We start from the raw sequence: 144179 nt of genomic DNA on the forward strand, positions 1-144179 counted from the left end.
TGTACCCCTGAACATCTGGAAACCTGCTGGAGGCTGGCAGTTCTCAGTCTTCTATGAAAACTCAAATCATGTGAAACTGAGTTATGCTCATGTTCACGTGGGCAGATTTTCACGACAAGCTTGAAAACCAAGGCTTGTGGTAGTTCTGATGTAGAACAAAATCTATACTGAATAGGTTTGAGTAGGTTTTATTCTAGAGTGAATTTGAACAGTCATTGTTTCAGTCACAGGGCCTGAAAGAGAATGGAAATAATTGCCTCAAGCTCTAGCAAAACCAGGTAATTTTTCCCAACTCAAAATATTTCACCCTTACAGTCCCTTTTCCAACTCCTGGTACAAGAGTTCTTCTCTCTTTTCTTCCAGCAAAGTAACAAGAACAGAGGGCCGGCTTCACCAAAATACCATTACACTTTCCTCACACCAAAAGTTTGCAGGTATAAATCTATCGGGTGACCCTTACAGGGATGGAGTGGGGGAGTGGGAATGACCAAAAGAAAAAGAAAGGAAAAAAGAAAGATAGGTTAGTCACTTATTGAAGGCTGAAAGAGAGCAGTCAGGCAAACTGAAATCAGCAGAATAGTATTTAAGCCCTTTATAGTATTGACCTACTCAAAGTCCTCAAATGAATTATTTGTTTTGGTGTGTAGTGTTCCTACACTACACCTCCAAGTTTCATCTGCTCCAGAAACATGAATTTCATTGCTTAATGGGTGACACAAGCTTATAGAAAGGTCTCATGATCCTTCATGTATTTTTCCTCGAGGTCAGCTCTTGGGGCAAGAGAAGAGATTCTTCCTGTGTAGGCTGGGAGATGAAAAGGGCAGAAGCTAAGAGATGTGCTGTGGTTTACATGTGGAGAAAAGTTTCCTCTTGGTAGCAGTCTGCTGTTCCCTTTGGAGGATTGTCACTCTTCCTATTTTTACGTGCTGATAGAGATTCTCATGAGGAGTGGTGAACTGATGATTTACATGACAATGTACCACAGAACAAAAGTGTTTCAGAAACTTCCCAAGAATTTGGGGATTTTGTCATCATTTACATGGAAATTACTTGTATAAATGGAACTTCTATTTTGGAAATTTCTATAATAAAGTACTGAGGAGACACAATCTGATTGAAGAATTACAGAAAGTCAAACCATATGAAACCTATCTGATCTTTAAATGAGTTGTAGGAAGCATTGCCTGCTACAAAAGGAGAAGAGAGTTTGAAAAGCTGATGAAAACTTCAGAGAGCTTAATACCAGCAAGATGTCAGAGTAGGTAAATTGATGGATAGATTTTGAGAAGTTTCATGTGATATTATACACATAAACACATGCAAGATTAGTATTATGTATTCCCCAATGTTTTGGTGAACTTGACAGCATGAGTCCTACTTATCCAATCCTGCAGCAGCATGGAAAAGAGTAATCTGACTACTTTGTGTCTGGCAATTACATGGTGACTTGATCCTGATTTTCTTGCCTACTTCTTCAGGCTGAAGGGTGTGTCCCAGTGTCAAAGCATCCAGATCACAGAATTGTCAGGGTTGGAAGAGACCTCAAGGATCACCTAGTTCCAACACCCTGCCATAGGCTGGGACACCTCACTCTAGATCAGGCTGTCCAGAGCCACATCCAGCCTGGCCTTAAAAACCTCCAGGGATGAAGCTTCTACCACCTCCCTGGGCAACCTCTTTGTGTCTCACCACCCCCGTGGGGAAGAATTTTTTCCTAACATCCAATCTGAATCTACCCATTTCCATTTCTGCTCCATTCCCCCTAGTCCTATCATTACCTGACACCCTAAGAAGTCCCAGCTTTCTTGTAGGCCCCCTTCAGATACTGGAAGGCCACAATAAGGTCTCCTTGGAGCCTTCTTTTCTTCAAACTGAACAACTTCTATTCTCTCAGTCTGTCTCCATAGGAGAGGAGCTCCAATCCTCTGATCATCCTCGTGGCCCTTCTCTGGACATTTTCCAGTACATCCATATCTTCACTTCTACTTCCTTTGTCTCCACAATAAGTCATGAGTAATCTTCTTTTCAGGTGGTTTGTAACAGCAGTAAGACTTGCACTCAATACCTCTAGGATCAGTGGATCCATTTATTAAACCAATTTTAGTCTACACCTGAAGACTGGAAATCTAATTGTGTCCCTCCTTTTTCATCCTTGGGTAGGACTTCCCTGTTCCCAAACATTTGGATTGTGTATAAACAATTAAGCTTCTAAACAAATTTTATTTAAACAAAATATTTTTCAGTATCCTGGCTTACTCCCTTTACAAACAATGAGGAGAACATCCCACGGGTGAGATCATCTCTCATACAGCTTCTCAGTGATTAACCAGAGACTGCCTTTCCTTGATCTGCCTACACTCCCAGGGAGATGCTAGTCTGGCTCAGGGAAACAAATTGGATTTTGCTCACATGTGGGTAATGTGTCCTTGGCCCAGGCCATCTCCAAACAGCTGCTTTCTCTTCTTACAATGTGCAGGTTTGTGCCTGTTGTGTCACAGGAACACATACTTCTGCCTTGAGCCAAGGGATGGATGCTTCCTGTGCACATCAAGTCATTTGGAAGGATTGGATCCACTCACAGCAACCATACCTGGGGACAGGGCTTCCTAGTGGGTTTTACAGAGAAATGGATATCAGCAGACAGAATTAACAAGGTTGGAAAAGACCTCAAAGATTATCAAGTCCAACCTATCACCCAACACCATCTAATCAAATAAACCATGGCACCAAGTGCCCCATCCAGGCTCTTCTTAAAACACCTCCAGTGATGGTGATTCCACCACTTCCCTGGGCAAGATGTGAAGCTGTGGTACAGCACAGTAGATTTTTATTATCACCCTATTATCTTATCTGCCAGGTGTGTGGTGAGCTGACCAATTGCATTTGTTCATGTAAGTTCATAAACTGGGTGAAAGCACTTGGGTTGCTGTAAAGGGGACATAGCACTAAAGAAGCCTAAGATGGGAATTGAAGGAATCTTACAGATGAGATTTAACAGGTTGGTATCTCTGATAGTAATATCCCCCTCAAGAAAAGGTTGAATGAGGTCATTGCTATAGGGAAGGAACTCCTTTTTGTGGGAATTCATGCTGTATCTGCATTCAAACTGCATGCAAAAAAAATGTGATTTTTTTTTTTTTCTTTCAGGTGACATTGAAAGAGTTATGAGTAAGCCTTGCATAAGAGGCTTATCTGGGGGTTGGATTTTCATGAACATAAAGAAGTGCACCTTGGGAAAATGTTTTGTACCCATGCATGCAACACTAAGAAAATTTGTTCTCTGAGGTTTTCTGTAATGCCCAGAGCCCATTGCAGTGAATCCTATTGTGGCATGAAAAGAGTGAAAATATATCACCCCTACTGTGCACACACCAGTCCTACACAGCTGGCTGAACTCCAGTATCTTTGTGTGCTCAGCCTTTTTGGTGTACTGCTAGCAAAGTTGAGCTATATAGTAAAGAGAGGCCCTCTACTCATTTTCCACAGATTAGTGTTCACTATTGTAATTTAATTAAACTTTAAGTGTATCTGTTTACTAGAGAAGGAGAGGTTTTTATATTCATCTGGTTTGTATTAATCTGTTTAGAACAAATCATACACCAATGTATGGAAGCCAGAATAACAGGAACTAAATGTATGTATGGAAATCAGAGACTTTGAAGGAAAGGATGACCATATATCAGGATGTGCTTCTAATTTGTGAGTTGGAAGAAGGGAAGACATAAATCTTGGACTTTGCATTTAGAAGACTGAGGCTTGCTTACCATGCAGGAAGAAAGCTGTTGTACTGCAATGTAATATATCCTCATTGCTCTCTACAGCTACCTTAAAGGACGTCGCAGAGAGGCTGGTTCTGGTCTCTTCTCACAGGTGATTAGTGGTAGAAGAAGAGGCAACAGCCTCAAGATACAACTGGGTAGGTTTAGACCGGACATTAGGAAAGAAAAATTCACAGCAAGAGTGGTCAGGCATTGGAATGTGCTGCCCAGGGAGGTGGTTGAGTCACCAACCCTGGATGTGTTTAAAGGTGGCTTGGATGTACTTGGGGATATGGTTTAGGGGTTAATCTTGTAGAGTAGGGTTAATGGTTGGACTTGGTGATCCTGAAAGTCTTTTCCAACCTGAATGTTTCTATAATTGTGTTTAAATGAAGGTGAATCTGTGGAATGCTTATCTAAGATGATGTATAGATAAAGGGAAACAGGCTGAGGACAGACCAGTTTGTTCCTGCAGATATGAGCAGAAGAACAGAAAGAAAAAACAACCAAAAGAGCACACATGGAGATGAAAAATGCAACTAAGAGGAAGACCCTTGCAAGCCCACTGCCAAAAGACACTGCCATACATGGATGGGAGGAGCTGAACATAAACTAGCATGAATGTGTAGTAGCTAACTGTATAGTAATTCTGTAAAACTTGTGTTCAGAGGCACATGTTTGGAGGGGAAACACCCTGTGTGTCCAGTGCTGTGTCTGGCACTGTACATACTAAAGAATACATGCTTAACAGTCTTTGCTGTTGAGTTTTTCCTATTTCTCTGTATCACTAGTTTACCAAATCTACTGTTTAACAGAGTCACAAAGATCAAAGTTAATCATCTTTTGGTCCTAAAATTCAGTAGTCTAAAGATTTATCCTTTTCGCAGGGAAGTACATTCCAACCTTCACACCTTTTCTCCTTGCTATGCAGCAAAGAAAGTGCCCAAGCTCTAATTTAATTCCAGGAAAACTTAAATATCTGTTGTTGCTGTTTAATGGAACGGTGTTCCCTGCTTGAACATCACTTACTTCCTTATGGCAGGAAACCTTACTGAGGATGTTATATGCAAATAGCTCTGCATCCTGTGGTCTCTCTGCAAATGTTTGAGTTCATACTGTGTTTGACCTATGGACTGGAATAACTGCCCTGCAGAGTTGCATGATCAAATGAGCTGCTACAATACTGGATTCAATTAAAAGTTCTCCCATCTGCTAGTCTGTATTGTTTTGAAATGAGCTTCCATTTCTAAGAGACTACTCAGTACTGCTATAGGTAGTTTATTTCTAAGTTTAAGAGGTAAAGGAGTGGAAGGAGGAAGGCTGTGAATCTAAATAAATTTGCTAAAAAGCAACTTAGAATTTCTATGACTCATGTTAGTGGGGAAAGAACTGCCCTTTCTAAGAGTGATCTAATTGTTATTTCAGTAAGATCTTGTAGTTTTCTTAGTGATGAATTGAAGACAATGTTGTCTTCAGATATTATTTTTAGCCAGTATTTAACACTGAATTACCCCTGCAGAGTGGATGAAGATTGGTAAAAGGGATCAAGCTAGCTTCTATTCTTGCTGGGGTTGGTCTGTAGTTCTTTGGGGTAAGTTTGAAGCAGCTGAGTGAATAAAAAAGTTCAATAATTTGTTACTAAGTATGATCCCCCCCTGACTGGAGGAGAATATTCTATTCTTTTGATATGCTTTTAATAGCCTGAGGTGTTTTCTTCATGAGGCTCTGCTTTCCATTTCAGCAGCAAAGACAAAGCTACGTTGTTATGCTGTCAGCTCCTGGTTATATTTTCTGCTCTCAGGAGGCAGTTTGAAATGGTTGTGTTATTAGCTGGACTTTATGGCTTCACCTTGTGCATTACAGAGCACTAATAACATTCACTGGAACTTAAATTTAAAAATCTAAGCATTTTTTACATTAAAAAAGAAATCTTGTATAAAAAACAACTTAAGAAAAACTGTATTCTTTAATGTCTTCCAAGATGTCATCTCACAGCTGGAAAGGCCTTTTAACTGATTTTCTTGGTGTCTCTTGTTATCATTTAGCTGGAAGTGATTACTTTTACAATAGCATTGCTGCTTTTAAACAAATGATGCAGAGAACAGTTTCAGATTCCCAGCTGATTTTAGGTGCTCTGTAGAATTTGAATCTAGAAGTGTGATCATGTTACTTTGAACTACTTTTCTAGTTTAGTAGTTTAACTGTGTCACTGTTAAGGGTTAGGGCTGGGCTTTCTACTAGAATAATGACAAATGCTTCCCAAAGGGAAGAGAAAAGGAATAAGGGAATCACAGAAACATTCAGGATGGAAAAGACCCTCAGGATCACCAAGTCCAACCAATAACCCTGCTCTACAAGGTTCACCCTTAAACTATATCCCCAAGCACCACATCCAAATGACCTTTAAACACATCCAGGGTTGGTGACTCAACCACTTCCCTGGGCAGCACATTCTAATGCCTGACCACTCTTGCTGTGAAATTTTTTTTCCTAATGTGCAGTCTAAACCTACCCAGTTGTAGCTTGATGCTGTTCCCTCTTCTTCTATCACTAATTACCTGTGAGAAGAGACCAGCACCAGCCTCTCTACAACCTTCTTTCAGGTAGTTGTGGAGATCAATGAGCTCTCCCTTCAGCTTCCTCTGGATTGTGAAAGAAAAAAGCAAGACAGCTTTAATGGAAAGAATAATAAAATGATATAAATATATACTGAGATACAAACCCAATAGTGAACCCAGCCTCTCTGCTGGCAATTTCATCACTGTCTCCATTGGAGCTTTGAGGAAGTCACAGATTGGACTGACCAGTAGATGTGAACTTGATTCAGGAGCTGAATTCTGGAACTGCATTCAGGAATGCACAGATTGCAATCAAAGGCAGAACAGCCATTGAAGAAGAGAGCTTGACCCTTGTCATCCCTCAGTTTTATACTGAATATGATATATATGGAATGGAAATGCCTCACTCATCATTTTAGGGTCACCTGTCCTGTCTGCTTCTTGCCACAGGTGTGGCCTCTTACTTATTGCACCCCAGCATGGCACACAAGATTTGGCAACGACCTTGGCCTGTGTAGGAGCAAGTGTGTAAGCAATTGCCTTTCTGCATTCCAGTCCTTGGTAGTAACTATGAACATCGAGCATTACCACTTCTAGAAGCAGACAGTGACTGCAAAAACTTCCTGCTAATTTCAGAAAGTGCAGTCACCTAGAGACTGAGCTGAACAGTAGATTCAGTGAACAGAGTTAGTTCTAACTCCAACCAGGACACTCGCTATTGCTTTACATTCAAAGAGCATAATTGATCTACAGTTCTGCCATAGTGAGCATGTATTTATACCCATAACTAACTAATGGATAAATGTGGGTATTTTTCCCATTAAAAAATATGTTTTGGGGCTTTGAAAGGCCACAAAGGGGCTGGTGTGGGTCCAGAGAGGGGCAGCAGGGCTGGAGAAGGATCTGGAGAGTAGGTCTGGTGGGGAGTGGCTGAGGGAACTGGGGTTGTTGGGCTTTGAGAGGAGGGGACTCATTGCCCTCTGCAGCTCCCTGATAGAAGGTTGGGGTGGAGTGGGAGTCAGTCTCTTCTGCCAAGTGACTGGTGATAGGGTGAGAAGAAATGCCCTGGAGTTGTGCTGGGGAGGTTTAGGTTGGATATTGGGAGGGATTTCTTTCATGAAGGAATGGCCAGGCGTTGGAGCAGGCTGCCCAGGGAGGTGGTGGAGTCACTGTTGCTGGAGGTGTTCAAGAAATGTGTGGACATAGCACTTTGGGACATGGTTTAGTGGACATTATGGTTCTGGGTTGACTGTTGGACTTGATGTTCTTAGAGGTCTTTTCCAACCTTGATTCTGTACCAAAGTATTTTCAAAAGAGGACAAAGATATGTGGAGGGTTTTTGCTCTCTACAACAAGGTAAAGTATTCGGTATTTCATGGTCTGACACTCAAAGGTCCTGGAAGACCATAAGTTTCTTTAAAATAATATGGTGTTTTAGGGGCTTAATATGCTTAATATGCAGTGTGGTAGGTTGAAGTTTCCCCTCAGCATTAACTTTGCCAGACCAACTCAGTTAGAAGCTGTATTTACAAGCAAAATCTACACTCTACGATGGAATGCAATGAATATGTACAAAATGTACAGTATTTACAATAATATACAGGTATTTACAATTAGCAAACAACATGAAAACCTGCCTGGTCAGAGACCAGGGAAGCCATTCCACTGCTCCCCCCTACCCCCTTGTCCCAAGAGAGAAAGGAGCGGAGCGAGAAGCAGCACATTAGACTTAGCCAAGGCCAGCCCAAAGCACACAGGTTAATCTCTCCTGAGCAAAGCAAAACAGCCAAGATCAGAAGAGAGGAGAGAGAATTGTTATGGTGCAACTTGTCTTATTCTAGATATTTATCCAATGAATTTCTTTAGAATAATCTTTAGTTTTCCTTTTTACACCCAGTAGTGTTTTATTTCTATTTTTCTACTTTTCTGCTCAAAATCTGTAACTAATTTTAAAGGCACATCCTAAAACCACCCCAAGCAAGCTGTCTGTAACTGGAGTGTCCAGCCATCAAGATACACTAAATTACCAAACTGCTTCCCTTCCTATCCTGTCATTAATTTAGAGGATTTTGCTTTTCTGTCTAAAATTTGAGATAATGCATCAAAAGTGCTCTACAGATCAGTGTTTATAAGGTGCTTGGGTACATGTGTACAGGTATGGTAGAAGAAGTTGAGTCATCTGTTAATTCTGCCTTCAGAAGTGAGAAAACACACGCCATAAATAAAGCATAAGCTGTATGGGGAATAAGGACACTAGGAAGATGTTTTGGGCAGCTGCTATGCCATTATCTTTACTGCCCCCTGAATGGACCAGGAGTCCTGTGGAAAACAACAGTTCTGATTCCGTGTTTTTAAAGTTTATTCATATTGCCAAGTGAGCAAAGTTTGCATGTTTTAAGATGTTGAACAGTTCAAAATCTGATGTAGCACTAAAGGCTGTGCCTAAAACTTCATGGCTTAGGTGGTTTTTTTTGTTTCCCAGAGATGTCCAGGACATAGATCAACATTTGCCTAGGTGGTTTGTGCTTGCACGCAATCTTAGTTGCTCAGGCTTGGAATACTACTGACACTCACAAGTGGTAAAGGCAGGGATTATTATAGAATTTGATGATTAGAAAGTGGTTTTGTCAAGACCCTGTATTTTTATTTGGTTTTGTTTGCATTTATTTACTATTGATTCTGGAAACAAACTGATTTCAGGCATAAACTTGAACTGCAGAAGTTTGATCTAAATGTGAGGAGGACCTTCTTCTTTTTGAGGGTGGTAGAGCACTGGAACAGGCTGTCCAGAGAGATGCTGGAGTCCCCCTCACTGGAGTCCCCCTCACTGGAGTAATTCAAAACCTGCATGGATGCTGTCCTGTGCAGCCTGCTCTGGCAGGGAGGTTGGACCAGACGAGTGCCAGAGGTCCCTTCCAACCTCTATCATTCTGTTATTCTCTCTGACATTAGGGTTTTTAAATAAAGATGAAAAGCTGTGTCTGAGTGTGCTAATTTGCAGCAGTGATAAAGGAAAGAATAAGGATGTAAATAAGTCAAGACCATGCACTTCTGAAAACTGAGAATGCTTATTCTCTTGTAAGGTAAAATACTTCCAATCCCATCGAGTTGTTCTTCTGCAGCCTCTGAGGAGACCCAAACAGTTATAATCAGTACCCAATAGTCTACATGTAGAACCATGGGGCAGTATTTGCTAGTGAGTGGTGTTTCAATGCCAATAGAATGAGCAGATGTCTACATTTAGCCCTTATCTGAGCCTAAACCCTGGCAATGGCTCTACCACTTGATGTCTTCCGAGACTTACAGTTGGAAATGAAAATGGATTTAATGAAACAGTCAAACTGATACCAATGTCAATATGAAGTCTATAAAGTTATACTTTGCCAAGCAATGGTGCAGCAGCCACAATAATCAGGAAGGCAATCTTCAAGGGCAGGGTCAGGAAAAGCCCAAGTAGGAGGCTCCCCTTGCTTTGGCAAACTTCCTCCTTTGTTAATGCTGAGTGCTATGTTCATGGTATGGGCTATACCTGTAAGCCAACTCAAGTCAGCTGTCCTGGCTGATTCAGAACTTCTAATGGCCTGCAGCCAGATGAACCCATCATAGTTTTATCATGAAGAACTTGGCTTTACAGGTCAGGTTGTGACTGGTTGATTGCTGTAGGTTAACAAGAATGAGTAGCAGTAGTGAGAGATAATACTATTAGCATTACCTGACTATGTCCCCATCATCTTTGAGAATATGTGGTCTCTAGGTGAGGACATGGAGCCACCATTCCTTACATGCTGTCAGACTTTGCCTACTCAGTGTACCCTGGACCATCACAGAGGTGATTTTTCCCTCTCTGAAAGATCTTTCATTGATTTCCTACTGGAAAGGAAAGCATCAGGAGGAAGAATTATTTCACTGCGAGGGTGACAGAACACTGAATCAGGCTGCCCAAGAGGGGTGTGGAGTCTCCCTCTCTGGAGATATTCAGGACCTTCCTAGATGAATTCCTGTGTGGCCTGGTATAGGTGATCCTGTTCTGGTAGGGGGGTTGGGCTAGATGATCTCTCAAGGTCCCTTCCAGCCCCTGACATTCTGTGATCATCTTTCTGTCTTGAACCCAGATCAGTGAGTAGTTTGACCTTGCAGGTATCAACACGTCGATGTTGTATCAAGCAGCACAAACTGTCTGTACTGCAATTGCCATCAAAAGGCCAAAACAATTACTATGCAGATTGCTGGAATAAACTTGGCCAAAAAAGAGACAGAAAGCTGCTACAGAAAGGTCGAGCTATGATTAATATCCTGTGAGCGCAGCTCTGTGTTATCTTTCTCATGAATAATTACTCTTCTGCCATTTCACCACAAAGCCAGCATACCAGTAATATGGTGCCTGTGCCCATGCCCACCACCTCTTCTCAAAGTTTGGAAGAGTAGCTGTAGCACAGATAGCAACTCTGATAACTAAAATAAAGTTAATTGTATAAAGTAACTTTTCATTTTCCGTGACTGTGCTCTAGCCGATACTGGCTGGATGCTCCTGCTGGCTTGCTGACCTTGGCTGTGTTTCTTTGTTGTGGCTAAGTACTAACAAGCTATGCTCTGCTCTTCCCCCTCTCTTTTCCCTTGTACAGGGGGGAATAAGGGAGCTGAGAGGGGGAAGATGTTGGTAATCCACTGGTTTTATCCAGGTTTTTTTTGGTATTGTTTATAAATTGTAAATATATGTAAACATTGTATATTTTGTACCTATTCATTGTATTTCTTATTTCTAGATTTTAGTCTGCTTGTAAATACAGCTTCCTTTGCTTTCCAGCTGAGCTGGTCTGGCAATTTTATTCTGGGGGTAATTTCACCTCACCACAAGTATGGTAGAAAAGGGAATCTGAAGTGAAGAGAAATGATTAAGGGTTTGTCTGAGTCAAAGAAGGAGCTACGTCTTGAGAGCTTCTGTGTCTTCCTGCTGCTTGTGCAGCACTTGCTAGTTTTAAGTTATGAAATTGCCTTGACAAATCATGGCCAGAATAATACAAGAGAAAGTTGCAATGCTTTTCTTATAGCTAGCACAAATGGTCATAGTATACATAGCCTTTACATTTGGAAAACTCAGATTGCTAACAAAGACTGGTTAAGGCTCCAGGTCTCATAAGGCATTTCTTCATTGTAAATCTGAATCCTCTGTCATGTCCTGTAAAGTTATCTGTAGCAGCTACATCTACTTCCTTCTAATTTGGAGCACTACCTACATGAATGATCCACTGTGCAGCTTTGAACTTCACTCCCCCAGCCCTGTGCCTGGTTGCTGCTCTCTAGCCACTGCTGCAAACTCTGCTGCCAAGTCTCTGTTGATTTTATTTATTATTTTTTCCCACAGCTAAACCGAAGCCAGATGGCCTGGTTCAGCACTGGCAACTGCAGCTATGTGCCCTTTTCTTAGGGAGAGATATGTCAGAGTCACTGCATAGGCTGTGCTGAGAGGGTAAAGGGTTTGAAAATGGCAAAGAAAAACATCTCAGATGTTCTTTTTGTTTGCTGAACAGTATTTTTGCAGGACTCTGTCCCTTTTCCTTGTTACACAGTGTATGAAAAGGATGCTGATCCTGGGTATGCTGCTGTCAGGCAGTGCCTATAGGCTTTTGCTGAAGATGTCCATTGGATTCATTTGGGTCCCAGATGATCAGACAGCAGTGTGTGCTTCTTTTGTCGTGACCTGTTTTGTTCCTCAGTCAGAGATGATTTGCATGGCTGCTCCCACAGGCCTTGTGCTATTACTTGGAGTTGTCTTGGATATGTGTTCATGTTACCTTGGGAAGCATCCACCTCCTCTGCCCCCCTGAAAACAATCCTCAGGACTCCAAGAGCTGGTATGCAACCTAGTCTTCAGACTGACAACAGTGTAACCTGTGACAGTGACATTATATTTTCTTTAACTAGATATTTGTGGGGTTTGGTTTTGGTTGTGGGCGTGTTGTGTGGGGTTGGTTGGTTTGTTTGTTGTTTCTTTCCCTGCCTGCCACAAGAATTTCAGGAAAGGATATGCTTACAAATGCAGAATTCCCAGCTATGCTCATTTTGAGATAGACACACTGGGACAATGTAATGATGCATTTCATGGCAAGATTTAAACAACCCATTAGCTTTATTTGCTGCTTGTAGAGAAAAGCATCATGGCACTGTACTTAATGAAAAACAAAACAAGGCAACACTCCAAGCTCAGCCCACTTTCTGATTAATCTGTTTATATCCTATGGCAGGTTTCTGAACAAGTGTCCTTGTGAACAGCTCCTTTTATACTGCAGATGAGAAGGATGCTCTTGTGTGCATGCCTGCATTTGAGGTAGTCATGCCACATCCCCTTCACAGTCAGTGGAGAGGAATGGATGCTTCTAGATAAGGATTCCTCTGACCTTTAAAAGATCTTCTTCTGAGTCATGCCCCAGAAATGCCTATTTCTCTCTGTTGCTTATAGGGTGAGGCTGAGATGACAAGGTCAGAAGAAATGATAGATAATAGAATGAGAGGATGGTTTGAGTTGGAAAGGACCTTTAAAGATCATCCAGTCCAATATCCAACCCCATCCCTCTGCCTTGGGCACATGAGTCTCCTAACAATTTTTTCTCACCTGTTTAGAGATGTCATATCATGCATGATTACATACCTTTGCCATGCATGAAAACAAACTTCTGCTGTGAGAAACCTCTCCTACAAGGACAGGCTGAGGGAGCTGCGATTGTTAGCCTGGAGAAGACTCCAGGGAGACCTAGTAGTGGCCTTCCAGTACCTGAAGGGAGCCTATGAGAAGGCTGGGAAGGGACTGTTAACAAAGGCATGCAATGATAGGATGAGGGGCAGTGGTTTTAAGTTAGGGAAGAGTAGATTTTGGTTGGCCTTTAGGAGGGAGTTCTTTACCATGAGGGTAGTGGAACACTGGAACAGGTTACATAGGGAGGTAGTTGAGGCCCCATCCTTGGAGATTTTCAAGGTCAGCGTCTGTGCAACCTGATCTAATGGAGGATGTCCCTGCTTATTACAGGGCTGGACTACATGACCTTTGGAGGTCCCATTCAACCCAAAGCATTCTATGATTCTTTTCATTAAAACTTGAATCCAGTTACTCTGCTAAGTGAAATAGGAAATTACTATAATGTGTATTGGATACTGAGCGCTAGTACATCATACTGTTTGCAGAAAGGCAAATGTGCACTTAGCATCTTACAGGCTGAAATAACGGGGAACTGCATTTCTCACCTTCTGCATATGGCACTCACATTTCCTTATTCAAAACCATCATATGAAAGGTCTGGCTTCCCTCTTCCCCCAACCCAGAGAGCATTTCACTATGTTGGTGGATGTTTTTCCAAATGGTGGTTCTTCTAAGTGCTAGTTCCCTCTTCTCTGACTCTACAGCCTGGCTGCAGTTCATCTGCAATCTTCCAGCAGCCCCTTGTTGCAAAGGTCAAAAATCATTTAATTTTCCTTAATTCGTGAAGAAAGCAAAGCCAATGGCAGCAATTTATACAGTGGAGTAGAGCTTAGATTGATAGGCATGAGTTATTCTGCAAAATGAAATGTCTGATAAAGTCAGGGCACCTTTTTTGAGCACTCTTAATTCAGCAAATTAGTGAAAATGTTTGAATTTGAAGACTTACAAATAAGTTTCTATTGAGATTGTTTTGAAGAAGCTTCAAGCAGTTGTGTGGAACACACCTGCTGGTGTTTTGTGATAAGAAACTTCTATTGAGGAAAAAAAAAAAAGGTCAAGCAAATCTACTGATATTTCTTTAGTCAATTGCTGCTGCTAAAAGAAACAGATACTTTTCTTTTGGTGAGAACATCTTGTTAAGTAATAAAAATAATCCTCTTCCTTTACCATGATTTTGTCTACTTCCTGTCAGACGAAGCCTCCTGCAGTAGTGCTGCAGAAGGGAGCACTGCCCCAGGGATCCTGTATACAGTTACACATGAGAGTTGCTGCCCAGGACAGCCTCAAGTCCTGGTGACATGAGGAGAAACATTCTCCTCAGCATGAGGAGAAACTTCTTCACAGTGAGGGTGACAGAGTACTGGAACAGGCTGCCCAAAGAGGTTGTGGAGTCTCCTTCTTTGGAGACTTTCAAAACCCACCTGGATGCATTCCTGTGCAAACTACCCTAAGTGATCCTGCTTTGGCAGGGGGCTGGACCTGTTGATCTCTTGAGGTCTCTTCTAGCCTCTAATATACTGTGATAATGGTGGTATCAAGAATGTATTCATGAAAGCCAGGTCCTGCTTGACCAACCTCATCTCCTTCTGTGACCAGGTGACCAACCTAGTGGATGATGGAAAGGCTGTGGATGTTACCTATCTGGCTTCAGTAAAACCTTTGACACCATCTCCCACAGCATTCTCCTCGAGAATCTTGAGGCCCTTGGCATTGTTAGGTGTACTCTTTACAGGGTTAAAAACTGTTTGGACAGGCAGGCCAAGAGAGTTGTGATATATGGAGTTATTTTCCACCCCCCACCTCCCCACCCCCCCCTTTTTTTTGTTTAATGAATCTGAGTTTCTTACTACTATGAAGTCAAAAGACACTTAACATTACATGACTTATGTAATGTTATGTGGCCCTGCTCTGGCAGGGGTGTTTGACTCAATGATCTCCAGAGGGCCCTTCCAACCCCTAACATCCTGTGACTTACAGAGGGTGGTTAGGCATAGAAAATTAGTTAAATTAGTTTCAGCCTTTCTTTCAGCTTGTATTAATTCCAGTGCACTGACACCAATTGTATGCTGGTATTCTATACTTTCAACATCTCTTCAAAGCTTCTTGCTGCTACTCATATGTGGCCCCTTCTTTAATGCAACGACTACTTATCACTTCATAAGACTTCCAGCTTGTTTATCTACAGATCTTTGACATTTGTTCTTAGTCAGAGAATCTACTTACTGCTTGCAGTGTAATACTGACCAGAATTCTCTAACTGAGGTCACGTTCAGCAAATTTGGTTTGTTTTCTTGCCACTTGGTTTCAGTATCTTGAGTCACTCTTCCCTGCCTTGCAGATTATTGATTTTGTGCAGCAAGCATTTCCTGGTGCTTCAGTACCCACTGCAACTTGATTTGCTTTACCTGGGTGTGTGCACTCTGCAAACACGCCATTGAGGAGTGAAGCTGGTTTTTCTTGCTCCTGCATGTGGCATTCTGTAGTCCGTATACTGAAGTAGTTAATGGATTCAGGATACAAAGGTTTTGTGTCTTAAGCAGCATGTGTGTGAAACGTGCCTCTTGGAGTGTCAAAGCTGGGTACATCAGATCCAGATGCAGGACACTGTCATACATACTTGTGGATATAGGTTTTGGAGGCTGAAGCTGTGGCCTCCTAAAGAAGGATATAGGTTTTTGGCAGGTGGAAGCTGTGGCCTCCTGATTAAGGATATAGGTTTGGGAGGTGGAACCTGTGGCCGCCTAAGAGGTAGCCATGCCACCAATCCTGCTCCTGCTGAGTTTCCAGCTTGTCAGTTGTGCTGCTGCCTTGTGCAGCTTTGATTCAGGTGGTGGTTGGTGCCCTTTCAAGAAACAAGATATCTCACTTTCTTCTGTTACAGAGGTCAGTTACAGTCCATCATGCCATGCTGTACCCAGCTGCTGTTGGTGGGAATTTCTTTACCAGTATGGAATTACTAGCCATGCCTCTCCCAAATACACCTGTGCTAGTACATGTGTGCACTACACACCATGTTTCTCTGCTGGCAAAAATTTCCCACCAGCAGTAGGTGAAGGTTCTGTCACTCAAGCAATGTGAGATGATGTCCTGGTTCCTGTACCACTGCAGTCAATGCACATGGGAAAGACTGCCTCTGCTGCTGTCAATAAATTGTTCATGCACCAGCTGCTGGCTAAGTAAACAATAGTGGCTTGGCAGTAGGAGTAATTTCTTCCATCAAGAAATTGGACAACAGCATCATTGAAGAAAAGAGAATAATTCCTCTCGCTTCATTTCAGTTCTGTCTCTGGGGGGGGCAGGATTCCTCTCCTTCCTGAGGAGATGAGGGAGCCCTGAGGAGAAAGTGTTTTGGAGTGCAGCAGATGAAGCTGTGGATTTGCTGGGCTCTGGAGGATACATGCAGCAGTGACAGCAGTGGTGACTGCACCTGTGCTATCTGTAAATGTAGCTGACTGCAGTGGAGCCACTGTACTTCCTGTAGCTCCGAACTAACTTCCCTTATGAAGATTTGGGTTTGGGGTGCTGTATTTCCCACTGGCACAGGCAGCTTACAAAAATAAGGAAAAAACCTAACTCAAATCCCAATGTTCTCCTCCACTGTAGTACTTTTTCACTGCAATATTTTCTCTCTCTCTCTTTTTTTTTTTTTTAATGAGTCTTATGTAATTCTTTTATTTTGAGAGGGTGAGCAAATGCTCTCTGGATAGACATGGTACCTATATACAGTGATGAAGGTATACTGCAGGATAAACTCCTTACTCAGTTATAATTTGTGAGACCTGTTATGTGCTAAGGAATTTGTTATTTGTAATGTATCTTCCCTTAATACTTTAGAGAGGATGACTCCATGCTCACAATCCCTCTCTGCAGGGCTAAGAGAAATGGGAAAAGCATGAAAGATAGTCCCAAAGATCAGGTTTTCTACCCCTCTTTCATGGGGCAAGGAGAAATAACCACATACTTACATGCTTACTTACATGCTGTCTTGCTATTCTGCCACTTCACTCCTCCTTTGCAAGTCCAATGTTAGATCATTGCATAACTCTGACTCAAGAAATTAATACTCAGTCTACAAACTGAATGTAGATTAGAACTAACTTCATCTTACTGGGGTGTTTGCATTTTTTCCCATGTATCCTAATCTGCATTTTAGTGTTAAGTGCTGTGTTGTGTGAAATCGTCACTCAGTTTCAGATGAAAACAATTAAATTTCCTAAAGAGCCACAGGGCTCACATCAAAACTCTATTAAGAAGACCATTACAACATTTGAAAAGCTGTCTGGCTTTTTTGGTTTCTAAACCCCCACTTGGTTCATAATTCAGTTTTTGTCAGCTGGTTTATTCTGGACTACTTGGAGAGAGAGCAAGTGAAAAAGTGTGTGAGAGAAATCTCCCAGGACATTCAAAGGTAGGTTATATGCTTAGCCATGATGTAACTAACAACTTCTGCAGAGTTAAAAGCAAAATAGCTCAGAAAATGTGGCCAGATGTCAGGTTAATTTTTGGAAGTGTTTTTTTCCTCTTCCTTGAACCTCCAATATCAGAATGCATCTTACAAGTCAGAGTGCTCTTGTCAGCTGTAGCACATCATCAGGACAAAAATGGTGGTGGCAGAGACCACTTTTAACATGTTCTTTTCTCCTAAATTTCTACTTATATTGTTCCTTCTTTCCCTGTAACCTCTTGGTTTTCCATTTCCCAATAAAACTTGGCTGCTCTTTCCCCTCAGTGTGTGTTAGAATGATGCTGTGTGTCACCTACATTACCCCAAAAGGAAAACTCATGAACAGAAATTTGGAGCACCTTGACCAGCCAAGCAACATAGCTTATTCTCTGCTGAACTTGGCTTTGTGAGTTTTGTACTGATACCTCATGCTCCCTAGCCCACTGATCTTGGGATCCAGTTGGGATGAAAGTACTCTTTTCACCAGGCATTTTGCTAGGCAGTTCAAGAATGAAGCTAGCCTGCTTGTTGGCAACAAAGGAGAATTCACATGTTGGATTTCTTCCTTTAACTTACAAGTAGCTTGGCTTTATGGTGTCAAGATAGACACGAGGAGGCTGAGGGGAGACCTCATCACTCTCTACAGCTACCTGAAAGGAGATTGTGGAGAGTCTGGTGCTGGTCTCTTCTCTCCCTTTTGTGTGCTGGGATGAATCAAAAGCGAGGTGATTCTGCTCCTCTACTCTGTTTTCATAGATCCCACTTGGAGTGCTCTGTCCAGTTCTGGTATCCCCAGCATAAGAAGGGCATTGAACTGCTGGAGTGGGTCCAGAGGAGGGTCACAAAGATGATCAGAGGGCTGGAGCATCTCCCCTGTGGGGACAAGCTATGAGAGTTGGGGCTGTTCAGCCTGTAGAAAAGATGACTCTGGCGGGAACCTTATAATGGCCTTCCAGTATCTGAAGGGGACTTACAAGAGAGCTGGGAAAGGACCTTTTACAAGGGCTTGTAGTTATAGGATGAGAGCAAGTGTATTGAAGCTTGAGGAGGGCAGATTAAAATTGGATATTAGGAAGAAATTCTTTACAGTGAAGGTGGTGAGACACCAGAAAAGATTGCCTATCGAGGTCTTGGATGCTGCCCCCCTGGAGTTGTTCAAGGCCAGGCTGGACAAGGCCCGGAGCAATCTGATCTAGTGGAGGGTGTCTTTGCCCATGGCAGGAGGGCTGGAACTAGATGATCATCAAGGTCCCTTCCAACCCAACCCAGTCTATGAATATGTGCACTAGGTATGCACACATATACGTTGGCACTTACATATGATGATGTGGATGCATTTTTTGTGTATAGGCAGGTTTATGTTTGTATGCTTCCAAGTACAAATTGCATCTGCTCACATAGCTTCTTTCTATTACAGAAAACTGTCTTGGAAGTCATCCTGGGTTTGGTGTGAAAGTCAATGTTTTCTTATGAAACTGTAAGGACTGAATGTGCCAACCAGTTGACTAGAAGTTTTAGATACTTTGCAAAGTATCTTCCTAGTGACTCTTTCCATGTTCAGAGCTCCAGTATGAATTAGGTTTTTTTCCTTGACAGCTGTTTTCTGTTTATAAACAACTGAACAAACCCCAACAACAGCAAAACAAGTAGTGAAATTTATCTTTCTTCTGGGTGGCTACATTTTAACACCTCACTCTTAAGTTCTCCCTGTATTTAGTGGAAGTGAATGGACTTTTCTAGAACAGGTCATCCTAAATTAAGTGTCTGCTGTAAGTGCATAAATCACTCATTGAAAGTTTCTATTACTTGTAATTGACTGTGAAGTGAATATAATGGATGACTTGCTGAGATGGAGGTGTATACTTGGTTTTGAGTGAGTCTTACCTTTTAGTGCTATCCTCCGAAGCCTGTCCACTTCTTAGTTTTTAAGGTCATCCCAGGGAAATGCGTAGAGTCATTCCTTCCCCTCCCATGCTCATTACCATCAGAATGAAATAATTACAGGATGAATATAGTAATTTAAATGTTTTGCAGTGGAAAGATAATTGCAGAGCCCTCATGGGAGCATAATCAAAAATCAATGAGTAAATAACAGAAAACATGACTTGTAAGTAGCTCCTGAGATAACCTAATAGTCTGCAAGCCATTCTTTGGTAGCTTTTAAATCATTACTAGATTAAGCCTTTCTCAAATCAGTCTGTGATGGTAATGTCAAAATCACCCACATTTGTTTGCTTTGACTTTTAGGTAGTTTGAAATATATACACCCAGCTATTTTGTGGCTCCAGCCTTCAATTATGCCAGGAAGCTGATTCTGCAGCTGCTTGTGAGTGCAGTCTGAAGGCCTGCAGCGTGCTGGTGATCACTGGCCAGAACACCAGGGTGTCCCCAGGAAAATGAGTTGCTTTCTTGAGGAAGAAGCAAAGAAGAAAGCTTTGTATCTTGTATAGTTGGAAGGCAAAGCAATACAATCTTGACATCTAGTTGACTTAAAGAAGCATTTTTCAAAGTACCTCTTGACCGTGTGATCTTGTATATTTCTGACACCAACGTGCCTTTGGACTTGTGCAAATAAAACATTTGAAGAACTGATTGGAGGAAGCAGCAGCTGAAGAATCATGGCAAAGCACTTGGAGGTCATCAATCTGTCATTCTTGTTGGAACATGAAAGGGAAACCATATTGGGAGTATTGAAGAGAGATGAGTATCTGAAAAAAATTGAAGATAAAAGGATAAGGTAACTGTTTTGATTATTTTATTATTATTCTCTTTAAAATATGGTCCATGGCATAGATATTTTTCATGGTACCCAGTGAAGATTTTCTAAGTGCCTCAGAAGAAGGATGAGCCTTGGGAGGTGACACAATTAATTGTAAGTCAATGTGAAGCGTGTTAAAAAGAGAATTGCTTTGCTAGTCTGACCCTCTGTAAACAAAGGATAGCACCCATTCCTTCAAGGTTAAAAAAAGTAAGAAGGACAACAATTGCACAGATACACAGTGGTGGTTTTTATATTTCAGATCTCTCAGTTTGGCTGACTTCCCCCCCAGCCCCATGAATGAAAAACTTTAGCAAGGCTCTTGAACTTCAGTCTTCTGAGAGGTGCTGTATGCTTTGTGCCTTCAGAGAGTACAGCAGGAAAGAAGTTTGGAAAGTGTCACAGGAAGAGAAAGTAGGTGCCTGCCTCTGTGCAGGAGTCCATACAACACAGGGCAAATGCAAGACAGTGACCTTTTTCTTTCTTTTGCAGTACTTACAGAATAGAGAGGAGGGGGAACACTTCATTTTTCACATTATTTAGATTTCCTAAAAAATAAATAAACCTGAGCATCTCAGATATGGATCTCAAAAGTCTGATGGAGAACTTGAGACTCAGGGTATTTATAGAGTCTATGTGGTCTTTTCTGAGGAGAAGGGGGAAAAAAGAGGTAAAAATGAAAGTTCAGAGAACATCATGTGGAGGTAGGCTACATCAGCGATTTTAGATAACTTCAATTGCTGTAGTTCAGGTAAGTATCAATTCTGCAAGGGTTTGGATGAGTTTCCAATAGGTAGTTGCTACTTCTGCTTGCTTTCCCTCCTGCCTTTTTTAACCTTTTACACAGTGCTGGTTCTGAGAAACAGGCTCAGCACAGCTATAGGCAGCACTTGCTGCTGGAAAGCATGCTGACTGTAATGGATGACACAGGGAAGACTTCCTGCCTTTGGTGGTTTCTATCCATGCATTAAGAGACCAGGCTGCATCATTTCCCCTTTTAAAGACATTGTGTATTGCAAAGATACCTATTGAGCACCTATTGAGGTATCTTCTGTATAGAGCTATTGTTTGGAAATCCATGAAGAGTTATTCACTGGCTTTGGAAGTCTTTCTACCTTAAGAAAACCAAGTCTGAATGCAATGCCTCAGTTGGTGTGCAGCCCATTTGACTGAAAAAAGGTAGTGGCTCACCTGAACACAGTGGGCTGAAACTGGTTGCTGATTCTGCTGCAAGACTAGAAGGAATCGTCTTTCCTTGTGCTGATGTGGGCAAATTAATCATTTCATCTCCTTCATCATCAAAATAAAACAGATGGAGCACTGTTTGTTCCAGGCATTGCACTCTGTGTTGTAATGGGATAAGCATTTTGAAGTATTTCAGTTTTCTAAGGTGGTGCCCTTGGATGTGTGCGACATGCCAGTAGTCATCGATCAAAGGCATGGTGTGAAGTGCAGTTGTGTAACAGATCTGGCTTTCCAACCCTCCAGAAGGCTTTCATTTCTACTTACTGTTGTTCCCCAGTTTCAAGCGGAAAGTTAAAACTCCTAAGGTTTTGTGTTCATTTTTTTTGTTTCACTGTGTTTTGGTTTTGGGCTGCTTTGTTTGTTTGTGTCTTTTTTAAATACATATGTGTACATTTTAAATTTCTGCCCTTTTTTGGCACTGCTGGAAGTCATTCTGCCAAACCTAGTGAGTTTGAGAATCCAAGGCACCCCTGAAGGATGTGTTTCAGTAAAGCAGCAGGTGGTATTGGCTTATCTGTGATTTGATACGAATGGAAAGACCACCTTAAGAGAAGATTGAAAATGGAGCCCCTATTACAAGAAAGTTACAGAAGTGCTGGAATATGTCCAGGGGAGAGCTGTGAGGATGATCAGGGGGCTGGAGCACCTCTCCTATGAAGACAGGCTGAGAGAGTTGGGGGCCATTTATTCGGGAGAGGAGAAGGCTCTGAGGAGACCTTATTGTGGCCTTCCAGTATCTGAAGGGGGCTACAAGAAAGCTGGGGAGGGACTTTTAGGGTATCAGGTAGTGATAGGACTAGGGGGAATGGATCCAAGCTAGAGGAGGGGAGATTTAGATTAAATGTTAGGAAGAAGTTCTTCCCTATGAGGGTGGTGAGACACTGGAACAGGTTGCCCAAGGAGGTGGTGGAAGCCTTATCCCTCGGGGTTTTTAAGGCCAGGCTGGATGTGGCAACCTGATGTAGTGTGAGGGGTCCCTGCCCATGGCAGGGGCGTTGGAACTAGACAGTCCTTGAGGTCCCTTCCATCCCTCACAATTCTAGGATTCTATGAATTCTTATCCTAATTAGGATAATTAGCAATATATGGTGATGCTTATGCATACTTCTAACACCTGTATATGAACCAACTGGTTTCAGAATCAGAGTGTATTTGGAGAATTGCCATTAGACCATACTGTGCCTGGTAATAGTGGAATGTAGTCTATAAAAGACTTCCAAAATACACAAAGTATAAAGATCTGGATGGGTAACTGCTTCCTAGGAGACTTCATAATTTTTCTTCCTGAATACAGCTTTGCAAGGATATCTTTAATCACGGTTTATAAGTATACTTCAGAGAAACATTTGTGGTCTTTGGAATTCATTTGGTGCAATCTGTTATATATTTTATTGAAGTACTTTGCAGAAGCACAAGTCCCTTTGTGTTTATTTTCAAGGCATTTTTCATCCTTGCAAGATGCTTACTTTTACTCTGTAGTGAAGAATTTTTATTAGTCCACTCCACTCTTCCTGCATCTGTCTTGATAATTGTTTGGTTTTTTTCTCTGCCTATTAGTCTTCAAAAGTCATTGTATGTAGCAAGGATATTTCTATTCAACATGAAAGTAGTAGTAACTATGAGAGGATGTCCTAGTAATGAAATTGTTAAGAGTTATTTTAACTATCAGTGTTCTGGAGTTTTGGAAAACAGGTGGCTATCCCTGCAATTTTTATTTGGTGTACAAGTATTTCAATCACATGCGAGAAACAGAAGGCAGCAGCAGGCACTCTTTCTGGGGTCTAGTTTTGATAATTGAAATAAGCAACCTGCTAAGTAAGTAGTAGTGTTTATATTCTTAACTTTGTGCATTTTGTGTGGCTGGACAGTTTCTCTGACTACTGATTTAAAGCTGTTAGTAGATTACTTGTGCAAATAGCTTGCAGGGTTGTAAAGATCCTTCTGCAATGCTCATGACATCAAATGACCATCATGACATCAAATGACCATCATGATTGTTTTCAAATGCTAAGATAATTTGAGTGAAATCATTATATTACATAGAGCTAAAATAGCTAAAGATAGTTAGAGTGAGCACACTGAGGGTGGAAAAATTAGTGTTTGGTTTAAGTTGGCATTCCTCTCCTTTTAGTTAACAAAAATGTCAACTTCTTACCAGTCCCAAAAGATCCACAGAAGCATTCAGGTTATTAACTTCATTACAACATAGCAGAAACTGTTAGCATGGATACCACCATGTGGTAACGACAGGAAAGTACTTCAGGGGGAAAAAAAATAGAGTAATTAAAATGGGAATTTACTTCTCTGTTTAGTATAAATTTGGACTTATTTCTAAGCACAGAATAATGGAAAAGTAGTACAGTATGTGATCTGTGTTTTTCCAAAACTGCCTATAAATAACTGCCTATGTTACCAACATATTGTTCATCCATACATGAATGAGAAGTTAAGAGGATGCTTGTCAGGCAACTATCTTATTTATCAAGATAATTTAATACATTGTTAATCTTTGAACCAGAGGCTTTTCCATCAAAAGTAGTTACTATTTCCAGTACTCCAAGGGTAGGGATGCCTGGTTTGCTCTCCAGTGCTCTTGGAGATGAAGATCATCCGTTGGTGGTATTTCAGGTACTCAAATAGCTATAGATTTTACAATGCAAGGATATCTCAATGGAAATTGGTAATAGCCCATCCATTTGCCAATTTTCGGTAATTTTACTGTCATTTTCCACATATTGCAGCAAAGGCAAATTGCATCCTAGGCTGCATCAAAAGAAATGTGGCCAGAAGATTGAGAGAGGTGATTCTGCCACCTTACTCTGCTCTGGTAGGGCCTCACCTGGGGTACTGTGTTCAGCTCTGGAGCCCTCAACACAGGAAGGACATGCACCTGGTGGAGCAGGTCCATAGTAGGGCCACAAAAATGATCATGAGGCTGGAACATCTCTCCTGTGAGGATGGGCTGTTGGAGCTGGGATTGTTCAGCCTGGAGAAGAGAAGGCTCTGGAGAGACCTAATAATGACCTTCCAGTCTCTGACAGGACCTACATGAAGGCTGGAGAGAAACTGTAGTGATAGGAGGAAGGGCAATGGTTTTAAATAAGAGAAGAGTAGATTTAGGTTGGATGATAGGAATGAGTTCTTTACCACGAGGGTGATGGAACACTGGAACAGGTTGCCCAGGGAGGTAGTTGAGGCCTCATCACTGATTCAGCTCAGACTTGACAAGGCTCTGAGCAGCCTGATCTAGCGGAGGATGTTCCTGCTGGCTGCAGGGGATGTTGGACTAGATGACCTTTGGAGGTCCCTTCCAAACCAGACCACTCTATGATTTGTCTCAAACAGTGCTTGAATTTGGAGGAGATACTGGGGAATAGTGTGGGGAGGGAATTTCCTTTCTTCCTCAGCTTCCAGAAGGATGTGAATACCAGTTCCTACACAAAAATTCTCTAGCATCAAAGTTTACAGCTGTAGAGCATCAGAAGGAGGATGTATCAGCTCATCTGTGCAGGAAACAGAATGTTGTGAATAACAGATGTAAGACTGGAGCAATTTCATATATTTAAGCTTCTTTTGTGATGTGGTGGGTTGAAATTACCCCCAAAATAAAACTGCCAGACCAGCTCAGTTGGAAAGCAAATGAAGCTGTATTTAAAAGCACAGCTACAATCTGGAAATATGAAATGCAGTGACTATGTACAAAACACACAATATTTACATGGATTTACAATTTATAAACAGCACAAGAATCTCCCTGGACAAACCCAGGGGGCTACTAATAGCTTCCTGCTTCCTTCCCCCACCCTATACAAGGTAAAATACAGAGAAGAGCAGAGAATAGCTTGCTAGCACTTAGCCACAACAAGAATGCAGCCAATGTCAGCAAGCCATCAGAAGCAACCCGCTGGTATCTGATAGAGTGAAGGAAGTGGAAATGAGAGTTAGTTTACACAACTAAGTTTATGTTAGCTTGCAGACCTATGGGATTACTTAGACCTGATCATGATATTCCCTTTTACATCCAAGGGTAATTTAGTTACATTCTACCACTTTTCTACTCATCCTGTGGAAAGTGTTGCTAGGCATCAGCCTACAACTGCCACACCTGAGGTAATTTTTTTATTATTGTTGCTGCAATTTTTCACAATTTTTTGAACTCTGGATATTTAGGATAGCAAAATAAAATTAGGAATATGCAGATGCTTTGTATTTTAATATGAAAAAGGGAATAAGAAGATGCAGAAGAAATTTGAAAATCAAGCTGAGGCGTCACAAATGCCATTGCATTCAACAGTGGTTTACCAAAAACAAAGGGAGAGGAGATGAGGTTGAAAGTTTTTTTCAAAGTAAAAAGTTTTCCAGTATCCTACTGAAAAGAAAGAAAATACTTAATAAAATCAATTGAATATATAGATATAGATATATGTATATATATATATATTTTTGAAGTTACCCGACTCAAAGTGGACCATGCTTACAGAGTTAGAAGAAATTATGGCATGTGTTCAAGTGAATTGCTTGAGCAGTGTGTGTTTTGCCTCTTGCTGTAGTATAGCTATCCTACCTTTCCATATTTAGGGAATAAATTTCTCTAGGTTAAAGCATGATATTAAAAAAAATAAATAAATCTGTTAAGGCTTCTCATTTCTTCTTCCACTTCACAGAATTATAAGAGTTTGGGAGTGTTCCATCTCTAGAGGCCACATTTGTGAGGGAATGAGTGCCTTTAACTGCCTTGTGACTTTCAGCCTCAGTAAGGAAAAGTCAGACTCTTTTAGGGCCTCTTTTGTGCTGTTGCAGGTGGAAGACAACTGAGCCAAGAGCTGTGACTGCTCACTGCTCCTTGGTTTGGGTTTTGTGGTCCTTGCTGCCTGCTTTTTCCCCCCTTATCTTTTCAAGACATCAGGTTTTCAGATTTACTTCAGATGGACTTCATCTTGAATCTGGGTAATTTCTCAAATGTGGTGCTGGCTGTCTTTTGGTCATTGTGAGGGGTTTGTGCATGTAAATTTTTGTTTGTTTGATTGGTGTTTTAGGTGTTGGTTGTTTGGGTTTTTTTGTTCCTATTTCCTGCTTTGCCTGTACACCATCCCCCCCCCCCAAAATATGGAAGTGAGGGAAAAGGAATACTCAAAAACTCCGGGTTGAGAGAAAAAGAGTTGAGATAAGAGTTTAATATAAATGAGATACCATAAATGCACAATTATCTTAGCTAGCAATACAATGTGTGATTACCTTAGATTAGCCTATTTGCAGAAAAAGGACAGCAAAATGCAGGAAAAAACCCCAAGCCAACCAAAAACCAGAATAAAAGAAAGCCAGGGAGCTACCCCACTCCCAACATCTCACCACCATTCCTGTGGAAAAGAGCCAGCACCCAAACCCCAGAACCAGCAACCAGAACGGGACGCCTCTCATATTACAATCTGAACTTCACACCCCATCATACTTTGCTCCAGCCAGCACTTTCATTTGGAAGCTGGCATGAGGCAGGAGGGCTTTGAATAACAGGAGTAAACCTCAACCCATGGCAAGGTCCCATTTGAAAAGGCTTAATCTAAGTCATTCAGCGTTACCTGGAATACTGCTTATGACAGAACTCTTCTGTAAAGCACATAACAGATTTTATCAGACATTAGAGCGATCTTAATTTAAATTCACAGTGAGAGGAATGGCTACATATTCTGCTATCCTTGGCAGTAGCAAATGTCTTTGTAATAGTTATCTACTGTCAAACAGCTGTTGTAATAGATGGTTTAAAATTGTCAGTGTGTGATAAGATTCTTTTCCTCCAGCAGCTTATTAAAGTGGCTTCCATTTTCTCTTTCATATTATTAGGAGACAATTGATAAAGAATAGTTCTTGTTTAACAGTTGAGAAAAAGATTAATTCTTGTTTAATAGTTGAGATTAAAAATATAGAATTGCATGGTTAATTAGATTCTTAAAATTAAGGAGACCTCAAATGTTAGAATGTGAAAAGGAAATTGAATGTTTATAAAACAGCTAATTCCAGGCTTGGGGGATAAGGAGCAACAGTAAGTCAGTCCAACTATATGCTGAGCTTGTTAGCCCTTTCCAATATAGTGTAACTAGTGATAAATAGTGTAAAGAGTGATTTATTTACAACTTACCACTTTTCTGTTCAAGACCTATGGAAAATTTTAAAGGTACAGCCTAAAATTACCACAGAAGGCAGGCTTATTTAGGAGGTAGATCCAAGGAGGCGGTGGCAAAAGCAGAGATCATCTGCCTCCCCTGTGCACATTGGCAATATTGCATCGCAGATCACTCATCTGCATTTGGAACTGGCTGATTGACAGGAGAAGAAAATGGATATGGACCTGTAACTAAGTGGATCTCTGCAGAAGGTGTAGGCATAAGAAGCAATTGATAAACTGCAAGAACAATTAGAAAAGTACCAAGAAAGCTCTTGAAACTTGGACAGCCTTTGGAAGGCTATGGCATGAGATAAAGGCTGTTTGGTTAGAATGTGGGAGAGGTGTCCAAATTGCTTTTGGCTAGTGATCAGCAGAGGAAAATGCTTGGCAGGATTTGTAGTTGCTGCTTGGAGTGATTAGACATCCCCTTTTTCAAAAGCTGTCAGAGGTTGGGTATCCACAGGCCAGGTGTCTGCAGAGCAGCTGTTCTCCATGGGATCCCAGTGGGAAGCAAAATGCTAGCCAACCTTTTAGCAAGGCAATGTATCCACAAATACCCTATTTCTGTCAGAACTTGGTCCCTGTTGGCCCAAGCAATGTTTCTGGCCTCCTTCACTGGGCTACAACCTGTAATCTTTCATTGGTTTTATTTTCCCCAAGTGGTTTGTTGTTTTTTTCCTGACACCTTTTTACCGATCTTTAAATGAGGTCAATAAACAGTTTTTAGGTTTTTCTTTAAATCCCCCTTAAAGCAGCTATATGTATGCAGAGGTTGTGATTTCAGTGAGTTGAAGTGCTTCAGGAGAGAGGGACTCTTGCCTAATGGCCACGCATGAAGGCGTGTGGGGAAGGGTGAGGGAATAGGGACACAGCAACACCCAGGCACAAAAAACTGGAATAACTTAGCAGCTGCTGAGGTTGGACCTTGGGGATGAGGTATTAAGGGATAGAGTGAAGTGCAAGCATTGTTAGGCCTTAAATGCAGAGTCAGTAGCAGAACTGGTAATCTGCAAGTGGTATTTAAAATGATACTCTCTCTCTCTTTTTTTAACAACACTACTGTTTATTTAGATGGTTTGGTTTGATTTGAGTTTTTCTTTTTTAGGCTTTGAATAGCTGGTGCAGAATTGCATATGCATTCCCAGCTGACTCTAGGCTGGCATAGTATTAAATGCACACTAATAAGGGGAAAGATTTTGTTGTTTTCGTGCACGTACAGGTGTAATGGTTTAGTGCAAGGGCGAACCTGCCTGCTCCCCCAGCACAAAACTGAGGGGAAAAGTAACACACACAATTCAGGCTTGAGATACAGAGATAAGAGTTTAATATAACATCTCATAATCACAATGAATAATTACCGCAGTTAGTAATCTAGCTATCTAATAATACAATGCATGATTTCCTTAGATAGCCTGTTTGCAGAAGAAGCACTGTGAAATACAGGGGAAAAGCTGAATAAAAGAAAAAGCCTAAACCGTGAGCTACCCAACTCCCTCCCATCTCGCCACCATGCCTGCAGAAAGAAGCCAACACCCAAGACTCAGAACCCCAAAACAGAAACTGGAACAGGAAGCCTCTCATGTTGCAATCTTAACCTCAAGCTCCGCAGTTTGCTTCAGTTAGCACTTTCATTTTTGAAGCAGGCATGACGGCAGCATGGTGTGGATCACAGGAACAGATTCAACTCAACCCATGACAACAGGTGTGGTAGTTTCAGGTTGTGCCTGGAAAATTTTCCACAGGCACAGCCTGACACTACCGCAACAGGACAGTCCCAGTTTTGAGCTGCCTGTGGTCAGAATGACTTGAATTATTGATGAAGTGCAAGCAAAGATGGTTTACCAATTGTCCAGAACTGCTCAGCTGTCTGCAGTTACCAGTGCTGATCTACCACAAGATTTTTCTCTTGACGGCATGTCTGAGAGGTGGAGGATATTTATTTTTTTTTCTTTGTCATATGTGTGTCAAAAATTACTGTGAATGGTTATTTTAAAAATGTATTTATTTGTGTCTGGTAGTTTCATAGCATCACAGAATTGTTAGGGTTGGAAGGGACCTCAAGGATCATCCAGTTCCACCCCCCACTGCCACCGGCAGGGACCACTCACAACACAGCAAGCTGTACAGAGCCACATCCAGCCTGGCCTTAAAAAACTCCAGGGATAAGGCTTCTACCACCTCCCTGGGCAACCTGTTCCAGTGTCTCACCACCCTCATGGGGAAGAACTTCTTCCTAACATCCAATCTGAAGCTACCTCTTTCTATTTTTTTTCCATTCCCCCTAGTCCTGTCATGACCTGACACCCTAAAAAGTCCCTCCCCAGCTTTCTTGTAGGCCACTTTCAGATACTGAAAGGCCACAATTAGGTCTCCTGTGAGCCTTCTCTTCTCCAGACTGAGCAGCCCCAACTCTCTCAGTCTGTCCTCATAGGAGAGGAGCTCCAGCCCTCTGATGATCCTCGTGGCCCTTCTCCGGACATGCTCCAGCAGCTCCAGATCCTTTCTGTAATAGGGGCTCCAGAACTGGATGCAGTACTCCAGGTGGGGTCTCACCAGAGCAGAGTGTTTTTTTAACTCTGAATCTTAATCTGTTAAAAAGCTCTGACAGATCATTGGTCTGTATCTCCAGATTAAAAGATTTTATTTTCTTGTTTCCAGGAAACTGAAAAACGAGCTTCTGGAAGTGAGAAGGAAAGGCGGAAACCGTCACTGTCCACAGGACAACAGCAGGGTTTGCGTTCGCTGCCAGAAAAGCCTGGGCTTAATCTTTGACAGAGGAGAGCTGTGCCAAACCTGCAAACTGCGAGTGTGCAATAAGTGTCGTGTGGTGGGGGCCGATGGGCAGTGGAAGTGCTCAGTCTGTGCCAAGATTGCGTAAGTTGTGCAGCTTTCATGAAGGCGTTTAGCAAGATTACCGCTCGTGCTGCTCTATGAGCAATTCTGTGCTGATGTTGCTGTTTCACACCCCCTAAGCACAAAAGCCTACGTGCAGCAAGTACACAAGAGGCTTCTCTGGTGGTTTTATTTGCTGCACTATTTTGCAGCTTTCTTTTTTCTTTGTCTTTGTTTTTAAGTTCCAAGGCAGTTTCAGCTAGCTTGCTTTCTAAAGAAAGCTGCAGGCATCACAGATAGTAAGCTGTTGGTGGGTAGTTATGGTGGGTTGAAATTGCCCCCCAAACCAAAATGTACCAGACCAGGTCTGTTGAAAGCAAATGAAATTATGTTTACAAGCACACTAAAGTCTAGAAATATGAAATGCAATGAATGTGTACAAAATATGCAATATTTACATGTATTTGCAATTTATAAACAATACAAGAACCCCCTGTGGATGAAACCAGGGGGCTACCAACAGCTTCCTCCTCTTTCCTCCCTTTTCCCCTGTACACAGGACAAGAGAAAGAGAAGAGCAGATGGTGCCTTGTTAGTATTTAGTCACAAGAAGAACACAGCCAAGGTCAGCAACAGCTAGAGTGAAGAAACCTAAAAGACAGAGAATTAGTTTATACAGCTAAATTTGTTAGTTATCAGAGCAATGGGATCATTTAGACCTTATCATTATTTTCTCTTTTACATCCAATGGTAATTTATTTACATTCTACCTCTTTCTACTCAATCTATGGAAAATTTTCCTAGGCATTACCCTAAAACTACCACAGTAATACTCTGAAAATGACAGAAAACCAGCCAGTGACAGTCTATTCACATAGAATCATAAAATTATAGAATAGTTTGGTTTGGAAGGGACCTCCAAAGGTCATCTAGTCCAACTCCCTCTGCAGTAAGCAGGGACATCCTCTGCCAAATCAGGTTGCCCAGAGCCCTGTCGAGCCTTACCTTGAATATCTTCAGGGATCGGACCCAAACCACCTCCCTGGGCAACCTGTTCCAGTGTTCCACTACCCTCATGGTAAAGAACTTGTTCCTAACATCCAATCTAAATCTACTCTTCTCTAGTTTGTGTGATAAAGACATAGATGTAAGAATCAAGTAATCAAAATTAACAAAAGAGAATTAAGAACAAGTGAGGTCTGTATGTTCTGATTGATACAGTAAGCAGACTTGTATGGAAAGAGAGATAAAAGCTGTGAGCCCAAGCATTTTATGCTGTTTACAGCAACTGAACATCTCTGCATGACAAGAGAGAGCCTTGTTTATGTCTCTATTAGCGATCATTCAAAAGTAAATTGTGCCATAGTGGGAGTTAGACAAAAGGGTTTACTGCATTTCTCACAGCTGGAGAACCAGGCAGCTGGTTCTCTTGCATGTTAAGGTGCAAGTATAGTTTTTGTGCAGCATTCAGGGTCTGTCAGAGGCCTGAGTTGGAGGTAGGGTAGGAGCAGGTCTGCACATCTTTTGTGCATCTTTCCCAGTTGGATTGGAAGTTGAGACACCAGAGGTACACAGTTATCTTTCCCCCTGCTTTTAAGATCTCCAGTGGTTCTGAGTGGGCTGGCCTGGCAAAAGTCTGTGACTAGGTTCTGCAGCCATCTGTGATGGGACAAGTGGCCATGTCAGTGGTAGGTTTGGGTCAAGCATCCTCTTTGTGCAGTTTTTAAGGGTGTCTCAGGGACCTGATTCCAACACAGAGCAGTAGCAAGACTGTACAGCTCCTGGTGTTGTTCCAGTTTGCTCAGTTGTTTAGAGGTCAGGAGTATGAATCTGAGCTTTGCCTCTGCTTGTAATGTCCCTGAAGTCTCTGCTTGGACTGACACAAAAGGAGCCTAGGTCTTGTTTCTGCAGCCTCTTGTAATGTCACAGGTGACTGGCTCTGTGTTAGGGTAGTGGTGAGCTCACTGTTTCTGCATGTGTTACAGGTAGTGTAGGAGCAGCACCTGGCCTGTGCATCATCTGGTGTTGTCCCATTTGTCTTGGTAGTTGAGTAACCACGGCTATGACCTACTTGTAACATCCATGATCTTTCTGCCTGGACTGATACGAAAGGAGCCTGAGAGTGGCTTCTGCAGTGTCTTGTGATGACACAGGCAGCTGGGTCTGGAGCAGGGTAGTGGCTAACTCACTCTTCCTGCAACATTTTATGGTCTCTCAGGGACTTGTGTTACAGGCAGTGTAGGAGCAGGACCTGGCCTGTGCATCAGCTGGTGTTGTCCCAGTTGGCTCAACAGTTGAATTGCCAGGGTAAAAAGCTGCCATTTGCAGGTGGAATATTGAGCATGGAGAATGAGGGTAGCAGATCTCAGTGCACAAAACCAGAGATTCAGTATTTTAACACAAGGTATAAAGCAAATAAACAAAACCAGATGTTATATATTCAAAGGTATTTACTTTGAAGGATAATTCACATGACTGAAATGGTAAAAATTGGATTTTATAGCTTGATGCAGTAAGATAACCATGAAGGAAAGAAGAAATTGTACTGGGCAACAAAACTCATTTCTGTATCAAAATGACATGCCTTTTTGTAAATTGTATCAAAGTGTGAACCCAAGCTGTTGGTTACATAAGGCTGCTGCTATCTAGATGGTTAGTGGAAAATTAATACTGCAGGACATGGAGTTTGTGACTTTTAACTTTAGCTTTAGGAAGTTAACATCTGGTTATAGTTAGGTGCCTTAACCTCTGCAGCCAGTGGGGCACATCCAGAGCACAATATCTCACCTCTTTAGATGAAACATGTATTAAGTGCCTGATTATGTGAAATGATTTTGCATTGGTAGGGGCCTGGCTGAGTTCTTTGTGCTTTGCTTCAGCCAGTTCCTGAGATGATCTCAGGATGTGCCTTTCAGAACTGATGGGGCGCAGGTGAGATGACAAGAGTGGAGAATGGGAAACACAGTATTACTCTTTAAAAATGAAGAGAGGAAGGACAAGGCATTTGCTGACCCTGTCAAGTTACCTTTAATTTTCTGAAAACACTGAAACAAATGATTCCTCTGCTGTCTGAAAGCCTAGAGAAAATGACAAGATGATGAGTAAGAGCTGACTCAAGAACAAATACTGTCAAAACCAAATAATTTCCTTCTTTGATATGGTGACAGACCTTGTGAAGAGAGGAGGATCTGTTGATGTCTTGCAACTTGACTTAAGTGAACCTTTTGATACTTTCTCTTGTGCCATTCTAACAAGCTCATAAACAAAGGGAACTATACCCTGGAATAAACCCTGTCAGTGTAATTGCAGACCTGCCTGGAAAATTGTGAAGCTCCCTTCTCAGGGTAGTTATGGACATTTCACTGTCAAGAAAAAGCAAAGCAAAGCTCTAGTATAGAGCAAACTAGTTCCTGGTGCTCTACTGATAAGTATTTAAACTAAGGACTTCAAAGATGTAGCAGTTGAGTTTGCCAGTTATACCTGCAGGTGACATAAAACTGAGAGGTGCTGCAGGCTTGCTGAGGGACAGGATTAGGATTCAAAGTGATGCTTACAATTTAGGGAAGTGATTTGAAGAAAAAGCAAGAGGTAGCTCCCTATGGGCATGTGGAAGTACTGCATTTGGGCAAAAACAGCTGCAGAAACATAAAATGAGGATAAAAGCAGCTTATGAAGCTGTTCATTATTGTACTTAATGAAAAGCTGAAGATGAATCAACATAATTTTCTACTATAGAAAAGTCCATCATCACACAGGAAAATGTGCAAGCAGAATTAAGGTCTGCATAGAATCATAGAATGTTCTGGGTTGGAAGGGATCTCCCAAGGTCATCTAGCCCATCTAGTAAACAGCGGCATCCTCAACTAGATCAGGTTGCTCAGAGCCCTGTCAAGCATCACCTTGAATAACTGCAGGGTTGGGGCCTCAACCACCTCCCTGGGCAACCTGTTCCAGTGTTCCACCACCCTCATGGTAAAGAACTTGTTCCTACCATCCAATCTAAATCCACTCCAGTGTGAAACCATTGCCCCTCAACCTGTCACTACAGGCCATTGTAAACAGTCCCTTTCCAGCCTCCTTTCAGGCCCCCCCTCAGGTACTGGAAGGTCACTATTAGGTCTCCCCAGAGTTTCTCTTCTCCAGGCTGAACAACCCCAGCTCCTTCACCCTGTGCTTGTAGCAAAGATGTTCCAACCCCCTGATCATTTTCATGGCCCTCCACTGGACCTGCTCCATCAGGTCCATGTCCTTCCTGTCTTGAAAGTTCCAGAGCAATGATGCAATCCTGTTTTATGTAGCATGCCTCTAACTAGCTAACTAGAGAAACTTCAGCAGAAAATAGTGACCAATACCATGGCATACACAGTCAAGAGGAAAGTTTATGTGATAGTTGCATTGAAAGGAAAGAATTTAGGTTAGGTGGTATGAATATTGATACAGCTTGGAGAGGTTGCAGAATCTTATTTTAAAAACAGGTTGGATAAATCTCTCTCAAGAATGATGATATCAGTAAAGACAGTTGTAGCTTGAGACTGAAAAGTAAATGAGGTACAAACCATCTCTACTTCTTGTGATTGTGCTGCAATGCTGTATGGCAAGGAGTGGTCTTAGAAAACAGCTTGAAAATTAATTCTGGTTGAAGCTTGCCTTGAAGTTATTACAAACCACGGTGTAATTTGCTTGCAAAGTGCTAACATTTGAAAGTGCTAAAATTCTGTTGTTTTGGTGTTGGGAATCTTAAATTGAAATATTCTGTCCTTTCTTTTTGTCCATGTAGTGCTTTTACAAGACTATATTGACAGCTAATGATCTGTAAAAAGCCTGTGTGGGCAGTGCAGAGATTAAAGTTTGAGATGGGTATTTCAGTTAAATCATTGCCCACAGTTCTAGCTTAAATTCTTTAAGTTCTCCTTTCCTTTCTCTCACTCTAGTGAGAAACACAGGGGAAAATCAGGAGTTTTAGGCTTTTCAAATTACATTTCAAGGAAGAGCTGATGAAGTTAAAGTGAATAGGGCCTTTGGCAAGATTAATAGGCAGACAGCAAGGAAATGAAAATAGGAATTGAGTGTTAAGAGACTGTTATGCTGTGTGAGTAGGGAAGATAGAATGAAGGGAAGAAACTCTTAGTTCTGTGTAGCATCGCTCTGTGTAGAGTGTTTGTGCCTGTCAGACTGGATGGTTTTGCCATGCTAGTGGCTTTGCAAAAAGTATTAGGAAACTTATTTTTAGCACATCCTTTTAGCAACCTTGATAAATGAGACTAGGTTAACTTTGATATATGTATAGACTCTAGCACCTTCTGTGCTGTTCCACTGGCAGAGCTAGATTATACTGTTCCTTAGAATGTCTATTTATGTTGTCATACATTCTGTGAGACCCTTAAAAGGCAGGGAGAAGGGTTTGTGGCCTTTGTGAACTCTTTGCGGTTTTGATGTTGTAGCAGATCTTGACTGTTCTGCCAAAATTATCCTCTAGAATATCTATCAGGTGGTGTTGACAGTAACCTGTACAAGCTCTGTTATTCACTCATCAGCTATACCTGCAGGAATACATTCAGAAGCAAGTTTGTCAGAACTGTAGGGAAGCTTACTGTGTTGTATCTGGTGTCAGCAAAGAAGGTCTGATACTGGGTGTTGAGTATGTTCCGTCAAAGAGAGGCTGACAAGTACTACAGAAAGTTACTGCAGAAATATGTTGAATTCCACAGGTCATGTAAAATGGTTGCTGAAACAACATCTTGTGGCAAGAAATGAAAATATCAGCCAGCTTCTGCCTGTGGCTTTGTTTAATACATTTTGACCTTTCTTTCCTTCCAAGCATTCTGAGACCTGCCTATCCACGCATAATGCAGGCCTTTGGGATACCTGTAATACAAGCACAAGGACATTCTGCCAGTCAGAACATTTTCATATGGCAACAAGTGAATCTGACTCCTCTTCTCCAAATTAATCTTTAGAGCATTTCATCTGCCATTTTTCTGAAGTCAGACATGCCTGAAAGACAGCTTATGGTGATGGGGAAGCTCATGACAGCACATCAGTTACATCCTAAACACTTTTCAAAAAGAGATTCAGTGAATTTGAAGGAAGAGAATTGTGTATGACTAGTGAGAGATGTTTGTCAGTATTAAGTATAACAAACTTAGTTTTATGTATAAATTGTCTTATTCACAGTTACTGAAAAAGGATATTTCCCCTGAATGTCCATAAAGAGAAAAAAAACTGGGCTGTTGTGTTTTTTTGTCATGGGAGTTTTCACCAGCTGGAAAAAGTTGCAAGATAAAACATTGCAAGGTCAAGAGAGTTAGAGGTAAGACTTCTGCCAAATTCTTAGTTCTGCCCTCAGAGTGCAGCAACTGAGGGCAGAGAACAAAACAGCCTTTATTTACATGGTTGTGTGTTTGATGATCCCATTGTAGTATTTACTGAGGTAAATTGAGTCTGAATGTAGCAACACACTTGATGAAAGAGGAAGCTTTCTGCTCCATTCCTCATATACAAAGGCTAGAGGTCCTCAGGAGGTTTCAAACGTAGGTGCTGATAGAGAAACTTTCACAGAAACACAGAACCACAGAAACATTCAGAATAGAAAAGATTCTCAGGACGACCGAGTCCAACCAACAACCCTGCTCTGCAAGGTTCACTCTTAAGCCATATCCCCAAGCACCACATCCAAATGACCTTTAAACACATCCAGGGTTGGTGGCTCAACCAGCTCCCTGAGCAGCACATTCCAATGCCTGACCACTCTTGCTGTGATAATTGTTTTCCTAATGTGCAGTCTAAACCTACCCAGTTGCAGCTTGAGGCCATTCCCTCTTGTCCTATCAATAATTACCTGTGAGAAAAGACCAGCTCCAGCCTCTCCACAACCTCCTTCAAGGTAGCTGTAGACAGTGATGAGCTCTCCCTTTCAATTAAGGCAACTTTTTTTCTCTGCATCTTCTTAAGACATGATCACTTTGTGCTTTAAATTTATCATCTAAAATGATGAATAAGCTGAGGGAAATCAAGTTCTTCAAGCACTTTACTGAATATTTTGCATCTTGATGCTGTCTCTATCTCTTATTAGGAACATGTCTAGATATCTACTGCCAATGCCTTTATTTTGACTATGTTCAACAGCCTAGATAGCCCAAGTTAGTACAAAGCAGTAACAGGAAATTTCTCTTCATCTTTGAAATGATGTTGTCTTAGAGTGTCATGAAAATTCATCAGCATCTTAGTAACATTTGTACCCATTAGAAGCCTGAAAACAGAGACATCAGAGATGTTTTAGAATGCAAATGCTTTTCAGATTCCTTGTTATTTCTTTTTATTTTAGCAACATCCAAGCAAATTTACCTTCTTTTCATAAGGTCAAAAGTTTCTATTTAGTATCCTCACAGCTTATTAAGCATCACTCTGGAATTAATTCATGTTATGGAAAGTACTCTGTGGGATTGAATACATAGATGGCTATGTATCTATTTGTATGCTCATGTGTAGGCTGCATTTTAGCCAGCCTTTGGTCTTTTTCTTTTCTTCAAATTTTACTCACAAAGAAGATGTAAAATAACTTGAGGAGCGGGATAAAGGAAGCTAGATTAACTCCTCTGCTGTGGATATGTTTAGGCTGGATAATGAAATGGATAATGAACCTTTTTTTTTTTTTTAAGCAGAGTGGGGTTTTTGTCTTTTAAAAATGTATTTATTTTTTCTTTTCTGAAGACATTATTAAAAGTTAACAACTGGGTCTTGTGGGTTTAAGACTGGATGTCTTAACCGTGGAGTTGAAAGTCCTCCAAGTAGCAGAGAGATGGAGGGAGGTGGACATTGGAAAATGCAATCTTTTGTTACTTCATCCCATCATGCCTGCATCTTCCCTATACAAATGGACAGCAGAGGCTATTCAGCCCTCTTCCCTCTCTTCTCCCAGTGTGCTCTTTGGTATTTCAAGGGAGTTTCAGCTTTTGTCCTTAGTGCATCATTTGGGCCAGGGTAGAAGGTATGGAGGAGGGGAGGCATTGAGGCCTGATTGGGGTGCTAGGTTTTGGACAATTTGGCCTAGTGAGGTTTTGGTAAGCCCAGGATTGAGAACTGGGCCAAGGCTGAATATGGGTTTGTTGTTTCTGTGTTTTTTACTGTTGTATATAGTTGGGAATAATACTCTCATTTAAATGTCCAATTCTTTCCAGTCCTGTGTAGAATGTTTTTCTTTCAGTCCGCTCTAAACTAAGACACTTGGATTTTCCACTTTAAATGCAAATTTTATAAGTGGGCATTTAACATGCAAAAATGAGAGTGGAAAACAACAAACTGAATTTTTGGCAGGGGCACGCCACAGGCTATGCTTCATTTTTAAACTGAGCAGCATGTTAGTGATCTCCATTTAGTAGGAGATCATAGAGGGAGAAGACTCATGAAACCATAATGTACTCTCACACATGATGATGCGAGTAGGTGGATCAGTAATTAAGGACTTTAGCAGTTACCTGAAGTATCTGAGCCTAAACCTAGCTACTTGAATGTGAGGCTTTTTCTCTTTAAATTTTTCATAGCCATTTTGAGTATAGGAAAGAGCAATCATACAAAAATTGCTTCTATTACGACTTATAACACTGTTATAAGAGAAGAGAAGGCTGAGGGGAGACTTTATTGCTCTCTAAAACTACCTGAAGGGAGGTTGGGGTGAGGAAGGGGCCAGCCTGTTCTCCTTGGTGGCAAGTCACAGGGCTAGAGGAAATAGTTACAGGCTGTGCCAGGAGAGGTTCAGGCTGGATTTTAGGAAATATTTCTTCACAGAGAGGATTATCAAACACTGGAATGGTCTGCCCAAGGCAGTGGTGGAGTCACCATCCTTGGGGGTGTTCAGGTGGTGTGTGGACCTGGTGCTCAGGGTTCATGGTTTGGTACTGACCCTTGTGTACTGGGTCAAAGTTGAACTGGATGATCTCTTCCAACCAGATATACTTTGTGATTCTATAGTTCTGTTTCCCCTCTTTCTGTAACTGCTGAAGTCAGCATCAGTGACACACTGTGGAAGACCAACCTAAACACTGTTTTGGTAAACACATATATATATTTTTGTGTGTGGTACATGATAGTTGAGAAAGGGAAGAAAGTGCATGCATGCAGCATGATTTACAGTCGGTATGGACCTTGGGCCCATCTGAAAAAAAAAGCAACAAAACCCAAACCAGAGAGCACTGATTTTCTGTGCTGTTGAGTAAATGATCTTGTTTCTTTCTCCACTGAAACAGTTGAGGTGGGAAGGGTTGATTTAAGTCCTGTATCAGAAGAAGGATGTAGTGTCTCAGTAAGACAGACAGCCCCTCTTTGTCATAATTATAATGCATGAAAATCATACTGGTATAAGACTCTTTAGGTCTTGCTCTTCAATTTTTGATTCAAAATGTCAAATTAATTTCTGAAACTCAAACTTCAAATCAGAGACTTAGGCAGTCATGTAATCTGAGTTAATTTCTATGTATGTGTGGAACAAAAATTGTTTTAATAGGTGCTTCTGACACCTGTGAATGATGAAGATAACACAAACATCAGACTTCATGTCAATTGTTCAGTGTATGTGAAAAACATATCCAATATTAGTGCAGTGGAAATTCAAAAGCTTAGGGGTTTTCCCTTTATTTCATTAGAATATGATGGTTTTGTAGAGGTGATCTGTTGGGTAAGGACATTTTTGTGAAAGAGGACTGCCTGCCAGCTGACATCAGGATCCCAAGTCTGACTGTACTATGGATGCTAATGAGGACAAAGATCTCAACATTTGTTCCACGTGACACTTGCAATGGCTGCCTATTTATGGCTGTTGTTTTCCTGTTTGCTGTGGAAAACAGAACCAAATACAGAGGTGAGGCGCTTGACTGAAGCAAGGCAATACTCCCTTTATTTGCGCTGTTTATTACCTCAGTTGAGTGCATTTTATCTCAGGCCTTGGTGAAGTCAGAGAAGAATGGGTGTAGGTCTTCTCAAAGTAGTCCTGCAAAGGAGTTGGACCTCAGTTTAAAACGTGGATCATATTACTGCTTAATAAGAACAGCCAGGTGAAGAAGATGGCCAATTCAATTACATTACCATCATTAGCTGAACCAGCCCAGGTTCAGCTCCATCAGTGTATGGACTGTTGTACTCCCTTGCCCACTCAGGCCTGCAAAAGGGGTTGGTTACACCCTCCTCTTTCCTGGGTGATCTGGCTTGTGTTTGCCAGAGATGCAGCAATGACCTCAGGCTTACTCGGCTAAGCAACAAGGCAGCTACCCAATTAGAGGCTATTTGATGGCAGGTACATGACAGCTTGTAGAGAGATTATCAGGAGAAGTAGAATGTGTATTTGTTTGCCAGAAGATACAAGGGTCAGCTGTTGCTGCACAAATAGACTCATCTATCTCTTCCCTGGACAGGTTTATGTGACTGCAAGGAAGATGTGTGTGGGGTCAGTAGTTACTATGACAAGAGGAAGAGAAAGTTCCTCACATTAATCCTGCCTTGCTCCCTTTCCCAGTGCTAGCCTTTCTCCTCTTGCAGGCTGCTTTGCTACAAAATGTTGAGTATGAAAGGTTGCTGGGATGACAGTTGATGAGTGGGATAGAGAAAAGGAAACTGATGGTGAACTGTGAGGGTGTAGATGACCCATGCCATAGTGGAATGGAGAAGAAGAGAAAGGCCCTCTCCCAGTCAAGTATGGTGGGAGAAGATCTCCTCCCTCCACTAACAGCATTGCTGCTGATCTTTACATGCCAGCCCACCAGACCTCAATCCTCTAGGCTTCCTCCTAGAGCTGCCCTAACTATCCTCCCCTTGGTTGCAGCTCCTTCAGTTGCCAGCCCTCATGGCTCTTCTTCAGCACTTAGGGTGCTGCTACTACAAAGCTGAATCCTCACATCAGACAATAACATTAATATATGGTAAAACAAGCAGACACACTGATCTCAGACACTATTCCACTTAGGCTGAGGTCCCTTGTGGTATGGGAGGCACCACAGAGGTTTTCTTTCCCTTTTCACTGTTCATATCTGGCCAGAAAATGTAGGAGATATCTAGCCAGGGACCCTGTGGCAGAAGGCTGTCCCCCTAGAAACCACAACATCTCAGGCAGGTGCCACAGTTCAGGGGTGAGTATGAAAATGCTGCAAGCTTTTGCTTGCAAAAGCCTGTAGCTTTGTGTGGGGCAGCCTCACACACTGTGGGAACCCTGGGTATAGATCATACCGCCTCCAGATTACCCCAAGCTTGTGGAACAGTGTCTGGATAAGGGTGTGGGGAGTGCCTGGTCTGACCTTGATCAAGTTAAGCATTGCTGGTAAGTTATACATAACATTGTTACACACAGGGAAAAGAGTGGAGTTTTATGGTCAAACTTGGGAGTAACTGAGGGGGAAAAATGAATGAAATATGTCATTCCCACTGCAGTGTAATATGTCATTCATATTGCAATGGAATATGATGGCATAGTTAAAGGTGTGAAAGGTTTATGGTTTGATATAAAGCATTAACTTGCTGGAGGCCTTTGTGTAAAAATAACTGCACAGACAAGCGAATGCTGAAAATGAACTGTGGAAATGGAGACAAAACCTGGTTTGAATTCTAGCCAGACTGTGTGTATTTTTTTAATGCAACGAATCCTTTCCAGTGTTTGTGGCTAACAAAAGTAATTAAAAAGGCCTGAGTAGAAATGCAGACATTTTGTTTAATGCCCTGCATAATGACTGATTGGGCTGAGGAATTATAGGGGGTTTTGTCACTAGGTGTCTGCAACAACAAGATAAGGCGATAATCTTCTGTTTCTTTGCTTGTGGACACTTAGCTTGGATTTATAACATATTTTTTTTAATGACTCATGCAAAGGTGTGTGATTCATTAACAGGATAGGAAGAACTGATAATGTTTTCTACCAATAGCAGGATCCTATTCTACAATTTTTAAGTATTTTCCCAAGTGAGACTGCATTCAAGCATGACTCAAAATTGATTTAATAGTGAAGACACTGATCAGTGCTCTAAATCCATCTGTAGTTATTTTCACACCCAAGAGACTAGGTTTGAAAATACATTTTTATTTTAATTAATCATAAAGTCATTAGGAACATGTCTGGAGCTAAATCAGTTGGGGAGTTTTTTGTTTGTTTGTTTGGGTTTTGGTTTGGTTTTGATTTGTTGTGGTTTTATTGTTGTTGAAAGATCGTCTTGGTTTAAGGCTGGACAGATCCCCTGTTGCCCCGAGAGGGACAGAAGAATGACACTCACACAACTGGCTTGCAAAGTGATGGAAAGTTTAAATGGAAAAGCAATTGGTGTTTTACAGAAATTGCAAACCATAGTGGCAAAGATATCCCAAAGTGTACAGAGTCCCTTACAGCACACCCAAAGGACTCCCAACACTTCCCTTCTCCTCACCTGAGGGTGTACCCAAAACTCCCAGGGCTCTTTCTTCCCCTTCTCCCCCCACCCCACCACTAGGCTAGTCTCAGGCTGGCCAGGTCTGAGACTGCCTCCCCTCTTCTCAAGGCCTATGAGATACTCACCCACTGTTACCTGATAGGGAGCATCTCCCATAGGAGCAGAGAGGGAAGGAAGAGGAAGAGAATGACTTTGCAGATGGATTTATAGGGTGCAGGATTTATGGGTATGAAATGCTCTGTTTCCTGTGTCCACCTTACTGGGTTGGGCACTCGGGAAACTGGAGGTGTAACTTCTGTGGCAGTAACAGGAGGCACCCAGCCTGAGCTGCCACAGATTCATAGAATGGTTTAGGCTGGAAGGGACCTTGAAGATCATCTAGTTTCAAACTCCCTACTATGGGCAAAGATACCTTCCACTAGACCAGGTTGCTCAAGGCCTCATCCAACTTGGCCTTGAACACCTCCAAGGAAGGGGCATCCACAACCTCCCTGGGAAACCTGTTCCAGTGTCCAACCACCTTCACTATAAAGAATATCTTCCTAAGATCCAGTCTAAATCTGCCCTCCTCAAGCTTAGATCCATTCCTTCCCATCCTATCACTACAAGCCCTTGTAAAAAGTCCCTTCCTGGCTTTTGCTTTGAATATTTAAATTTGAATATTCATGATTATTTGTGGGGTTTTTTGGCTATCAGCTCTATGTAGTGAGGCAGTAGAACTGGCAGCAAGGCTTTACCTTGATGAAACTAATTCAGGAAAAGGCTAATAATCAGCATAAGTACATATGTGTAGAAAACACTGCCAGTACAGAATTTGTTTGTTCCTAGTATAGCTAAGAGAATTTTAAAGCAGGAAAAGCAGCATAGCTTATTCATAACAGCACTTCCATGTGAAGGAACTACATAGAGTGACAGTATGACCTCTTCAGTGTTTATAAACATGTAAAGGGTGAGTGCCAATCAGCCAAATGGAGCCAGGCTCTTCTCGGTGATGCCCAATGACAGTACAAGGGGCAATGGGTGGAAGTTGGGGCATAGGAAGTTCCATGCAAACATGAGGAAAAAAAAATTTCACTGTGAAGGTGACAGAACACTGGAATGGGCTGCCCAGGGGGATTGTGGAGTCTCCCTCTCTGAAGATATTCAAGACCTGCCTGGATGTGTTCCTGTGTGACCTGGTATAGGTGATCCTGCTCTTGCAGGGGAGTTGGACTAGATGGTCTCTTGAGGTCTCTTCTAGCCCCTAACATTCTGTGATATGAGAATTAGAGATCAAAAAGAAATAAAGGGTTCCAGCAACCTGTATATGGACTAGGTCCTTGAAATGCTGACTTCACTGGCGGGTGTGTTGGTAAGGGTTTTTCTCCCTCTGTCCACTGCTGTTGTTTCTACATCTCTTGTCATTTTGGAGATCCTGGAAACTGTAAGCTTGAGTAGTGCACTATCCAAAGGACTAGGGAGGTAGTATGCTACGTATTTTTTACAGAAATTTGATTAAAGTGGTTGAAACACTTACTTGCCATCTGAATTTCCATGTGCTGAAAATCACTTTTCATTCACAAAGAAGGAAAGTATTCTTTTTCTGCTGTGTCTCACTATTAGAATCATAGAATGGTCTGGATTGGAAAGAACCTCTGAAGATCATCTAAACCAACCACTCTGCAGTAAGCAGGGACATCCTCAACTATACCAGGCTGCCCAGAGCCCTGTCAAGCCTCAGCTTGAATATCTCCAGGGATGAGGCCCCAATCACTTCCCTGGGCAACATGTTTCAGGGTTCCATCACCCTCATAGTAGAGAACCCGTTCCTAATATCCAGTCTAAATCTGCTCTTCTCTAGTTTGAAGCCATTGCCCCTCATCCTGTCACTACAGGCCTTTGGAAACAGTCTTTCTCCATCCTTCTGGTAGGCCTCCTTCAGGTACCGCAAAGAAATCCAAGAAATCAATCCTTTTTATTTTGAACTGTGCAAATGTTACCTAGAGTTTGCAAGCATAGTGGATGAACAACAACAGAAGGGTTTAAGCAATAACTTTCTTTGGCCAAATTGGTTAATGTGCATGGTCCCTCTGGTTTTTGTTTTTGTTTTCCCATATAGAGAGCTACGGATAGTGACAGGAGAATGGTTTTTTGAAGAGAGAGCAAAGCGCTTCAAACAATCAAATCTTCTTGGAACTGATGTTGTCAGACAATCTATCCTACACAAATTCCCAGGTAAGGACTACAAGAGAGGGATTTGCTTTTGCCTATTACATTGAAACCTTGTTTCCAGAGTTTTTGACTTGTGTGGTATTTTATTCTTCCCTATCAAAGGTGTAAGTATAACAAGAATTTGAACCTTAATTTTGTATTTGGGTATTACTATACAGTGATTTGTGAATGCCTAATACAGAGGAAAGGTAAGTTACAGATGAATGATGAAATATTTCCATGGAGATAGAGAGTTGCTGAAAGATCTCACTGACCAAACAAGCAGACAGTATTATTCAGCTGCAAAGCCAGCAGCAGAAGCTTTAAAAATTCATTCTCAGTTCCTGCCAGGAAGCTTGGCTGTGTGCAGAGATCTAAATCCAGCCACTTTGTTTTTTAATTGTTATTATTTTGGCTCTCTTATTTATGATGGTGATGTATAAGAAAGATAAATGTTAACTCCTGAGCTGAATACTGGAGCACAGGCTATATCCAATACTTGGCACTTTGCAGTTCTCATTTGACTTCGCTTTTGCCCAAATATCCCTGATAAATTGCCCCTGCATTTTTGGATACAATAAACACTTTGGCTGTTTTGACCAAGCAACATCCGTGAGCTGCTGTGGTACTTCGAACCAGGACCACAGGACTGGGGGTTTAAGAAACAGGAATTGTTCCTGAATGCTGATGCTTCTGTCTTCACTTAATTACTTGCGCTGGGTTAAGCCAAGCCCAGGATGGGGGGTGGGCTGTAAAAAACCTAGCCTCATGTGGGCAAGAAACCTGACCCGGGTGGGCAGAGAGACCCCAGGGCCGGGGTCCCCAGGTCAAAGTCTGTTCCGCTCCCACTTCCTGTTCACAACCCTATTTAAGAGGCGGTGATTTCCGGTCTTGCTCGCTCTCTCCTGCCCTCAGCCCTCTGACACTGTCCTGCTGTTTAACCAGGAGGTCAGGCTTGTTTCACCTGTTCCCGATAGCTAAGGGAACTGCATATAAAGAGAATCCATCTTACATCTAGAGAATCCTTTACCAGCTGCATCTGGTTCCAATCTGTTCCTTTGGGCTTTTGGGCTCTGAGAAAAGCTCAAAACACAACACTACTTCACTCTACACCCAGAAGCTGTTATTTAGGGAGTCTGTTTTCAGATGTAGCATTTAGCACTTTTAGTAGGGAGGTGATTAGTATGGGCAGTTTGTAGGGAGAGGGACTGGTTTACTGCCAATGGAAAAATGCCTGGTGCAAATACACTGCCACCTTCACTGTGCTTCAGAGACTGCCAAATGGGCAAATATCTACAACATTTTTGGGGTGTCTGATATTATGCAGCCTGTCAAATTAGCTATGTTGTTATTTGATAGATATATTAAAAACCAGATATTTAAGCCATTTCCCCCACACCTTTGTCCTAGAGAACATTCTTTCTTTTTAACACAGAAAATATTGTACACTACAAAACTGCATTTTAGTTCCTGTGGTTGTTAAATGTTGCCAGTTCAGAAGCATAGTTCAAGACAAGAGTTGATAATGACACATTTCAAGCCACTTGAAGTTTTATTTTCTGTTATTAAAAGGAAAAGACAAGGTGCTCTCCTTGGTTATTTGGTTGATTTTTTTTCATTATTATTATATAGCTTTATTCAATATTGAAAAATGACAAATCTATTGTTGTAGGTTGTTTGGTGTGTGCTACCCTTTTTGTGAGACATTCATCATTCCCTCTTCTGTTCGTTTTTTTTTCCTCCTTCACCCTCTACTACAGAAGATACAGTTTCCAGTAAGGATGAAGGAAGAACATTTAATGATCAACCCCAAGAAAATGAAGAAAAAAGGCCAGATGTATCAGTCTCATCCACAAATGGGCCTAAATCAGTCTTCAGTGGACCTAAAAAGATAGGGTAAAGCCTTTTCTTTTGAAAAATGATAAATCAGATAACAGCTGTATATGGTTGGATATATTTTCGTTTGAGTTTCTCCAGCATTCCACTTCTGCCTCAAACTTTCCAGGGTTAGAATCAGCCTTCTTTTATAAGCATGCTAACTATAATTAGATTGCTGTTCCCTAGCAAGTGCAGCTGTAATTACACTTCAGCTATGAATGTAGCAGGAAAAAAAAAAGGCAGTTTCACTCCTGGGTTTTTCTTGCTTATACCCAGAAATAACAGAGTGTCCCTAAAGGCAGGTTTGTTGGAGAAGTAATTGCAAGTACTGGTTAGTTCTTCTCACAAGTCAAGTTTTCCTTTAGCTTCCTGCTGTGCAAATGCAGTCTAACAGTGAAGCAGTGCCCCTTTCTTGTGTGTGTGACTATGAGTAAACAGATATACTGCAGGTCACCTTGCAGTCTCAGGGACATGTTTAACCCCATTTTGGCTGTGTCCTTCAGAGGAACACTCACTCTCAGGGAACATGAACAGATCCATTGAATATATGGCTGTGTGAATGGTGTCTGGATGGAACTTGAGGCTGTTGGGTGAAGGGGAAGAAAAATCAGATGAGTGTTCATAGCATGGTTGGAGCTCCATGGGCTGATAGTTGGAAAACTGTTTCTGTCAGGGGGGGTGGAGAAGAACACATTTTATTATGGATCCTAGATGTAAGGTAGGTAGATAGTTCTCCTTAGAAGTTAAAAACAAAAAAACAAACAGCCCCCCCACAACAAACACCAAAACAAAACAAACAAACAAACAAAAACAAAACAAACAAACAAACAAAAAACCAAAACAAAAAAAAAACCAAAACCAAAACCCAAACCCAACAAAAAACTGTAGAAAGCTGAGTACGGAATCACTTGTTCCAGAAACTCCAGAAATTAATGTCAGTGAACCTCTCTCTCTTTAACATTTTGAAAAAGAACATCAGAACACCTCTGCTTTCCAAATTAAGGTGAACAAAGAACCATCTTGGGGAATCTACTATAATAGGGCTGTGATATTGCTCTAAATCATCCTAATTAGTAGCTATAGTGAGAGTGCATTAAAGTTTATTTTTCTAATCCTCTTTTGATTTAACTATTGTGCAAATGTTAGTCATATTCTCATGTGAGGAACAATTAGGAGTTTTTTATATCTAATTTCCTGTTGTTTATTTTAGCAGTGTTCAGCGTTTTTCAGTTTGTGGCCTGAAGTATTTTTTGGTGGTGACATGCCCCCATAAAGGACAAATAATCCTGCTTGATTTTCCTTCTAGTGTATTTTGTGATATCTCTTAGAAGTATTTCATTATTCCTCCTCTTCCTTCTTCACTCCTTCTTTCCTTAGGTACCACATCCATGAGTCTCTTTAGTGGATTTGTTTTAACAAAGCTATTTTGGGGCCCACTCCTACTGGCACTTGGTGTCGTGGGATGACTTAGCAGTCTATTATTTTTTGTAAGTCTATTAAGAATCCTATTACTCTTCAAAACTTTAATTTTGTTCGTTTCTGACTTATTAGGCCGCATTTTGCAGGGTAAAGGGATGATGATTTTCAGAACTGAGGCATATAATTGGAGAAACTGCAAAGAAATCTTTAAGAGAGAATACATGTAGTGTAATATGTTAGGGGAAAGTACAAATATGTCCAAAAGTCCAAAGGAAAGTCCAAAATACTTTGCTGGGTATAAACTGTAAAAAACCTAAACTACAGTGGAATTTTCGCAACAGGGACTTGTGGATCAAAGCCTGAAGTTGTCATGCTGAGTAGGAGGGATGTTTAAAGGTTTTGTTATAAAAAAGCAATTTATAGCAAATGTGATGCTTTTGTTTTGTTTTGTTTTGTTTTTTTCTTAGGAATCAGTCTGATAACCAGATTTGGTGCTCTGTTGACCAGAGCTGTTCATAGGTCAGTCATGAAACTAAGATAAGGCACACATTTCAGTCTGCTGTTTCTTACAACTTTTGAAACCTTTTCCCTGTTTCCATCAGGAAAGTATTTAGGGCAGTTATCAAAGGAGAACTAAAAAATGGTAAAGATGAAGGTGAAAGGAGCAAAGGCTCAGAAGCTGAAATCCAAAGTCTGCACAGAGGCCAGTTAACGCCGCCTTCTGAGAGGTGAGCAACAGAACTCTGGTACAACTCACGCCAGTATTGACCTTAGGGTGTCTGCCAGTCCTCTGCCAGTCTTGCATTGTGTCTTTGAATCATAGAATGGCCCAGGCTGGAAGGGACCTCCAAAGTTCATCTAGTCTGACCACCCTGCAGTCAGCGGGGACACCCACAACTAGATCAGGTTGCCCAGGGCCTCATTGAGCCTCTCCTTCAATATTTCCAGGGAAGAAGCCTCAACCACCTCCCTGGGAAACCTGTTCCAGTGTTCCACCACCCTCATAGTAAAGAACTTGTTCCTAACATCCAATCTAAATCTGTTCTTCTCCAGCTTAAAGCCATTGCTCCTCATTCTGGCACTGCAGGCCTTTGTAAACAGACTCTCCTTATCCTTCTTCTAGCCCCACTTCAGGTACTGGAAGGCTGTGCTAAATGAATGTCCCAGGTTAACACAGCCTGTTCTCACAAGCCCACTTCCCCCCACCACAGACAGGAGGGGAAGTAGCACAAACAAAGTCTGGGTTGAGGTAAGGAATATGCAACAAAAACTTTTGTAACAGAAAGTTACAACAATCCACCAAAATTAGTGTAACAGGCAATAAAACTTAGGTGTTCAGAATTTTGGGCTATTTTCCATACACTGCCAGGTCTGGAAATTAAGGTGTGTGCACTGAAGTCCGACAACTTCAATAAAATAAAGATGACAGCCACTAACCTTGGGTTTTCTGACTTTTGCAGCCTCAAAGACGCATCTATTTGCAAACAAATAGGACTAAAATTCATCCAAAATGCATTTAGTAGGATTTGTTGATCACTAGCTCATCAAATTAAAAAGTGTTAGTGTATGTGAAGTGCACATGCAAAAGGGCATGTTTATGATGCATTATCTGCTGTTGTCAATATATGAAATTGGATAGCATTTGGTAAAAAGGTTACCATATGCTCACTAAAGACAAAAACATGGTTGCACATTTGCTGACAGCTCTGGTGTTTGAGGTTTCCCTTTGTATTCCTTGGTTTTGATAAGTCCACCAATGTGGATTTAGAGCCAGTGCTTGCTGTTTCATATAGTCTAGCACAAAGAGGATGCCTGCACACCTGAAATATTTATTAATCAAGTCTCTTTTGGCTTAAAGTATAGTGTAAGTTCCTAATGTTTTCTCCAGTAAATTTGCACTACTGTTGGCATCTGACACTATTTTCCATGTGGAAAGGATTCAGTTCCTTCATCAATTCCTAGGGTATGGTTTGGTTGTGGCTTTGGTTGGTTGTGAGTCTGGTTGGTTGTCTGTTTTAAAAGTAGTAAACAGGAATGTATGTGGAACTGTTCCTGTCCTGGAAAACCATTTGAAATTTTCCTCAGTTGTGAAGAAAAATTTAGAAGTTTGAACTGGTATTTGTGGAAAAAAACAGAAGAGTAAATCAGCCAATACTTGCACTTTTATTACAAATCAACTTTCAAGTGAAAATAAAGCATTAATTGGAAATTTATTTAAATACATTAAAAAATAATCTTCACTGTTTGAAAAGCTACAAAAAGTGCAACAACTTTCTCTCAGTGTTCACATGGACTGATAAATAATGTCCCATGGGAAAATTCCTGCCTGTTGTGGTATTAGACAGCAACTGGGCTCTGGTATGCTGATCACAGAGGCCCTTTTGTCATTTTCTGCTTTTGTTATTTTGTATAAAAACTGGCAAAAAGACATGTCCAGCTCTTCTAGATTTCCAAGGTAGTTGAAAGAGTTGATCAGTTTGAGTCAAAAGTCACTGCTACAGTATGAACAGGACAGCAAACAAGATGTTTTCTGAACAGGACACAGAGCAGACAGCCAAGGATTTTGGACTTCCTGGAGATAGTGCTGGCATTAACACTGGCTGCAGAAGTGGAGGGAACTATCATGTCACTATATTTTCCTGTAAACCAAGGAGAAGCCTGATAGGAAGTGTTATTGGAGTCACTGCACCTACTGCTGGGATGCAAGTGTGGTGTGAAATGGACATGGATGAATTCAGCTTCTGCAGCCTGGGAAAGAGCTGCCCATTTGGGCTATTCACAATTCTGATAGAAGTGCTGAGAATATTTGTGTTACTTATATGTGTCAAGTAGTTGTAATTCATCTTTGCCTGTGTTTTTCTTTCCAGGTGCCCATTTCCTTGCAGTGAATCATGCAGTTCCTCCAGGGCAATGTTGTTCTAGTAAACTGTTACCATGGCCATTTTCTTGCAATGGTTTGCTAAATGAGTTTGCTGAAACCAATAACACTTTAATACTATTCTCTCCATCCCAGAGGGAGCACCCTTTCACTTAACAGTGGTGACACAGAGGCCACTGCAAGCCAGCTGAAAGGGGCTGTGGGTCCTGTGAGCAGAGGCAATGTTTCAGTACCTTCCTTCCAGAGGTCTCCAGCACTCAGCACACGCAGCATGACTGCAGATTATAGCAGGGTAAGCACAGTGATGCAGAGCTGACACCAAGTACACATGGCACCAAACAAGATGGCTTGGCTGGTATCTGCCCTGTTACATCTCTGTGTAGCCCAGAAAGGACCAAGCCTGACAGATATTTTGTTTCTTCCCTAATTCTTCTGGGACCAGGGAAGGTCCCTACTAGAATAAAAATCTTTATGTTCTATCAGTGATGTGGGTTTTCATTTGGCAGACATTTTTCCTTTGTCTAAAAATTCCTGTTACTGTCCAGCATTAATTCATGATCTGCAGATTTTGAGCTGGGAAGCACAAGGGATGGGAGTTAAGCTTTTTTGGCACATTAGGGCCTTGAGTAAGGGCTGTGAAATAAGGAAGTGACTTTAAAGCATGCAAGGTCCAGCATGCTTCACTTCTAAGGGAAACTTTGCAAGTTCAGCACCTGCAGAAGATCAAACCATATTGATTTCAGGTTTTTTACAGATTTGGTCACTGGGGTCTGCATAAATTACAGCATAACACAAAATGTATACTAGATGCTTCATCAAAATTAAAGATGGGATTCCTCTTACCTGCTGTTAGGCCTTTTGGAACATCGGTTGTCATGTCTGTAGGTGCCTTGGCTGTTATGTAGTAAGCATAAGGCTCATCCAGCCAGAAACAGACACTCTGTTCCCAGACAGCCTCCCTGTTTGTCAAGCAGCTCCTCCTGGCTGTGCACTCACTCATTCTGAATTAAATTCAGTTGCTCCTTTTAAGAAGTCAGGGTTGTATTAGCAAGTTGTGCTAAGTTGCCATGACTCAAATGTACAAGGAAAGTAAAATTTATAATCAGATGTAATTCCTTTTGCCTCTTACTCTGGAAAATAAGGAGATGAGTGTTTGAGATCAGAGGCCTGTTGAACAAATCTGGATTTTTTTGTAACTTCCAAATACTTAAGTCTAATATATAGTCTTTTCTAATAAAAAGTAAGTTAGTCTATATGAAGGGCAGTTTAGGGAGCTGTAAAAAAATTAATAGTTGATTTTTGTCTATTGTTTGATTTTATTCTAAGTGCACTAGATTTGGCTCATAAAGGCCAAACCCTTTAATTTAGGTGGAGTTATTTATTTTTTGAGTAATTCCTTTACAGGAAGGCAAAAAGCCATAATGATATCAAGCATATTGGCTCTGTTTAAGGGCTCATACGAGCAGAATTTAATTAGCCAAAGTTCATTTGGTCTTAAACCATTATGCTGATAAAGATAAAACAATAAGTTTTATCCTCCTTATATTTCTGGGTGTGGTTTTTTTGTTTGTTTGTTTGTTTGTTTTGTTTGTTTGTTTTTCATTTTTTATTATGATCAATTATTTTTTAAACATTTTATTTCTAAGCTAAGTGAACTTCTAATGGATTTGATCATTTAATTTCCCTCCTCTCAGGGCTGGTGCATTGCTCTGGTTTTCAGTTTCAAACTTAGAATTGCGTCTTTGTGCAGATTTTTTTAGTTCAGGATCTGTGCTAAACAGCAGATTAGATGAATGGATTTAGATTGCAATAACAGACTGGATGATAAAGGAGCTTTGGAATTCTGGGAGCTAATACACACTTTTGTAGATGAATGGCTAATAAGCTTGCTTTGTGTATTTATGGGATGTGCATTTTTTTCTTATCGTGCAGGACACTGGTTTAGAAAATGGCATGGTTATTCCAGCAAGTGAAAGTGTACCTGAAGCTTTAGTGAAGAAGCACTGTAGGAAAGCATCAGGAACACCTTCCATTGCAGTTTCTAGGGTATCTTTGTCATCAGGCAAGTATTCTTTTCCTTCTTTCTGCCAGCCTTTATCATCAGAGTATTATTCTGCTCCCTTCATTTTTAAAGCCCTTTGAAAGATCAGATTTAAGTTTCATAAACCTATGCATATTCATTCTGAAAATTCTTCCCTTTTACTGTCCAGGCTTATACCACTTAACAAGTTTTACATTTGAAAAAAAATGTTAATCCTAGCCCTAGTAATGTTGGCACAATGTCAGTATTAGGTAAGTCACATGCTTGTAGGATTATTACAAGATTTCATTCATAACTGCGCATTGTTGAATCATTCTCTGTGTGGTCAACTGTATAAAATACTATACCTCCCTGCAAACAGAATAAAATGCTGTAGGACTGCTTCCATTGCATTTCACACACACTTTGCTCAGAAGCAAAGGTGGGAAACAATAAGCTGTTGGAGAGCAAGTCCCTTACGGACTTCAAGTCATTTCATTTTCATACATGATGCACTGCTCCAGTAGATTCATCTGTAATTTACCTCCTTTCTTTGGAGCCTGTTAAGTAAATAAATCTTGCATAGGAAGGTGCTCTCAGAGCTACTTTGCAGCAGTGGCTATGGTTCCTCCTTTACCTACCTGAAACAGGAGTCAGCAACACCCTGCACTCTTCTGCTTCTCCCAGGTTCTCAGCTGGCTTCTTCCAGGGCTAACAGAGTGGGTTCAGATTTTCAGATTTCTTTCTGTAACACAGCAGGAGTCACTTTATTTCAGCTGAATTTAGCCCAGAGCAGAAACCTAGTGATTTATCCCACAGAGCTAATCAAAGGAGATAACATTATTCACCCCCTGTTTCTGCTTCCTTATAAAATAAGCTCTGCCCTAGTAGAAAAGAAGTGGCCTTATGTTATCAAAGCAGATGGATGCCAAGCAAATTTGCAGGCAACCTGGGAACAGGCCTCAAAGTCTTCATTGTCTCCTTATCGGACAATCTCAAAGGACATTAAGCTCAGGAGAATGACCTTTCCTGTCACATCAGCTGTAGCTCAGGATGAACAGTTACAAACTGTAGCAGCAGGATCTTAAAAAAAAATGTAAAAATGTATTCTCCCCCACTTACTTTCTTAGTGTATCAAACAATCACACAAAAGATTTGTATGGAGAGGACTAAGAAAACTTTTCTCCAAGACATCTAACATGTCTTATGCCTATGAAGTGGACTAGAGGACTGAGAGAAGTTTGTGCAGGTCACAAGACTTGTTTGCCTCCTCCACCTTTCTGTACAGGGAACACCACTAATGGCAGAAGTAATTTTGATGTCCACCTGTATCCTTAGTGTGGCAGTTTAGGCTGGCTGCCTCCTGTTACTGTCACATAAGTTACATCTTTGGTGTCCACAGGGTCCAACCCATAAATCCCGCACCCTAAAAAATCCATCTGCAAAGTCATTCTCTTCCTTTCTTCCCTCTCTGCTCCCATGGGAGATGCTCCCTATTGGGTAACGGTGAGGGAGTATCTCAAAGCCTCTCAGGCTAGGCTAGGCCTAATGCCAGGAGGAGAAGTGGAGAGCAGTCTCAGGCCTGGCCAGCCTGAGACTAGCCTAGCAGTGGTGGTGGGGGAGGGACGAAAGAGCCCTGGGGGTTTTGGGTACACCCTGGGGTATGGAGAAGAGAAGTGTTGAGAGACGTTTGGGTATGCTGTAAGGGACTCTGTATGCTTTGGGATTCTTTTGTCACTGTGCTTGTAGCTTCTGTAAAACACTTACTGCTTTTCCATTTAAGCTTTCCTTTACTTTTGCAATCCATCTGTGTGAGTGTTATTCTTTTGCTCCTTTCAGAGGCAAGAGAGGATCTGCCTGGCCTCAAACCAGGACACTTAGTCCTGAAGCAGATGCTGGGGAGAGTTTGGTGAGGGTGGTGGATGTGATAATCACTGTGAATATTTAGACTGCAAGTTTTGCAGGATTGCAGATTGATAGACCTGCCAAAGAAAGTCCTGCAGTAGCATCCACAGGAGTCAATTACATCAGGTAGGGGAAGAAGTTTTGGGCAGAAGGCTGAACAGCATCAGAAAACTTATTTTTCCATGTATCATATTGATGTTCAGTTGTCAGAGTTTGTGACTAACACCTAAAATATTATTTTGATGTTTCCTTCTTAAAAAAACAGTTGAGTTTGAGACAACAGTTATGGAAGTGTGGAAGATGAACTGGAGTATTTTTATACAAGCCCCAGCAAACACTTTAATTGCTTTTCTTTTCCAGATCGCAGCCGATCCGAGATAGATTTGAGTGAATCTTTCTCTGAGGGAAATGAGGATACTCTGAGCATAAGAAGCAAGTCTGTACCTAGTGCCTTAGATCAGGAACTGGTGAGTTATACATATGTCAGTGCTTATTGGGTGGAAATCTTGTTTGTTCAAACTTTTGAAGTCAGCATTCTATGTATTTCTATGCAAAATACCTGTAATGCAAAGCAATATTTAAGGAGCGTTTCATGACTTTTTGGACAGCTTCATCTTCTGAGCATATTTGCTATAGGATGGTTCCAATAAATAGTCATGGTGCCAGCTTCTTTAATTTGCTGGGTTCTGAGTTTACAGACGAAAGAAATTTGGCCTGAAAACAAACTTCAGGCACTATATTTTACATGCTCCCAAGCTCTATTAATTCATTCTTTCCTATATTTTAATTTTGATGCAGAGATTCTTTAATTTTGATGCTCTAAAGGTTTTAATCTTTGTCTCATTTGGATTTTCCCCATGTATATATTTTTAGCAAATGGAGCCCCAACTTTCTGTTCTGTCACTGTTACTTGCCTCCTCTCCCTGCTCACTGTTTTCTCCTACATGTCTCCATGCCTTTTTCTATGTACTCTTTAACTTTTCCTGACTCACTCGTAACTTCCCTCTTCTTATATGCACATATCCAAGATACACAAGTTGCAGATGTTCATCACTGCTATAAAAGAATTTCTAAGCTTGTTAAATATGCATGGTGGGGGGTAGGGGGGGGGGGGGGGGGGGGGGGGCAGGGAGGGGAAGGAAGACTGATTTCAATTAGGTTTTTATCTAATCATAGCTTATTCTGAAGTTTCCAAATGTGTGCTTGTAGCTTAACAAAACCCTCTGTTCTATGGTTTATGCATTTTGTCTGTTGTTATAGTCTTTCCTTACCATCTGCTCTTTTCAGAACAGCATTGGCCATGGGAGCTGTCTCCCCTTCTAGTAGCATTTGATACTTGTGGCATGGTGGAAAACTATGTGATGGGATTCCCATCTGTTTTTCTTAGGTTGTAAGCATTCAAAAAATTTGCCTGCAGCACTGCTTTGTTTGGTTAATCTTTAAGGAAATAAAAAAGCCCTTCCCATGTGTCAGATTTCTGTGGAAGAAAAACTTCAAAAAGAAAAGGAAAATGATTTGGTCTTGAGTAAGGATCTGGATGATTCTGCACAAGAAAAGCATAACATTAAGAAAATACAAATTTGGAATATCTTTAGATCAGTTTTCTGCTCTAATTGTGCAAGGTGCAGTAGTTATCATTTTCTCTGGGGCAGGTGCCAGAGATGCTAAGTCCAGAGTGTTTTGATTTTCTTTGATTTTTGTCTTCTTTCTATTCAGAGGGTGGGGTGGGGGTTTTTTTTCTTTATTTTTCTTTTTCTTTCTTGCTGACTCTGAAATTTCAGATTGCATCTCAGGAACTCTCCAGCTTCTTTGCTAAGACAGGGGGTCTCCCTTGTGGCATAACCTAGATTTAGCCACTCTGGGGTCTGAGGGAGTGCTAATTTGCCTTTAAACTTGATTTATAACTGAGCTAATAAATCTCTGATTCTCCTTGTGTCCCTGCTTGCTATGCCTTATTAAATCAATTGATTGCATTCATCAGATTTGTGTTACCATAGCTTTTTTTAGAGTAGTTGGACTCAAAGGACTTTTTAGAGTCCTGCCCTATATTCATTATGGATGCAGTGTTTTGAGATAAAAGCTGTATTCCTGCTGGAGTTTAGTTTATTTGATGCTCAGTGTAAGAGGCAAAAAAGTGAAGATAGCTGACAAAGATAACAACAGTTCCTGCAGTCTGAGAAAAGTTTTATACCTCTTTTTTCTCCTGACTGGCTAGTGGAGCTAGCTGACAGTCCTTTCAATTTCCACTTGGGTGATGGAGCAATGGTGTGGAAGATACCACTTGCCAGTCAGATATGCAGATTGCTGGAATTTATCAGCTAGAAGGGTGGGAAAGGGCTTTTAGTCACTCTGCTCCTACCTTTATCAGGAAAACCCATTACACATACAGAGACATCAGCTGGGAAATTGAAAAGGGTATTTTGCCGCTCTACCTTAACATTGCCCTTGATAGCAAAAAGGGACAACCTTCAGAAATCCAAGGAGTATGGGGAACCAGTAACATCTAGTGTTGTTATCTAGAGAGATGTGTGCTGAATTCCTAACCAAGCAGTGTTCATTACATGCTCAGCTGTTTCACTACAGGATAATGTGCATTTTATACCCCTCACTGGAGACCATTAGATCAATGCCCTACTAGCTCTCACTTTAATAAGCTAACAGCACTAACTAGTTATGTAGTTGCACTTCTGTAACACCTCTTGAAAAACATCATCCTTGTGGTGTAAAAGTAAGATCATAGGTTAACCATTGACCATTTTTTGTTTCTTTTAGAAATCTGCTTACAGACAAAAAGTTGTTAGCCAGCTAGCTGTCATTAAGGACTCTTTGTGAAGCACTGTTAATGCTTGGCCTGCATCTCCATGGCCTTTTCCCTTAGACTATAAAATATCTATGACTTACCTTTCCTCTGGGGTGATAACAATGCCCTGAATGCATTAGAAAGAGAAGAGACCAGCAGAGGAAGCTCATTTTAAGAACATGAAGCTAAGAGGAGTGTGTGCCTCAGTATGTAAATTTTTATCCCAAAGAGCCTGGTGGATCATCCTGATTTCCCTCTCCTCAATATCGAATATACAATTACAATTGGCCAGTAGTTACATAAAATTTTGCATCACTTTCTGTTGTTCAGTCACTGGAGCAAAGAAGAAGAGATGTAACAGCTAGTTTTATGCATGCTAATGACAAATGCTCTGCAGATCTTTACATAAACTGAGCATTCATCTCTGCAGGAGCATTTCTTCTTTGCTCTGTTTTTCCTGGTTAGCACAGAAGCCTTTGAGGTTCCCAGGTTTGAATACAGCCTTTGTCTGTCTAGTTTGAGAGAGAGAGTGACTAAGGAATGAGGTAGGTCACCATGTGAGGTTTTTATGGCTGCAAAGCAGATACAAGGATGTTGACATTTGACTTCCATTAAAACTAAAAGCAGAGCCTTTCAAAAGAAGGTTTAAGGAAACGGTTGAAATTTCCAAGCTACACTTAAAAGGCTTTGTGCTGGGAACTTTTTTCCCTATGACTTTTACTTAACAGTTCTATTAGGACCATCAGCCAGATTTTAGGGGTGGGTTGGTTTTTTTTAGATTTATTGCTGTGTTAAAAAAATGTATTTTTTTTCTATATAAGCTAAAGATGTTATAGATCAGTCTTGCTTATTAAAACTCAAGCATACATATGAAGCTGTGCAATTAATGATTTTTTCCCCTCCATTTACATCCTTCTTTGTATTTTTTTTTTTTAAAGGATAATTGGAATGCAATTATTTTTAAAACATGCACATCAGTTGGTGGTTTTTTTCTTCACCCCTCAAATACATTTGGTGTAGCAGGGCAAGTGTCTTCCCACGTGGTCTCACAGTAACCCAGGACTTTCAGCAGTGCCTCTTAGAGAATGGGTTTGTAGTAATGATCTTGTTCATGGCATTGTTGCCTGTCACTAAAGACCAGCATGAAAGGGTGCAAGTGTAATGCACACTGAGTGCTTGTCCATTTGTTTGAGTTTGACTAAGAGAAATATGGATAATAATTGGGGAAATGGATTGCTGGACTGTAAAATATATGTCCTGTAGAAAGCATGGAACTTGGGCTGTAACCAAGGAACCAGTCGTCTAATGGCTTCTGGCTCCAAATGGCTTCAGTTAAGCCACTCTCAATGATTCCCTGGGCCTTGATATCAGGCCTTAATTCACTGATTTCTTTTGTTAAGATTTGCAAAATTCTCACCATGTCCCTCTAAGATTTCCCAAACTGATTCCCTGAATGCAATTAGTAGCAAGCAGAATAAGGTAATTCGCATGAGGCTGTGAGTAGGCATGGAAGTGGATTTTGTTTATGTGCAGTTGTTTGCCATGCAGAGGCCTCCAGGGTAAGATATGAAGTATGTGTCAGGTTAGTTCTTAAGCAATAGAAACCTGAAATAGTAACAGTGTTTTTTCCTCTTGCACTGCGAACCTGTGCAAAAATGTGGAAAATGTAAATCAAAATTCCTCTGGAGCTTAGAATGTTGAATGTATCCTTCATAGCCTTCCTAAAGTGGAAAACATATGAAACAAAATGAAGGGACAGAGGCTGTCCAAACACAGAGCAGAAAAATAACAACTAAAATGCCTGTTTGTCATTTAGGATTATCTGGGTGAAACAGAAGAAGATACTGATGACATAGTGGCCTCTCGTTATTCAAGTAAACATGGATGTTTGGCAAGTGGAGTATCAACAGTAAGAGCCTCCGTAGCAAACATGTTTTTATCCTTCCACAACCAACCATTAATTCTCAAACAAATAACCATAGCTTCATACCACTTAGCAGAAGATCATCTTTCATCCTACATTTGAGAATCACCCTTTAACGTTCAGATAATTTTTCTGTTATATTTTTAATGCTGTTCTCTGCAGCACATGGAAAGGGAAAACCGTTTTGCATACTCATTGGTAGATTTCCTCACATACTCGAGTTGCTACCAAGCTGGCACATAGGGGAGGCAAACCTGAGGTGTTTGCAGTACATGGATGCTCAGCTTTGCAGAGGAGCACTTCATTTACCTGAAGTGAATGAGTCTGTGGTGAGATCTCCCATCTCAAACTATTTTCTGATTGTTCAGGTTCTTGAGACACAACTTCTCGTCTCTGTGTTTGCATATGTACCCCTTCTGTGAGCTCATTTTCCATCCCCCAGTCCAGCTTCTCCCATTCTTCATGACATGATTGCTGTGCTAATATGAAAACTATTAAAGAGGGAGAGACCTGGGGAGTTTGGTGACAACTTTACTGCCTCCTGCAGTAATTGTAGTGTTGTCTTGTGTCCCGTTCTTTTGGGTTTTGTCATACTCACAAACTATGTGCTATAAATCAGATGTCTGAGTATTACAGTTGTGTATCTGTTGCAACTTAATGTTGATTTTTAAAAGATAGCTGCATTTTCAGGTTGTAACAGGCACTTGAGAGGCAACAAAATTGCCTGTTGCAGTTTGGTATTCACTTGGAAAGAAAACAGGTGATAGAAGTAGCCTTTACCTTGTCTGATTGATGCCTACCTTCTGTGAACCTCATTTGTGGAATCTGACATTTAGGATGTGGGCAACCAATGGCATCTTCAGCAGAGTTGTGGAGGCCTCTCTGGCTGCTTTTCTTCATGACTGGTGCCTAAGAGTACCAGAAAACTGCAACAAACTCCAGGTAGAAGATGAAAAAGTTGAAAAGGATGAAGAGGGATAAGGAGTTTGTATTCCAAAAGGGAATTTGGTCTATCATTAACCAATGAACTCTCCTTTCCAGACTGCAACCCCATTAGTCTCCATGCAAGAAGACCCAAGGAATACCCATGTAGATTCTTGATCCCAAAGAGATGGAATTGGTTGAATCCAGGTTTAGCTTACCTGCAGAGGAGAATGGGCTGAGAAAATTGCCATCATAGAGCAATTTTTGTATCTTGGATCTGGCCATGTCCAGACCCTTTTTCCTTCTGAATTGTGTAGTTCACTGAAACAGACACAACAGAGATGTGTGGCACTTCACATCAAATCAGACTTGAGCAAATAAGGAGACTGATCTCATTAGACCCACTTACCCAAAGCTGACTATGACTCATTGTCTCCAATGCTTGCTGGTCCCATGGATTTCACAGACAGAATTCATTTTGTTTCTTCTGAATGTTGATATGAGGCTTGCAGGTGACTAAGTGCTGACTGCATTTGGAGAGCCTTTCCTCTGTGTGCTGCCTCTGCTTTGGGATTTGTCCTTTGCTGTAGATTTCCCTTTGACCTTTCTCTTAAAGCAGGGCACCACTTTTCTTGTGCTGCAGGCCTGAGATAATCTCACATCTGAATGCTCTTGTTTCTCGGTATGCGCCATGATGTGATTTTTAATGTCACTGCGTGCTATCTGAATGGCAAAGCTGCAAACAGCAAGCTGCTTCTCCCTGCAAGAGCAGGTCAATTTTAGAGATTTTTGTGAGTTTTTTTTTCATTCCCCTTGAGTGTTGCTAGTTATTAACATCCCCCTCCTCTTATTTTTGCCTTTCCTCTGCTTATGGTAAGCCTTTGAGCCTTATGCACTGTATGGGGTTTTTTCATGTTAAGCATTTGTGCACTGTTAAGTCACACTTGAAATAATGTATGGATGAACAGTAGGCCCTAACTATATGGAGGTTTTTCTCTTTGTTTTTGTTTTTTTTTTTTTTTTAACATGAGAATTTAAAGTGCAATATGAGTACTCTGACAATGAACACATGAGCTAATAGTAGAAATATCTTAAAGGGTAGAGATTCTTGAAATCAACTGGTAATATGAAGGAGCAAAAATGCAGAGTGAACAGAAACTGTACCTCAGCACTGAAGTATTTTTCATTGTGCTCTCTCAAAGCTAATACATGAACTATGTATTTAGTTTTCCCTGCATGCTTCACTGATTCCTCTCCTGGAGGTATTAATTCATTGTCAAGACCTGTCACATCAGTAGGACTGAACTGTTCCATTGCCTTACTGCAGGGATAATATGTAATGAAAACAAATATAATTATTAGTGAGGTACAAAAAAGAGGTTCCACATTCCTCCTGGAAAATTAGTATATTCCTTAAGGACATTGCATTTAGCATATACTTCTCTCTTACACATGGAGGGAAAAAAAAAGTACATTGAATACTTCTGCTACATTTGTGTTATTTTCTTTGTAGTTTGTAAGCAATTCAGAAATTGTTTGCTGCAGTCAGAGGTCACCTGTTTGTATAGGACAGTGTCCAAGGGTACCCATTTTCATGTATGCCAGAGGTGGAAATACATAAATGGTAAAGGCTGCAATTTAGCTCCAGGAATATTAGTAATGTATCAAGTGTCACCAGCGGGACAAAGGAGGTGTTCTGAGTTAGTGTTCTAAAGTCTAATTTGTTTATTTTGATACAGCAGATACTACCTTGAGCCATGTGTCCTTCGGTACTTGAAGTATATGGAAAAGAGTAGGGTTTTTTTCTGATGTGGTGATAAGCTTTTCTTTCTTGCTTCCTATGGCTTTGAAATGCAAATTTCCTTTACCTGTCTATATACAGGTAAAGATTTATCACTGCAGTTATTCTTGCTTATTCCATCTATCTAATGCTTTTTCTCTTGATCTTTTACACTGTAATCTTTAAAGAACTCCCCAGAGGGCTCTGACAGAAAATGGACGTATTTAAACGTGCCTGAAACAGATGGTGATACTGTGAGTGCTCCTGAATCCTCTCTAGCTTACTTTTAATGTTTCTCTCTCTTTTCACCCTTTGTGTTGAAGACTATACCTGTGGGTCTTGCAAGGATTTAGATGGTTATACATATTTTTAAGGAGTCTTGCTCAATGACTAAAAAGAAAACATCCACTAGATTTCTCAGATGTCTTTGGCTCTGGCAGTGTACAAATTGCTTTTGATTTTCTTTACAAACCCTTAGCTGTTTCCTAGTTGTAACCCCCTGGAAGAGGACATAAATGGAATGAAGCGGGAGGAATGGAATGAAGCTGTAGGGGGGGAGATTCAGACTGGATGTGAGGAGGAAGTTCCTCACCATGAGAGTGGTGAAGCCCTGGAATGGGTTGTCCAGGGAGGTGGTTGAGGCCCCATCCCTAGAGGTGTTTAAGACCAGGCTGGATGTGGCTCTGAGCAACCTGATTCAACCATGGCAGGGGGGTTGGAACTAGATGATCCTTGTGGTCCCTTCCAACCCTGACTGAATCTATGATACTATGACATCCTCATAGAAATACTCTGTATGGTATGAGTAGGGGAAAAAAGAGTTTTGGGGGTGATGTTATGCTGCAGTGGAAAGGTTTTGGGGTTGTTGCTAAAACTTTTTCACTCTGGAAAAAAATGGTGACATGGTGGGGACAAAACTTTGCTCATACTTTTAGGATTACTAATGAAAAGCAAGTGCTGCTTTAAACAAATGTGCTTTTCTTCACCATGAGGGTGGTGGAACACTGGAACAGGTTGCCCAGGGAGCTAGTTGAGGCCCCGTCCCTGGAGATATTCAAGGTGAAGCTTGACAAGGCTCTGAGCAACCTGATCTAGTGGAGGATATCCCTGCTGACTGCAGGGGATTTGGACTAGATGACCTTTGATGTTCCTTTGCAACCCAAACTATTCTGTGATTCTACTGTCTCCATTATGGGAAGCATCCTTATTAACTTTTTTTCAGTGGTTTTATTGACAGTTGTCTTATGAGACTCAGTAAAAATCAGGTGGACAGCTGAGCCAGAAAGGTGATACTTTTTTACTGTTTGGAAATTATGTGAGCTCACAATTTATGTAGCCTGGGTGCTCTTCAGTTCATGCATGATCTAAACAATGGCACCTTAGATTTAATCATGATTATAAGAAAGTTTTGGGTCTTGCATAGAAAAGCATCAATGATGTAGACATTTAAACTGTAGTCAATTATAGTTCTTGTTCCTTTTTACATCAAATAGAGGAAAGTGGTATTTCTGTTCTATAAGATATCTGTTTTCATATCAAGTCATAACAAGTGTGAAAATATTGCAAAGCTGTGACTATGAAAAAAAGCACCCAGATTCTGGATATGTGTAATTTCTTTAAGCCCTTTTCTGTCTCCCTCCAGACTAGCATTAACAGCATGCTGAGTGTATATAGTGAAACTGGTGACTATGGCAACGTGAAGGTCAGCGGCGAAATCCTTCTCAGCGTCAATTATAGCTACAAAACAGGTGCCCTCAGCATCCTGGTGAAAAGTTGCAGAAACCTGGCTGTTGCAGATGAGAAGAAGCAAAGGACTGATCCGTAAGCACAGAGAAGAATTTCCTTTAAGGCTCTGCTAGGCTCTTGTCAACGAGATCATGCACAGTGATGTAGCTTAGAGCTGTGATATGAGCCTGAGAACTCACAGGATCCAGCTGCTAGTGTTTTGATGATGATCAGTTTGGATTCCCTGTGGAAAATGCATTTTCAATTTATTTCTTAGAGCAACACATGCCTCCTCTGGAGAAACAATAAGATTACTGAAATTATCAACCTGCTTGATAGCAACCTCTGCAAAAGGGCAAAGCATATGAAGGAACAGGAAGGCTGAATTGATTTCTTACTTTTAGGATCATAACTAAATATATGAAGAGAGTGTTTTGTTTGGGTTTTTTTTTAAGGGAGGGATAGAGGTAACTTTGGTTTTGCTCATGCATACATTCACTTTGCTAGGACCATGTTTTCTGAGCTTATTCTAGTTTTCAGCATAATAGGTAAACTCTGTCATCAATAAGTAATAATTAGCATGCGTACTCATGTGAAATCCTACTGTGTGCAAGGTAGGAAGTTTCTCATTCTCTTGTATTTTCAGTGTATGTGTTTGCATATGTGTGGTGGGTTGAAATTTTCCCCCAACATACAATTGCCAGACTAGCTCAGTTGAAAGCAAATGAAGCTATATTTACAAGCCAAATGACAATCTAGAAATATGAAATGCAATGAATGTGCACAAAATATACAGTATTTACACATATATTTATGTTTATATACATACAAAATTTACAAACCACACAAGAACCCCCCCGAACAAAATCAGGGGGCTACTAATAGCTTCCCCCTCCCTGCTCCCTTCCCCCCTGTACAAGGGACAAGAGAAAGAGCAGAGAGTTGCTGTTAGTACTTAACCACAGCAAAGAGCACAGCCAAGGTCAGCAACAGCTAATCAAAAGCCAGCTAGTATCTGCCAGAGTGAAGGAAGCCGGAAAGAGAGGGAGTTAATTTACCAAGCTAACTTTATGTTGGTTTGCAGACCAAGGGGATTATTTACACTTTATCATTATTTTCCTTTTTACATCCAATGGTAATTTCTTTACATTCTATCACTTTCTGTTAAAGATCTGTGGAAAATTTTCCAGGCACAGTCTAAAACTACCACTATGTGTAACCAGTTAATAATAACATATTACAAAAGGGGAAGCCTTAGGAAAGCTTTCTGCATTTCTGAGGATGACTAAAGGAATTTAGCTTTGCCTTTTGCTATTCTGATCCTATCTGAGTATCATTGCTCTCTTTGTGCATAGTTCTGTTACCTGTGTTCATTGCTTACACTGTGAGCGTTAATTTTCTCTTCTATGTAGCTGATGCAGCATGTCAAGTCCTTGCTCAAACTGGTCATTTTTATTCCTTGCTAATAATTTACTACTTGATCTGCAGGTATGTCAAAGCATACCTTCTGCCTGATAAGTCTCGCCAAAGTAAACGCAAGACCAAAATCAAAAGCAACAGCACCAATCCTGAATTCAATGAAACACTGAAGGTGAGAACACTGCCTCTCTCTCAGGCTGTGTTGAATGTTATGCTTGTGCTCATAGGTGTTTTCTGTAAGTCTTCCAGTATGGAGATTAGAATTTGGAAGAGATGCCTCAAAAGGAATGTATTTAAGCAAAGCTGTGTAGTATTCCTATGGGTTGCAATTTCTGGCTTCCTGCCTTCAGGGAGTGTTTTCGATTGGTTCTCCCCTTTATAGGTAAAACTTCAATTAGGTTCCATAGGTCTCTTTCAAAGCTGCTGATGGTCCTGTCTAACCTAAGGTCAGAGATGTTAGAAGCATCTTTAAATTTAGTAAGTCCTCAAGTTAGCAACTGATGCTGAAATGCAGCTAGATAAAAATTTCCCATCTGAGTGATTTTGAAGAGAAGATAAACTTTTTTTGGTAAAAGCTGAATTTCTCTGGAGGCTCTGGTGGACTTTGTATTCTGCTGCAAAAGATAATAGATGACTTCCTTAGAGGGCTGGTGGAGCAGAGCAGCCAGGCTTTTTCCTTTCTTGCCTTTTACCCACCTTCACTATACAGGCTGAACTATCCTGAGCTCCTCATGAGCTGCTTATTCTCTTCCTTAGCTCTGGTACAGGTGGGAATGGCAGAGTTTCTACCTAGTTCAGTGCCAGGCTGGCACCCTGACAACATGGCCCCTAGTGATTTCCCCTTCCTCATCGAGTGATGAGAGTTATCCCAGCTGGCTGTCAGGAAGGCAGAAACTCTACAGCTTCTCAGTGACATTTTAAGTTTCTTATAATAGAGGCTCACAGATGTTCGCTGGCCAGTATACTTGGGTTAACCTGGCTACAAAACCATTTTGCAGACTTAAACACACTTAGCCTGAGCAGGTTGCTTGCCAAGGGAGAGTGTCTTGCATAGCTTCAATTTTTTATGGCCTATAGTAAAGCTAAGACTTGCCTGAACTGGAAAACAGAGGTGTTGGACTCTATTTAGCAAGGAACATAGCACTAAGCAAGTCTGCTAGTTGGGAGCTCAGTGAGGACAGGACCTGGCAGCTTGATAAAATGTGAATTGTAACTAAGGGAGCTTACTTGAATTGTGAGTAGGTAAGCAAGAGCTGCATCTGTCAGAACCATTGTTACCATTGGAAAAGAATAATCATTAAATCTGTCTGTCTTCCCTGGAGTGCATTAGAAGGGATGTGATTAGCAGGTTGAGAGAGGTTCTCATCCCCCTTTAATCTGCCCTGGTGAGGCTACATCTGGGCCTATCAGTTCAAGAAGGACAGGGAATGCTTGAAAGAGTCCAGCACAGAGCCGCAAAGATGACAAAGGGAGTGAAACATCTCCCTTATGAGGAAAGGCTTGAGGGAGCTGGGGCCTCATGAATGTTTATAAAGATGTGAAGGATGAGCATCAGGAAGATGGAGCCAGGCTCTTCTCAGTGATGTACAATGACAGGATAAGGGGCAATGGGTGCAAACTGGAGCACAGGAGGTTCCATGTCAACATAAGGAGGAAACTTTTCACTGTGAGTGTGACAGAGCCCTTAACCAGGCTGTCCAAGGAGCTTGTGGAGTCTCCTTCTCTGCAGACATTCAAAACCCACCCACAGGACACGTTCCTGTGTGAGCTACTCTAGGTGATCCTGCTCTGGCAGGGGGGTTGGACTAGATGACCTTTCAAGGTCCCATCCAAACCCTAACATTCTGTGATTCCCACCCTGACTTTTATTTTACTGCTGCTAAATATGACATCTCAAAGTGGAACTGTTGGCATCTGGGATTATGCATTGTGGATATATCTATACGTGAACAGCCTACTGGTGTGACTTGCCAACTGGCTTGACTGTTTCAGCTTTTGGAGGACGTATGTCTGCATCCAGGCATCGTTCTTAATGCACAAAAGAAAACTTCTGGGTCTCCTCAGCTAACACTGGGAGCAGGGTGAATTTCAGAGAATTAATGGGCTTTTTTCCTAAAAGCAGTGTGCAGAGCTAGAATTCCAGATGTTTATAATTTTCTGTGGATTTGCTAGAATGTGATGTTTCTTCAGAGGAGTTTTTCAACAGCTTTCAAACCCAACAATGGTTACAAAGACTGAGGCACTTGCTAAATGCTTTGCAGAGGTATTTTTGCTTGTGTTCAGAACAATTGTTCAGAAGTTGCAAAGATACAATTAAAAAGGAAAAGAGGACATGCTTTCTAGAAAGTAGTGTACACAGACTTTCTTCAGGGGTGAAGAAGTTGGGATTTCTTCTTACAAACTAAACTTTGTTGTTGATCTGCTTCTGTTACATGAACTTAAAAGGAATCAACAGGATCATGATTTTAAGCATTGTCATTTCCTTTGTAAACATAAATGTCCAGTGAAGAGCAGTGGAAAAACCCCATCATGGTAGTGGGAAAAAACCAATTATGGTAGTAACATAAATTAGCATTGCATGCATGCTTAAAAAAAATGAACAAAAAAGAGAGGCTTAACATTAGAAGCTTTCTAGCTAGATAGATCTTGTTTGCAAAGAAAATAAATCTCCCTTTTATGCTTCATTTGTTAGCTGCTGTGGGCTTCGTGAAATTGAGCTAGAGCTGTAAAAGGCTCCATGGAAACTATTATTTATGCTTATTCTAAGAGCTTTGTGGGTTTTTTCTTCTCTTTTTTTTTTCTGTTGGTAGTATGTCATCAGTCACACACAGCTAGAGACCAGGACCCTCCAGCTTTCTGTCTGGCACTATGACAGATTTGGACACAACAGCTTCCTTGGGGAGGTGGAAATTCCATTCGACTCCTGGAACTTCGAAAATCAGGGCGATGAGTGGTTTGTGCTCCAGCCCAAGGTAACAGTTTCCAGGGGCTGGCCAAAGTGTTGTGAAGCAAATTTAGCAAGGCTTAGCTATTTTTCCTTTGGAATGAGTTTATAAATTGGTGGCTTCATAAGTGTCTTATTGTGGGAAGAGAAAAAATATTTTGGTTCTTTATTCAATCAAAACAGACTGGGTTTAATGTCTTTGATGAAAACTTTACACATAATTGGCTACTTAAACAAAACCCCCATACCTCAAAGAATTTATGAGTTCCTCCTGTAATAAACTACAGTGGAGAAATGGTCCAGTAAAGAAATTGATGGGTTTTATTTTATTTTTTTTTAAATAGCACTTAACCAAAGGACATTTGTATCACCTCCCTACCCATTAGAGTTAATGAAGTCTGGAGAGTTCATTAAAGAAACACATCTTTTTTTTATTGTCTTTTCCTTCAAAGTGCTTCACACTTTTCAGCTGTGACAAAACGACTTGCTAATCTCACCTTAGTTAGGAAGGCACATGATAAGGATTCTCAGTAGGCAGATTAATTGGTCTGTGAAACAGGACTTGTGTTGTACTTAGCTAAGGATAAGATGACTTCTGTGTCTAGGGCACCCTCCTGCTTTGGCAAAGGTGTTTATTTTTTAAAGAGGTTCAAAGAGCTGTTGTAAGATATAGGATTAAAGGCTTCTGCCTTGCTTGCTCCTGCAGCAGCTAGAATCCCCAGAAATTCCAGTGGTTTAGATTGCCATTTCAGAAAGTGTATTTTGCTTGCTGCAGAAAAATCCAAGGTTTACTGGAAATAGACTCAGATGATTTGTTTGGCCTGTGTTTATTACTTTTAAGAAAATAGTGTTACTATTTGGGAGTGTTCAACTTGTGTCTTTCAGGTGGGAGGTGATTCAACTTGCTGTGTAGTTCTCAGCGTAGCCCTTTGTGAGGCTTACATCCAAACTGTCACAAATTATAAAATTCTATTTTAGCAAATATTTTGCCAGGAGATACACAAGGAAATGTGTTGGGGGGTTTTGTTGTTTGCTTTTTTTCCCCCTTTGAACATTTACACACCCAGTTTAACAGTTCAGTTTTGTTATTAAGGGTAATCACCAGCTCTTCCTTCATGATCCAGACAAGGTAAGACGGGGAAGGGAAAGTGGCTAGTGATGGCAAATGCATTTCAGCCATCACTATGTCCTTACAAGCTTGCTATGTAGGTTGTTTTTGTTGGGTCTGCACTTGAAGTAGAAGAAAAGTCTACTATCTGGTGTCAGATGTTTCTCTTTTTCAGTACTTACTGGTTTAAAACAATATGATACACATCTAGCATTTGGTTTGCTTTCAGTTTGTAGGCAATGTTGATCTGAAACTGAGCTGCAGTCTCTCTGTCATCCCACTTCAATCTCTTGGGATTTGTGTGTGTATGGGTGGCTTTTTTTTATCATAAAAGTGAGGGGAAAAAAGACCTGAGGCAGACATGAATCTGTCCTGCTCAGGGAAAAAACATGAGGCTTTTTGGCCATTCCAGCTGGAAGACATTGTCTGACTATTTCCAAACCCGTTAAAATTCTTTTCATTTTTGTTTTTTACCAAAGAAAGCAAACACAGAATTGGTGTTGTCTGCCTCCTAAATTGTTATAAGTAATGTTTCTATTTTACCAAAGAAAGCAAACACAGAATTGGTGTTGTCTGCCTCCTAAATTGTTATAAGTAATGTTTCTATTTTACCAAAGAAAGCAAACACAGAATTGGTGTTGTCTGCCTCCTAAATTGTTACAAATAATGTTTCTATTTTACCAAAGAAAGCAAACACAGAATTGGTGTGGTCTGCCTCCTAAATTGTTATAAGTAATGTTTCTGTTTTACCAAAGAAAGCAAACATGGAATTGGTGTTGTCTGCCTCCTAAATTTTTACAGATAATGTTTCTATTTTACCAAAGAAAGCAAACATGGAATTGGTGTTGTCTGCCTCCTAAATTGTTACAGATAATGTTTCTAAAGTTAAAATTCTACTCAGATTTTTGATCTGCAAAGACAACATTAAAAAAAAAGTTATCAAGTATTGCATTTTAGGTTTAAAGAAGGCCCAGGTTAATAGACATGCAAATTACATAGTGTTCTCCTGTATGATCTGCCTGATAGAGACAGGAATGGCAGTGAAACATTTCCCAGGCTTTATTGCAGTGCTTTATTTGTTCTAACATGAATCATTGAGATGCTTTAGTACAAAGGTTGGAGGCTTTAAGATGTGTTCCTTCTAGAAGCATTGAATGTCTGTTTTCGAGAGGACTGTGGTTGTATCAGAAAAAGCAAACAGTTCTGTGATTAAACAGGTGCAGAGTCTAGAGACATGTTGTATGTGAGGAGGTTAAGAAATTGTTCCTGATGTAAGAACTTACACCATCACTTGTCCACCACTGGAGCACAAAAACTAACCTTCACTGCCTTCATAGGAAACTTGATCCAAAACTTGCATAGTCGAGTGATCTGACTGACTGATAAGATTTAGGTGGTGTGCAAATAATTCCACAGCCATATACTACAAGTTTTCTTTTGACCTCTCTTGGAATAACTGGCATCAGACAGTGGTGGAGGCAGGATCATTTTCTCAGATTCTGTGTTGCTGTAAAAGTGTTTCAAAGTCACCAAAGGGCCATGCTGTTATCACCAGAATGGGTTTTCCCCCTATCCCATACTTGATGCCACCAAACATGGTTAGTGCTTTAGCCTTGAGTCTGTAACATTGAAGGCCTATCACCACGAATGTGCACATCACCGTATGTACCTCTGGTGGGGTTTTCTTGGTTCTATTTTCTCTTGAAAAAGAATTCTGACCTACCTGAGCAGTCAGGAAACAAGCTGAATGCACTTCAAAGAGGTAGTGTCACTGATCAGACATTCGACTATAGGCAGTTCTTTAAAGGCTTGTGTGGTACCTTGGTGTGTGTTTCTCAGCACTGCTGGGTTCTCTTCCTTTATACATCTGCTTTGTCCATCTTGAGAGTTGAGGAAGATTTATACACAATCATAAAAACAGAAGCAAGTACAGAAATGTGAGCATCTGAGTAGTCCTGCCTCCATGAGTGAACATTGGTGAGCAAGGTCAACATATGCCTGAGTATTTCATGGACCTGATCTCAAATGTAAATGTAGAAGGTTTCTTTTTTTCACTGCTCCTTATTTTTCTAGAAGTCAGTTTGAACTGGCATAATATGCTCTCTCTGTGTTGCTGTGGTGGTTTGGTTGAGGGTCAGATGCCCATCAAAATTGCTTATCACTCCCCTCCTTAGAAGGGTGGGGGAGAGGGAAAACAGAACCAAAGGCCTGTGAGCCACGATAGAAGAAATTTAGTAAGATGGAAAGCAAGAGCAACAGCCATGCACAGAAGCAAGAGCAAACAAAGATGTTATTCTTTACTCTCTATCAGCAGATGATGCTTGGTCACTTCCCAGGGGGCAGGGCTTCAATACACATAGAGGTTGCTCCAGAGGACAGACACCATCAACAAATGTCCCCACACTTCCTTCTTTCACTTAGCTTATATATCTGAGCTGATGTCATATGGCATGGAATGCCTCTTTGGTCAGGGTGGGGTAGCTGGCTCGGCTGTGTCCCCTCTCAAGAACTTGCCCATCCTCAGCCTTCTGTTTGGGGGGAAGATGCTGGAAAAACACAGCTTTGGTGCTTGCCTCTGCAGTAGCCAAACCACTGCTGTGTCATCAACGCACAGCTACAGCCCTGCAAAACAGAGCACTGGGAAGATGCTCTGGGGAGAGTTAAACCCAGCTCAGCCAAACCAAATACAGTTGCATCTGTTGATCTTAAAATGTAGATTCCAACTTTTTACAGCGTGAATGGAATTTCAGCACACATCAGTGAAGGCCTAATGTCCTTCTAACAAGGATGCTCTGAAGAGCACTGAATGCATTCCTTCTGGGCAGGATTCAAATATTTATAGAACATAAGGATGCAGAAATAGCAGCTGTGCAGAAAAGATTTTCAAGCACTTTTTCTCTTTCAGAGCTGGGGTCTGCTCTCTTCTCTCACTTTGGTTCCCCCCACTTTCATTCCAAGAGTGACTCAGGAGTGACTCTTCTAAAGTATATGAAACCAATTACATTTTTAAATTCCTGATTGGGGGATATAAGGGCTGGATGTCAACTTCAATTAGCTACAGTTTATATGTCCAGAAATAAGTTTGAGAGGTTTTCTTTTTCTTCTATTTGCCCTCTTCATTTATGGTTGTTGGGTGACAGTCAGACTCCATGATATTAAAGGTCTCTTCCAACCTCGATGATTCTATGTATTGTTCATGCTAGATCTTTCTCTCCTGTGTATGTTCGCTGAACAGCCTCTAATGCCACATGGCTTTATTCTTCTGAAAACTTGCATTTCCTAGCTCAGAATGTTTTCTAAAATGGGATTGCATTCAGTCTGCACTACCTGATGATCTGAAAGTGGGCTAGTGTGTCTTAATATGTCTAAGAAGTGTTTCAAACCCTATATTGGTATACCAAAATCAAAAGGAGAAGGTGAATGGTTAACCTTAACCAGATTTCTGCCTTGTTTGTTGGTTTGTTTGTGTTTATTTTTATTTTCTTTTGTTTTCTTTCTTTTTTCTTTTTTACTTTTCAGGTGGAGGTTACAACAGATGTTGGACTTCAATATAAAGGAGAACTCACAGTTGTTTTACGTTACATTCCTGCAGACAGAAACCTAATGCTTCCTCTAGGGCAGTTTCAAGGTACAGCAGGCATTCGTGGCAACATATGCTAACATCCCTCTGAATGTTAAGAGCTCTAACCCAGGGTGAAGTCATGGTATTGCTGCAGATTGAAATCACACTTAAACACATTAGTTGTCTTTATCTGGACATTTTGTATCCTGTATTTCTCCTGCTGCATCCTCTTCTCTGACATTGAACTTGAGGGGAGAAAAGAGAAGAGGATTGGGCAGTTAAGTGTTGATGCATGGCTGTAACCTAATAAAAAAAAAATCCAGACATTCTATTACCTGGTTGAGGACAGCCACATAGAAATATATTGTCTACATCATAGTCTGTGGGTTCTTTGTTCAGCCAGTTAAATTCAGTGTATAGCTGATCAAAGCAACAGACTTCACTGAGTTCTTCTTGCTTCCTTATCCTTAAGCTTACCAATCTTCTCACATTCACTCTTCTTTTTCATGCTGATTTACCTCTACTCAGTTTTACTGAAGTGCTGCTGTAATTCAGTCCTGTAAAATGTTACTTGAATTCTTTAGGGAAAGCCACTACTTTCATCAACAATGAACAGGGGGAAACCGTTACTAACTCTCTGCATCGTAGCAGCATGAGGAACAGCAGTTATCTGAAAGGACAGCAACCACAGGGCAGCACCTGAGGGTACATGGATATTCCAGACACAGGTCTTAGTGTCAGTAGTGCTTGTTAGCACTTACAAAGCTTGCAGTTCTCATCTGGGGTACTCTGTCCAGCTCTGAAGCCCTCAATATAGGACATGGACCCGATGGAACAGGACCAGAGGAGGGCTGCAAATACAGTCAGGGGCTGGAACACTTCTCCTGTGAAGACAAGCTGAGGGAGCTGGGTTGGTCAGTCTGAAGAAGACAATAATCTAGGGAGACATAACAGTGACCTTCCAGTACCCGTAGTGAAGGGGACCTACAAGAAGGCTGCAGAGGGACTGTTTACAAAGACCTGTAGTGATAGGACAAGGGGCAATGGTATGAAATTAGAGAAGAGTAGATTTAGATTGGATGTTAGGAACAAGTTCTTTACCACGAGGGTGGTGGAACACTGAACAGGTTGCCCAGGGAGGTGATTGAGGCCAAATCACTAGAGATAATCAAGGTGAGACTTGACAGGGCTCTGAGCAACCTGACCTAGTGGATGATGTCCCTGATTGCTACAGAGTGATAGATGACCTTTAGAGGTCCCTTCCAACCCTGACCATTCTATGATTCTTTCTGTTCATTTTAGTAATCCACGAATACTTATATTTGGATGGAACTTCAGACATGGTACTTGGTTGTGTCCAGCCAGTTACATGCTCACATTATTTATCAAATATGGAGTATTTTTTCTGTCCCTGCCTTACTAGCTTTTCTACCTGTGCAGAATGAGAATCTTCTCATAAGGAGTACTTTAATCCCATTGCAGCAAATGATTTAGAAAAAAAAGATAAAATCTAGCCAAGAGAGTTTGCATTTCCAAATCAGTCTTGTAGTGCCTGTATAATTTTTGGTGATGATTTTATAACTCTCTTCTATGTATAGGAAAGAAGAGCTTTAAAAAAGGGAAAAAACGAGACTCTCACGTGCCCTCTGGAGGTATATTAGAAGTCCTCATCAAAGAAGCAAAGAATTTAACAGCAGTGAAATCAGGAGGCACTTCTGACACTTTTGTGAAAGGGTCTGTGTTTCTTCTCTCCATTTCTTTAACGGCTGAGCTGCTTCATATATTGACTGACCACATTTTTTTCAGTGTATCTGTATGTGTAGAGTAGCAGTCCTGAAAAGCAGTTGTCACCTTGAAGCAATATACTGAAGGATACTGTGAAATAAGGGCAGAGGTATGAGTTGTCCCAGTGGTTAAATACAACTGTATTTAAATACCACTTGATCCAGAAACAGAACCATTCATAAACAAGTATCCAGTGTGCTAATGTGCAGGCTTCCACTGAATTGGCAGAGGGAGGTAGGTGCATATTCATCATTCCTGGAGGCAAGAAGTTGTAAATTAGGGCTCTCACATTGGAGATGATACCTGATCTGATGGTGACATTTTCATTTTCAGGAAATCAAAACAGTGTATATTTTTCCCTGAGAGGAATAGCGTGACTACATCCTGAATAAGGAACTTGTTTTCAGGAAGGGACAAGCCTGTTTGGATTCCTTGCAAAACTGCAAACAGCACTTACAGAAGCTGGCATGCTCCTTCAATCTAAGGCTCTTCCTAATGGATGTCACAGAAAGAGAAAATTCTTTGTGTCTGGCAGTTCTATTTTGATTCAAGTAAATGTATCAAATGATAAAAGATTTTTCTCTTATGGATATTCACAAATGTTACCAGAAAGCATATTCCAAAAGCCAAAAAGGGCATACACTGATTTCCATCAGTTCTCTGCTTAAACATGCCTAGGCTTGCCCCAGAACAGGGGGGTCTGCACCTGACATGTGGCTAGAGGTTGGGGAGAAGGGCCCATGTGTGTCAGCCAACCACATCCTTGGGGAGGTGCTTTCCCCCTTGCTTCCTTTTCACAAGCTTCTCTGCTTTCCCCCCACCCAGGCTCCACATGGGTGGGAGGGGTTTGGATGCGCTGCCACAGCGTGTAGTGTTTTGTGTTGGAGAGTCAAAATATAAACTATCTAGAAAATGTTTCACTTAGGATATGCTTGTGTTTGAGCAAGAAGAATATCATCCTGCATACCTCATCAAAGTGGATTTTTCATAAATATAAGTTGTGCATTAGAAATGTTACATTTTTCTTTGCTAGTTTTTGCTCTCAATGCTAGCTTTCAGAATTGCTGATGTAGAGATATGGCCTAGCTCAGTAGAATCAGTTTGAGTGTTGTTACTAAATGGGGATTATAGAAAGCATCCTGGCTTTAATTCTTGATCTTGTAGCGTGCTTCAAACTACCACTAAGTTTATACACTTCGACAGACTGGCTGATCCCACTATGGCTTGTCCCCACCTGGACTTTTCAACAGACTTCAGGGAGAAAATGTTTTCTGTGGCAGTAACAGTGTGTGGCAAATAATACTCTGGACTGTCTTAAGTGTGTGGTGTCTGCTGATGCTGACGTGGATTATTCAGTACAGTGGAACCAGAGCCTGTTTTCCTTGGGCTATTGATTTGTCATGTGTCATGGCCAAATGCATAATCTAGTTGCCATGAAGCAGTTGAGATGCTGCTGGTCTAATCTGCACTGTTAGTTTGAGGTAATTTGATGTAGAGGTAATTTACTGCCCACTGCAATAAACTAGCTCATGCTTATTGTTCTGTAAAAGCCTGCACAGGAATCCTGGTCTGATTTTCTTTGTATGTGAGACTTTTTTAGCAGTTACTGCAACCACACAGTTACTCCATGAGTTTTGATGAAGGAGGTGAAGGTACAGGCTATGGAAAATTGTGGACACCTCTGATTTTCACCTAGAGTATTAAGTTCTTTCAGTTTCACCAAAGAAATTACCCACTAAAAATGAAATTCCAAGAGCTTGCTGGACTTTACAGCACCTGTACTCAACACGCTGCACTCAACAGGGCTTTATGCAACTCTGATGATGCTAACCCACTGAAGATCCTTCCTTATCATTCATTTCCATTTCTTTCTGGAGAACCTTCTGTCCTGCTTTGAGAGGGACTCTGGACAAAGTGACTTCAGAAGCCATTTCTAGCCATCCTTTTTTTGAATCTCAGTGTATTTAGTCTTGCTGACATAAAAACCTTGTGGTTAAGACCCAAAACTTGAGGCAAGGAGATCTAATTCCAGTTTCTGCTGGTGACAACTGATATTGTAACTATAAGAACAGATGGAGCATAAATGCAAAGTATGGTGTATGCTTAATTTAATAGTGGTGGGGAGATGGGATCCTGAACCCATTTCAGCCTCTCCATGACAATAAATCTTCACGAATATTACGTGACAACCTATCTACATACTCATTTTTCTTTTTCTGTTTCACCCAGCTACCTACTCCCAGATGACAGCAAAGCCACCAAACACAAAACTCCCATAATAAAGAAGAGTGTGAACCCCCAGTGGAATCACACCTTTGCTTTCAGTGGCTTGACTTCAAGGGACATGCACAATATCTGCCTAGAACTGACTGTGTGGGACAAGGAATCGCTCTCCAGTAACATTTTCCTGGGAGGTGTCCGTCTGAGCATTGGAAATGGTAAGGTCCCATCTGACTCATGATACCTTTCCTTATTCTGCTCTTCTAATTCCTCACCCTGCATGATTTATGTATATGAAAGACAGAAATGTTTGCTGAGTGTATGGAAAGTATATGGGAACTTGGGGAGATTGAAAAGGGCGACAAGGCATCATGTAGTCTGTAAGTGATTTCATTCTCCATTGAGCGGGACACAAAAATTTAGTGCACAGTTGTGTACTTCTGCTCATTCTAGAAGAACCAGGAATAGTTTGGAAGTGTTTCTTAGCATCTCAGTGAGAAGGAGGAGACCACTTTTGTCCAGCAGCAGCCTTTCTGTTGCCAGTGGTGTGTTCTGGAAGAAGCATGAATCCATTCCTCCACTGTTGCTTGTGGTGCAGAGTGGAGAGGTTTATGTGCTTCTGTCCACACGCTATGTTGTAGCCATTTGAGTTTCCCAGTGCCAAAACCCAAAGGAACAGAATGTAGGGATTCAGGGATTACCCCCTCTTCCCCCTCCCCTTCCCCCATGGGAAAAAATAGGCAAGGAAGGTAAAAGGATTAACAAAAAGTCTTGAACAGAGTTGGGAGGTAAAAAGGTAATTTTAACACAAAAATAAAAGGCATTTAAGGGAAAGAAAGGTTAGAGATATAGGGGAAGGAGATGGATAGAGGTATACAGAGAACCAGGCTGCAGATGGCAGTGGATTCTCTGGATGGCAATAGATTCACAGGAGATAGCTCTGGCCATGTGAAGTAGGCCACCCATGTGGCGGGCAGGGCTGCATGGTCGACAGCTCTCAGGCAAAGCAGTGAGGTGAAGGCAAGAGAGAGAGGCACAAATGCCTCCCCCTTGTACAGAGTGTAGGCAGGAAATGGGAGTGGAATAAACATGGCCTGGGGACCCCTTTCCCTGGGAGGTCAGGTTTCCCTGCCCACCTGGGTCCACCTAGAGTCCACTCTAGGGTCCACCCAAGGGAGTCAGGTTTCCTACCTGTCCCCCAGCAGGCTTTAAACTACATGTGTGGCATTTGATGGCTAACCGGTGCTCTCTGTGTTTTCAGTAGAAGTCCTTGTAGAGGTGGTAGCACAAAGTGCTTGTCATGTCTCTTGCAAAGTTTTGGAGTTAATGAGCAAGGCCATTGAGTAACCACTTACTATATGTGGCAAAATGCCCCCTATTTTTTATATTTGCCAGGTGTCAGTAATGGCAAGGAGGTGGATTGGATGGATTCTCAAGGGGAAGAGCAGCACCTCTGGCAGAAGATGATTGACAATCCAGGAGCTCCTGTGGAGGGGATATTAATGTTGAGATCCAGCATGGGGAAACGCAGACTGTGAAAGACTTTAGCTACTGAGGGGTACCACAAGTACTCCTGGCTTCAGTGGTGTTCAGACTCTTGTTATTTTGCCCATTTGGAAGTGGGGAAGGGTTGTACTCTTTACCTTGGATATTAAGTCTCCAAGTGAGATTTTAATGCATCCTGCACTTTTTATGCACGCATTTTTAACCCAGGCTTGTTGTATGGATTATGTTTCTCCTGAAGTCACTGAGAATTTGACCTTGTAGAAAGATCAGTCTGGCTTTCTCTGTCCCTTCTGGTGACTGCTGCATAGCTGATGAACACCTCTGCCTGGAGACAGGGGGCATGGAGTGACCAAATTCTCTAGTTAATCAGTTAGCAAGTAATGCCTGGTTTACATACCTCCTGGGCCAAAGCTGGCCTAGGAGACATCAGTGGTACAGTACAGACAGATTCAGAGTGAGCCTGTGCTTTGATATTTGAAAGAAAAGAAGCCATAATGTTATGAAGGATAACAAACAACATTTTTTTCTTTTTTTGAACATGTTTTCTGACTGGGCTGTGCAGTGTGCAGGTTGGCAGGCTTGGTCCAGGATGGAGCAATCAACCCATCAAGCAAGGCTAATACACTGTGTTGCACACTAGAAACAGGCAGCAGGTGAGCTTGTGTAGAGTGCTGGTGCTCTGGCATTCTCTTGGTCATTTTAAAGCACTGTATAAAAGGCAGACTTGGTTCAACACAATCAAAGAGCCTCTAGTGAAAATAAGTCATAAGGAATCCCTAAACAGTTTCCAGAACTACCTGGTATTACTGCTTCTTTCATTCAGTTGACAGCTCCAGCCAAGATCTTCTGATGTCACTGGACAGAGAATATGTTCATATGCCTCTCTCCATCTGAGATACACTGAAATGAGACATGTGCTGGGTTTGGACATAATTAGCTAAGCACTTGATTTGACAGATTGTGCAGTAAAAGTGCTGGCACATGCCAGAATCATTTGCACAGCTGTAATATTTCCTTTGAGTGGGCTGGAATCCCGTTCAGGTGTGTACAAACACACATGCTACTAACCAGAATAGGATTATTTTTTCTCTCTTGAACATCCCTCCAGTGAGTTAACAATGGATTTAATGAAAAGAGTGGGTTTGGGTCAGTTCAATCATTAATCTTATTAACTGTAATGATTATTTAACAGTAATTTTGCCATTTGGTTTGCTGAAGTGATTTAGTGCCTACTTAGATACCCCATTCTTTGGGGAGTTACTTAGGTCATATGCAAAGAGCACGTTGTTTGAAGTGTTTGGGTGGGCTGCTCCTACCAAGGACAGCACAGATCTGCTTGCAAGATTGGATAATAACATCACTGCAAGGCATATGGATGCTCAGGGGGAAAGGCAAAGGAAGATCAGTGAGTGAACAACATTTCTTCTGAATTTTCCAGAATTTGAATGCAGCTTCCTATTTGAAGTGGTAAATTCATCTCTAGTTATTCTTACTTCCCCACACCCCCCTCCCCAAATATTTTCTTTTTGGAAGCAATGCAGTATTAGCACAAAGGAAACAAAATGCAGTTATAGGGCTGGGTGTCAAGAGGGAGGGGACAGCCTCTTCTCAGTTGTACCCTGTGACAGGGCAAGGGGTAATGGATATAAACTACAGCACAAGAAGTTCCACCTCAGCATGGGGAGGAACTTCTTCACTCTGAGGGTCACAGAGCACTGGAACAGGCTTCCCAGAGAGGTTGTGAAGTCTCCTTCTCTGGACACTTTCAAGACCCATATGGATGCATTCCTGTGTGATGTGTGCTCTGGCAGGGGGGTTGGACTCCATGATCTTTGGAGGTCCCTTCCAACCCCTATCACCCTGAGATTGTTTGAAAGAAAATCTTCACGTAAGTTACTGGGAAAACCCCAAAACTTTCACAGAATGCATCATTCCCTGTAGAGGGAAACACCAGTGTTCAAGGATTTCTGGGAAGAATGAAGACCATAAAACCAGGCTTGTTTTAGAGATACAAATGTTGCTCTTCACAATCCAAAAATTTAAAGAGATCTAGAGTGAGCAACAGAATATGAACTAATAGCTTCAGTGAATGTAGACTAGAGTTTCAGCTAGTGTGTTAGAGACGTGGGGAAGAAGCACCATGATAATCTCTAGTGTGAAAGTAGTATGCTAGACCTATACATCATGATTTTTCTGGACTCATAGGCAAATTCAGAGGTGATCTATTGAAGTGTGTACCTAAGAAGAGCAACTGAGCTGGTGAAGGGCCTTGAACGTAAGTCTTACAAGGAACGACTGAGGGAACTGAGGTTGTTTAGTCTTCAGAAGAGAAGGCTGAGGGAAGACCTTATGGCCCTCTACAACTACCTGAGGTGAGAGTTGGTCTCTTCTCACATGCAACAAGTGACATAGCCTCAAGTTGTGCCAGGGGAGATTCAGGTTGGATATTGAGAAACTTCTCTTCACAGAAAGGGTTTTCAGGCATTGGAGCAAGCTGCTTGAGGAGGTGGTGGAGTCACCATCCTTGGAGGTGTTTGAGAGATACGTGGATGGAGTGCTGAGGGATATGGTTTAGTGGTAGTAGCTTAACAGTAGTGGTGGGATTGTGAGCTCTAGGCAAACAGTTGGACTTGATGATCTCCAAGGTGTTTTCCAACCTTAACAATTCTATAATTCATTTTATGGTGCAGATTACAGAGTCACAGAATATTAGGGGCTGGAAGAGAGCTCAAAAGATCACCCAGAGCAGGATCACCTATACCAGATCACACAGGAATACATCCAGACAGGTCTTGAATATCTCCAGAGAGGGAGACTCCACAACCCCCCGGGCAGCCTATTCCATGCTGTGAGCTGATAAATTTAGAGCACAAATATCAAGCACATACATTTTACACTATTTTCCTTATAGTTTGTTAATCTTCAAGCAGTAGATTAAAAAAAATATAAATAAATTATTATCTTTTTTGTATCAGCATTGCCCAAAGTGAAAGCAAACCTAACTTTTGGCACACAAACTACCTCTCTCTTCAACAGAACTGCTCTCAGTTGTCTTGCTTGTTTGGCCTGCAAACCTGCATTTATTTTTAGAATAGGAATGATAACCTATTGGCATGGAGGCACAAGCTTGATTTTTCACTTTCTAGAAGTTGATTCAAAAAGATGTTAAAGAAGGAAATGATTCTTCAGGACAAAGTTCTAGCTAGAGTTGTGGAGGAACACCGGGCATCCGAATGGTTTGGCTTGGTTTCATCTTGATGGTGAAAATGGGAAAAATAAGAACACCACCCCCACCAAAATACATTACAAATCTTCCAAGCTGGACTCCCAAATAGACACTTTTTTTCCTCATGCCAGATTGGAAACTTTAAAATAATTTTGAACTGAACTAAACCCTTTACAAGGAATAGAAGAGTTTGTCTACGTTTTGAATGGTATTTTTGACTTGCTAAGCATGAACATTTTAGCTAAATCAGGTTTTACTTTAAAAGGGGAAAATTCTGTGCTTTACTGCTACAGCTTCTGCCCATTTTGGTCCTGTGGTAGGTTTTATGATGAATGGACACAGCTGGGAAGCATTGCCCAGCTCATACACAGGTTTTAAGTTCAGCCTTTTCCCTCCAAAGGGCCAAAATTTCCAATCTGAGCCTCCACTTGAAATTATAGACCAGGCTATGAAAGGACTGTTGGTGTCAGAGGTAGTTCAGCACATGAAAGGAACACCTTCACCTGGGAGGTAATTTTGGCCGAGGTGATAGTGCTTGCCATGGATTGGGATTTGGAGTAGTACAGTGAAATTACCTCTTAATTTATCAGTGACAGTTCTGTACTGTGGCAGCATATAATAGATATTACACCCTGCCTCAAATGAGCTTCAGGGAGATGATGAGCATCATATAAACACTAGAGCAATTTAGAGAGCGAGCTCTGCCGTTCCGTGATGTTATCAGCACATTTGTAGGAAGCTTTTGATTTGTGGGAAATGTCACATTTAATTATATCTTTGTTGTCTTCCTTTACCAAAAAGAAGATTTAAGGCTTGGAAAAAGCAGAAGATGATTAACTGCAGATGTGATTTCTCATTTCCCAGATATTTGAATTAATTGCCTATAACTGTGCATCATCATGTACTGAGTGTTACCAGGCTGAACAAAAAACAAAAGATGGAAGGCCAGGAATCAGGCTAAAGCCTTCTCTTGGTATGGATGTTTATGGTGCTGAAGGTGCATGAATGCCTTATTCAAGGCTAATTTTTAGGAGGAGATAGCCTCAGTTTTAACATTGATTTAGAAACTTCTGCCCTGAGTAAGTAGAAACAGCAGAGCTGATGTTTCTAAAGTGTTTTTCCACACAGACCTGAATAAGTGAAGATGCATCAGCGGAGAAGAAATCTTCTCCACAGTGATGTATTGAAAACATGTTGTGCAATACATTTTACACTAATACATTTTTCTATCGGAGTAACTAGAGGGCATTCACCATTATTTACTCTCCCTTGTGATTAGATTTGGGGATTTGACCTGTTAAAGTAGACAGCATGGTTATTACCATCTCCAGGGCCTGCTATCAGACTTAGGTATCCAACCCCATTCTCTTGAAGTTTCTCTGCTCAGTTTATCAGCTATACAGGGACTTTAGGCTTTTAAATGGTGATGCTCTTGCTTGCATGCTTATATGCCAAAATCAGGCTAAAATAGGTTTGAAATTACTTCCCCATCCTCTCCACCTCAATCAGCTTACATTTGAGCAAGAGCAGGTGGGAAATTGCAAAGAGTCTGAGGGGCAATGTTGCCATCTTCCTGTGCTAATCAAAATGCTGTTGCCTTCCCTCAATGCCTTTTAAATGCCAGATTTTTGACCTTTCCCAGCTGCATGCATTAGCAGATGGTTTAAGAGAGAAGACATTGAGATGGTGAGTATGCTTTGATTGCAGTGCATTAGACTGGAAGCTTATTCTTCTTTGTCTCTTCCAATGCAGATTGTGTTAAGGTAGCATGAAAGATGCACTTTTATATACTAAGTTTTTACTTTTCTTTTCCTGCCTGGTTAGGGCCTGCAAAGTGCAGTTACATTTATATTCTACAAAATACCAACTAAACTGTAACAATAGAGCAACCATTGAGCATGCTCTGGTGCTAATTGATAAGGAGAGGTAACCAAAGGGCTGCAGTTAGACTGGTAGCATTTTGGCTTCTTGAGGGGTATATGTGCTGCCCAGCTTCACATATAGAAAGTGTGCAGTTTACTCTGTAGAGTCAATGAAGATAAAAGCTGCTTGGACCTTCTGCACCTTCAGTGAAGATCTCAGAGCCCTGATTCCAGAGCTGTCTAGTTCATAGATTCACTCAGACTCACAGATTGCACTGGGCAGGAAGGGACTCTCAAAGATCATCTCATCCAGCCCCACTGCAGTCATTAGGGACACCTCAACTAGATCAGGCTGCCCAGGGCCACATCAAGTCTGATCTTGAATGTCTCTGGGGATGGGGCCTCAACCACATCTGTAGTCACAACATCCCTGTGCAGCCTGTTCCAGTATTTTACCACTGTCATTGTTAAAAACTTCCTCCTTACATTTAACCTAAATCTACCCTGCTCCAGTTTAAAACCATTGTCCCTCATCTTATTACTATCATCTTACCCAGTAGGAGTTGTACCTGAATATTTGCAAGAGTCTCTCTGCCTTTCATTCCTCCCTTTGGTTCAGCAACCCTCACCAGAATGTTATAGTTGAATGTCAATCTCCAATGTCTGGAAGGAGGCAGCAGTGAAGTGATAGCCTGGTTTATTTTCATCAATACCAGGTAACACCTGAAATTTCACTTTCCTAATACACAGTATTGATTTTATGCACTTTGCAACGGTGACAGAAGTCATGAGCTCCTGGGAGCTGCTCCATGCACTTTGTAAGCCTTTTTTTTTTTTTTTTTAATAGTTGTTGAAAAAAAAGTCTATTTATTTATTTGTTTTTACACAGAGCAGTGTTAACTGTAGAGAAATGGTGGCAGACATGTGATGATGAGTTCCAAAACAGGATGCAGACTTTTATTTGGAGTGATGTCTCGTGCCATAACTCAGCAGGAGATGCTGAGGAGCACGCTAGCAGACCCTTACCACTGTGTCACATGGATTTCCTGCCTGGTGATTTCACCTTTGCAAATGCTGTTTGATAAGTGGTAATAACCCCGTGTTAATAACACTCTGTATATTGACACTGACACTAGAAAGGGACTCTCAACTTGCCTCTTTTTTTTTTTAGGTATTTTTTAGGTATTTTTTTTAGGCAGCTTTTCAAACCCAGCTTTGCTGCATCTTGGCTTTTTATTTAGATTGGTTACTTTCCTCAGTTCTCCTTGGTGGCAAAAACCTCTGGATGGCTATGTGCTAGTGCTGCAGACAGCTTGCTGCATATTTTTGAGGGTAGTTGACGGTTGCCTAAAGCCAAGCACAGCCATTTGTTGCAGCAGTTAGAGGATGTGATGTGTGCCTCGTTCTCTTTGTCCTGCTTACAAATCTGTTGTTTAACTGTTTATTTATTCTGCTGCACATGAACAGTAGTAGCAGTAAATGGCATTGCATTGTCTTAAGTTCTGCCCAAACTTAGACAAAACAAAATGTTTCCTGCCCAGAAACTCTTTGTACTGTGCGCTGCTTTGTGGACAAAGGTGGCTGATAGTACATTTGCAGCTGTCTGTCAAGATTACTGTTCTATCTTTTAAATTAAAATACCAAAACGTTGCTGTGTCCTTGACTCTCTTCAAATGCATTCCAGCAAGCTACAAGCATGTCTCCCAGGAATACCCCATATTATCTCACTGAGGTAAAGACATAACTTATGTGGGATGAATAGTGCAATAGGCCTGGTACGTCTTCAGAGGTGGGACTCCTCTGATAGTCACTCCCTCCCTCTCCCTCCCTCTCCCTCCCTCTCCCTCCCTCCCCCTCCCTCCCCCTCCCTCCCCCTCCCTCCCCCTCCCTCCCCCTCCCTCCCCCTCCCTCCCCCTCCCCCCCCCCCCCCCCCTCCCTCCCCCTCCCTCCCCCTCCCTCCCCCTCCCTCCCTCTCCCTCCCTCTCCCTCTCCCCCTCCTCCCTCTCTCTCTCCCTCTCCTCCCTCTCCCTCCCTCTCTCTCTCTCCCCCTCTCTCTGCTTTTATTTGTTTCTACACTTAAAGCATTTTTAAGCTACTTTTCATTTCATGGGCATTAAATCTGTTTTCTTTTTAACATTAATTCTAAGAATAAGGGAAATGCAGTGCTCTTCTCTCCTTGCACGTGCCTTAAACCTGCAGGTCCTCCAAATCTCCTACCTCTTCCTCAGTCCAAGCTCCTGCCCACCTGAGAATCCAGGTATGTACAGAATGCAGCTTTTACTGCTCTTGATTTTCTTTTTACAGAAAAATGAAAAGGATTTGATCACTACATTTATACTTTCAGCTGACTCATGCTTACTTCAGCTGGCTCTTTTAGCCTCACACCACTGCTGTCCAGCTTGTCCACGTGCTGGTTCTGACCTTTATGGGGGTCAAACACCTGTAAATGTGAAAGCAGTTGCAAGTGTTGAAGACCCCTCCTTACATTCCTTTACTCCTTGTACATTTGCCTGGGACAAAGGTACAGGGATTTGCTTGAAGGTCTGGAAGACAGTTCCGTAAGTTCTGTACAATTGAACTGCAGTCTCTCCTCCTACTTGAGGTGATAGATGCCAAGTTCTCTTCATGAATTTGATGTATGGGCCAACAAAATTACTGAAATTCAGGTCATGGTTACCTTCTGGGTGCATGAGTAGCCATGGGAAATATGGTGGTAGCTAGATATGCACTAGCATGCTCTGCATGGACAATGGCTCTCTCATCTGTTTCCCATTTTACAGAGCATGCAGCAGCTGGTTCACCCCTTGGAAGAGGCCAGAGAAATGCATGTGCTGTCCACAACTGCCAGTGTCCTCCCTGGCTCCTGTTGTCTGGGCAGCCCTGCTGCCCTCTGCCTTCCAGTCCCTGCTAACACTTTCCCACTCTTCCCTTCACCGAGCTGCCATTAAAACATCCTCCAGCCACAGATGGGCAGAGAGAAAGAGGCAGCAGCTACACAGCTGAGAGGAGCTGGGCCATATCCTGACAGTGTGAAGCATTTGCTCCTTCTGTGAATGGACAGCACTACTGGGGACTCAGGTGAGTGGCTAGAAGTGATCTAGTGCTGAGATGGCACAACCTAAGCTCCATTATTTCACCACCTCAATTTGAAAAGTGGGTTGTGAGAGCATTTAAATGTACTTTAGGTTACTTTTTAGCCTCTGTGTTTTCATTAATTATGCTTGGCAGTCTGACTCATGCTCTTATGTAAGTAGTGAGCTGTAACCAAGCTGCATGCTGTAGTCATTTATTTAGTGCGGAGCTGTAAGGCTCATTGGTGTTTTCATTAAAACATATCACTTTCTGTCCCAGTGGGAATGATCTCAACTGCAAGAACAGGGATGTGCAGCTTTAAATTTTATCTCTCCTCTGCAGGTCTAGAAGAGGTGTGTGATGAGCAGGGTTTGTTCTCATCAAATTAGGTGGATTCTTGGGTAGGAGCTGGGGCAAATCAGGCCATTTACAAAATTGGTTTGTGCTCCTGAGAAATTGCTGCCTCCCACAATTTATCCCAGTAGTTTTGTTTGCAAAAGATGTTGCATGACAGAAATGTGAATTCTTTTTTGGTCTAAAATGACTGAAGTCTTTTGGTTCGTATTCAAAATAGAAAAGTGCCTCCAAATTGGGAGTACAAATTTCCAGCCTGTGGCTGTATCCACACACTGTGATCTGTCACATCTGCAGTGAACAGCCTGGAGGTGCAAGTGGAAAGGACAGGACTCATGGCAGGTGGTCGTAGTTTGTTTGGGTTTTTTCCAAACAGCCTTTAATCCTCCCAGCTCAAATTCATGTCTTAAACAGGATTTGCATTTTGACAGTAGTGGTAGGATTCAGAGGTATGTCAGGAAGAGCCATGTTGGTAGGACAGCAAAGACTCCAGCCTGCATTGTTTTCAGGGAGCTGAATTTTCTCTTAAATGTTAAGAAGAGAGAAATGCACTAATGTGGATACAGCATCTTGATCAGGGAGTGTTATTTTCCTGTGACTAAAAGTCCACAGGATGAATTATTGGAATATATTTGAATATTTGGAGTTGATTTGAATACATAAATCTGGGCTAATGGCAGAAATACTTAGTCCCTTGTTCAACACTCCTCCTTTCCCCAAAGGCCTATCTGCCACATCCCTGCATAGCACACATGCAGGCTGATTTGCCTCCAAACCAGAAATGGCACATAATGGTTTTTCACTGCTCCCCACAAAAACTGTACAACAGAAGTTGCCAGAAACCTGGTATTACTAATCAGGAACAGCTTTTCTTAATCACCAGATTTTAATAGATGTTCTGTGTAGAACTCTTAACTAGTAATCCAATCACTCATGCCCTCTCCTCCATTTAATTGAATTTCCTGTAGCAGCCCAGTGATTGCAATCACTTCCCTGATTGCGCCAGTCGTAAAGCCCTGCTCCTGTTCATCCAGTCATGAAAAATGAGTGGATGCACTGATTTTGTACCTAAATGAAAATGAAGCTGCAGCAGATTGCAATTGCAGCAAGTACAGTAGAAAAATTGCAGAATAAATCTGGTTGGAAGAGATCTCAAAGCTCATCCATTCCAAACTTCAACCCAGCACTGAAGGGTCAATGCTAAACCACGTCGCTAAGCGCCAGGTCCACATTCCCCTTGAACAACCCCAGGGATGATTACTCCACCTCAGCCCTGGGCAGACCATTCCAACATTTGAAAACCCTTTCAGTGAAGAAGTATTTCCTAACATTCAGCCAAACCTCCCCTGGTGCAGCTTGTAACCATTTCCTCTAGTCCTGTCAGGTGTCATCAAGGAGAAGAGGCTGCCCCTCTCCTCACTCCAACCTACCCTACAGGTCTCCCCTCAGCCTCCTCCTATCCAGACTGAACAACCCTAGCTCCCTCAGACTCTCCTTGTAGGCCATGTGCTGCAGGCCCTTCATGACCTTCACTGCCCTTCTCTGGACATGCTCCAGCACCTCAATGTCCTTCCTGTAGTGAGGGGCCCAGAACTGAACCCAATACTTGAGGCATGGCCTCAGCAGTGCTGAGTACAGGTATCACACCCATTACAGATTTATTAATTATTGTTTTTTTAATGAAATCACTGGAGATCAGTTTGATGATGTGGGGTTTTTTTCAGTGAGCAAAGTGAGGGGAGAAAAAAAATTCTGTCCCACTTGTGCAGTCCTCCTATAAGCATATTCATGCTGAAGAATCTTGAGCCAGAGACCTGTGGCTATAGCAGTATCCATATGGATGTGTCCTCAGGCTGTCCCTGTTCCACATGGGACACTTATGACTTGAAGAGATTTGGTGTTCCTGGCCATGTGTCGTTTTCTTAAACACTGGTGTTAGGCAAGCAGAGGAAAGGTAACTTGGGGTACAGCTGTGTCCATCAGCATGCTGGTTCTACTCCTCCTCGCTATGTTATAGCGAGTCCAGGACTTTCTTTTGGGTTTGGTCAGGTCGGGCACAGAAATGCTGGTTCTGTGATTTGGTGGTGGTGTTGCTGTCACTGATCCTGTCCCTGCCTCTTAGTCCTAACAGCAGCACTCAGCAAGCTGTCAGGGCTTTGTTGCCCTCTGGTTGCTTATCCTGGCAAACCTGGCACCATCACCTGCACACCTCCGGGTGTATCTACATCTTTGCCTCAGCACTGCAGAGAATCCCTCATCGGGGTTGTGTCACGCTTCTATACCTGCTCTTGATTGGTTGGCAACAGCCTTCTAACACTCTTGGAAGCAGACTATCCTGTTTGGAAGACATGGCCTGCCACCACCCACCCTGTCCTTGGGGCTGTTGCACTTCAGGTCACAAATTAGCTTTTGCTAGGTAGTGTCAGAGCTGACTTCCTTCTCTTTACATCATTTCCATCATTCATTCACTTGCAGAAGCAACCTTTTTAAAAGAGACTTTTCTAATTTCAGAGTCCATGAGCAACCAGCTTCTAGTGAGGCCTGCTTTGAAGATGGTGATAAACTGTTCTTCTCTGCCACCAGAGTGTGAAATTGACTGCAAGGTAGATTGTTTAGAGACAAAAAAAGCATTTAGCTGAAAAAAACCAGGGCTGTGTTCATGAGTGGCAAGAACAAACAGCACAGCCACTGCAGTACAGCTTTTCAGGCATGTCAAATCATGCATCATATCCTGTAAACAGGTATCCAAAGCTGTAATTCTCAATTTTCAGTCCTTTCATTCATCATGCACGAGGTATGTTCTTTGCAGCAGATTAGCAAGGCTGTGCACCACAATAAAACACCAGAGAAGTCTTTCTGCTTGCCTCCTAACGCTTTTTTATTAAGCTGGGAACTTGGATTTTTTGTTGTTGTTAATTTCTAAGTGATGACTTCCCAATACATTCTTTTCACAGATCTGGCAATGACAAATCCTTCATGAAGTCTCCCTTGGGATAATGTTCCCCTGCCATCAGACCAACAGCCTGATCTGTCTCCAAGATGAAGAAGGGAAATAAATTTGCTACTCCAAGTCCACTTTGGAAATGAAAGACCAGAAGCACACCAGGTAAGAGAATATTTTTCTATCAAGCATTAGGTAATTTACTGTCCATCTTCTGCAGTGCTCAGTTTCTTTGTCATACTCCTTGCTGGTCGTGACTTCCATAGTCCTACTATCAGCTATTTTCTCCTCACTGCTGCTGGAGACAGGCACTTGCATTGCCTTTGGCTTATTCTTTCTGCCTGTGATTGACCATATGATTAGTGGAAGTGAAAGACACTGATGGGTTGCTTGCACACGTTCACTCTGAGACTAATGCTTTCTGTTACAATGGTTTGCAGAGAGGTATTTTGATCCAGCTTTTGAATTAATCAATCAGCTTTTGTCCCCAAGAGGAATTTTAGACAACTATCTGTTTGCAAAACAATATTTTATTAATAATAATAATAAAAAACAAACAAAAACTCATAAACAGTAAGAAAGAAACCCCAATTTTACACTGAATGAAAAATCCCAAGCAAACTCCCAGAAACACGCCTCAGTTCTTCCCTCTCTGTACAAGAAATTCCATTGGGTGGCAATCCTATGTATGTATTTATCTGAAGATGGCTGAAAGTACAACAAACCCCATCATGCATACCTCTAAACAGCAGCTACACAGCTGGGCAGACTTAACAATGCACACACAAAACAATCTGTACATCAGTGATTAAGAAAAGCCATGCTTTGTGGAGCACCAAGGGGACCATGATGTGGATTAAACCAAAAAGGTAATTCACTGGCAACTCGCAAGCCCTCCAGTCCTGAATCAGGGACACGACTGACCAATTTCTGCCTGCAGTTTCATCTCTTCTTTCCTCAGGGGGAAATTGTCAATAAGTGCAAAGAGCTCAGCTGGTGTTGCTGGGAAGGGATAGCGTTCCTTGTCCATGCCGTGCTTGTCCATCACCACGATGTTGAAATTGTAGTGGGGGATCCTCAGCAGGAGCCTGCAAAACAAGGAACTCATTTTGTTGAAGCCCATCAGCTGTCTCTTGGCCTCTGCAAACTGATAAATGGCAGCAACAGCCTGTTGGGTCTAAAGCAGAGCAAGGCAGAGATGGGCAGAGGAGGCCATATGAGGTCCGTGTTGTTTTAGCTCTATGAACAGGGAGTCAGGTAAGAGAGTGGGGGTCTGTATGTGCTGCAGGCTGTACCTCTGTGTTAGGGAAGGGTCAGGGTAACAGCAGTCAGACCTCTGCTTGGTATTATAGCACAGGCTCTGTCAAAGCTCTGCTTATTGCAGGCAATGTCAGACCTCTGCTTGGTACTATAGTACAGGCTATTGCAGGAGAAAAGAACCCATAAGATTAAAACCAAGTCCTAGCACTGTATACACTGCCTAAAAACTCCCACTGTGATAGAACTAGAGTTACAAGTGGAGCATTCCCTTTCTTGGCTGCCAAATGGTGTAAAAACACAATGAGAAAAAGCAAGGCAACACTACAGGAGTCAGTTTTCACTGCTTCCTAACAATAACCACCCTCTATCTGGTGATAACTCCAGTTTACAAGAGCAGAAGTTGTTGCTAGTCTTGGCAGAGCCCTTCCATGTAGCAAAGGGGGCACTTGAGCTTCTCTAGAGGTGCAACAGTACCCAAATTATACCCTTGGTACTTTTGTAATCTGTTACATGAAGGAGTAATGAACTAGGACATCCTTAGACACACAATAAATATCAGTGGTGTGGGGAAGAGAAATTGAGGAAGCCATGAACTGAAATCAGTGGACAGACAGGAAAGCTGCCATGAAGAGAGCATGGGGAGGGATGTTTTGATGTGAAGCATCAAAATCAAGTTCAAAGCTAAGATACAATGGTAGGAAACTCCATGACTCTTCTGCCCTATCTCACCTAAGGAAAATGCTTATCTTTCACAAATCCAAATGCTAACTTTCTGAGGTTTCTAAAGTTTTAATTAGGGTATCTGCGCTCACTAGCTTACTGCATGCCAATTCTGGACAGCTTCTTTATTCAGGATGCTTAAGGGTGTGTTTCATTTTGATTTAAGTGCCTTTCAGAACTGGAATGGTATAATTCACACACTTCAGTAACAGAGAAACCAAAAACCCCAAAATCTAATTGGAGAGTAACTTTTACTGAGTGCAGAGCAGGTCAACCCATACCAATTTCCAAAATGTAGCTCTTTTGAAGGTTGGGGGTTGGAAGTGGTTAGGCAAGGTATGAGGTTCAGCAAGGATAAGTGCAGAGTCCTGCACCCAGGAAGGAATAATAAACTGCAGCAGTACAGATTAGGAGGTGATCTGCTGGAGAGCAGCCCTGTGGAGAAAGACCTGGGAGTCCTGGTGGACAACAAGTTATCCATGGGTCAGCAATGTGCCCTTGTGGCCAAGAAGGCCAATGGGATCCTGGGGTGCATTAAGAAGAGTGTGTCCAATAGATTGAGGCTCTCCTCTCTCTCTTCTCTGCCCTAGCAAGGCCCTACCTTGAATACTGCATCCAGTTCTGGGCTCCCCAGTACAGGAGGGACAGGGATCTACTGAAGAGAGTCCAACGAAGGGCTACAAGGATGATGAAGGGACTGGAGCACTGCCCTATGAGGAGAGATTGATAGCCCTGGGGCTGTTTAGTCTGGAGAAGAGAAGACTGAGAAGGGATCTAATAAATGTTTACAAATATCTGGGGACTGGGTGTCAGGAAGGAAGGGGCAGCCTCTTCTCATTTGTTCCTTGTGATAGGACATGGGGCAATAGACGTAAACTACATGAGGAAGAACTTCTTTATTGTAAGGGTCACAGAGAACTGGAACAGGCTCCCCTAGAGGGGCTGTGGAGTCTCCTTCTCTGGAGGTTTTCAAGACCAGTCTGGATGTGTTCCTGTATGACCTGTGCTGGATTCTATGGTCCTGCTCTGGCAGGGGGTTGACTCAATGATCTCCAGAGGTCCCTTCCAACCCCTAACATCCTGTGATCCTGTGTTAGCAGAGCATATATTTTTTCTACAGAGACACAAACAAATAATTTCAGCTGTAGTAAAAGTACTTTTACTTTTTTGAATGATAGAGAAGAAATATTTCTATTTTTTGCAATCCAAAAAAATCCCCAAACTTCTCTAACTCATCAAGGGTGTTTTAACTGTCCCCATTTAAAACTTGCTCCATTTCCTCAGGCATATCACAGATGATGTTGCCTAAACTGTTCCTGGACTTTTTTCCTAAATAACCACTGATTTCCCTGCCAATGAGGCCTTCACTTCTGGCTCTTTTAGTCCTCCTGTCCCTAGGAAATGCTGACACTTCAAGTCTCTCTCTCAAGTGAAAAATCAACCCCCTGCCAGTCCAAAATCAAGTCAGAACCGTTTAGGCGCCTCAGAAAAACCACTGAGTGTTGTAGTCAGGCTGAGGAGCCTGAGATAATTTCTCCTTTGAAATACTGCCTGTATCATTTCCACATGTGGGACTTCAAAGAGCAGCTTCCCTTTCTGGCCTGGCCACAACCACCAGCAGTGCAAGAGAGAAGATGATGAACTGTCACTGCCACTTGGGGCTTTGCTGGCAGCTGCTGCTAGGCTGTCCTTGAGAAGGGACCGGAGCCTGTCATGACTACAACAGAGCAGCTCCAGCACAAATACTGACACATTTGAAGTGTTTTCAGGAGCAGATGACTAGCTACAGATAGAGCTACAATGTGATCAAAGTGATACACTGGCAGTTCACATGAATTCAGAAATTCACTCAGTCTCAGCAAAGGGTCAAGGAAGACACAGCACTTAAGTGGAAGGGTGGCATAGACTTGAGCTTGTTTCACATTTAAATGAGTTGTGATCTATTTAAATGTGAAAGAAGCTGAAGTCTGTGGTCTTTATTTCATAAATACCAAATACTCATGAATTTGCAGCAGCTATTGCACAGCTACAGAACAAACAAATCATTGCAATCCTAATCCTAGTCAATACTCATCTATTTTTTCCAGCATCAAGGTAAGTGCATTAGAGTAGATTATGTATAATTAGAAAGTAAGATGCAGGGAATCAAAAGCAATACATCAGATATGCAAACAGCAGGAGCAAGAGCTTACATTACCTGAGTTGCAGGGCAAGTGATGGGGGCAGCAGCTTTACACCTATCCTTCCTATCTGTGCTGGGAAGACACCAACCAGTTCAACTACGGTAACGTGTCGGATGTCCAAACCACACTGAGCTGGCTGCAAAGGTTAGAAAAAAGAAAGAGATGTGTTGGTTATCAGTGAGAGCAAAGGGGGTTGTGTTGAGCATGCAGCAAGTGTTCATAATGAGTCCAGTCCTCTTATGGTCAAACTGAAATGAGAGCAGAGTTTGGAGAGTCTCTAACTCTCACTTTAAGAACTACAGGGGATGTTGACTCCAGGGGATGTTAAGTGATGGTTACTTAACTGCTCTAAGAAAAACAACACATAGAGACCACCTAGGAGAAATACAAACTTGTCTTTGTAATGACATGAAAAGATGCCAGGGTATCAAGCTCCATGCCAGTAATCTAATTTGGCAATCAAGGCAAGGTATGTGAAATGCAAGTCAACTTCAGACAGCTTTCTCTCATGCCAACTTCTTTAAGCACTTCCAAGCAGTGGCAAAAATACTACAGACATTAAATTTAATATTTGAATCTACTTCATTTTCATCAATATATTGAGTTTTCTTACCAAGTTAGTCTAATGGGGAAAAGAAAAACTTTATTTTAATACAATTAAGTCAGCAGTTTAAAACATCATCATCATCTTCATACCCGGTGACTACTGGTACTGAATTTTGTTACAGTTGTGAAAAGCAGAAGCAAGGTAGAAGGAATGGCTCCTTTCTCTGAGGACACAGATACCCTTCTAAGATATATTCTGGAGTCCAGCAAGAACCCAAAAGGAGCATCACACTTAACTTCTTAAAAGAGTCCATCTTAGAGCCACAAAGATAATGAAGGGAGTGAAACATCTCCCTTCTGAGGAAAGGCTGAGGGAGCTGAGGCTCTTCAGAGCTTGGAGAAGAGGAGACTAAGGGGGTGACCCCATGTTTATAAACATGTGAAGGGTGAGTGTCAGGAGGACAGAGCCAAGATCTTCTGAGTGATGCCCAATGATAGGACCAGGGCAATAGGTGCAGGCTGGAGCTTAGGAAGTTCTACATGAAAATAAGGAAAAACCTTTTCACTGTGAGGGTGACAGAGCACTGGAACAGGCTGCCCAGAGAGCTTGTGGTGCATCCTCTGGAGACATTCAAAACCTACCTGGATGCATTCCTCTGTGACCTGCTCTAGGTAATCCTGCTCTGGCAAAGGGTTTGGATTAGATGATCTTTTGAGGTCCCTTCCAACCCCTAACATTCTGTGATTTACAACACATAAGAACAATTACCTTAGGTTTTGGGTTTGGAATGAAATACCCCAGTATCTTCACCACACTTTAGGTATTTCTGTGCTGGGTCTCCAGTCCTTTGTTTGCTGCGTAGTTTGGGAGTTTTTTTCAGCTTCTTTAAGAGCTGAGTTAGGGGATGATCACAAGTTAGTATGAAACTAATTTGGGGAGGATGGAAGTGGGCCAGAACTTTCTGGGATTCACCAACTAGTCAGCCAGAAGCAGCACCATCTGAAATGGAGCAGAATTAAAGGCTGTGGAGATGTTCCAGTTCAAACCCATGTAAGAAAGGATTAATTCAGAACAACTACTGCTTCATCCAGATCCTCCAGTAGCTGCAATGTGACGGCTGCAATTTGCAGATTTGTATCAAACAGTGGCACTGACCATCCCCCCAAATGTGTTTTACCTGCAGCATTCCCAACTGCATCCTGTAGAAGAAATTGGCTGCAGTAGGAGTTGAAATAATTAGCAGTCTCCTCTTCTCATAAAACTGGTCTAGAAGTGCAGCTGCAGTCCTCACATTCACATTAATATTCATGGCTGGAATTAAGTTTCAAACAAAAGTTAGAGAGCCTGCTGAAAACAGACCTATTTATATAAGCACAAACTGTTAGTAGCATCATCATAACAAACAAACGAGACATGGGTGAAATATACTGTCCTCACTGAAGCTACCAGAATCACAGAATCAGCCAGAATGGAAGAGACCTCCAAGACCATCAAGTCCAACCCATCGCCCAACCTTAACTAAATAACTAGAGCATGGCACTAAGTGCTTCATCCAGTCTTTTCTTAAACACCTTCAGGGACATTGACCCCCACCACCTCCCTGGACAGCCCATTCCAATGGCCAATCTCTCTTTCTGTGAAGAACTTCATCCTAACATCCAACCTAAACTTTCCCCTGCACAGCTTGAGACTGTGTCCTCTTGTTCTGGTGCTGGCTGCCTGGGAGAAGAGACCAACCCCCACCTAGCTTAAACCTCCCTTCAGGTAGTTGTAGACAGCAATAAGATTTCTCCTGAGCTTCCTCTTCTCCAGGCTAAACAACCCCAACTCCCTCAGCCTCTCCTCACAGGGCTGTGCTCCAGACCCCTCACCAGCCTTAATGCTTTTTTGTTGGACACATTCCAGCACCTTTCTGCAACTGATGGACCCAAAACTGGATGCAATACTCAAAGTGTGGCCTAACCAGTGCTGAGTATAGGGGAAGAATGACTTCCCTGCTCCTGCTGGTCACACTATATAATGTTATCTTAAGCTGTTCTGGCCTGCAAGATGCATTGACTCCAGAATCTGAAGTGTTGTAGAAAGCTTTGAGCTAAAACACTCTATCGATTCTGAGGAAAGAGCAGCCAAAGGTGGCAGAGTCTTCATCTGTAAGTGCAAATTGGCAGAGGAGACAAAAGATGTTAGTTTCTTACCTCTAGGGCATTAAAGCTTGCAACTGTATTCTACCATACAGCCCTTTCCCAGATTCTCACTGCCACAGGAACCCATTGCTCTGGCAGCCCTTCTGGTAAAGTGGTGCAATACTCACGTGCACAGGTTGGCTCCACTCCTGACCAACCCAGGTTGTACTGGCACACTCTAGCTGGGCTTCCTTGCAGCTCATAGCCACCAATGCAGGAGAACTCACAGGTAGCACCATAGTTATTTCCATCACCTGAACACTTGATGTAGCCATTATCTGGGGCGTTTAATTTCACACAGCGCCTGACTTTGAGCAGGTGGCAAAACAAAACCAACAACAGACAAGGCATGAATCGCCCTGTGTAATACCAGGGTAGCATGGCCCTTGCTATACCAATACAGAAGACAATATGCATGTTTGTTTCATTTCTAGAGCCAGGTACATAAAAACCTTAACCAACCAAACAGACCCCTCTTAACTCCTATATAAACCAAAATGATACAGTTGTGCAGAATCACAGAACAATTTTAGTTGGAAAGAACCTTAAAGATCTTCTAGTTCCAAGGCCCCTGCCATGGGCAGAGACACCTTCCACTAGAGAAGGCTGCTCAAGAAGCCCCATCCCACCTGACCTTGAACCCTTCCAGGGGCAGGCCATCCACAACTACTCTGGGCAAGCTGTTTCAGTGCCTCAGCACCCTCACAGTGGAGAGCGTTCTTCCTTATATCTAATCTAAATCATAGAATCAATAAAGTTGGAAAAGCTCTGCATAGGTGTATGGTGACAAAAGGTCATGGAGCACAAAGACAGCTGAAGTTGGAATCTAAAGGTTTCATCTCTATATTCAACTCCAGATTTCAAGATCTGGACATGTGAAAGGGCAGCACTGCTTGGCAGGTTTGAGTCACAGCTGAAAAACCTCCTTCACCTACTTGTTTCAATGACTCAAAAGCTAAGTGTGAGGGAGAAGGCAGCAGGAGGGAAGGATGCAGAGCTGGAGGCAGGACTAACCCATGAAACTCTTCCCTGACTTTCAGAGTGCCAGACACTCACTCTGCTGCAGGCTCTGACTCCCCTTTCATCAGCAGCATGCAGTTTATGTACACATGCACATGCAGACAGATGTAGAAGTGAGAACATTTCTCAAAGTGCCTATTACACCAGGCTCAGCTCAGTGACTATCTGTAGGATAAAACACCATTCTTACCTCTGACTTTAACAAGAAATTTGCAGGTGCCTTTGTTTTCAGCTCTGTCATACACAGTATATTGGATTCTGTGGTCACCTTCTGGAAAATGTGACCCTGGTGGCAGGCCTTTCAAAATAACACTGAAGCAGGAGATAAAACAGGGCAGACATTCATAAATTCAGTATTTGTCTACTGGCACTGCTGTAAAAGCCTGAAGAGCAACATTTGTGGCATGCTAAGGTTGTCTGGCTGCAGTGCATGACTGGAAACAGAAAGTAAGTAAAGGAAGAAGCTGGACAGCAGTAACCAGACTATTTATCTTGCTACTAACAGCCCACCCTGGAGTCATACAAAAGGATCCCACCCTGCTGAGGCAAGGGAGGCAGAGTGGACACAGCCTGCCTGCTTCCTACATGACAGGCTATAGTGTAGCCAAGTGTACTGGGGTTGGCTGAGCTGGAGTTGATTCTCCTCAAAGCATCCTTCTAGTGCTGTGTTTTGCAGCAGTGGTTGATAACCCAGCAGTGTTCTGGCTATGCTCAACAACTATCCAGGCTGCTTTTTCCCAACATTTCCCCACCCCGAGAGTCTGAGTGGTGGGCAAGATCTTGGGAGGGGACACAGCTGAGCCAGCTGACCCAGACTGGCCAAAGGGGTATTCCATGCCACATGACATCAGCTCAGACACAAGAATGAAGTGAAAGAAGGAAGTGGTGTGGATACCTGTCCATGGTGCTCATCCTTCAGAAGAACCATTGCACGCAGAGAGCCCTGCTTCCCGAGACTGACCACCGTCTCATGATGGGAAGTAGAGACTAACATCTCTCTCTCTCTGCTTTCACTTCCACACAGTCTATCACTTTGCTTATCATTGCTATTAATTTGCTTCTATTTTATTACTGGCTTTTGTTATGTTTTCCCCTCTCCCCTGTCCATCTAAGAAGGGGAGTGATAGAGCACCTTTGGTGGGCATCTGGCCCCCAGCCAGGGCCAAACCATCACACTAAGCATTATGTCCAAAAGCTTTCTTGTGCTTCCTTTTCTTTTAAAGGAAAAGTGGAGATTGATCTTCCCTCATTTTGTATCCTGAGCAATCCACTGTCGGGACTGCAGTGTAACCCGGATCCAGCAGCCTCTTACAATGGGAACACAGAATCATAGAATTGTCATGGTTGGAAGGGACTTCAGGGATCATCTAGTTCCAACTCCCCTGCAGGGGCAGGGACACCTCACACTAGATCAGGTTGCTCAGAGCCCCATCCAGCCTGGTCTTATAAACTTCCAGGGATGAGGCTTCTACCACCTCCCTGGGCAACCCATTCAGTGTCTCACCACCCTCATGGTGAAGAGCTTCTTCCTAACATCCAATCTGAATCTACCCACTTCTAGTTTTGCTCCTATCACTATCCCACATCCTGAAAAGTCCCTCACCAGCTTTCTTGTAGGCCCTCTTGAGAGACTGGAAGGCCACAATAAGATCTCCTCAGAGCCTTCTCCTCTCATATGACTGCTCTGCACTGCTCCTGTGATTATAATCATGTGTTAAATGGAATAGAGAGTGAGATTTATTGTCACAGCAGCAGTGTGGTGATCCACAGCAGCGCTTCCACCTGGAATTTGTGGCTATCCTGTAAATCTGTCAGCAGAATTCAGACGTGTTAAAGTATCCTCAGTAGCGAAGCAGTGAGGTGGAACAGAGTTCTACATTGAGGGAAAGCTGAGCTACTCACAGGACTTGCAAGATCCAGTGCATTTAAGGAAGGCACTGGACACTCTATAAACCATCACAGCTAGTAAGACTTTCTAAAGATAGATTTATGGGAAAGCTTCCACAGATTCAACAGGGGAACAGGGAGAGTTACTCATATGACAAAGTCTACATGGGATATTCCCCTCTCTGTTTTATCCCTTTTCTTTCCTGACACATTACTTCAAAAAAACACTGAATTTTCTTTATTCTGACACTTTTCAAGGCTTTTATCAGGTTAACATTTACTTTAATACTGATAAATGCCATAAAATTATTACATCAGAACTTAACAGTAATATTGTTTTAAATTATGCAATGACTTAGAACCATAGAGTCTTTGTAGACTCAACCAGGTTGGAAAAGACCTCAGAGATCATCAAGTCCAACCTATTACCTAATACCTTACACCTCATGACAACTAAACCATGGCTCCAAGTGCCACATCCAAGCCTTTTTATTGTAAACACTTCCAGGGATGGTGACTCCACCACCTCCCTGGGCAGACCATTCCAATGGCTAATTGCTCTCTCTGTGAAGAACTTTCTCCTCACCTCCAGCCTAAACTTCCCCTGGTGCAGTCTGAGACTGTGTCCTCTTGTTCTGGTGCTGATTGCCTGGGAGAAGAGACCAACCCCCACCTGGCTACAGCCTCCTTTCAGGTAGTTGTAGAAAGCAATAAGGTCTCCCCTGAGCCTCCTCTTCTCCAGGCTAAGCAACCCCAGCTCCCTCAGCCTCTCCTCATAGGGCTCATGCTCTCTCCAGCCTCATTGCCCTTCTGTGGACACGTTCAAGTATCTCAATGTCTTATTCATTCTAACCTCTAACTCTCAATGACTTGTTCTTTCTAACACTATCAAAACTACAGCAATAAAAAAGGCAATGCCATTGTGTCTTTCAACAGTTGTGTGGGGTTTTTTGTATCCATATGAAATGGTAAACACCTCTGAGGTGATCATGTGGAGCTTTTGTGCTTAACTAGGCCACTAGCATACTGCCATAAGATGTAACTTGCTTACTGAAAGAAGCAGATTTTCTGTACTCTTACCATTCCAATCATCTAGATTGACATAAATCCTGTGTGGTAAAGATGTGGAAAATTCAGACAGTGGTACCATCAGTGGTACACCTTGCTCTTCTGGAAAATGTGACTGTGGAACTGGAAAAATTGACAAGGAAATTTTGAAGGAAGTGTTAAGTTTAAATTCAACGTCTAAAGCCAACAAATTTTCATCAGATGAGAAGCATCACTATAAAGGTAACTGCAGCATGCTGGGATAGCAGTGACTGGCCATTGGAATGGGCTTCCCAGGGAGGTGGTGGGTCCACCATCACTGGAGGTGTTTAAGAAGAGACTGGATGGGGCGCTTGGTGCCATGGTTTAGTTGATTAGATGGTGTTAGGTGATAGGTTGGACTTGATGATCTCAAAGGTCTTTTCCAACCTGGTCTGGTCTATTCTATTCTATTCAATTCATATTTATTGTTTGCTCCATAACCACAACAACCTGCTACCCTTCAAGCAGAATCTAGGTTATGAATGATTCACCTTCAAGTAGTCAGCTTTTTCAGTTAAACCTGTAATTCTTTACAGGCCAGTGACACACACAAGCTACAAATAAGCATCTTGGATGAATTAAGGGGGAGAGGGCACCTAGACACCCTCATCAGCTGAATTACCAACCAAGGATCCCAGGAATAAAAAGAAGAAAATGCAAACCTCTGCAGATTTGCACCTACTCTGTCAGAATCCCGTCAGCAGTGTCCCGTCCCTCAGGGGTGTCCCAGAACACTTTGGCAGTCAGCTTGTTGGGCTCTGCAGCTTTCTCCTTCACACTCGGGCACTGGATCCTTGGAGGTTCAGTATCTGTGGAAATAAATGTCACAGTGCAACTGTTACAGCTGTGCATTTTCATTACAGCTTTTGCCCTGCTGTCAGCATAACCTAAGACCACCTTCAGATGGCCTCCTCAACATTGGAGCCATCCCAGCCAAGGCATGTACACTTCTCACCTCTTTGTAGAGATGATGACAATCAACACCACCTCATAGAAAAGAGTAATTATTAGTAATGCCCTGGGGCAAAAGAAAACTGCTTCACACAAAGGATTGTGCTGGAGCCAGTGCAGAGGAGGGCAACAAAGTTGGTGAGGGGCCTGGAGAATGAATCTTATGAAGAGTGACTGAGGGAGCTGGGGCTGTTTAGTTTGGAAAAGAGGAGGCTCTCTACAACTACCTGAAAGGACATAGTGGAGAGGCTGGTGCTGGTCTCTTCTCACAGGTAATTAGTGATAGAACAAGACGGAATGGCCTCAAGCTACAACTGGGTAGGTTTAGACTGGACATTAGGAAAAAATTTTCACAGCAAGAGTGTTCAGGCATTGGAATGTGCTGCCCAGGGAGGTGGTTGAGTCACCAGCCCTGGATGTGTTTAAAGGTGGTTTGGATGTGGTGCTTGGGGATATGGTTTAGGGGTGAACCTTGTAGAGTAGGGTTAATGGTTGGACTTGGTGATCTCAAGGGTCTTTTACCAACCTGAATGTTTCTGTGCTTCTGTGATTGGAGTACTGGAAAGTTTAAATGGAAAAATCTATTCACAAGCTACAATACTACAATGGAACACTGCTTAGTGGTAAGCATAGCAAAGCATATGAAATACAAAGGAATACATACTCTGGGTTTAACATAGAAGCTCGTTAAGCCAAAAGCGTCACACAAAATCTCCACCAAATCATACCAAAAGCCCAGTACTTCTTTTCTCTTTACCTGGGGTTTACCATATGTCCCAGGGCTCTTTCTCCAACACCCAATACACATCTCTCCCCCTATTGCTAGACTGGATTCAGACTGGCCAGGTCTGAAACTGTCTTTCCTTAGTCCCTGGCATTAGACCTCCACAGGCCAAAATGGTACAGTAAAAATTAGTCAGGCCTTGAAAGCCACAGATAAGACTGGAACCATCCTCTCTGTGGTGGGTTGAAACTACTCCCCAGCGTAAAATTGCCAGACCAGCTCAGTTGAAAGCCAATGAAGCTGCATTTACGAGCACAACTACAATCTAGAAACATGGAATGCAATGAATATGTACAAAATACACAATATTTGCAGGTATTTACAATTTATAAACAACACAAGAACCCCCCTGGACAAAACCAAGGGGCTACCAACAGCTTCCGTCCTGTTCCTTTCCCTCACCTTATACAAGGTAAAAGAGAGAGAGAACAAAGAGTAGCTTTGTTAAGACTTAGCCAAGTCAGTACTTAGCCACAACAAGAACACAGCCAAGGTCAGCAAGCTAGCAGAAGCAGCAGCTAGAGCAAAGAAGTTGAAGAGAGAGAAAATTAGTTTACCAAACTAACTTTTATGTGAGCAATCTGACCAAGGGATTATTTAGACCTTATCATTATTTTCCTTTCTACATCGAACGGTAATTTATTTACATTCTGTGGAATATTTTCTAGGCATCAGCCTAAAACTGCCACACTCCCCCCACACCAGGTAAGGTAGCTCACTGCCTCCAGGGATGAGAAAGGCAAGAAAGAGAAAGGCAATAACTTTGCAGCCAAATGTAGAGAGATGCAGGATTCACGGGAGGAAATGCAAATATTACACATTCTGGTACACCTCCTGGAGGACTGCAACTTTGTGGCTTTCTTAAGGGCAACCAGCTCAAACAGGGACAAGGAGTTACTGTAAATCTCTTTGCAGAGTTCATAGTTAAAAAGCAGTATCAACAATTGGACATTATTTAGCTTTAAACTCTAAGAAGGGGTGCTCAAGATCGTACTCAGGGAGCCTGGATGTCCTGCTTATCTGCTATTCCTCTCTTTGTTCAGCTGTGCAGTAGGTATTGTGATTAAAAACATCTGTAAAGCACACCAAACTTGTTCTCTGCATGATAACTTTGCATGTTACAACATATGGGGGTTTTCTTCCTGCAGTAATGGCAAAAAGAGAAACAGAAGCCTGATGCAGTCATTTTGCATTTGGTTCTTTTCAAGCAATTCTGATAGCAATGCTTTACAGCTAATAAAAAACAAATAGCAGACTAGGTACATTTTGCAAGCATGTTTAACTTGTCAGGAGCATTTCTTCTCCTGTCCTCATGTTTCTTATTCACCTCCTTATGTTTAGAACACCTTCCTGTTATGCGTGGAAACCTGCTGTAGCTCTCTGCCTTCCTCTACACAACTCAGTGCAGCTGAATTAGCGTAGGAAATAACCCAGTCTCACCAAGGGTGCTTCTGGCTTTGATTAGTTTACTGTGGCAACAGCTCACCCCTGTGCTATGGGCTGTATACATTAAATAAACATTAAGCTGGAATAAAAGACAGAACTGCAGTTAAGGGCCTAGTGTTTTAAACACTTAACTAATCAGAAAGCTCATTATGCTATTTAGCACAGGGAAGACTGCTTGGTACAAACGGGCTTGGGTTTCCACATCATAAAGACAAACAATGCTGTTACTGTAAGAACCAACTCACCCAGCAGCCAGGCAGCCTTTATAGCTGGACTTTTCCTGGAAAGGGTATTTTCTTTGGTCACTTCAGCTGTCTCTTAGCATTCATCAGGCACTAAATGAACCCTACCAGAAAAATCTGTTTTGAAACAGAACAAGAGAAAGCAGATGTCTACCAAAGAGGCTCTACAACTCCAGTGGCCACTGGGATGTGTTAAACCCAAGAACGCTCAGGTCTCTTTCTTTGTGCCCTTTGTGCAAAGCTGCAGCCAATCTACCACATAATAATGGACAGGCAAAAGTGCTTCTGCTCTCACAAGCACCTTCCCCATGATGCTGCTTGCAGTATCCTTCAGCCTGCATTAGTGGAGCTTCTTAAGTATTGCCTGGGCTGCAAGGGGACCCAGGGTGGCTGGAGCTGTGGTCCCTTGGTGGGAAGCAAAGCAGCAAGCGTTTTTCTTTGCTCAGGGAACGATGTCCCATGAAGAGCAGAGGAAGGTGTCACAACACCTTGGCAACAGCATGGCAGAAAAAAAAGAGAGGTCTAAAAATTAAATGCAGAGAAGGTGATCAGAGTACCTGCAGGCAAATGCACAAGTGACAAAAGTGAAACACAACCCCCCAGAAAGCCTTTAGTAAAATACATAACGACAAGGTTCCCACATCCAGGTCAAAAAGCCAAACTGGTTCCAAAACAAATCCCACTAGAGGAACCCACAAGACTGCTGACTGCTGGGGAGGTTTCATTAGAGGGAAAATTTATCCTGTAAGCACCAGTCAGATTCTCTTGCTGGGCAGAGCTGGAGCTAGGACATGTTGCAGGGTGCCTGACCCCTGTGGCTGGTCTTACCACAGCGTCACTGCGGGAAGACCGATGAAAAGCCAAACAGATTTATTTAAGCTGTTTAGCAGGGCTGTGTATTAAACCGGTGAATCTTGCCTGCAAGGCTTAAATCCCATGCAGAGAAACTCAATTTTCATTTAAAAACCTGACACTGTTCAGCCACATTCTTGTAAGTTGTTGCTTCTCTTGGCTACTTGGCAGCAGCAGCTGGTACTCGGGCTGCAGGAAGGGAAGCAGCATTGCAGGCCATGGCATCAGGAGGTCAGCAAAGAATCAGAGTGGTTTCAATCAGAAGGGACCTCCAAAGGTCATCTAGTCCAACCCCCCTGAAGTGAGCAGGGACATCCTCCAACAGATCAGGCTGCTCAGAGCCTTGTCCCAGTCTGAGCTTGGATATAGTCAGGGACGGGGCCTCAACTAGCTCCCTGGGCAACCTGTTCCAGTGTCCCACTAACTTCATGGTAAAGAACTTGTTCCTAATACTCAATCTAAATCTGCTCTTCTCTAGTCTGAAGCTGTCACCCCTCATCCTATCACCACAGGCCTTTGTAAACAGTCCCTCTTGTAGGACCCCTTCAGGTTCCAGAAGGTTATTATTAGGTCTCCCCCAGAGTCTTTAGAGAACAGTAGATTTAGACTGGATGTTAGGAACAAGTTCCACACCATGAGGGTTGTGTAACACTGAAGCAGTTTGCCTGGGGAGGTGGCTGGGGCCTCATCCCTGGAGATATTCAAGGTGAGGCTTGACAGGGCTCTGGGCAACCTGCTCTAGTGGAGGATGTCCCTGCTTACTGCAGAGGGGGTTGGACTAGATGACCTTTGGAGGTCCCTTCCAACACAGACAATTCTACGAGTCTATGCTTTTGGCTATCAAAAAGTGTGTTAGTGTTAACTTAGCCTCTTTTTTGCTTAAGACATACTTGCTTACTCTACTCTGCAGACAGCATTTTCTGTAATAAGCACCCTGTCACTGCAAACATGAGGTTCTGAAAAGTGCCAGGAGCACAGAGGACAGCATTTTATCATTCCCAAACCTAAAAGGTTTTGTTTTTCTTCCTCTGCCCACACCATTGAGGACAAGGCTTGGTTTTGTAAATAAAAACAAGAGATACCACAAACAGTCTAGACCTAAGTAGCAGGCTCATTTCTACATTTGTACAACACCCAGCAACAGGAAACCTGAACACAATTCTACAAATATCAGGCCACAGTGGAGAGACTCCAAAGCCGCTGTCAACCTACGCTGAGCCACAGGCACTCTGACGAAAACCAAGACAGAAAACACTGAGCAAAAATACTCTACCACCCACAAGCTTAAACTAGCAGTAAGTCAATTCAGATGGCCAAAAAATACCTCCCTTTGTCAGTGGCTGCTGAACCTTTTACTAGCGACTTCCCAGAAACAAGAGCAGCAGCTGAGACTTCACCATCTGCTGAAATCTCATTAGAATGAAGGAAAGCTAAATCTCAATATTTCTCTCTCTTTTGATCTATTTATATAAAAACAATTATTCCATCTCCCAGGAGACCATTATGTAATGACAATTGCTGGCATTACCAATGTGAACTGAAATTCAGCTCTAATTCAGAACTAACGTGGCTGAAATTTAGTTTAGCTCACCACAACCATGCTGGTAACTACAATCCATGCACATTGCCTGGGCACAGTTGGAAACCGTGATCCCAAGAAAGAAAGGCAATAGAGGAGGTCAGACAAAGGGCTTAGTTTCAAAGCTGTTTTGTAATTAAGTTGCAGACAGCAAGAGAGACTGCAACACACAGAACAGGCTACAAGAGCAGCACAGTAATTACAGACTACCAAGGAGTCACCCAGGAGATCAGCAAAGGCCATTATAAGCATTGCAAAGCACTGTCCATGTACACCAGCCTCACCTTCATTAAAGTCATAACCACTGATAAGCTTGGGTAAGGAAGGCAGCCAGGTGGGACTGAAAGTACCAAGTGACCGCACTTGAAAAACTGTCCTCTGCTTCCTCAAAAGAAGGAGAGTTGCTTCTTTCTCCCAAGAACTGGATTAAAAAAAACCCTTTTGGATTTCATCTGAACGATGTGGACACCAGCATGTAACTCAAGGTGTATTGCAGACCTACCATGCTACTTACCAACACAGGATGCTGGAGGGGCACTCCAAGCTTTGTTGTCCTGGCACACTACGATACGGTCACCTTTCAGCTGGTATCCTGGTGAACAGTAGTACTCACACCTCGAGCCAAAGTAGGCACCATCCAAACACTTGAAGCCCCCATTGGCTGGCATGGACAGGGCTGGGCACCGCTTGTCTGGAAGGGAAAGTAAAGATTCCTAGATACCTCTTATTCCCTTTCAGATTAATGTGAATGTAGGGTACACCACAGAAATAGGGATGCAGCTGACAGATGATGAGTGGGAGAAAGTCACATTCCACAGAGGTTTTTCATAGAATGGTCCAGGCTGGAAGGGACCTCCAAAGTCATCCAGTCTGACCACCCCACAGTCAGCAGGGACATGCCCAGGGCCTTGTCAAGCCTCTCCTTGAGTATCTCCAGGGAAGGGGCCTCAGCCACCTCCCTGGGCAACCTGTTCCAGTGTGCCACCACCCTCGTAGTGAAGAACTCCTTCCTGATATCCAATCTAAATCTGCCCTTCTCTAGTTTGGAGCCATTGCCCCTCATCCTATCCCCAGAGGCCCTTGTAAACAGCCTCTCTCCAGCCTTCTTGTAGGCCCCCTTCAGATACTGGAAGGTTGTTATTAGGTCTCCCCAAAGCCTTCTTTTTTCCAGTCTGCACAACTCCAGCTCCCTCAGCCTCTCCTCACAGCAGAGGTGCTCCAACCCCCTGATCATTTTCATGGCCCTTCTCTAAACTCTCTCCATCAGGTTTGTGTCCTTCCTATATTGAGGGCTCCAGACCTGTACACAGTACTCCAGGTGAGGTCTCACCAGAGCAGAGCAAAGTGGCAGAATCACTCCTCTGGATCTGCTGGCATTGCTTCTTTTGATGCAGCCCAGGATGTGATTTGCCTCCTGGGCTGCAAGTGCACACTGCCTGCTCATGTCCAGCTTCTCAGCCATCATAACCCCCAAATTCTTCTCCACAGGGCAGCTTTCTAACACCTCATCCCCCAGTTTGTATTCATAACGAGGACTGTTCCAGCCCAGGCGCAGAATCTTGCACTTGCTCTTGTTGAATCTTGTGAGGTTCACCTGAGCCCAGCCTAAACCTACTCTTACTCAGCTTAAAACCATTCCCCCTAGTCCTATTGCTAGACACCCTTATGAAAGATCCCTCTCCAGCCTTCCTTATAGGATCCCTTCAGGCATTGGAAAGCAGCCGGAAGGTTTCTCCCAGAGTCTTCTCTAGACTGAACAACCCCAGCTCCCTCACAGCCTGTCCTCACAGCACAGGTGCTCCAGCCCTTGGATCATCTTTGTGGCCCTCCTCTGGACTCAATCCAACAGCTGGGTGTCCTTCTTATGGTGGGGACAGCAGAACTGGACACAGTATTTGAGGTGGGCCATCTCTTAGAAAATATCTTACTGCAAGAGCCCACTTAGACACCTGATACAAATTGTGCCAGCTTACAAAATCCAAGATGGACAATGTCTTAAAGCAGCTTTATCACAAAATTATTCCCACAAATCACAATTCCACGCTCAGAAATTGTTGCCTATCTTTGTCCTGGGGCCAAGAGTATTTGTGCCACTCATGACACTTATCATTCCAGGTACCACTGTAACAAAAGTCTGTACACATATCCAAGTACACTGTCAATCTTTAAAATGCAATTAATAATCCCAGTATCAAAGGTTCAAGGGCAAATAAAGCTTATTGTCTGCTGAACCTGAGGGGCAAGCCACACACAGAGATTCCACAGCTACTTACGTTTGCACAGCACTTTCCCAGACCAGCGTTTGCTTGGCTGACAAATTAGCTGCTGAGGGCCATGCAGTTCGTAGCCTTTGTGACAGTGAATATCACATCTTGTCCCCAATGCATTCGTGTAATAATCCCCTCGAGGTGTCCTACAGTGTGCACTGCCATGTCTCACCACAATGGAGGAGCACCAGGGAGCTTCTAGCACAAAGAACAGCAACAGCAACAAACAACAACAATCACTGTGATTTGCAAAATGTAGACATAAAAACCACTTACTTGATTCAAAGTCACTGAGAAGAACTGGAAAAAGAGGGCTTATTTAAAAAGACACCAATCCTGATAGTAGGGAATTAACAGCACAGTAAGGTGCACTAAGTCTCACACACCAGAAGGCCAGCCCTTTGAAGACTGGCAGCTGCTTTTTAATCACAAACATTGGACTCCAGCCATGGGAGTGGGGGGTTTGTTCCTGCTTTGGGTCTGGGTATTTTTTGGTCCATGGAATAAGTGTGCCACCATGTGGACAGTCTGGTGGTAAATGGACCTTTTTTCCCCCCTATTTTTTGCTTTTTAAATGAATCCACCTAACTTCTCTTTGGTAACAGGCATTTGCATTAGGAACACCTTTGGTCTAGCTGTAGTTGCAATCTTCACATTTAGCTCTCTCACTGCCCATTTAAAACAAAACTAGAAAAATCTTCTCTAAGTGCAGCATAGGCTGCTCTCTGATAGTTCAAGCTCTCCCATAGCTAGTAAGGATGCGACTTCCCTAAGTGTCACACTGCCAGTATGCCAAGCCTGTCTGTAATCATCTTCCATGTGTCAGAACAACCATTCAGGGTTTGAGTACAGCTCCAGTTACTTTCCAAGTTAGGACTCGGGATTAAGGCTGAACTGGCACTTGTGAAGTGTGCAAGTACAACAGCTGCTGCACTGTTCTCAGCAGTTGTGCAGTGCCACACTGAAACCTTCAGATGCTCTTTGTATTGCCAACAAAATAGCCTTCTAGCAGCAAATGCCCACAATACCAGTGCCATGATTAAACCTGAAGGCAAGTGTCCACTCCAACAGACCAAGTGAAGCACTGTTGATAAAGATCTGACCTTATTCCCCTCTTGTTGGTAGTAGCTTCCAAGGGTAACATGCATTCAGGGCTTAATACATATGATTGACAGCACAAACCATTACATTTACTACTGTCCAACCTTTCAGAGGGTGTCAACATTCATTCACAAATATACTATATACTGAGCACACAGCCAGAAATGGGAACCCAAGCTGTACACTTAAATTCAGTTCTAAAAGTTCTCAGAGGTCTGCACTTAGCGTGTTGTACTTCACAAGATGGGTGGAGAAGGACTACCTTTCCCCCATTATCACGGAATTGTAACCTGAAATATGAGAACCATCTTCTAGTTGCTCCTGGATGGACTCAGTAATTCACTTTAAGGTACAGGTTGGGGACTGTTCTGTTGGAGAGCAGAGCAAAGGGCCCTGGGGGTCCTGGTGGACAGAAGGATGACAATGACCCAGCAGTGTGCCCTTGTGGCCAAGAAGGCCAATGGTATCCGGGGGTGTATTAGAAGGGGTGTGGTTAATAGGTCAAGAGTGGTTCTATTCCCCTTCTACCCTGCCCTGATGAGGCCTCATGTGGTATATTGTGTCCAGTTCTCACCCCCTCAGCTCAAGAAGGGCCTCAGGGAACTGCTTGAAAGAGTCCATCACAAAGCCACAAAGGTGATTAAAGGAGTGGAACATCCTCCTTATGAGGAAAGGCTGAGGGAGCTGGGGCTCTAGCTTGGAAAGAAGGAGACTGAGAGGTGACCTCATCAGTGTTTATAAATATGTGAAGGGTGAGTGTCAGGAGGACACAGCCAGGCTCTTCTCAGTGATGTCCAATGATAGGACAATGGGCACTGGGTGCAAGCTGGAGCAGAGGAGGTTCCACGTGAACATAAGGAAAAACTTTGTCCCTGTGAGGATGACAGAGCACTGGAACAGGCTGCCCAGAGAGGTGGTGGAGTCTCCTTCTCTGGAGACATTCAAAACCTGCCTGGATGCATTCCTGTGTGATCTGGTATAGGTGATCCTGCTCTGGCAGGGGGCGCTGGACTGGATGATCTGTTGAGGTCCCTTCCAGCCCCTAACATTCTGTGACTTATGTCTCAGGTTTTCCACATCTATAAGGCACAAACTCAGGTGGGTGATTTCCTTTGTAAAGTGTGTGGAGAAATATACTTTGCAAGGAGATCAAGAGGCTAAGGAAACAAAGTAAAAAAGACAAAGCAGCTGGTTTGGGAATTGCAAATCACCTGAGTTCTCCTGCAAAAGTTTGTGGCTGTACAAACATGTTTGTGAGTAAACAGCTACACTTTCTAAGGGCCTAACAGCCAACAAATGCAGCTTAATGCACAAACAGAATCCTGGAAAAGCCCCTCCTGCAGTATTGTTGCAGCTAAGGTGGTCTAGAGAGAGAAACAAAGCAAGGCTCCTAGGGAGGAGTAATGCGTGTTTTACTGGACTAAATGATACTGACAAAGGAAAACAAAAGCAGGCATGCTTCTAAATGCTTGAAGATCTTAGGAAGAACATCTGTTTGATCTAAACGTTACTACTCTTCAGAACTGAATGTGATTAGGAGAAAGTGGGTGAAGCAGCCTTTGTAAGAGGGGAAAATACCTGAGTTTAGACCAACTGATACCACTTAAAGCTAGCTGGGGTGTTTTCAAAGCTGATGTGCTTGAAAGTACATCAAACAATGTAACAAAGTTTTAGATCAAAGTCTATTTTTAAGTGAAGGCACACAATGTTTCTCAAAGGCTAAGCAGCCACGTGGGGTATTTATGGATTATAAGGGTTGGGTGGGGCCCTGAGAGGTCACACAACCTGTTCCCTGCCTCGAGAGACGATCAGCTGTGTTTCTGAAGGCTTTGGGAACATGTTTCCCAAGCACCTGTTGTGGACCTCTGCCATCTATGCTGGGCTCTGTTCACCTAACCGAAATTTGAGGTTCTAGGTATCAGAGCCTATGTGGGATTTTAGTTTAATTAAAAAGTATGCACCATTCCTCAGTGATGCAATAGCCTGCAGTATCTATCACTTAGTAGAAAAACACTTCAGAGACTCAATCCTGTGTTTGAAACCGCCAGGAAACAGGCAGCAATCAGAAAGTGCCGAAGCCACTGCCTGATCATTGCAGTTACTTGAGAAAACGCTAGGAATGAAGATCATCAGAGAGTGGCACTAAAGTGCTGTGATAAACACAGGGACTGCTCTATTTGGGAAGCCCTTCCTCATCAAATACAATGAGACAGCTATGTCAAACAGCAGGAAGGAAAACATTTTCTAGAGCATAGCTTTTTGCCCCTAACCACTCAGTCCTGTTTAAACACCAGCCTCAGATGAGCATCCCCTTCACAAGCAGCATGCAAAATGAGCAGCTGTGCTGTTGCTCGCTGGTACACCAAACAGAGCTAAGGGTTCATCAGGGAGGAAAGCAAAAACTCTTTAAAAATGCCGTGGGCACAAAGTCTCAGTGATGTTTCTCTGGAAAGCCCAGCAAGTTGAAAAACATCCACAGGAATACAAAAGAGTTTGGAAGGTTGATTTCCCCCTCCTCCCCGCCAGTAAACGACAGAGGACAAGCGTGTGCTCTCACATGCATTGTTTAGTGGGCATGTGTACAAAGAAAAAAGTGCCCACCCGTTAAAATTAGTTCAGAAAATTCACTTAGTTATTTGCTGCTGGAAAGTTTTACTTGCTGAGCAAGGAGCCTTACTCAAAATGCTGGCCTCCACATAAGGAGAAGCTCTGAACACAGCTAATCAGCCCTTGCTTTGTCTTTCTCCACCCTTTCCCCCCCAATACCTACTTAAATAAGTATGCTAATGAAGAGCCAGCCTTTTCTACTCCAACACTTTATACTCTTAGATTCACATTGTCTGATCTTCAACACTTGGCAGAAGTGCTTCCAAACTCAGGGTAGTTTTTAATATCTGCTTCAATGAGTCATTATGTTTCACCTAGCCTGGTGACATTTTAGCTGACATGAGTATAATCCATTTTGGATCACCATGTAAAAGGAATTTATGCAGACTCTGCATTTCAACTGCTCTCCTTCCCTGGCATGAACTGGCATTGATTTAGCTTCATGATGCCTAGAACTCTTTGTGTGTCTGCAGAAGGCTAACATTAAAAGGCAAAGAAAAGTGAGTTTACCCAAATAAAGCTTTGAGGGAAACATGTCTACATGGGTTTGAAAGCAAAATTTTATACCTAAGTGGAAGGAACCTTAGGAAGACCTTTATGAAAACAGTAATATAACCACAGCATCTGTGCTTTCCTCTTTGTTGTTCCTAAGTGTCTAAGTTTATAACTTACCTCTCTTAAGGCCTATTGATTGTTTGCAGGGTATCAATAATGTACCCACCAACACCCAGTATTTTCAAGTAATCACCATTATTACAGTACAAGTCTAGTGTGTCCACAGATGAGTTTACTGAAAAAGAAGCACAGTTACCATTTAAAGCAATTAATTAAACACAGCATTTCCTTACTGTGTAGGCTCCTGAGGGATTTTTGGCACAGGAGAGGGGTACTGAAGCTGAAGAAAATGGGACATAGTAAATGAAAGATTTACTGGTAGCAGCCAAAACCTTCTCAATGTTGATGAATGGCAAAATCTTCCAGCACAGGGAAAAAACCTTTGATTTGCTTTATAAATGTGGCAGTCCATTCACTCCTTCATCCATCTACATAACTTGGTTTTGAAATGCACACTTTGCTTGGCATTTCAGGTAGCAGGTTAGCCTGAAATGTGACCATCATGAAGTCATGAAAATCCAGTTCTCTTGCATGTACTTCTATACATTACCATCAGCAAGCTTGGGATTCCAGTCAGCTTATCGTTGATGGTTTTGTTAGGATGTATGAAGAACAAAGAGAAGCTCTTGCTAGATTTTCATGATTTAACAACCTAATTTTTCAAGAGCAAAGGCAGTGCAAAGGTTACTTACTCCTCAGGTGTGTAAGAGTGGTGATCAACACTTGGTCTAATTTCCATTGTTAAAAAAAAAAAAGTAGGTATTAAAACTCAATCTAAAAATCCATGCAAGATAAAGCCCCATAACCTATGGAGATGGATTACCAAGACTTTATAATCCATGAAAAAGAATTAAAGCTTTCTCTCAGCACCCAGCTGAACTTGGTTTTAGCACATAAGCAAAGCATTCACCTTTGTATCTACTGCGTGCATACACATCTTCACCTTTGTATCTATTGCGTGCATACACATCTTCGTCATCTTCAAGGGGTGAATATCCCGATCCTACAACACAAAACAGAGGAAAAAAAAACACTGCAGCAAGAAAGGAAATATAAATTAAGAATTAAAGAAAGCTTTGCCAAAAAAAAAGACATGCAAGATTAGGATGCAATGATCTACTCAATGCCATCAGCACAGGCGTCTCTGAAGCTCAGCTACACAGCAGACCCAGTTTATAGTGAGTTTGGAAGGGGCAGATTGATTGGATAAATCAACAGTAAATCTCTCTTCCTCCTCCTTGAGCAACGTTGTGCAGTGCCACCTTGAACATGTCAAGCCAAAGCTCCACTGTTATGGAAAGCCCATCTACCACAAAGTTGATCTGTTGAGCAGAGGAGGTACAAATGAAGGGGCACATGGAAGGTTTCACTATAAAGTGGTTCCATAAGTGTCAGTGGCTGTTAACAGCCATCAGGCAAACAACAGAAGTAAAATGTGCATAACTCAAGAACAATCCTTCTTTTACAACCTGTATGATCTTCATAGCAAGAACAAAACACTGAGGTACATTACCTGCAAACAGAAGTTACATTAAAAAAAAATCAAAATGACAATTTGGTATCAAGCAGACTTCTGAGGTTGTTCCAAATAAACAGACAGTCTAGTTCTATACTTCTAAAAACCTGTGCAACAGCTAAAAAGCTTTAAATGAAGGTAGAAACTGCTTCAGGAGCACCAGAAACCATTTGAAGCCCCACCATTCAAGTAAATAATCAATAAAACACATCAGTCAGCAAGAAAAGCCTTAAAAATATCCTTAAGTGATATCTAAGAAGAGCAGCTTCAGAGTATGAAGTCTAAATTCCAGATAAGTCGTTCGTCATTGGAATGGGCTGCCCAGGGAGGTGGTGGAGTCGCCGTCCCTGGAGGTGTTCAAGGGGAGATTGGACATGGCACTTGGTGCCATGGTCTGTTGGGACAGGTTGGATTTGATGATCCTTGGGGTCTCTTCCAACCTTAGTCATACTGTGATACTGTGATAAGTCTTCCCCGAGTGGGTCTCACATGAATTTCCCTTCTGAGAAATCTTTTTTTAAAGCCTTGCATGCAGAGGTACTAAGGAGGCTGAACACTATGCTTCAGGAGCTTCTCACGTATGTTATCTCAAATTCACAGCATTTGTTGAGGTCTGAGACCACAGTCTGTGCAAGATGCTGCTGAAAATTAGGCTACATTAAATAATTCAAGCACCTCAATAAGCTACTAATTTCATATGCAAAGCATAGAAGTTTCCTGTAGAAATCAAACTGAAGAGATGTTACTGGCTAGGGTGATTTATCCTGAGGATAAAAGTGCTACCAAAACAACCTCTGTCTCCCCAAAAGTGCTATGAGCAGCTGTCAATAGATTACACTTCTTATAACAAAGTAAACTAAACTGCCCAGAAACCAGTAAGCTTTGCTTTTTACTCTACCAGCCTCAGAGAAACCCAACAAAGAAACCCGGCCCATGGATTTGCAGCTGCTCCACAGGAGTAGCCTTAATACATGGGGTCTGTCTACAGAAGGGCAGCGCCCTCCACAGCATCAGTCACAGCACTGCTCACAAGGGTTTGGACTGTCTGAAGATGAGACTCTTTGTATCCCCTCTGGTCCTTCTTGCCTCTTTACTTACACATCAGGCACTAGCACCCAGAGCTTGAGAGCAGCGTGCAGCAGTCAGCAGCTCTTGCTGGGAACCACAGGGAAGCAGCAGATGCATGCACTCTGTCAGGCCAAAATTTTGAACCAATACTGCAGCCATGCAAACCTTGAGCCACAAAGATGATTAAGGAAGTGTAACATCTTCCTTATGAGGAGAGACTGAGGGAGCTGGGGCCTTTAGCATGAAGAAGAGGAGCCTAAGGGGTGACCTCATTCATGTTTATAAATAGGTAAAGGATGAGGGCCAAGAGGATGGAACCAGGCTCTGCTTGGTGATGCCCAATGACAGAACAAGGGGCAATGGGTGGAAGTTGAGGCATAGGAAGTTCCATGGGAATGTGAGAAAAAAAATTTCCACTGTGAGGGTGACAGAACACTGGAACAGGCTGCCCAGGGGGATTGTGGAGTCTCCCTCTCTGGAGATACTCAAAACCCACCTGGATGCGTTCCTGTGTGATCTGCTCTAGGTGATCCTGCTCTGGCAGGTGATTTGGACTGCATGATCTTTTGAGGTCCCTTCCAGCCCCTAACATTCTGTGATTCAGGCTCCTACATGTGAAAATAACTAACTGACTAAATAAATAAAATCAACCATAAAAGCTGCAAAACCTCACAATTCAAAGCTTGCTCTTAACACTGGGAATCTTTCCACCAACTGTCAGAAGGCTTTAAGCTGGAACCTCGTAAAGTGAGCCTCTGAACACTTCTCCCCTGAAATCGAGGTGTTTGTGTATAGCATAGGCTTCCTATCACTTAGGAGCCATTCCTCTGGATTTTTATATATTTACTACTGTGGTTGGATGTTTGATGCCTAAACACTGACACCTGAGAAACTTTCCAACATAAAAACATTAAACATTGTTGCGTTTCAAGTCAGACTGCATAACATAAAGAGAAAGCTGTGATCCCTGAGGGCTTTGTGAAGACCTTGATATGTAAATGCACACCTCTCTAAGCATCAATTATTCTGTCAGAAATTGGGATACTCTTAGCCAATTACACAGTTTGAGAGTTATAAAAACTGTTCTTAGTGTTATCACTCTTAATTGTCCAACATTTTAGTGTGCAGTGTCTGCACTGACTTAACCAGTAAATGTTAAGAGCTATGTGAGCTCTTATTTCTTGCCCAAGATAAATACATAATGAAATGCTTTTGAAAGTCTAAACAGAAGTTGGCATTAAACAGTTATTTATTACTCTTAACTTGAAATGAGGCTCTGCTAATGGAGTTTGACACCTCACATTTCCAGCTCTTTTTCTAGCTCAAAACGAGAACCAAGTTGGGCTTCTTTCCTAATAAGTATTGTTTCATTACTGTCAATCACCCCAACAGATCTGCCTTGGGTAACCACAGGAGAGATTATCCTTGTGCTGTCCTAAGAGGGTCTCAATCTCACTTTTCCAAGGCCTCTTGCTCACAGAGAGCCCACAGGCTGACACTGGAGCCTCAGCAGAGCTGTGAGAGCCTGTGGAAGCTGGAGGTACCAAGGGCAGCTTGGGCATCACTCACCAGCCCTGGGCTGCACCACAGAGAACCAACCTGATTCTGATAAGCTTGGCTGTCTCTGGGAGAACATATCTACACCACCACCCCACTGCCCCAGGCACTGTGGCACCACCTCACACGTAAGTGCTGGCTTTTCTCCTGTCTCCACATGCCCTTCTTCACACATGCCTGGACCTGGTACTCTCCCATCTCTCCATACTCCCCCACCCACATCCTATCCTTATTCAGACCAGACATACAGCCACACTTTGCAGCAGCCCACCAGCAAAGCTGTCCCAGTTTGGCAGATGGCTTCTGTCCCAGCAGCCAGAAGGCTCATTCCCCAGTGGTGCCACCACATGAGTGGAACTTGAGCAAAGTGTCATTTCATCTTTATTTTCCTCAGCCACACAAAGCATCTCTGCTTCGCAGGCGTTCCAAATTAGCTACCAAGCCATATAAGGTACACAGCATTGTTCTGCATCTGAAGGGCTAAAATTATCACAGGACAAAAACTGGGTATTTGAAGAAGAATGACAACCATGACAAGCTGCTTTACCAAAGTCCAACATCACAGCTCAGGGTTCTGCAGGTTCCTGCAGTGGATTTTCTTCTGGCAGTTGACAAGCAAAAATGCACAAAATAACACCAGCATTTCAAGATGACTTGATTATAAGATTATTCTCTTTGCATTAGGAAAAAAGATTTCTTCATTCACCTGGGCAAGCTGGAGAGGTGGCTACAAGTGAACCTCATGATGTTCTACAAGAGCAATTACAGGGTCCCACACCTGGGCCACAACAATCCTCACTATCAATACAGACTAGGGGATGAGGTGATAGAAAGCAGCCTTGAGGAGAAGGACTTGGGGGGTGTTGATGGATGAGAAGCTGGACATGTCACACAGTGGGCACTGGCAGCCCAGAAGGCTAATCACATCCTGGGCTGCAGCAAAAGCACCATGGCCAGCAGATGGCTCAGGAGCCTTCAAACAGGTAGGACAGGGACCTGATGGAGTGGGCCCAGAGGAGGGTCATGACAATGATCAGAACATTGGAGCGAGCACCTCTGCTATGAGGGAGCTGGGGATGTTCAGTGTGGAGAAGAGAAGGCTCTGGGGGAGACCTAATAGCAGCCTTCCAATACCTGAAGGGGTCGTTCAAGGATGGAGAGAGGCTGTTTACAAAAGCCTGTAGTGATAGAACGAGGTACAATGGCTTCAAACTAAAGAGAAGATTTAGACTGGATGTTAGGAACAAGTTTTTTACCATGAAGTTAGTGAAACATTGAATCAGGTTGCCCAGGAAGGTGGTTGGGGCTCCATCCCTGGAGATACTCAAGGTCAAGCTTGACAGGGCTCTGGGCAACCTGATCCAGTTGAGGACCCCCCTGCTGACTGCAGAAGGGGTTGGATTAGATGACATTTGGAGGTTCCTTCCAACCCAAATCATTCTATGATCCTATGATTCACAGAATAAGCAGTGCATTTTTATAACCAGAGGGGGAACAGGAATATATCTCTTTAGAAACATTCTGTGAGGACAGTTTTAACAAAACTGCTTGCCACCAGTAGCAAACACATAGCAGTGTCTATTGCCATGAACACAATAGTCTGTGCTGAATGATTAATTCCGGGGATAAGACTGCCAGACAGGGCTGAAGGAGCTATGCCTGTAAGCTGCTAAGCCTTCTGATGAAGTAAAAATCCTCATACAAGAAAAGTTCTTAATTAAAAGAACGTATTTAGTGTTCAAACTGGCAAGCTAATGGGACATTCAGACACAGTTACCCATTTGCACAAAACCTAAACCAGACCATTTCAGCGTAAGTTTTGCCTGTGTTTTGTGGCTGCCAAATCCGCTCCAAGTGTCCTGCTGCCAGCCTTCAAGCCAATTCTCTTTCAGCAAAGCACTTAAGTATCTCCTGAAGTGGTCTCAACAGTCTCAAGGAGACCACTTGTTTAACCCTAAATGCACTCAGAATTGATTACTGATGTTTACATTCCAATCAAGCATCTGATGAAGTACTCTGCTGCTTTAGCATAAGGATCTACACCCAGTGGAGGCTGCTATTCTCAGTTTCTCACGATGGCTCCATTTCCACACTTAAAGCCAGTGTTGGCTCTCCTGGCCTGGAGCCTTGATAAGCTGAAAAATAAAAGGAGGGAAGTGTAGCATATAGCTGCATTCCTGTACAGGCTGCCCAGAAAGGTTGTGGAGTCTCCTTCTCTGGAGACTTTCAAAACCTACCTGGATGCATTCCTGTGCAGACTACCCTAAGTGATCCTGCTTTGGCAGGGAGGTTGGACTCCATTATCTTTGGAGGTCCCTTCCAACCTCTAACATTCTATGAATGAGCACAGGTTACAATGACACATTCACATTTGCACACAAGACAAATTACAGCCAAACAGGTGATGAGCAAGATACTTCCTGTATTTCTACGATCTGATCCTCCTCCTCCTCTTTGCCTGTTTGTTCTTAAGTGTGCAAAAGCTTTGAGAGAGTACTTTGTTACACAGGAGCCACAATGTCTCAGTGTTTGCTGAGCCACAGAAGGAAGACAAATGCTATCAGAGTGCAGAGAAAGTTTTCAAAAGGACTTCTGCTGTCCTTCAGTTTTGCTCAAAATATGGCTTTGAGTACATTACTCCTTTAAGCAACAGAGACCCCTAAGCAGATAGGTAAAAATCATGTCAGACAACAAGATCCCAAACTTCACAGCACTTGTCAGGCACACCAATTCAGGCCACGGCAGGCAAAACCTCTCTGATGGGTAGCTAACCTCCACAGCAAAACCATTCAGCTATTACATAGTAGTAAACTTTAACTGGAAGCCAATCTTTACATTCTTACCACCCCAAAGTGCTACCAAACATGGCAAAGAAACTCTCAAAGACCTTTGGGGTGTTAGGAGAGCAGGCAGCTTCTTTACAACTAAACGTCTCCAGAACTGGAAAAGCTATCAAGAATTGCTTAGCAATCTTAATCCTACAACAACAAAAAAAACCTTTTCACCTTCTCCAACCTGCAACCAGGCATTTTCTCTCTGGATCATTTAAATCTGACAAACAGCAGCAAAGCAGGGTTTAAAATAACAACAAAAATGCACAAAGGGAAAATTAATGTCAGTAAAAAACTTTTAAAGGTTTCTATAAACAGAAGGTTAAACACAAAGTACCAGTAAGTGAGAAACAGAAAGCCTGAAATCACATATTAACTGTAGCAGAGTTATTCAGTGTAAGATCTTCACCAAGGCCACAGAGATTGCCCACATGGGCAAAGGGAATGAATACTCTGGGGTGCTCTACTGTTTGATGCCCCTGGTTATGCCACTGATTGCACACAAAGGAAGGGTCACACACAGAGAGGACACCTCTCCTCATTGGAAAGGTTGATTTGTAGAGGTCTGCTGACAGAATCAAGGCATAAGAACATGATGCCAAGGCAGGCACTGCAGCCACAGGTGCGCACATGAACAGTATAATGTGCGATTGTGCTACACATCCTCTATGATGGAGAAAAAGGAATATGGACTATAAAAGGCAGGACAGCTATGCAAACTTATCCCAGGACTGATATAGGAATTTCTTCATTCTGAGTTGGATCAACTGAAAATAAGACACAGACAACAACAGCAGAGCTTGTTAAAGCCATCAGAAACTTTTTGGTTTGCTGCCCTGAGACAGAGCAAGTTCAGGCCCTTCACCACAAGAGACTATAGCACTTAGCCTGCAATGAGGGCTCTCCATAACTACCTGAAACAAAGTTAAAGCAAGACCAAGTTTGTTTCTTCTCCAAAGTTACAAGTGATGTGACAAGACAAAACAACCTCAGCTTGAGCAAGGGGATGCGGTGGCAGGTTGGATTTGATGATCTTTGAGGTCTCTTCCAACCTTTGTGATTCTGTGATTCTGTTTAGGTTGGACATTAAGAAAGAAGGCAACGGCATCCTGGCCTGCATCAAGAATACCGTCGCCAGCAGGAGCACGGAAGTCATTGTGTCCCTGTACTCAGCACTGGTTAGGCTGCACCTTGAGCACAGTGTCCAGTTCTGGGCCCCTCAGTTTAAGAAGGGCATTGAGACACTTGAACATGTCCAGAGAAGGGCAACGAGGCTGGGGAGAGGCCTTGAGCACAACCCCTATGAGGAGAGGCTGAGGGAGCTGGGGATGCTTAGCCTGGAGGAGGCTCAGAGAAGACCTTATTGCTGTCTACAACTACCTGAAGGGAGGTTGTGGACAGGTGGGGGCTGGTCTCTTCTCCCAGGCAACCAGCACCAGAACAAGAAGACACAATCTCAGGCTGCATCAGGGGAAGTTTAGGCTTGAGGTGAGGAGAAAGCTCTTCACAGAGAGAGTTGTTAGCTGTCAGAATGTGCTGCCCAGGGAGGTGGTGGAGTCACTGTCCCTGGAGGTGTTCAAGAGGGGATTGGACATGGCATTTGGTGCCATGGCTTAGTAATCATGAGGTCTTGGGTGACAGGTTGGACTTGGTGATGTTTGAGGTCTTTTCCAACTTTATTGATTCTATGATTTCACCAAAAAGTATGTAACACATTTTGCCTCAGAGTTTTACATTCCACAGCCATATGAAGGCATATAAAACTCATTTCACGTGCTGATAAATACTGTGTGACAAAGAAAACACTCCTGGACAAAGGGGTCTAGTTCATTTCAGTGAAGTCACATATCCAGAAGTAGGCAGCCATGCCTATGCAGTTTACTCTCACAAAAATCAGTGGCGAGATGGAAACCACATAGGCCAGAAGTTAGTCCAGAGAAACTCTGTAAAGTTCATTCCAATTCCATTTTCTTTTTATGTTCACCTGCAGATACAGCAAACTCAAACCAAAACACTTTCCACCACTGATTTTGGTTTATTTTTTTACTCTCCAAATTAGCAATAAAAGTGGAAGATGTTCAAATGGCTCTGATTCAACCCAGCCAGAAGTCCTGTAACACAGCAGCAGTCAAAGGATAACCTGGCAGAAAACAAAAAGCTAACAAACACTTTTGCCAACACAAGTGTACAGCCCAGGAACCTTAAGTGAAGTCATAGGCTGCTCTCAGTATCTTCCTCCACTGCTCATACATTTGATTTTACTATAATGATGGTTTTGGTTAAGATGTGCAGTATATTCAACTACTGCTTGGAATATGCACAGATAAAATAACCAAAGACCTTGGGTTGTTTTGGGGGTTTGTGGGTTATTTTTTCATTTGTTTGTTTGTTTTGGGGTTTTTAATACCATTCACTTGGAAACTGTAAAATAAGTAATGCCCTCTGTGAACATTGTGTCCTTACATTCAATGGAAACAAATAAGGCATGTTCAGAATCCTAATTCTGGAAGTTCTGCCTTGCTCTGGATTATTTGTGATGTGACATTTGGTGTGATTCAACAGGAAGTGAGGCTTTAAACAGATTTTGCTTAAAATGCAGTTTCAGGGTTGTAAAATATGCATTCACAGTTCAGTTGTAACAGAAAACTAAATAAAACCCACAGAAAAAGGGTGAAAGATACAGATGAAATGCCTCAACTACTGAAATAAAGTGATGATTTCTGTGGATTAAAAAAAAAAAGAGAGAGAGAGAGAGCGCAGCTTAACAGGCGAATAAAGATATACCTGGGACCTGACAGTGGTACATCTCCAACAGAAATATCACTCATGGCCTGCATTGTTCCTTACTTCCCACACAGGCCATGCACCCATGACTGCAGAACACTGCAACCCACAATGATTCATCAAGGAAATGAGCTGTGGGGGCCAAGCTGGGAGCTTAGGCCAGAAGGAAAAATTCTGAACACTATGTACATGAACAATGCTCTCATGAAAAGCCCATTTTCAGCATGGCCAGCGAGGGTTTGTGGAACACTGGAACAGGTTGCCCAGGGAGGTAGCTGGCGCCCAATCCCTGAAGATATTCAAGGTGAGGTTCGACAGGGCTCTGGGCAACCTAATCCAGTTGGGGATGTCCCTGCTGATTGCAGGGGGGTTGGACTGGATGACCTTCAGAGGTCCCTTCCAACCCAGACCATTCTATGATTCTATGCACTGTCCCAGTGATACTGTCTACAGCTGAACCTGGACTCTGTCCCATCCCGTCAGACTCATCTCAATCATTCACAGCTTTCTCACCAGTCAAATAGATGATAATAGTCTAATCTGCCTAAGGAATAAGTTCCAAGCAATTAAGGAAATTCCAGATGTTTTGTAGTCCTGCAGCTCAGCTCCACCTTAGATTCACAGAGCACTTCTACTGCTAACATACGTTTGCCTTTATTCTCCCTAGGGGTTTTGCAGCCTAAGCTGAGAATTGCTCACCTGCATCATGGTAGCAACCTCTCTGTTCTCCCTGGAGAGCTCATGACACCCTAGAGATGTGACTAGCACTCAGAGGTACCCTATTTCCAAGGTTGCTTTGCTGATGGACCTCAATTACACATCCTAAAAATCAGTGATGTGTGAACCTGGAGTCATGAGAACATGATGGATTGGCTTTTCCCTCTACTTAAAGCAAGCAACACAGGTCTGTTGACAGCATTATTCAGATGGGCATACCTGGTCTCATCTGTTTCCTAAGAGCCCTCCAGGAAACCAGCTAAGCTGTGTGTGCAGTCAACAGCCAACCTCAGGCAACAGCACACAGATGAGTCTGCCTCTAGGTTACCTCAAACAGAGGAAGACTACCTTGAGCATTGGTATGAAACCTTGTTCAGATGAACACATTTTGATGCCACAGTGGCTTTCATCCCTGATGACAGAGAATAGCTCCATAAAGACAGCACAACCCAATGACCAGCCCCCACATGTGGCACAAGCTTTTCTGGCAGAAAGGGCTCCCACAGGCCATTGCTACCTTCTATGCTAGGCAGAAGCACCTGCAGGCTTGGCTTTCTGGTTTGGGGGTTTGTTGTTGTTTTGTGTTTTAAAAGAGCTTTAAAAGCTCTTCTCATTAAATTTATGAAGCTGACTTTGTAGCAAGTTAAACCTAAATCACACAAAGCCCTACAGAAACAAGAAGCTTCTTCAACAAAGGAAAAAACCAGGACAGAACATGCTGTGGGAAGGTGCACCACTAGATACATTAGAAGGCTGTGTGGTAGTTTTAGGCTATGCCTTTAAAAAATTTTCACAGATCTTGAACAGAAAGTGGTAAAGTGTAAATAAATCACTATTGGGTGTAAAAAAGGAAAATAATGGTAGTTCTAAACAATCCCATTGGAAAAGATAAAAGACTTAAACTAGTTTTACCAAACAATCTTGCTTCCTCGGGCTGGGAGATACCAACTCGCTTCTGCTTGACCTTAACTGCATTGTTTTGGCCAAGTTCTAACTTCTCTGCTCTGTCTCTTGTCCCTTTTATGTACAGGAAGGTAAGGTGGGGCAGGGAGGGAGAAGCTAGTAGCTCCCCCTGGTCTCTGACTTGTGCTGTTCATTAATTGTAAATATCTGTAAACATTGTAAATCCTGTGTATTTTGTACATATTCATTGCATTCCATTGTAGATTGTGGTTTTGCTTGTAAATACAGCTCTCATTTGCTTTCACCTGAGTTGGTCTGGCAAATTTAATGCTGGGGGGAATTTCCAACCTACCACAGGCTGCAAGATAGAAAAGCAAACTGGGACTCCAAAGATGCAAACAAACACTTATAACACTTATAAAATTATTATCTTTCATGCTCCAGTGAAATAATTTCTGTGAACAGACTGCAGAATGCTTTTTTCCACTCCCTTGTATTAAGATACTATAGAGGCTTAAATGTAGGCCTACTACGTTTTAGGAACTGATTGAAAAGACTGAAAAAGGAGGCCACCTATAGAAGATTAATAAGGGACTGAAAAGAGATATTACAGAATAAACCAGGTTGGAAAAGACCATCGAGATTATCAGGTCCAACCTACCACCCAACACCATCTAATCAACTAAACCCTGGCACTAAGTGCCTCATCCAGTCCCTTTTTAAACACTTCCAGTGATGATGACTCCACCATCTCCCTGGGCAGCACATTCCAATGGCCAATCTCTGTTTCTATGAAGAATTGCTTCCTAACATCCAGCCTAAACCTCCCCTGGCACAGCTTAAGACTGTGTCCTCTTGTTCTGGTGCTGGTTGCCTGGGAGAAGAGACCAACCTCCACCTGGCTACAACCTCCCTTCAGGTAGTTGTAGACAGCAATAAGGTCTCCTCTAAGCCTCTTCTTCTCCAGGCTAAGCAACCCCAGCTCCCTCAGCCTCTCCTCATAGGGCTGTGCACCAAACCCCTCCCCAGCTTTGTTGCCCTTCTCTGAACACATTCCAGCAACTCTGGCACTCTGACCCCAGCCTGTAGCACTGCATGGAGTTGTTGTGGCCAATGTGTAGAACCTGGCACTTTGATGTGTTAAATCTCATGCCCTTGGACTCTGCCCATTTGTCCAGCCTGGGAAGGTCCCTCAGCAGAGCCCTCCTACCGGTGACTAAAGAGGTGGAACTACTAGTAATGGGTTCATTAAATAAAGAATAATAAACCTGTAAGTCTCCTTAATGACAAGTTCCAAGGGACTTTGGGATAACTTTCCAAAGGAAGAGACTTAAAACTAATCCTGGTCTATTTTGAACTGGGGACAGATGGAAGAAATTGTATTTTTTTTAATGCTAACACTGGAAACTGGCACCACTCAGTATCTAACATTTAATACTTCAGCACCAGATACACTGCTTTCCTCTCTTTATCCTTGAGTCATGTGTAATTTCTGAAGCTCTGCCATTTACAAAAGTATTTCTCAGATTTTTTATGAGAAGACCAAAAGGCAGGCTCTCCAGGAAAGAAAAAAATTGCTAAAAAGTTAAAAAGGAGAAAAATCTCAGTTTTAAGTATCAGACAGTACACCAACACTTGAAAACCAGAATCAGGAGTTGCCTATAATCCACAGGAAACTCTCCAACAAGTTCCTAGAAAACAGAAGGGGAGCAGAAAAACATGAAGTTACTGTGATTTCTTCTTGCTCTTTAGCAAGTGAAGTCAGTGTCAGAAGCAACAGAGAACTACTGTAAACCTTATGCTGGCACCAAGCTCCCTTGAGGAGCCCTTCTCACTGAGGGCTTCTCCCCTGCACAAATTTGCTTTACCCTTCTCTGCCTAAGTCACCAATCAGGGAGAAAAAAACCCTCCAAAACCTTATCTTCTTGTGGGTCATTCTCAACTGGCTCAAGCAGGACTTCTTCTCAAGTCAGTTTCAACTTGCCAGCCTGTATTTTCTCACTGGTTTTCCTATGAATAGCTTGAATTGCAGTCCAGAAGTCTGCCACAGCATGCTTTATGCCTCATTTCCATGGAAGCACCTTTCAAACTAGAAGCATAAACATTGGTTTACAAAGTCCCTGCTCTGTGAAATTTATTTCACCCATGAAACCTGCAAACAGACAAAAGAATTAAAGGCTGTTGGCACTCTTCTGAAGAAAAAAAGAGACTTCTAAGGACTCCAGGACTACTTATACTTTTCTAGTGCCTTGCAAAGGTGTGAAGGAAAAAAAAGCAGTTATTACAGTAGGAAGAGCTGAAGGTAAAACTTAGAGCAATGTATGGCAGTCAGCCTGTTGGCCCAGGCAGGCACAGGACAGCCCAATGAGAGCATTGTACTTTAGATCACTCCACACACTACTTCATTACTATTATTGTTATCCCTGCTGTGTTTTTACTCTGTGTGTTGCTCTGTTAAACTCTCCTTATCTCAACCCATGGGGTTTTGCATTTTGCTCCCTATTTTCCTTCCCATACCTGGGGAGTGCTAGGGTGGAGGCAGTGCATGAGCAGCTGTGTGGAGCTCAGTTGGCAACTGGATCTAAACCATGATACCAGAATTAGAACCTATTCCTTCAGAAGAGCAAAAAGGGTGGTGAAAATCCACTGCTAATAACAGCACTTTTGGAAAAAGCCTTAATGACATGATCTCCCACCCAGACACCAGTATAAAACCTTATGGTAGATATCTCTCCAATGGGATTGTTTAGAAGTATCTTTATTTTCCTTTTTACACCCAATAGTGATATATTTACATTTTACTACTTTTCTATTCAAGATCTGTGAGCAATTTTAAAGGCATAGCCTAAAACTACCACAGTGGCTCACTCTTCCAACATGGACATAAACTATAAATCAATCATGTTCTTTTACTGTGGGTTTTAATGTATGTTACAGCTACAATGTCTCAGTCATTTAATAACTCTGCCACATAGTAAAGCAACAGACAAAAGCACTGCAAAAGGGTAATTTGGGTAAGAATAAAACAAAATCATTTCCAGGTGTGGTAGTTTTAGGCTATGCCTTTAAATTTTTTTCACAGATCTTGAACAGAAAAGTGGTAAAAATGTAAATAAATCACTATTGGGTGTGAAAAGGAAAACAAAGGTAATTCTAAACAATCCCATTGGACAGGTAAGGAACTTAAACTGGTTGCACCAAAACAATTTCTCTTCTCGCTTCTTCACTCTGGGAGAGTTATTAACCTGTTTCTGTTTGACCTTGGCTGCATTGTTGTGGTATTAACTTCTCTGCTTCTGTCTCTTCTCCCTTTTGTACAGGGGAGTAAGGGGGGGCAGAGAGGGAGAAGATAGTAGCTTCCCCTGGTCTTTGACCAAGGAGGTTCTTATATTGTTTATTAATTGTAAATACCTGTAAATATTGTGTATTTGCATATATTCATTGCATTGTAGACTAATTTTGCATGGGGTTGGCCCAACCCAGCTGTCAAGTTTTTTTTCCTTACTACAGTAGCAAGAAAGCTACCCTCTTCCAGCACAGGGCACTCACATCCATTCCTATCCTAGAAAAAGGAAATTATGGGAAAGATATCTATTATTTGTTGGGTTGGTTTTTTCCTTTTTATATTTCACTGCCACTGTATCTCAGAGCCAGGAGTATTGCTTCTGGTATCTGCCTCTAGGCAGCTTAGTACAGTGAATGCCTGTGAGCAAACATGGTTTTAATCATCAAGAACAGCTGGATAGATGCATGGTAATTTTGGCCTGCTTTATTTATGAGTGACACAGTGTAACTGGAGAGCCAACATGGATGGACTCAGGCAGATTCAAATCAAGTAATTAAGTGCATTGCACTAAAGTTGACAGCTCTAAGGAAAAACATTATTGGCATAGGCTCGTAACTTAACTCTAAGGCAGGACTTGGAAGCAGCATCTCCCTGCATCTGGCCAGTGTCAGGAAGCCTGGCAGAAGACCTCTGAGGAACACCAAGATGGACCACAGACCCCAGCAGATTAAAACTGTCACAGTACAGCCTAAAAGGAGACAGACTTTGCTAAGTGACTCACGTTGCCAGCCCACACTGGTTAAGTGCAGGCTTTGGGTAAACCATGCAGCATGACAAGGCGCTGCTGGAGAAGCCCGAGTATATGACTGCTTTCAAACTGCAACGCTATTCTTAGTGGATATGTATATGACATGTCCAAACCTGGCACCATCAAGGGCAATGGCATTTCCTGAAAAGGAGAGGGCAAGAAGTAAGGAAGAATAAAATCAGAGGTCTTCAATCACACTGCTCAGTTTTTAAGAAAAATCTCTGCTCAGAGTTGTGACAAATTTTACATTTTATACAACTGGGGAGAGGGGGGAGGTTGTCCTTCTGTAACACCACCACTGTAATTTCAGAATCTTCAAAAGGAGCTTTCCTTAGAATACAAGCTTCTAAATCATCCAAATTGCAAGTGTGAGTAGTCTCATACGTGTATATTTTTACCCTTTGCAAGATCCGGAGCAAAAGACGGCAGTAACACAAAATGTATTGTTACAGATCTTCCTGGCAAGCTGCAGAAGTTTCTTCTGTGCCTCCTTAAAGGACACAGCTGCCTATCACAATTCAAAGGCTATACAAATCAAAGACACATCTACACATATGTAGCTACTAAATCATCGGTTTCAAAGAGATGAACGCAATCAAGAAACTTTATGATACACACACCTTGCAAGTTTTGGTTGTGGGGTCGTTTTCCCTCGCACTGAAAACAGATAACAATGACCCATCTCACAAGAGCAATGCAGAACGTGCATCATTCCAAGCACCCTCATTTCTTTTTGGACCCTATGAACTGAGCAAAACTTGGGTCTCTTGGAGCAGCTAACCTAAACCCCACTGACGCCATCTGTTCTCAGCTGAAGGAAGGCACACAGTTTCATTAAGTAAGCAAAAAGTTCTATGAATTTTCTCAGCTCAAATGGCAAAAGTGTTTGCCAAAAATGCCCAACCACCCCCAGCTTGAATTGTGCAGGCTGGCAGAAGCTCAGTGTTCCAGCAAAGTCTGGAGGTGTTTCCCTCTCTCAGCCTGTAATTTGCCCTACACACTGCCAGGAGGGCACAGCAGCTCTCCCAACAATTGAGCTGGCGTTTGACAGCTGAAACCAGGGCACTAAAGACCTACATAAGGCCAGTTGAAGACAGCACCACCCAAAGCAATAAAATAGGTTCCAAGCTCAATGTTTATTTCACACCGAATAGCTTGAAAGGGTAAAGGAAGGCATCTTAGATTTATACAAGCCATGTCCCCATTTAGCCTCACCAGTGGGCTTCCCTTTTCACTGTCAGATCACACATGAAGACACCATGTTACTCATAACTGGAAGCACTCAAGAAAGCTGGGCAGTCTGCCTCAAAGTCAAAAGTTAAGTTAAAAAACACAAGCAACAGATGAGAAAAGGATTGAAAACTACTGCCCAGTTGAGAGAAGAGGGGGCATTTCCAGCCATGCAAACTAGGAACAAGAGTAGGTTTGGGAGAAAGCCATTTTGGAAATCTCCCCTCTACTACAGACGTGCCCAGGAACCCTGGCCAGTATCCATATCTGGGCTCTACTGCATTAGCACCTGAACAAACAGGGATCAAGGCAAGAGATCCTGCCCAAAGTCTTACATGCCAGGAGGCATGCTGCACAGATGAATAGGAGGAAGCCCTGGAGAGCTGAGGGGAGAACAAGAAGGCCACCCCGATCGGTTAAAACAGGCCACAATTGTCTGATCTTTCCTGGAGGGAAAGCACAAGACCCAAAAGTAACAAAACAAACCAACCAAACAAAAAGAGATGCTAGAGAGAAGGATATGAAGGAATGCAAAGCAGCTGCTTTTGCAAGGTAGCATCTGCTAAGTGCTAGAGAAAAAAAAAAAGGCACAGAAATAGCAGTTAAAAAAATGATGACCTGGTGATGAAGGCCACCCAGCCAATCTAGGGAACTGAAGCACAGCCAGTCCAATAAGGTCTTTAGGAAACAAGGAGAAAAAACAAGCAAAACAAAACAAGGCTCAGCAATAAAACAACCTAAGCCACACTCCCCGCTCAAATAAGCCTTTTAGGAGAAAATTAATTTTAACAGTAGTCTAACAGGGAGGCATTTTGACAAACTCACTTCAGCATGCTGGTAGCAGGCTCTTAACACACTCCCATGCTAAATGCATTCTCCCTCCATCTTCACAGAAGTGAAGAGGGGGATGCAATTTTAGACCTTTCTCTCAAGAAAAGTCCCCAAAGCTGCCAAGAAACACTAGAGATAATGGTGGCGGGGGAGGGATATCTTACCCTCCTGAGGTTGCACTTAGGATCACAGGATGTTAGGGGTTGGAAGGGACCTCTGAAGATCAAGTCCAACCCCCTGCCAGAGCAGGGCCATAGAATCTAGCACAGGTCGCATGGGAATGCATCCAGATGGGTCATGAAAGCCTCCAGAGAAGGAGACTCCTCAACTCCTCCTGAGAGCCTGTTCCAGTGCTCTGTGACCCTCACAGTGAAGAAGTTCCTCTTCATGTTGAGGTGGAACCTCCTGTGCTGTACTTTATATCCACTTGACAGAGCTTTATTCTCCTTGTAACTACTCCTTACACATTTCTGTGTATTATGTACACAGAAAAGACACCATTTCTTTCCTCTAGCACAACACAATCTTGTCAAAATTGCTCAGAGACAAACCAAAGGAAGATATTGGCAAAACTCAGCTTCCCATATGCAAAAACCTTGGGAAATTCCATTTATTTCCATAAGCCTCTCAAGAAACACATAAATCCTTTCTCTCTTCATGAAAAGATATGATAAATGACAAATTCAAGTGGTTTCAAACTCTGCCAGAGCTCTTAAGTAGCTATTTCAAGTTACAGAAAAGATCAGAATCATTGAAGTTAAACCCTATAATTTAGAACTGTTTTCAAGATACTGCAACTTAAGTTTTCAGTTTGAACTACCTTAACAGCACTCCTTTAAAAGAAGGAAGGGACAGCCTCTGCTCACTTGTGCCCTGTGATAGGACAAGGGACAATGGATGTAAACTTACAGCACAAGGAGGAACATGAGGAGGAAGTTCTTTACTGTAAGGGTCACAGAGCACTGGAACAGGCTGCCTGGAGAGGTTGTGGAGTTTCCTTCTCTGGAGACTTTCAAGACCCATCTAGATGTGTTCCTGTGTGACTTGCACTAGATTCTATGGTCCTGCTCTGGCAGGGGGATTGGACTCAAAGATCTCCAGAGGTCCCTTCCAACCCCTAACATTCTGTGATCCTGTGAATCAGTAGTAGCAGAGTACCAGCAGCCAGCCAGCCATGTCCTGTGTGCCAGGCTGCTCATTTACTGCACTGAAAATATTTAAGTGAATACCTTGCAAAATGGATGACCCCCGACATAACCTCAAAGCAGCACATTAAAACAAAAGAAGTACCTATGTTTAGCCCATATCTAGGGCTAAACTATGAGTTACTCTACCAGTTACTCTACTCTACTCCCCCTCTCTAAAAGAAAAGGGGAAACAGGAAAAGGAGAGACGACCAACAGGCTGAAATGAAAACAGATTCAATGAAACAGCCAAATTAATACCAATGTCAATACAAGATACATAAAGTTATACTCAACCCAGTAAAAGTGCAGCAGTCACAATATCCAAGAACACAGTCCTCAAAAGCAGGAGAGCGAAGAGGAACAGAGTAAGGAGAAGCTCTAGTAGAAGACTCCCTTCTTCAAAACACATTTTCTCCTTTATACTGAATGTGATACACATGGTATGGGATACACCTGTGAGTCAACGCAAGGCAGCTGTCCTGGCTGGCTCAGAACTGCTAATGGCCTGCAGCCCATGGCTGGCCTGGGATTCTACCCCAGCAAAACCAGGACAAAAAGCCAATGACAAACATAGCCATTTCAGAAGCAGAAAAATTAGCCAGGCATTTAAACATGTAATTTGTTACCTCAGAGAAAAACTTCTGAGCCTTCAGAAGCTTCACAGAAGTACCATGAAAGACACAAAGATTAATTATACTCTGTATTACAATACATACTACAATTTCATGAAGTATTAGATTGCCAATATGCTTTTCAGGTAAAAGCTTAGTAGTGTGATGAAGGTGGACATAGGGAGGGATGGGAGTGTTGGTGTTTGCCTCTCTGTCTCCAGTCCATGCGATCAAGCTAGTGGGCTGTGGACCTATCCCTTGGAAACAGTCTCTCTCGAGAAAATGGTTGGGAGAGATCACAAATGGCAGCTAAGCACAGGTCTCAAAAGTTAGGACCATTGTATCAGTGCCTGAAAAATTAAGTATATTTTTATGTACCATATAAGCTACCAGAGAGCCCAGTTAGTACCTCACCAATTGTTCTAGTGACCCCTTCCAAGATGGTTTGCCTGAGGCAGCTGAATTGCAAGAAATTCCAACACAGAGTCAAAACCCACAGGAATACAGGGTTCATGATTTGTGTCTTTACAGCACATCCCTGCAAATGATGTTCTTCACACACTCTCTGGCCTACAGTCGATTATGGTTTACCAACAGTGCACCAAGGCATTTGACAGTGTGGGCTGAACTCCATACTCCTCTTCAAACTCCACAGCAGTATCTAAAGACTCTTTTTTTTTTTTTCCACACACAGGCATTTACAACAGGGAACAGCAAGGATGGGCCAGTTAAATCTATGCAGCTCACCTAAGGTTACACATGACCCATGTAAGGAGTTTGAATTTTCAGCCCTATTCAACTGAATGCTGATATAAGATCATGACAACTCATGCTCCCTTCACCTTCTCAAGCCATAAGCTTAACCCATTGATACCCATCCTGTTCCTGTCTCAATGGGAGAAAAACAAGAAGAAAAGATAAATGTATTTCAATAATGTCCCCATTTATTTACAACCATTGGTCTCAGCTGTCTGAGAGAGGAGGAAACTACAGTAAATCACATCTCAGCATTACCAAATTGCTTTAAAAATGGATGGTTTTAATATCCCATGTTATATGCTCATTCACGCCTTTCACAGACAAGAGCCTCGCCTGGACTAACGGCAAACTCAACTGCCAGTTTTTACAAGCACTGTGTTCATACACTCCATACAGCCAGGAAGCCCTTACATGTCTGCTGGCATTTACTACTGCAGTACACCAAGAATAAAAGGGATAGAGCAGCTTGCAGGTGTGAGGAATAACTGCTATTGATTGTTCATTGCACCTCCTGTACCATCTCCAATCCTTGCTTATAATTAACTCCCCAAGCCAGTGTATACAGCTTGCCTGTGCTCCTTGGCAAGAGGTGTATTTCACTGTGAGGAAAAGGATAGTCAAGCAACTAATCAAAAACTCTTCTTGGTGTGAGTGATCTCACCCTGAAGATTTCAGCTGCACCAAAGCCCACAGGTGCTGCTTTAAAGCGAGCAGCTTGAGCAGGCCTAGCATGGAGGATGCCATGACCTGATTATTTAAGAAGCACTTAGGAAGAAATGCAGTGCTATGATAATGCTTAAATTAAGCTGTCAGAAGTTTTCAGTAGGAGTTTCACATGAGAAACTATGAAAGCAGCATCAGGGGATGAGTTACCACTAGTGATTGATATAAACCTATCTACTGCATTCAAGGTCACATGAGAATGTGATTTCTATTAGGTTTCTCTGTTGCTAGAAGTCTTATGATTCATGTGCAACAAACCAGATAACTGGAGGGCCTGTTTGTTGGCTCTAGAAGGAGCCAACTTATCTGAAGCACAACTCTGGAGAAAGCTGTGCCATAGGACATACTCATCTGCTTACACTCACACAAAGTCTTGTACTTGGACTGCAAGCAATTTGAGGGCAGCCACTGCCTTTCTGTTCTGTGCCCAGACAGAATGCACAACACCTACATCTGTCTCCACCACAAGCTCACTGTCTGCATCCTCAGCTTCAGGGGACCAGTGCACATAGAATTTGGCACACAAGTGGATCCTGTATGTCCTTCTACACAAACTGTCACCTAAGATTAACAGGCAGACAGCAAGCTTTAAAAATCATAAAATCTCAGCTGACACAATGGGCCCCACCCTTGGCAATGCAGAACACCAGCTGCTTTGGGGCCTGGGGACTGTTTCTTGACCATTTTTCAGCTTGGCTTGATGGATAGGAGCTACAAGTGGCAATGAAGACTGCAATGCTAGATTTTTTTAAAGCCTGCCACATGAGTCTAAGCCATCTTAAATATTTACTTCCTTTGCTTTTGTCATCCTACCCTGTATCTGTTTAGAGTGTAAACTTTCCCTGAAGGGCTGCAGCACTCAGAAGTCTCACTCACCCCGTGCTCTACAATGCAACTTTGTAGAAGAGCTACCGTTATGACAGCCAGACTTCTGTATGCTCAAATTCAAACATACACATGTCAAAAGCACACCACACAAAGATACTGGTTTTTATCAAATTAAATCTCATACATCTTTTGAAATAGTTCTACAGTATTACTCGGTGATTTTAATGGCATGTACACAAGTGCATGTCTACAAGGGTACACAAGTCTCAGGCGCTGCAGTGCCCCTTGATTTCATCCCCACGTACCCATACCACCAAACAAGTGCATATATGTATGCATGTAAAGCTGTACCATCACCAGGCACTACTGGATGGTCAGCTGTGCTCTGGCAAAACCCAGCAGGGTAAGGATCTACTCTGTTTTTTCACAGCTTGCAAAGCCAGAGAAGATAGGAGGAGCTCTAAGGAGGATCAAAATGATAAGAGTCAACAAAATGCTCAAAGATCACATTTGCCTCTTTGGTCCTTAAGGAAAAGGTTTAAAGCTTGTTTTAACTTCCAGAAGGTATATCTTTCAAACACTCATGAAGATCAAACCAGATTTTCTCTGAGTGGTGCCATCGGAAGGGTTTTGTCAGTGCACTGTGGGCTTTTAATAGAACAACATAAAAAACCCATGGGAACCCTCTGAAGATTTGAAACTACAGTTACAGGTAATACAGCAGCTGCCTCAAACGCTTTTAAGTATTTGGGTATTTTTCAGTTGCCTTCCTTCTGCCAAGGAGATACTTAATTCAATTACCTTTTCCCAGGGAATACTGTATTGGTTTTGCTGCCTACCATCCAATGAGGACTGCCTAACTCTTTACAGTACAAAAATAGTTTCTTTCTAGTGTGGTGCTCACCATAGACTTTGGGTTACGGAGTACAAACGTTCTACACTAAAAAACTTCAGTTACCAAATGATGAATTCAAGAGCTGACTAGACATTTCTGATGTTCAAACAACAATCTACTACTGAAAGTAAGCATTTTGTATGAATCCAAAAATAGATCATTTGGCTTAAGCTATGAAATAGCCAAGGGTCAACTTTCTAATAGCTTGCTAAAGTATGTGCATGTATAATCTGTATTCAAGAGGGCCACATACAGACATGACCTATGGAGATTTTTTTGGACAAAGTCCATTTTTGTTTACTTAATGGAATTCTGTATCTACTGTGCAGTTACATACCAGCACATTACTCTTAAAGAAAATGCCTATTTAGAGTTTCACTAGATTTCATACTGAGAATAAAGATTTGAAAGAGTATCACATTGCCTCTATTATAAAACCACAAACAAACAAAATAAATAGAACACAAAACCTTAACTTTATATTAGGGTTTACAAACACATCTGCTGATGTCTTAAGCTCTTTGGAGCTTTTAACAGCAAGCATAGGAGGGAAATTGGACTTTCAAATGCGTGAAAACTAAAACAAGAAGGCTATTGTGCAGCCAACTTGATGATTAAATGCAAAAATTGGATATTTGAGATTGTAGAAGTTACATTTGGCCTTTTAGGAAGAAAAAAAAAGAGAGAAGGACAGGATATTAGCATCCTCTGCAAACTAATTGAATTCTCACATTCACATGAACCACAAAGTCACCTTCCAAAGAAAACAGTGTTTGGCAGTACAATAGTCCTCAGATAAATGCCAGGACAGAAACTTCTGATGCCTTTGTTGATTTAGTAACTAATGTGTCCAATACCTTGGTGTTTTGTAAAGAAGGAGCATGAAGGGGTGTCCCAGCATCATTGTGCTGGAAGGAAGCCACTTGAAGCATGCCAATAAAACCAAGAAAAGCTAACTTTAACTCACAAATACCATCATTACGCCATTTAATGCCCCTCCACGGGAAGAATCATGCCTTAAACATAGACAGCTTCTGGATACAAAATGTAGGCTATGCCAACGAACGCACAGCTGTGCGTTCTAAGACACTTCTCTCACCTGTTCATTGCCTCTCTGCACCCAAATCTGAAGCAACACCCAGTTACTTTGAAGGCTCTGTTCTGTCTAATTTTCACTGGCTACACCTGTTAAAGCACCAGTGCATGCCAGTTTGCACGAGTTTTGCCTTGCAATGGCTGCCAAGTCATCAATATTTAATCTAACAAGATGCAGCTGCTTTCAAAGAATGGCCAGACTTACACATCAATTTCCTTTTGCCATGGGAAAGGACATAAACTTGAGCTTATTTCAAATTTTGCTAATGCAAATAACAAAACAAACAAACAACCCCCCACGTGTATGCCATTTGACTTCTATTACTAGAAGTGTAAGATCCCAGCCAGATTCACCCTTCCGTTTTTCACACAAAACTGAGACTAGCCTTCTGCATGCAGTCACACACGGGCAACAAAAATTGGTTAAAGACTTGCAAGTGACAAGGTCCTGAGGCCAGGGCTGGTAAATCAGACGTATACTCCTCCCCTCCCCAGTTTACAGTTGAGGACAACAGAGCCTCTGTCCTACTTAAGCAACTTTGAGTGGGTGTCTTCTCCCTTCTCAGTCCTCTCTGCAAGTTTGGCAGGATAACGGCACGGAGATGCAAAAGTGATGCCTAACGTGAAAACGCGATGAGTTACCACCAACCTGAACTTCTCACGTTTCAACCCAAATCTGACAGAAGTTGTAATCAACCCTAATTACCCGGGACTCTAAACCGAAGATAAGGTTTCGTTTGAGCTGACCGGCCGTCTCAGGGCAAGCCAAGAGAAGGACTAGACAAAGCGCTTCGGGCGGGAAAAGAGCAGCAAGGGGGCTTCCCAGCCGGACACCCCCCTGAGCTGCCGGGACACCGCCACGCAGCCCTCGAAGTCGTCCCAGGCCGAGGCGCGGCCGCGGCGGGCAGCGGCCCCCTGCCTGCCTAGCCGCAGGACACGGCTCCGCCACCGCGCTCCCCGCTCCCGCAGTGCCCCCGCCTGCTGCCCCGCCACCGAGGGCTCCCCGAACCCCGCCGTCCCCTCCTCCCCTTCCCTACCCGCGTACGCCAGGCTGGGGCAGGCGCCCAGGGCGAGCAGCACGGCGAGGCACAGCCAGCAGCTCCCCATGCTGCGCGGCGGCCCTTCCCAGCTGAGCGCTGCGCGGCAAAGCGGCTGGCGGAGGAGGAGTGGGACTGAGACATTCTCCGAGCGGGCTCCTGGACGCCGCCGGAGACTCCTCCTCCTCCTGCTGCCGCCACCGCCAGGGCAGGCCGTCCCCCACCGCTTCGCCTTTCCTCCCGCCGGGACCGCCAGCGGTAGCGGGCGGGAAGGTGCTCGAGCGCTCGGGAGGCACGCGCTGCTGGGGTTCCGGCGTCTGCGTACCCCGCGGTTACCCCTCCCGAGGTTGGGAGAGGGCCAGCCCTGACTGCACCTTCTTGCCTTTACCGGTCAGGGTCCGCCTGAGCTGGGCACGATGGGCAGGAAGAACCGTGCTCGCTCTGGTCACTTCTCCCTCAACGTGGTACCACGCAGGGCGAGCACACTGCTGCCGGCTGGCATCCGTCCAGGGTGGCAGTGGCTGCCAGCGCGAGTCGGGAGAGTTTTGGGGGTAGCAGTGCAGGGAAACGGCCTGGGCTTTCCAAGTGCAGGGAAATGGCCTGGGCTTTCCAAGATGAACTGTGCTGTTTGCTCAGCAATTTGCAGATGGCTAGGCTTAAATGTTCAAAAATCATGAGTCAGATACTGAAGTCATGAGATGAAAGTAAAAAAGTTTGAAATCTTGGCATTTCTCATTCCCTTTTTTGGGATGATAGGGTGTTGTGGGGTCACATTTTCAGGCTTTTTCCCATAACCACAAAGACTAGAGGATTATTTTTATTTCTTTTTTTGCCTGCCTTCCAGATGCAAACTAATTCCCCAGTCACTCATAGCCTACAGAATCAAGGGCTTTGGGCAGGGCATCGTGTGTTCCAACGTGTTTGGTTTGAGATCTGTCAACTCTGCAGTTTGAATACAGCTACTCTTGGAGTTTTAATTTGCTTTTTTTTCCAATTGCCATCACCAGAGATAGCAACTAATGTGCACTAAAAGCCACTGAAGGTGTGGGAAAGCGCTGGCCTTAGCTAGTGTGCCATCTGTAAAGAGTTTGCATGCTGAGGCAGCAAGGGATCCTAAGGGAGTTCTGAGGGTTCTACTCATCTGCTGCACTTTTTGCAGCGAAGTACAGACAATACTAGGAATACTAGGAAAATACTATTTAGTAAGTGAAGGAATATTTCTTCTAAAATAAGGGACACAGAATTTGAAGGGGAGGATTATCTTCTTAAGGGGAAGATTATCTTCTTAAGGGGAAAGTCCTGTTAGGAATCTGAGGAAGAAGCACCAATTTTGCCAGCCTTGGAGGCTGGCTGTACCAAAGTGGCCTAAGAAAGTGGAATAAAATCTGAATGGGCACTATGTTTGGGGGCTTTCTCCAAGACACAATCACAGTAGATTAGATATTGGAAGGAACCTCTAGAGATCATTCAGTCTGACCCCCTTGCCAAAGCAGGATCACTTAGGGTAGTCTGCCCAGGGAAGCATCCAGGTGGGTTTTGAATGTGTTCAGAGAAGCGGACTCCACAACCTCTCTGGGCAGCCTGTTCCACTGCTCCATTACCCTCACTATAAAAAAGTTGCTCCTCATACTAAGGTGAAATCTTCTATGTAGATATTCTACCTTTCTTCTCATCAGAATTTTCCTTTGGATCAGAAATGCACCTGAAGGTTATCTCCTCACTTGAATACAGTATGTTTGGTGTCCGAAATTGAAACATGCACAAGAGTGAGTGCACTTCCAGCACCAACAAGACCAGGCTAGAGCTCCTCTTGAATAAAAATGCCTAGGGTGGGTATGGGTAGGCACTGGATTCCCAGCACCAACTCTTCCCCAGGTTGATCAAGCTCAGACCAGTGCAGATGCAGCTTGAGTATGCTAGGCTTCCATATTAAGTTTTTTGTCAACTTGGGGTTTTGGGTTTTTTTGGTCGTTTTTCTTTCTTTTTTTCCTCCAAAAAGATGGTACAAAACTAGTGGTAGTATCATCTGAGCCATGGCTGTTTTAACAGCCTAAGGAAAGATTAGATTTCCATGTAAGGAGAGATTAAAAAGAGCAACATTCCTCTGAAAGCAGAAGAATGAGGCAAAAGGAGTGCTTGAGGCTACTGTCACTGGCACAGATATCATAGAAAAGTTTAAAGTAAAAGGTTATAAATCTGTAAATAATATCTGTAGTGATAGTGTCTGTGCTGCAAAACTTTGTTAAAAGTTGAGCCCTTGATTTGTTGGAACACTAGAGGTACCTGAAGCAGATCTTAACAGGTCAGGTGTCTCTTGCTTTCTCTCCATGTATGTCCTTTTAGCTGCATGTTCCCAAAACACTGACCCTCATCTAGACATTCTTCCTAAGAATTTAAGGTCTACACTACTATGATAGTATTGTATAAGGTGCTGCCAGAAGTCTCAGTGCAGCTGCAGCTCCTCCATCAGCTGTACCAGTATCATCCAAACCATAGGGCTCACAGCCCCTCTCTTGGGTAGCCTTTTGTAGCCATTTAAAACTGCCTTGCCACTGTAAAAAAACTTGGTGGTGATGACAACTCCTTCTGTTGCTCTTGATTGTATAGACACAATTCAATCCTTTCAAACAGCTGAACCATGGGGGTTTTCAGGCTGGTTTTTACTATGTCCTGACTGTAAATTGCATGGCTTTCTTCAAATCCTATGTGTGTTGTGCCTGATCTTGCCTGGGATGCTGGTTTTCCTCTATCATCCAGTTCCTGGAGTGTTCTAGCTGCCCTGAGCAAGGCAAGAGAGGCAAGACTCTGCAAATTACAGCTCAAATTTAGATGCAAGTGGAAGCACAACTAGCAGTGTGAATGTGTCCTTCATGGACTGTTTGAAATGAGCCTTGTAAACATGCCAAGACTGAGGTGTGCATTCATTCAGATGCAAATGGGCGCTGGAGTTTCTCTGTGCAATGTCTTTGTTAGAATGACAGCGATGTGAAATCCCCCACAAGACTGGGACTTGAAAGACAAGTTCAAGGCTTCTTTAAAAAGAAAACCTTTTTGAATTTGTAAGACGTGTTAGATTTCTGTCAAGCAGTTTTCTTAAGGGACCTTTTAATAGAAGAAAACATTTAGAACTAGGAATGTATTAAATTAATGTCACATTTATTGAATTTGAAAGCACAGTCCAAGCCATTTTTTCCTCATTTCAGATTTCAGTTTTCATAGAAGAACATTCCAAATATTGGAGCTTGTGGTTCTGTGAAGTTCCAGGCAATACTGGCATTTCATAAGAAATAACCAGCGTGCTTCTCATTGAAGATTCATTTTTTTGGGGGGCTGTTAAGAGGTAAATGAAAACTTTCAAAACTGCAATTAAGCAAGTACAGGATGAAAGTGTGTGAGAATGTCTTAACTGAAGACCTGAAGCAAAGTTCACTGCTTTTGGAGACTTAAAGAAAGACTTCCTATTACGCTCAAGAGTTAATTTAAGAACATAATTTCCTTTTCATGTTTAATAGCCATTCGGAACTATAATTTCATTACTCTCTAACCAGAATAGCTCTAACCTAACTACAGTTACAGTGCTAATGAAAATACAGCTTTTGATGGAGGGAAGAAATTCATTAAAGTACAATTTTTAATAACCTTTAACAATCTAATAATTTTTCTCCAAATAGTAAAAGAATGATAAGAACAAAACCAACCAACCAAACCAACCCATATAACCCAACAACCAACCCAGCTGTGTGTAATTTAGTCTTGGCAGCCCCAGTTACGGTTTGATTAGTCGTGATAACAGGATGACAAACCGTGGGACCCAATCCAAACTCTACACAGTGTTTTTAAAAGCCTGGTGAACAGCCTTACTGAATTAGAATGCTCTAAAAGTTTCTGAAGCTCTGACAAAGAGTCCAGGAGAGGGAGACTGAAATGGAGACAAAGATTTGAACTGACCTGTGGAGATAACAGGCAAGAAAAGCAGCTCTGTTCTATGCACTGCTGTGGTTAGGAGCTGGAGGTACTGAGAGGAAAAGAGGCAAAAAAGAGTTGGGGGAAGATACAGACAAAGAGAGGCAGGTGGATGTGTGTCACATAAAGTGCTGTATATGGGGAATGACAGACAAAATTCCTGAATCTCATCATGCTGCTGCAGTCAGAAAGTGGCTGTGAAACCTCACTGCCAGCATACGTGCTTCAGTTCATGCAGAGCAGGTGCTTCACTCAGCGCCACTTGAAAAAGGCATCTCCAGTGCAGACACCACGCTTGTCAAAGAGACTTAGCTCATTTTGCATTTTTAAGTGCTGTGTTCATGGTTTCTAACAGAAAACTAGTTTTCCTAAGATGACAGGCAGAAAAGAAAGAGCGGAGGCCACCCTATAAGAAGGCAAAAATGCCAGAAGGATGTAGCCTAATGGCAAATTCTTGTTCTATAAGCCTAAGTAACAGAGATAATGATCAAATAGTTTCTTGTGTGAAATAATACTCTTTAATTATATCCTAATTGATTTCTTCCTTAGGTCACACCTAAACTTAAATGTTACAGTCCTTGACAAAAATACAAAATACCATAGTACCCTGGCAGTAGAAATAACATATTTTATGGAAAGGAAATGTTCTTCAGGGCAGCACTCTCCCTGTGTTCCATCCCTGAGCATTTACGCGCTCCCTACATTTGTGATCTGAAGAAGCATCTTTGGGTCTTCCCAGTTGATGGTGGCTTCATGCCCTCCCTTCCAGCAATGGCATAAAAGAGAAGGTCAGACTAACTTTCCTTCTATTTCTCCACGACTAAAACCCTTGTTATTGAACATGTCAACATGAAAGCCTGGGTCAGGCACATACATAGCATATACATAGTATACATACATCACAAGTCTTTGAGAATACCAGTTGCTTTTCTCCCATTCCATCTGGCGAGGGCTATGTGCCCTACTTACCAAGCATCTTGGGCAGCCAGAAACCCAGAAATTATGGGGAAAAGACAATACTGCATTCTTAGACACTGACTGATGCATAAGTACACTTCACCATTTGATGGGTGTGATTGGAAACAGTCGTGCCTAGATTGTTTCAGCATCAAATGAGAATTGTCTTGAAGATGAAATATTTCTTTGTGTACAAATAAAAGAACAACAGTTGAGGCAGATTTAGATTTTGCAATGTTGGTTTTGGTTTTGGGTTTTTTTGAGTCATTATTATCTGGTCCTGAAAAAGAGACTGGTACTTATATAGCATGACTAAAATGTAATTCCAGCACTGTCTCAGAGAAATAGGTGTGACATTTGAGACCTCATTGGGATGAGATATTGAGCAAAGCAGACCTACTACCAAATTTCTCCAGTTCTCACTGCTGACAGCCTCATCACCAGGCCAATGTTTGTTCTTAGAAGAATGTAGTCATAGGATCATAGAATCATAGAATGGTCTGAGTTGGATCTCCAAAGGTCATCTAGTCCAAATCCCTCTGCAGTAAGCAAGCCTCACCTTGAATATTTTCAAGGATGGGGCCCCAACTACCTCCCCAGGCAACCTTTTCCACTGTTCCACTACCCTCATGGTAAAGAACTTGTTCCTAACATCCAATCTACGTCTGCTCTTCTCTAGTTTGAAACCATTGCCTCTCATCCTATCACTTCAGGCCTTTGTAAATATCTCCCCATCCTTCTTGTAGGCACCCTTCAGGTACTTGAAAGCTGCTCTTAGGTCTCCCTAGAGCCTCCTCTTCTCCAGGCTGAAAAACCCCAGCTCCCTCAGCCTGTCCTCATAGCAGAAGTGCTCTAACCCCCTGATCATTTTCATGGCCCTCCTCTGGACCCACTCCATCAGGTCCATGTCCTTCCTGTAATAATAATAGGTATTAAAACATTTCAAACTCCCCTGAGTAGTGGGTAGTATAAAT

At 42.4% G+C, this 144179-nt stretch overlaps 2 protein-coding genes across 2 annotated transcripts; one reads left to right on the forward strand and one right to left on the reverse strand.

Moving 5' to 3' along the window:
* The first annotated feature begins 19708 nt into the window (after nt 1-19708).
* Nucleotides 19709-79927, forward strand: SYTL5 (synaptotagmin like 5). The gene is made up of 17 exons (XM_054166069.1): nt 19709-20188; nt 30273-30488; nt 44943-45058; nt 46795-46930; nt 48934-49059; nt 51345-51501; nt 53142-53271; nt 55495-55601; nt 59751-59843; nt 62751-62816; nt 64205-64383; nt 65776-65878; nt 68517-68678; nt 73278-73386; nt 74919-75054; nt 77335-77543; nt 78721-79927. The coding sequence occupies exons 1-17, from the start codon at nt 20070-20072 to the stop codon at nt 78861-78863; spliced, it is 2307 nt and encodes a 768-aa protein (XP_054022044.1). The 5' UTR covers nt 19709-20069; the 3' UTR covers nt 78864-79927.
* A 10922-nt stretch (nt 79928-90849) lies between these two features.
* SRPX (sushi repeat containing protein X-linked) lies at nt 90850-114749 on the reverse strand. The gene is made up of 10 exons (XM_054165736.1): nt 114740-114749; nt 114563-114622; nt 109303-109494; nt 107544-107720; nt 101858-101984; nt 98390-98511; nt 97308-97487; nt 96174-96307; nt 94464-94585; nt 90850-91374 (listed from the first exon to the last, which is right to left on the reverse strand). Exons 1-10 carry the CDS (start codon nt 114747-114749, stop codon nt 91194-91196), a joined length of 1305 nt encoding a protein of 434 aa, XP_054021711.1. The 3' UTR covers nt 90850-91193.
* Between the last annotated feature and the right edge of the window lie 29430 nt (nt 114750-144179).

Source organism: Dryobates pubescens, chromosome 12 (assembly GCF_014839835.1).
Source record: "Dryobates pubescens isolate bDryPub1 chromosome 12, bDryPub1.pri, whole genome shotgun sequence".
Classification (NCBI taxonomy): domain Eukaryota; kingdom Metazoa; phylum Chordata; class Aves; order Piciformes; family Picidae; genus Dryobates; species Dryobates pubescens.

Bases quoted from the DNA above. Each gene is read 5' to 3' on its own strand.
- SYTL5 (XM_054166069.1), top strand. From the start codon at position 20,070: ATGGCAAAGCACTTGGAGGTCATCAATCTGTCATTCTTGTTGGAACAT. The intron at 53,272-55,494 runs GCAAGTATTCTT...TTTCTTTTCCAG, and splicing joins TAGGGTATCTTTGTCATCAG to ATCGCAGCCGATCCGAGATA. The intron at 59,844-62,750 runs GTAAGAGCCTCC...TAATCTTTAAAG, and splicing joins TGGCAAGTGGAGTATCAACA to AACTCCCCAGAGGGCTCTGA.
- SRPX (XM_054165736.1), bottom strand. The intron at 101,985-107,543 runs GTAAGTAGCATG...TTATTTCCACAG, and splicing joins CCCTCCAGCATCCTGTGTTG to ATACTGAACCTCCAAGGATC. The intron at 91,375-94,463 runs GTAATGTAAGCT...CTTGTTTTGCAG, and splicing joins TCACTTGCCCTGCAACTCAG to GCTCCTGCTGAGGATCCCCC.